This window comes from Pelmatolapia mariae, linkage group LG9 (genome assembly GCF_036321145.2).
Source record: "Pelmatolapia mariae isolate MD_Pm_ZW linkage group LG9, Pm_UMD_F_2, whole genome shotgun sequence".
In the NCBI taxonomy this organism is placed as follows: domain Eukaryota; kingdom Metazoa; phylum Chordata; class Actinopteri; order Cichliformes; family Cichlidae; genus Pelmatolapia; species Pelmatolapia mariae.
The window spans coordinates 13,446,929-13,568,824 of NC_086235.1; the positions used below are offsets into that span (position 1 = coordinate 13,446,929).

The window sequence follows — 121,896 nt, forward strand, 5'->3', positions numbered from 1 at the left end:
TTTAAATTCTTCATAATGGCATCGTGGCAGATTTATTGACCCTGAAAAACATTAATATTCGCTGAACTGATGCAGGCTGGTGAAGGCCGTTTTGGGACAGACGAATCCACTTTCACCTACATCCTGGCCGCCAAAAATTACCTGCAGCTCCAGGCCACCTTCAAGATATATGAGCAGGTTGGTATTTGTGCCCGCTGCTGCAGTGATATTGCATATCAGCTTGCATATATCACATCACTGTTTCCTGACACCTCCTAACAAATCACTACACAAGAAATATTTGTATGTGGAAAGTGAAAGGTTGCTCTGTAAGACATTTACAGTGCTTAACTCAGCTAGTTATACTCTCTCAACAGCTCTCTGGAACTGAAATCCTCGATGCCATTGAGAACGAGACTGGAGGGACACTGAAAAAATGCTACACTGCTCTCGGTTAGTATGAATTAGAAAGCTGTCAATATTAAAATCTATGATTCTTGATTTGATTTGATTTAGAAGATTCTAGCAGTGGTGGCATCAAAATCACATGGCAAACTGCTAGTTTTATACTAGATGACAGGAAAGTACTTTGGGTAAACTCCTCTTGTGCTATGTAAATAAAAGTTTGGTGTTTAATAAGCATATTGAAGAAAAAGAAATTGTTGCTGCAGGAACATATGGTTCATAATCTGCTGTGGAATTTAATGAAACCCTTTCCTCCTCCTCACAGTAAGAGTTGCCAAGAATCCCCAGCTTTACTTTGCGAGACGTCTCAACAAAGCGATGAAAGGAGCAGGCACTGATGAGGACACCCTGATTCGCATCATTGTGTGCCGCTCTGAGGTAATTCCACTAAAGATGCATGACCTTGTTTATAAGAAGGGGCCAAAGACTGTCAAGCTAAAATACACGATAAAAGATGATTAAAAACATTCACAACATGCTGCGATTACTAAACAGCTCACCGATTATTACATGTGTTTTTACAGTATGCATGTTCTTACACTTTAAAGTCACTTATAAGACAGTTCACTGCCATCTTCAGGCAAACTCTGGTAAATCCTGTCCCCTGGTTTATGTTAAAATACAAATGTACATTATACAAGACATTTTTAAATGCAAATCAAAAAGAATTCAAACAAGTGCAGAATGTGGATCAGAAGTCTACTCCAGAAAATGTAAATGATTAAGGCCCCAGTCACGTAGGTTAGAGACCAGTTGGCAACTGCCTGGCAACCTTTTGTCACTATGGAAAAATTTGTATTCTAGATAAATTATGAGTATTTGCTTTAGGTTTCTGACAGTCACTGTGAAACTGATGTATAAGCCCTACTCACAGAGATTTAAAGTCAGTAACCTCATGGTAACCACTGGTTGCTTGAGAAAAATGTGTATTCCCAAAGTGGTTGCAGAAGACTGGTGGCTCTAGCTTTGTAAAACCTGGTTGCAAAAACAGGTATATGTTGCTGCAACTAAAACTTCTATGTGATTGCTTTGGTCACCGCAGTTATCAGCAATTTGCATAGAAGCACCATTTCAGAATTAACTCCCAGATGTTATCTAGTGATACTGGGCAGTACTCCCAGTAACTCCAGGTTGTCGATGCCGCACCGTCTTTGTGACCACTTTCACCCAGTAACTTATAGTGACTGCTAATCAACCAGTTGGGGAATACACATTTTTCCCTAGTGACCGGAGGTTTCTAGGGAATCACTGACCCGTCTCTAGGCCTGTGTGAGTGAAACTTTAAACATGAGTTTGTCTTCTCCACATTTGCTAGAGGGTCAAGTTGAAACTGATTATTTCCATCATATTATATTTGGTAAATTCCCATGGGTTGACTTCTGGCAGACTCGACATAAAGGCTAATTTCATTTTGTGGTTCTCTTTTTTTTCAACAGTATGATTTGGAGACCATCAAAGACATGTACCTGGAGAAGTATGATGTGTCCCTGAAGGACGCCCTGAGGGACGAGTGCGGCGGTGACTTTAAGCGCCTCCTTCTCGCTATCTGCCACTGAAAGCCAGAGAGGCAGGCAGGAAGGACAAGGGTTGTCTGGTTAACAAACTAACTTCACTCGGTCTCTCTGCATGATATTGTGACCAGAGCAGGAGGGTGGTGAGGCGATTAAATAATTAACTTGGCTCGTGTCTTGTCCAAACTGACTTACTGTTAATGTGGTTGGCTCTCTATTTTACCTCCTTCACAGACGCTGACCTTGATTCTCTTAGAACTTATCAGTGAGTGAAGCTGTGTCTCACAATTACTGCCCATTTCTTAGTCAATTTTTAATCTTTAATTAACCAGCATTTATATAGTGGTAAGTATAAAGCACCAAGATTTCTACAACACAAACAGGAGCCAGCTGTAGTCACACTGAATCAATTAGCTCGAGCGTGGTGTGATCAGGTGGCTTAAGACTTGATAAGATAACGACGTTAAAAACATAAGACCCGTATTTGCTTCGCTACCTGATTCTCTTGCATTCACTAATCTATTGAGACCTTCATGTAAGTATTATGCTTCTTTAGATCAAATACTTCTTTGACCTTTTTCACCCTCCGTGCCCCAAACTGTGCCTGTTATAACTAATGCAATCAGTCAGCATGGCTTTGTGGTTTTAAATGAAGAAATGTGAAAGTTCGAGTTGAAGGAATATTAACTGGTATCATGAAGGCTATGCAATGCAATGGACTTGAATCTGAACTGTTCTCACAGCAGCGGTTATATATTTCATCAGTTGCTCATTGAAAGAAATTATATATTGATATATATTTAGTTGCAAAAAAATAATTGACAAATCCAAATACACCTCTCCTTGTTATACATGTATTTTCTTTTATATATATTTTATGACTAACAAAGAAGACTGTTTAATACGGAGCATTATTTAGCATACTGCTTAGAATAGGCCAGAGGGTATGTGAAAAGAAATCTGATCGTGATGTTCAGGTTGATTTTTAACATGTGGAGAATCTGATGTCTGCGTCATTTATGTGTCCGTTAATGGCAGCTGAGATTTATTCTTATGAGTGACCACTATTATAAACATTTTGCAACAAGATACTCAAATGACTTACAACACATGAGATAGTCACAGCATCAGTCTGCTTATTAGCTTCTGTATAGCCAAAGAATTTTAGTCTTACTGCTAATAAAGTTTACTTTAATGTCATCATGTCTGACTTTATTCATACGTCAGTAATCCAGATGGCCTGGAACATGAACACTGAACATGTTACAAGTGAATGGAAAAAATCTTACTATCATTTTATGTTCCGTGAAAGGAGACCCCGCCTTCAAGTTTGTCACCACCCCTTTTCTGCCTTCGAGGACAGTGGGAAATATGTAAACAGCATGTAAATGTAGTTTAATTTAGGAAATCAAAATGGGAAATGTTCACATGTAAAGGACACAGTTATTAACCTCAAAATATCTTTGAGATTGTAAGAATATTTGTTGTACCTTCAACAAACACATTAACTCAGTGGATAAAAAAATAAAAACCAAAGAAAGTAGGTTACTATTGTTGTGTGCACTGAGGAAGATGGAAGCCTCAGTAATGAAATTTACCAGAAACCCCAGACAGACAAGTACCTACTCTTTGACTCACACTGGAACATAAATTTGGGCTGATCAGAACCATACAACACCAGCCAGAGAAAATTCTCTCATTGGAAGATGGAAAAGAAAAGAAATACACACTTGAAACAAAAAACAACTCTTAAAACATGTGGTTATCCTAACTTGGCCTTCATAAAATCAGCAAAGACGCACAAGAAATAATGTCAGACATGAATAAATATTATTTCCTATTCTAGTTCTGCACTTAAAGTACCTACTCTGGTGATGGTGTGAAAGAGTTTTAAAACAATTTTCCATAGTATTATTAGAAAGTTTAAAGATTTAGAAACACATTTGCAGTCATTTCTGGGGGAAAGAAGATCATGGGTGATTGGCATTTGCAACAGACAACATTTGCAACAGTGAATGCAGCCATGATTGTTGTGTCATTGTTGTTGCACATCATGGAGATGAATAATGAGCCCAGACACACATCAAAGCTTTGCAAGAACTATGTGAAGACCTTTTGAAAGGGAGAAACTATCCAAAGATTATTTTTAATGATTTAAAGTTCGACTTTTTAGCTCTGGATATCGTATCACAATCAATATGGTTTTGGAGCTAGCCTCAAATGGCCACTGCTTTGAACATAATTAATCAAATTTTGATCACAAGTCAATCACATCTTAAAGTTTTACAAACTCAGAAACAATTTGTTGGTGTGATCTCCTGAACCCATCTTGGCTATTATCCTAGTTGCTATAATGTTTTTAAGGTTTTCAAATTAAGGTCATATGCTTTATCCCATAGCTCAGAACAATAACTGAGATAAAGCAAGATTCAAAAAAGAAAATCCTTTTTGAGATTTGATTTACCATATCTTATATTTTCAAGAGAGCTTATGATCTGCTAGTAAGAAATTTGATTCAGCCACCATTTCAATCTTTGTTCCAGTAATTATAACACCATTGTTATTTAATTATTAACAACGTCCAACAATGCATTTAATACATTGCCAGCCGGCTAGAAAACACACATTTGCTTGGCAAGTAAAAGATCTGGTTTGTTTCCAGCTGGTGACACAGGTCAGGAAGGGCATCCGGTGTAAAACTCATCAGCAAAAGGTACATATTGGATATATAGAACATATGGAACTCCAGCTGTTACATCCAGAAGTTGCTTTTTATAATCATGGAGCTCTACTAATGATTTCCTGTTACTTCAAGAACTTTGCAACCAGTTACATTGGCTATACCTCTGAAACGACAGCGCCACAGTTTTGAAATCAAAGTTACAGTTACGAGAAGCTTGACTTTCTGTGGAGCACCTGAAGGCAGCTCCATGGCTCCGCCCCTCTGCCAGACATGCACGTTACAGTACTCCCTCATTTTCTCACCCGTCTCTGTTTATATTTCCCTCCAAACCAAGTGATTTACTCCAGGTGAATTTTCAGCTGACAGCAGGACAAACAGGACGACATTATCACCTCCACTTTAATCCGCTGGACTCTCTTAAAGGTACGTTGTCCCGCGTGTTTCACCGGCTTTGTTGCTTGCTCCCCTTTTCCCCCTTTTTTGCTGGTAATTACAGTCATTAGCATCCATCTTGGTAGGAGCTAATTAAACCCACTGCAAGGAGACATGGTTAGCCCTGTCTTCTAAACGTTGCACCTTTGTGTGTTTTATAAGGTTTGTAACTTCTGTCATGCTAAATATCCTTATTTAAAACAGTTGCCGAACACATTTATGCTTCTGTAATTAACATAGAGGTTAAAAAAATAACATTGGTCTTGCTTCTGCATTGAGCCCCATGTTTTTCTCTTAATAGCTTCGGATCACCTCACGGATATTAATGTGTTTTTTGGACTCAGATTAATCACTGCAGCACTTACTCACTTAATTGTGTTTTGGTGCTTCAGCTTGTTAAAGAGTTAGTCGACATCTCCATGGAAACACCAAGTAAAGCAGTGGTGTCCACTTCCTCCAGTTTACACAAGCAGATAAACTACTGTCATTTTGATATACTGCATTAAGGAATGGAGCACCTTAACGCACCACTTATCTTGTGGCTGCAGCCATTACATCTTACACTAATACTGTGCAATACTGCAAATTATCGATCGATAACTGGTATAGATCAGATACCTAGTAAATACAAGGCCAGTATTCCGAATCATTGTGAGTTCATGCAGGAGTTAATGAAGATGTGTCATTAGTTTTTTATCACGATGTTGTGATTCTATGTGTTAATTTTGTGCTGATTTTACACATACATTCTTTATTTATCCTGGCAAAAGTCTCATTGAGATGAGATTGAATCTCTTTCCAGAGAGATCTGGCCAAGAGGTTAGAAGAAATTACCACAAGCATCACAAGACATTCAGCAGAGGGGAGTGAACACACAGGTCTAAACCATATGCAATAACAAGAGTAACATCAAAAGCAGTCACACTGACCAAAAGAAATATTTTCTCATGTCTTTCTCCTGCTATCGTGAGCAGTTCGGACTATTTCAGCTCCTTCTGTAGATCATTCCAGAAAACTGGGAATCAAGATTTACTCCTCAAAAAGAAACTTAATTTAAGCTTTAGCTTGGATGCAGGGTTTGAATGTGCATTTTAAATGACAAATTCTGATCTATAATGATGCCTAAATATTTCAGCTTGAGCGGTTTTGATCGTAGCAGGTTTAGACAATAACTCTTTGCCGCATAGAAACCACGTGAACTTGAATTTGTTTTCATTTAACACCCGTTAAATGATGTTGTATTAAATGGGCCCGAACGACACAACTTAACATAATTTAACATAAGTTTAAGTCGCTAAGACTTACTCAAAACTTTAGTATTTCCACAAAAGTTGCAAGAGAGAAATTATACAATGAGGACTTTGATTACAACTACAAAAAAAGCATCTCCAAAAGTTGATTCTGTTCATCTGGACGTAGCGTTTTCAGTGGGAGAAACGTTTCGTCACTCATCCAAGTGACTTCTTCAGTCTCAGATGAACAGAATCAACTTTTGGAGATTTACTTACCTGGTTGATTGAGGTATGCATCAAGACGTTTTAATATAAAAAATACAGTTTGGTTGCATTCTGGGAAATGGAGGTTTGACATAGCTGCTTCATTTTTTGGCCCAGCCTTCGACGATTAAAAGAATATATACGTATATTGCATTCATTAAAAGGGATTTTTCTTACATAAGTTAACCACTGACATTTGTCCAGTCTCTCACGATTGGCATCTGCTGGTGCAGGAATTTATGGAGACGTATGATGAACTTTTTTTGCTTAGCATTTAGTCAGTGTGTTGTGATTTCATTGAGGGTTTTTTTCTTTTTTTGGTTGACTTTTATACAGTGTTTAAAGAGAATTACTGTGCTACAACTGAAAATGAAAGGTGCTGCTCAGTTGCATTATGGGAAATGTTTTGGCCTCACTGGTTTAAGAGCTTAGATATGATGAGAAATTCTGCTTCAGTTTTGGCCCAACTTCCAGCAAATAAAGCTTCATATTTCTAACAGAAAATTGTATGTATCTACATTTTTTTCAGTTCAGTTAAATATTTAAGCTTTGACAATACTCCTCTTCTTCTTTTACTGTACTTTTTTAAGCCACTCCCATTTGGGGTTGCCACAGCTCCATCTGCCTCCATCGCACTCTATCCGTAGCATAGAGTGCATGTCCACCTGCATGTCCTCCTTCACTACATCCATGAATCTTCTCTGTAGTCTTCCTCTCATCCCTCTACTGAACAGTTTATTATTCAACATTGTTTGTCCAATATATCCACTATCTCTCCTCAGCACATATCCAAACCATCGCAGCCTTGCCTCTCAAACTTTGTCTCCAAAACATTCAACAGAGCCGTCCTTCTGCTGCGCTCATTTCTAGACGTGTCCATTCTGGTTACTCCCAGTAAAAATGTTAGCCTTGAAAATCTTCAGCTACGTCACCTTCAGCTCTTTTTTCAAGTGCCACTGTTTCCAAACCATACATCATAGCAAGTCTCACTAGCATCTTAAACCTTTCCTTTTAGTCTTTTAAGCTTTGAGAAGAGACATTAGATCATTTTGGTTTTCAGTGCATAATTGTACATGCTACACTTTGCTACTTTCAGACAAAAAGTTTGATTGATAGAAACCAATTTTGAGTTCATTTGGTAGCATAAAAGTCATTATGTAAAGAGAAAAGTGTGCCTAAACTCACAAGTCATGTTATTTACATTTCTTTTATAGCTTGTCACCCACTCTTCCTCCTACCTTGAAGAGTTTTTATCGTTTCAACACAGAGCCAAGCTCACCCTTCAAAGTCTTGTAAATTACAGGGTGTGCGTCTTCATGTGTTGCAGGCAGCCTCTGATATTTGATCCCACTGTAAGTGCCACAGTAGAAATGGTAAACAAAGCTTTCTTTACCTGCAGAAGCAGCTGTTTGTTTTAGGCATGTGAGGAGGCTGAGCCACATTTGAAAGTGCTACCAGAAGTCTGTGACAGTAAACAGTAGAATTTAGCTTAAAACATACATCACTTTAGATCGAGGGTCATTGCTTTACTCAGAAATATTTTCCACCTGGAGTTTCCTTTCCACATCTTTCCAGCAAAGGTGTGTCTGATTCAGAAACCTCTCCTGACTAACAAAGTACATTTCATGTTAATGAGTGACAAAAAATTAGAAAATTAGAAAAACAGCATAACGCTGTAGTGAAGCATAATCAATCAATGATTAACTCGTGCTTTGTTCATGATGTCCTATTGAGTGTAGCAATGTGTGATATGTTATGAACTCATGGTTCTTGATTAATAAATGATGAGGCCTTTGCACAAAGGTAAAAGCAATGCTCACTGCAGCAGTAAATCGGACAGATTATTTTTAGTTTAGTTTTTTATCTTTTTCAATCATTAATCATCAATCATTTGCCAATGGCCCACAAACCCACCGATGTCATGAAAAGCTAACACTCGGGTCACTTACTTATTTAACTGCACTCAATTTCTGATCAATCTGACGTCAGTTACAGAGGATAAAAATACCTTAGTGGTTCCGTTAATGCACTTTGTGCATTATTCTTATGTATAGATATTCAGAAGTTGCTATTCCTCGCTATTCCTCATGCATTATTACTGTGTTTCAGACGTGAATGCAGGCAGTTACTTTTGAAAACATCAGGTAGATTCTTTAAAGAATGAATCTGTCATCTAATACGTTGTTTTGTTTTGTTTTTTTACCATGAAGTGTCACACATAGTGACATTTAGAATATTTTTTGCAGTTTATACCTATTCAGTTCAATTTCATTGATATAGTACCATATCACAAAAACAGTTGCCTCAAGGCACTTTAAGGTAAACATTGTGAGATAAAGACGCCACAATATTAGGGTTAAATTAAACCACAACAGTCAAAGGCCCCCTATGGGCAAGCACTTAGTTACAGGGGGAAAGAAAAACTGCCTTTTAACAGGAAGAAACCTCTGGCAAGGCTCAGGGAGAGGCAGACATCTACTGCAACCAATGGGGGTTAACAGGAGGGACACAGGACAAAAGACGTACTGTGGATATTCATAATAACTACTGATTAAAACAATAACTAATGATACATGTACTTTTAACTAAGTGTTTTTGTTTCAATGTTTTAGCACAGAAGAGATTAATTAATAATTTGGATTGAAGATCTCATAGTGCTGTTTAGTGTTTCATTCAGGAGCAGAAAAAGTAGCAAGCACCCTTCACTGATCCATGAAAGCTGTCTGAACATCTATGACTGAAATGTGAAAATCTTCAGCCACCCAGTAAATAAAATTAGAAAACCTTCATCAAAAGTTCTTTAGAAGAGCAACACAAACATTTAATAGAAATTTGGTTTGATTTGATTGAATTTCAGTTAACCAAATAAAAAATGTATTTATTGTAAATGACTGTGGCCCCTGCAGTGGATTAACTGCCTGTCTAGGGTGAAGCCTGCCTCTCGCACTATTACAGCTGGGATAGGTTGCAGCCCTCCATGACACATACTGACATGACATGTACTGGATATGTAGAAGAAAATAGATATGTGGCCTACCTGCAGTACCCTCATATCCCACCAGAGGACTGTGGCCCACACTAGCATAGATGTTTTTGTGATGTTACACCAGGGGTGGGCAGTAATTTTCCCAAGGGGCCACATGAGAAACAAGGATTATTTGGGTTGAACCAAAAAGCTGAAATCAGTTCTACTCAAAATTAATTTTACCCTTTAGAAACTGTTGTTGGTTTCTGGTAGTGAATAATTCAATAGTGTAGAGGTTAAGATATTCGGCCAGCTCAAATATGGAGATCCATACTGGTTGTGGTGACTTCTTCTTCTTATACACTTTATTGTGTTGTTTCTTTTTTGCTTTTGTATGCAGTGTATGCAAACACGTTTGTTTTTCTTTTTCTGCTTGAAAAATACTGCATCTGCCACATCTCTATCTATCTTTGTTTAATAGTCTTTATCCAATAATTGTGGGCATATACGTTCAGGTTAGTATGTTAAACTATGTAGAGCTTAAACACCTGCTCTCACTATACAAAGTCCACGTGTGACCATTCCCATGTTTGGTAACAGCCAGCTCACAGAGGAAAACTTTGCACCTCTATGTTTTAGACTCACTGTCAATCTCCTGATCTGTTATGATGATGATGATGATGGGAAACAGAAACTGGCATATTTCACTGGTATATTTTTGTCTGTAATCAGCAATGCAACTTTTTTTTTCTTGAATTTGAAGAATTTGGTGATGGAGGCCTGTGGCTGTTTTCCTTGAGAGGCCACATGAGTCATTTTACATGAAAAAAACCCCTGCTAACTTCTTCAGGTATCCTGCATAATGTTATGTTAAAATAGAGGTAAATTAAATAATAATTAAACTTCTAATCAAGCATCTGATGACCTTTCCTTGTAATTATGAGGCAGTAAATCAAAATTATGAAATACAGAGGTCATAATTGCAAAATAAAATATCCTGTTCATCTTTTCTTTAATGAACATAATGCATAAACAGATTTCATTTTCTTTCATTATTTAATATACAAAAGTCATATCTGCTTATTAGTTTGTTTCAAGCTATTTTAAGCATTGCTAATAAATAAATAATAGTTGTTTCAGTCCTTCATCCAGATGACAAATTCAGTCATCAACACTTTTAAAAATGGGTGCATCCTTACATACAATTTGGAAAATGTCCTTTCTTTACAAGTGAATCTAGAACATAAAATCTATTTTCTTCTCAGAGTAAACCTGACTGCAGCTAAAACTATATGCCTCAGACCTACATATGGACTAAAGCCTGCTGTGCATGACCTACAGCGTGATAGTAATATCGCCTTTGTTATGTTAATTTTGAGCGACAGCTCTTGATGCAGCCAGCCATGCATTAAATGAGGCCGTAGAGGGTCGTCATACTGCGTGAGCATTGTTCAGGTACTAAAGCGCATTGAGTCATGTTTCAGTTTTACATCAAGCCTTCATTTGCTCAGTAGCACGTTGCACGAACTGGTGATGTTATCTCGTAATTATGACTTCTGTAGCTTGTAATTTTAACGTACCATCTCATAATTAGAAGATCTGCATCTTTTAAAAATATCTCATAATTGCAAGATCTTCATCTCTTAATTACAAGATACACATCGCTTAATTACAAGATCATATCAAGTTGCCATGGATACAGCTTTGGTGCAGGTTTACTTGCAGAGAGCTGTTGATGGTAAACATTGTAACAATGCAAGCCACCACATGAGAGTAATTCTTTGGTTTGAACCGGTAGCTTTGTGCAGGAACAGAGGGTGGTTGACTTTTTTCATAGTTATAAATCACATTTGCTTATTTTTTCTCAACAATAAAGAAATACTAAATGATCCATTCTTTTTTTTTTTTTAATGATCCATTCTTAAAACTGTGTTATGCATCAGGCAGTCCAAAAACCTCATGATGCTTCATTGTCTTAACTTTTTACTGAATGTACAGAATTTTTCTCACGTTGTATCATCTCTTGCTAACATCATGTAGAACCAGCAATGAAAAACTGAGTGTTGAGAGCTGTCTGGAACCTGAGGCTGAACCTTGGCTCCCACGCATTTCTTGCACATAGGCCAACCTCTTCATTTTAAACTGTGGTCACATTTAACATGAGTAACATAAGGAAGGGCATAAGTCCACATATCCATTAATAGTACTTAAACCAAAAAAATACAATTGCAGTCCTAAGAAAAATCACTGCCAGTGGCATCCTGTAAATCTCCATGAACAGAAATTTACAGATGATTTTGGAGAGTCAAACTCAAGATTGTTGGTAATTGAAGAATTCTGGTTTCTTTCTGTAGTAATGACTAGTTAACATTTGAGCATGGTCCCGTTGAACAGCACAGGAAGTACTACATTTGCTGAATAGTACTCTCAAAACCAGTAAATATAATTTAAAATGTGTCGACATTTTGTAAAGAATGACCAGTGCACGTGATGAGGCACCTTCTCTGTGGCTACATATGAGTCCCTGACATTACTGCCATTTTTTCCAGAAGTTGAAGCCCTTGTTACGGTGACATCAAAACGGCTTTGTAACTTGATTCTGGTTCCCTAGAAGCACTTCAGTCTTCTCCTGAGCAGTACTGTTGTAACTTTGAAAAAACTCCCCAGTTGTTTTGTTGTTTTAATCAATGTTTCTCCAGATATTGCATTACCCCTATGCTCCTGCATTAATGTAACACTGAAATTTCTGTGACACAGTAAAAGTTGTTTTAGGTTTAGTACTTAGTACTAAAGGCCTCAGCAGGCCTAGAGACTAGTGTTCCCCTATTGCTTGGTGGGTGGTTGCTGGAGGTTTCTGGCTGTTGCTACATGAAATTGGTCAAAAGAGGCTGCACCAAAAACCTCCTTTCTTTGGTCACTAGCAGATTACCCATAGTTTGCATGGAAAATGAAAATACTCAGCAACGACTCACCATGGGATAATGCAACCCTAAAACGTGCAACACAAACTTTACACTGCGAATGTTTGCCTTAAAAAACCAAATTAAAGTGCTACCTTACCTTTCCCTAATCACTGGTGGTTGCCAGGGGGTTGCTACCTGGTCTAAAGGACTGTGTGACTGAGGCTTAAGCACTTAATCTATCACGCTCACTGATAAATGCATCAGGAGTGATTTTTGAGATTCATTGTCTTCCCAGTGGGCACTTGTACAGGTGAGGTGTCATTTATACCGCCAATCTTCTGATTGGTGAAAAACCTGTTCTCTCTGGGGTGTCATCCATATAGGAAAGCTTACATCATTCTGTCCTTTAGCCTTTGACCTTTTTGGCTTATGATACCCCCTTCTTGTCCTTATCCAGGTTTGAAGAGATGTCATCTGTTTGGCATCAGGAGCCGTCATGTTATTCGCCCTGTGTAGAAATCGACTCCAGCTCCGTGAGGACCAAAGAGCGCCTCAGCTCTCCTGCCTGGCTAAAGCAGGAGCAAGACGACCTTCGTATCATTAAGTGGGAGAATTTTCAAACGGGAGCATCAGCAGATGCTGTTCAGGACAACACACCCAGCAGTGCCATGTCTGGTATGGGAAGCTCTGACAGTATTTGCTGCTTCATGTAGTTTACTTTTTATGGTTATGGTCCTTTAAGCTGAGCCAGCATCAGCCTCTGGCTTAGCAGTGATGTAAACAAGTTAAGAAAATAGATAATAATTTGTTTGATTTTATCTCCTCATCCTGAACAAATACTGAAACGACTGCCTGAAAAGCACACCATCCTTTCTACAGGCAAAAATTGATAGAAAAATGACAGAAGTTTAACTTGTGTGCTTGTAATCCTCTTTTGTGTGGCTGTCTTGTCTTTTCTAGCTGCTTCCCAAGTAGAGGGTCTTCCCCCGAGGGTGCTGCTGACCATCACCAAGCTGCAGTGCATGCTGGAGAGCAAACAAGAACGCATCGCTGCTCTCGAGAGGCAGGTGGAGGATTTGATGCAAGACCGCAAGTTCCTGAGAAGCCAGATTGAAAACCTCACAAGTAACCGCTCCATGCCAGCGTTTGCTGCCCCCAGTCCTGTGACTGAAAGTCAGTAACTGAAGTGAAGTATACTGTTTCTTTACTGTACTACAGGCCTTTTTTTATGAGAACTAGCCTAAAACTTTCACTTGCCTCTATATGGTCTATAGTTATTTTACTTGAAGAACTACATTTAAAAAACATAAAAGATGCAGATACTTTGCCTCTTAGCTGTTCCTCTGTGGTTCCATCATCAGCCATCATCACCTGCTGCTCGTATGAGGATCAGATGATTCTTGAGGTTTTCTCTATAATATTAAAGTATCTTTACTGTATAAAGCATCTTAAATAAACTGTTGTTTTTAATTAAATAAATGAATTTATTTAAGTTGATCCTGTATTGCTATATTATGCTGAATAATGTTATAATAATGGATTGCATTTATATAGCGCTTTTCGAGACCCTCAAAGCGCTTTACAATTCCACTATTCATTCACTCTCACATTCACACACTGGTGGAGGCAAGCTACAGTTGTAGCCACAGCTGCCCTGGGGCAGACTGACAGAAGCGAGGCTGCCATATCGCGCCATCGGCCCCTCTGGCCAACACCAGCAGGCAGTAGGTGAAGTGTCTTGCCCAAGTACACAACAACCAAGACAGATCGAACCAGTAACCTTCCAGTTACAAGATGAGCTTCCCAACCCCCTGAACCACCGGTCGCCCCAATGTTGCTTTGCGCCAATTGTTACTAGCTGTGAATGATGCTAGTAACAATTGGCATCAATTGGCTATCGATCTAACACCTAGCCGGCTAGGTGTTAGATCGATAGTATGTTTTGATAGGTAGAACTGCCCAGGTCAACTTTGATGTTACTATAACGCTACTTAAGTATACAGCATATAATGTATAATATTATCGTGCACAGAAAGTTATTTATCATACTGTCTCCTATACACTTTTTTTGTTTTTGTCTTTTTTCAGCTCCCAAGCTGAGCAGAGTGCAGCATTCAGAAAATAAATCTCGAAAGAGAGAAAGAGCTTCTTCTAGTTCCTCCACCAGCAGCGACAGCGGGTCTGAGGCATCCGACTCATCGGAAGTGTCTGCAGCATCTAGTGAGCACAGACGCAAGAAACACCATAAGGATAAGAAAAGATCAAAGAAAGGGAGGGACTACAGCAGGAAAAGAGGTAATAATTCAATCTTGTCTTGTGTGGAGTTTGACTAGAACTTAGCAATGCATCAGTATAATCAGTACTCATTGATCCTATGCTTCACTCATGTGCTATATGTATTCTTGTAACTGGGGATTTATGCTTCAGTGGGAAATCTACTTGTAGCTACGTCATAACCACAAACTGCTGTAAAACCATACGCCGTAACTCACAACTTAACCTGAATTGCACCGCCCTTGAAATGTAACAACACATCAGGTCGATGCAGTCGGTGACTACTGTGATTGGCCCGTCCTGTACCATCGATTGCTTTTATGCATTTCCAGCTCTTTTTTGTGCAGTTTTTGAATTTCTCAGTGGCAGAATAACAATCATTGTCTGAAACTAAGGATTAATAATCATAGCATCAATATAAGGACTCATAAATGTCAGCAGGTTCCTGGAGGGAGGCTGCTGAAGCTATCTGAATGTAAGTGAGGAAATGTACAAAGAAGTGGCAAAAACTTGAGGGATAGATGTATTTGCTCCCCCCCCCAAAAAACGGACCACGACAAAGAGCATTGGCACTTAAATAGGCAACATTGTAGACTCTAGAAAGATTCACTTAAGTCTGAATCAGGCCTAAGTCTTGTTCCAGCATCACCATTTTAAGGCAGCAGTAACTGGTTGGTTGAGCAGGCAAATGAAAAGCAGTCAGCAAGTTCTGCATAATAACCACACTTTCATAAAGACAACACTGCAGATAATTAGCTGCTGTTATAAAGCACAAGTTTGATGTGTTTTCCCACCTATCAGCTGCAGTCTTACTGTAGGTGTATGACTTATTAAAAAGGACATTAACAGAAAATTAATTCTTCACTCAAACTGATGCAGGTGACATTTTCAACATCATGTAATATTACAAAGTATAGTTAAGTACCCAAAGGTGGTATCAGTGCATCAGTAACAGAATTAAGATTTGTTTGTGGATATTAGCAGCTGAAGGCTTAGTGAATCCTAAAAGCAAAATTCATAGAAATAAATAAACAAATGTTACAGTGAATTAGATGATTTCCCTGTTTTCAAAATAAAATCTTTAAATTAAAATTGAAAGGCTGAAACTATATGCATGAATTATTTGTATGTATGTCCAGTGAGAGTTGAGATTGTTACTAAAACTAATAAAAAGCAACAGCAACTCATATATTTCATAACCTGTCATCTATTTCCACAAGCCACCGGAGTCCAGTACGTCATTCACCGCTACAAACAAGTCCTGTCCGCTTTCATCAAGAAGAAAAGCATGAGCGAAGCGTTCCGCCATCTCGGAATCGACCGGAACACCATCGCCAACACGGCATCAATTGCCGAGCTCCACCTGGCGGGTAAAGACATGGTCTCCTTGGTTGGCAATTTTCGCCAAGGGGAAGAGACTCTGGTGAGCTACGCCCAAAGGTGCACTTTGGTCATTGACAGCGACGCTGACCTGTCCAGGAAAATAGACCAGATGAAAGCCAACGGCGAGCTCCTGCCCATCTCGGGGAAAAGGTCAAGGTTGTTGCATTCTCACCTGCCGCAGCTAGGTGGTCCTGCAGAGAGCATTTTAATAGGTTGATGGTTGGTGTGATAATATATTGAGATGGTGCATAATGCCTTCACAAAATTCTGTTCTTTGTTTGTTTGTTTGTTTGTTTGTTTGTTTGTTTCAATCTGAACTGCTGGATTTGAATGACTTGCACAGCATTGTTTTTTTTTCCCTATTTCTTTATGCTTGATGCCTCAATGGCTCAGGAATGTTTTTAATATTCTCATTTATAATGAAAAATGTCGGCACCTGCTTTTTATTGATGCAAATATTTTTTCCTTATGCATGTAGTATTGGAAACGGCCACAAGATGGCAGTGCTCACATGCTAAATTATGTTTACAGCTCATGTCGCTTGTCATTTACTTCAAAATGGTGGCTGGTCAATTTCCATTTTCAAGCCTTTTAAAGATGTAAAAAATATGTTTCATTATGTAGAGTTTCACATACTGCAAGTGATATAAAAACTGCCTTTAAAGAAGGAATTAAAACACTACAGATTTCACTTAAGTTATGTTTCTGTTCATGTCTAAAGACGTTTGTACCAAGAAGCTATGACTCCTATAGTACATGATGTTTCATAGAGGTATTAAATCTGTATTTCTTCAGCCAGGGAGCAACAATTATTTAAACCCAGTTAAAATAATGAACCTGACATAATCTCGTCAACTGAAATGCAGCTGGACGTTTTGAAGGTGTTTTCTCGCTCTTGAGGAATGGGCCGAGCCAGTTTTGTACACAGATGGGTAAGACATCCTTGGTCAATCTTAAGTGTCAGTGCAAAGTGTTGCCATTGCCTTTCCTGCTGTTTGCTTTTCACATGGAGTGACAAATTACTTGTGCAAAGCCATTACAGGGGCTGCACCCAGGCTGTTTATCTTTGCATTGGACTCTGTCACTGTCACTCCCATTCTCACGCCCGCTATCTGCTTATCACATCCCTCCTCCCTCCCAGTGTCCTCCCTCTTCTGTTATGCACAGATTCAGTCATTTCCCATTATGTGTTGCTCCCTCCATCTCTTTTTATCTTTTTCTTTATGTCTTTTTATCCCGGTCCAAAGACGGCGTAGGAACATTTCATGGCAGTGGAGGCAATCGCGAGCGACCTGAAGTTTCTCTCAGGCTGTGTACAGCCAGAAGGGACAGGTGCATGCTGGTCTGCTCAGACGCATAAGGTGGAAAAGGGTGGGTGTATCTCCTGCCAGCACTCTTCTCTTCCCACCTCCTGAGGCATGCCAATGTCACTTCTGCTCTCTCTCATCACTGAGATGAGGTGTAAAGGCAGCTTTTCTGCAGAGAGCGAGTAAGGTGCAGGATGTTGTTGAGGTAGATGACTATATCTTTTTTGCCTCCACAGTTGATCAGCACGTTTCTAAAAAAAAAAAAAACAGGCCGCATCATGCAGCAGCTAATGCTGCAGAATGGCAACTGTGAATTTGGTGCTAATGACTCGGGGTGACAGAGCTCAGAGCAGAAGATGGAAATACGATGTGGGACTAATCGAGCCTGAAGCATTCTCCATTCCTCCCCCGGCTCTTTGACTCACACTCATGTGAGGCCAGCTGGGACTCCATTTTGTGCCTTTTTCTGGTTGCAGGTGCCACGTCACTGCGGAGGCTCCAAGTGCCTGATGGGTACAAATTTAAACCCCTGCCTCCTCCCCTGTCCACCTCCAATAATCCTGACCTTGACAAAAAGAGCATCTGGACGTTCTGACAGAGAGTAGCTTGTAATAACCACCAATCACAGTCTTAATGGTGCAAGTAAAATGTGTGAACTGGCGAGTTCAAATGGGCCGGGGTTATGTTTTGTTGTTATAATGGTGGGGTGTTTCAGACCTGCTGCATAATAAATGCCTCAGACATGTTATATAAAGGATTACGAGGCTTGTAATGGAGCTAAAGCACTCAGACTGGTGAAAATAGGGTTTGAAAACAGCGAGTTTAATATCAGTATCATAATTACTGAGATTATTGTGAGATGTTGAGTAACGTATTGTGCCGGGCCTATTGTTTGAAGGTCTCAACAGATTTTAAATGATGTGCTATGATAATCTGATGAAAATGAGTAACAGCTTGTGCATAACACCCAGTTCATGGGTCTTGCATGTAAAGACTATTTTTCTCTGTTTGCACCACTTTTAACTTTTGCCATTGAGACCCTGTTATGTTTTTATATTCCACTCTGTTGTAAGAACAAACAAAATATATCTTGTATTTATATTGAAAGAAAAACCCTAGCAGATAAACTTTCATTAAAACCATGATGTGCCATTCTTACAATTTGGTTCTTCGCTTGGATTGTTTGAGTACAGTGAACTCATTGCCATGTTCTAGAAAACCCTGAAATTATGCTTTAGTTGGTACTAAGGAGCCGAAATTCTGCCAATTACACCACCAACCCCATGACCCAACCGATAAGACGAGAAGGATCTGTGCTTTCATGTTGCTTATGCGGCAGAAATGGACAGGAGTGACACCTAGTGTGGTCTTCTGTAACTGTAGCCCATCTGCTTCAATGTTTCATGTGTTATGAAACCAGAAGAGAGGCTCTTCTGCATACCTCAGTTGTAATGTGTGGTTATTGTTGCCTTCTTCTCACCTCGAAGCACTTTCTTCCTCATTTTGTTGCTTGGTTTAAATGTCAGGAGACTGTCTCGACCATTTCTGCATGCCTATATGCACCAAGATGCTGCCATATGATTGGCTAGTTAGATATTTGCATTAATGAGGAGTTGAGCAGTTGAAAAGATTCAACATGACAGCAAATTTCCTAAAAGAGTAAAAAAGAAAAGAAAATCGTTATGCCTTTTTAGATCAGAACTATTTTTCTTGATAGAAAAAAACAGACTACAATCTGTTATTTAAGTTTAAGATTGTATTTATGATGTGTTTATTTACTCAGTTTGTCTCCAGGTGGTGTCTGGTGCTTTTGAGGAGGAGCGGTGACACGTTCTCCCTGAGGACATGTAACCATAACTGACAACTCGTTGCTTGTCATCAGAGTTACTCAGTTCTGCATTTAAACCTGGTTGAAATGTGGTTGCAATTCTTTTGCCATCCAGGCTGCACACAAAACAGTTCAGACGCTCAAACCAATTCCATTAAAAAAAGAACATGATAGTTCATTTGACTGCGGGTACGAGATTCTTCACCTTTCATTTGCCCTTGATGTTCCCGCTAATGAAATCCTAAAATAACCTGCCGGCTGCTGAAAAAGTGGGTCAGAGCAGCATTGTGACGCGGACTCAGTACAAAAGCATCAAGTAGTGCATTGTGGGTATTTACCCCTTCGGTAGAATTGAGGTAGAGACCAGAGACTGCACACTGGTGGATGCCTATTCTTGTGCTTTTCTCTGCAGTGACATGGCGTGCCGGTGGAGCAGTCAGCATCAGTTTATGTCAACATGCAATCATATTTTTATCTCCAGATTTTAACTGGGCATATTTCTGCTCTGCCCGCTTTTATGTCTAATCTTTTTTTACTGCAGGACATCTCGTGGATGGGTTGTCACTAGTGGTAAGAAGCACTAGAGGACAGTGTGTACTGGTGTCTGTGTGGCCAAACCTATCATGCAGACAGCCCTTCGGTGAACATCTTCTCATACTGGAGTTGATTAGATTACATTTGATAGGCTATTAGGACATGTGTGACATCACATTATTAAGCCAAATATGTGGAGGTGTGGACAAGACAACGTGGACCAATGCTTTAAAAAGGACACCATAAAAAATGCAATGCCAGTGTTTTCTTTTCCTTCAGGCTGTCCATGCTGACAAATAAATCCAACCAATGAACAATCATTAACGAGACCTCTCTTAGCAATTATAAAATGTAGGGGGGGGGGAATCCAAGATGCTAATCTCAAACCACAGAACCGCTCCACAATGACGGCCTTTCTGGCAGCACTGCTCGATCAACAAGTCTTGAGGTATTGCTGGTGCACTCTCCATCTGGCTGCCACTGATAAGAACTTACTGGGAGCTGTTGGATAATAGTCTCGCAAGCTTAAAAGCGCAGAGGGGGGCATAATGTATTCTGAGGGAATCCAGCAGGCTTGGCCTTATAAAGCAAAACCTCATCTTCCCCTTTCTGAATGCATTTTGGGCAAAGACAGCCCCTTCGATGTAGCCAGTGGTGCTGAAGGGATGGTACTGTGAGGACATCATGCTGACATAGTCATTATGTTGCCTCAAGCTCGTTTATTTCCTGAAGAAACAGGATGGCAGTATTCAGTCACAACATATGCGGAACATCCATGATATATGTCGGTGTTTGCAGGACAACATTTAAAATGGACTGTTTCTGTGTGGCAAGCCCCCATGGCTCTGCCTCTTTGTACTGAATGGAATATATAAAGCTTGTGTGACCTCTATTTTCAGGGTCAGAGCAACTCTATGTTTTTTTTTTAGTTTGTACCCCTTAGGTGTCCTCAGACAGACAGGGGGGTGAAAAAAATGATGAATGGTTATATGCTGTAGGTTCTTTTAATATCTGACCAACTGTGCACATTTTTGTGATAGCAGTTGCACAAACAGTGGACATTTTGTTAATCTGCATTCTCCCACAAAAGTAAAAAAAAAAAAAAAAAAAAGATAAACAGAAAAAACTATTTTTTACCCTCTTCTCCATAGAAACTGGTGTTAAGAGGTGATGCTTGTGACGTAGAAGAACACGCAAAATGACAGCTTGAAGGAACCCCAACCCCACCCTTAAATCCTGTTGGTTATTCGTCCAGTGACGCAGGGCAAAGCAGACATCTTTGGGCCAAAAAAGAGAAAAAAAAATCACTTGAAGGGGACTGGGTACATGCAGACAAATAACTTAGACAGTGAATGCATCACAATATGTTTCAGAGACGAGCTTGGATTTCATCCAAACGCCACACGAATCAGCATCATCTCAGCGGTGGCTGTTTGTCCCCAGATGTATTTCAGCATGAGTGATTCATTTGCAGGTCCTCTGGGTCTTTTGGGGTTTAATGATAAGGAAAAAATGCATAGATTATTTTAAAAGAAGACGAAGAAAGCGGAGGAGTGAAATGACTAAAATGCCACTGGCCATTAACCGCTGATCAGAGCTGTCGTATTATTTGGAAACACAGACAGATGTGAGGTTTAGCCTTGAGGGAAATGCGAGTGTCTTTCATGATGACAGTAGAAGCCAGTCAGAAAAGGCAATGAAAGAAAGACGTGATGATGTGTAACATACAGCATCTCTGGTATTTCTCTCATTGGATGAGTGTTTGCAGTTTTTCATGGAGGAGGGATTTTTATCATATTAGCAGCAGCAGATCTTTCCTTCAACTTGACCTTTGTTATGATAACACATGTTAATTTCACAGTGCTGGGTTTTCCAGTCTGTCTGTTTTCACACATTGCATGTTCCCTTATACATGCCTTTATAGATTCACAGGATATAGAACTGCAGATAATGAAAGGTTTTAAGGACAACTGGCATTCTTGCTATCTGTTGCTGTTATAGTTTTTTTTCATATGTATGAGATCATATCTTGAGAAGTATATGTACCCATATTTAATTGGGACTATCTAGTCTAGTAAAGATGGCAACATTTGCTGACCATGTCCATCCCTTTATGACCAAAGTGTAGCCATCTTCTGATGAGCAGGACAGCACTTCATGTGAAAAGTTCAGCTAATGTCAAAGTGGTTTCCTGAACATGTCAATGAATTCACTACACTAAAATGGCCTCCGGCACAGTCACCAGATCTCAGTACTCAGCTATTTCATAGCTTCTAATGAAGCTCCAGTATGCAGCTGGATGGAGAACCAGGCCATATAGATATATTTTTAAGCCTTTTAATGTTAGGCATTTGTAACAGGTAATATGGGAGTGTAGCTATAAGTTAAATCAGAACTTTTTTCTCTGGATGTCATCCTTTATGTAAGTCAAGTCAACTTTTACCAGGGCTTAAAGGGATGCTATAACAAAAACTCCCAAAATCACAGACAGAATTGTTGATAGATAGATATGAATACTGAAGCGCAAAGCGGGGCATTTGCATCACCAAGTTATACAACTCCTCTCTACCGGTGAACAGGACAAACTCTGTTTTGATGGTGAGTCATGGCTGGGACTGTTCAGCACAGGGTCATGAACCCCTGCTGGTTTTTCTAATGTGGGATGACAGTGGAGTGGGCAAACAGCGTGGTCAAAAGCTGTTTATTGTTCACAGTGTGTACTTTATTTAATGCACTTACTGAGATTCCTGGGCCACAGAATTTTTAACCATGCCTCTGGGGATGGCAGTGTTTTTCTTGCATTTAACTTATTGGTTTATTTGACTTGAAATTTTCTACAGATTTTCAGGTCCCTCACACATTAAGTCAAAATAGCTAGTGATTCCTTATTTTGTTATTTAGTGCTATCATGAAGTCAGCCTTTAACCCTTTAATATATTCTCCCCTTTTTGTTTCACCATGAAAACCATGGTGAAACAAAAATGGGAGAATTGAAGTAATTTACGACCACATTATATTCAATATAGGAATACTTTTTAATGGCTGTGTTTTCCATACATATACCCTTAGTTTTATTTATTAGAGATATTCTTAAATTTAGTCATTAGAAGTTGAAAATAATATATTTAACACTTGTATTGTCAAAAAAGCATAGATGTATTTCCATATATCATAAATGACTCAACTACAAACTTTAAAGGCCCACACACAAAGTTTATGCTTTTGTTTAGTGAAGTCAGTCACAAAGCACTGTACCAAAACTTTTTGGTTATTATGGTTGCTAACAGATTGCCATAATTGCCTGTAAGTTTGTTTGAAAGATCCAGACTAGCGTTTAAACACTAGCCAACACATCTTCGAAACAGTGACCAATCACCTTCAAGGTCAATGATGTGTCTTACTGCTGAAATCTACACATTTTAAAAGATGCAATGGCCTCTTTTTGTGTCACAGTTTCATTACTAATTAGTAAGTAGTTGGCCAGTGTTTGCACACAAGCTGACATCTTTCATGCAATCTAGGACTGACCAAAGAAGTCTGCTAGCAACCAAGGCAATCGCAAGTATGTTTTTGGTACAACACCGAGCCTCAACTGCCAGAAACTAACCATTAACTGGTTGGAGAATGACCATTTTCCCTAGCATAAGTAGGCACCAGTGGGTTTTAGAACAGTCTCTAAGCATGTGTGACAGAAGGCTAAGATAGTAAACAACATGACTTAGCATAAATTAGATAAATTACCATGTTAGCATGCTGAAGTTTAGCATTTGACTCAAAGCACCGAACCAAGTATTTGATATCTATCAAACACCTTCCAGTATACACAAAGTCCTATACATATTTACAGAAAATCTAATAATTCAACATAATTATTAGCTTTCTGTGAATAGCTCGAATTAGCATTTGTAGAGCTGCAAAGGGTGCTAATGTCTCAAAGAAATACTGTGTTACTGTGTCCAATTAAGGAGATCAAAATGAAAATTAAATGTTTGAATATCAAAGGCAGCTATAAATAGACTGTCATTCATCTAATTCACATCCTACAGCCCTCAATAAATCCATTCAGGAAGCTCATGAGATACTCCATACTTAGATTAGCTATGTATGTTGAGGTTGTGCTGCACTTCCCCAGTTTTCATGGTGTGCTTGCCTGCATGATAGCAAAATAAACAAATTTGCAAGTAGAGATTGTCTAATTTCATGTGACTCTTAGCAGTAAAAGTGTCCCAGACTATGCACATTAATGTTATAATGAGCAAGGTTGTCAGGTCAGCTGAACAAAGGTTGACCAAATTGAGCAGCATGCATGTATATTGTAGCAATGATTGCCTAATGATCTTTCTATCGACTGCACAATCCCAATACTCATTTCAGTGCTTCATGATATGTGTGCACCCCAGCTGGGTAAGTCACAGCCCAGTGGTTTGCCACAATGGCAGCCAGTCATTGACGCCAGCCATGAGCCTGTCATGCATTCACACCACGTACCCACGGTCACAATAGCCTCATCAGTAGCCTTATTCAATCAGTCTTCACAGACAGAGTCGACTCGGGTGCTGCAGACCCAGCCAGCCATCCACTGATCTGCATGACAGAGGCATCAACAATCAGAGCGTCACTCCTTAAATCTCCTTGAAGTGATCTCTGATTTCCTTTGATTGTGTCCTACCATTATTCCACTCAGCATTTTCAAGTATGTCCATGTGATTAGTACAGCGAATGAAGGGACAATGGGACACTGTGACACTGTTTCTACTAATTACTTTAGCAGCATTGCACAAAATAGGTGGACGGAGACATTGGGCCTATGTAGGTCAACGAATAGACAGGAAATTCAAGATATTTACATAAACATTTACATTTCTGTGGCTTCGGAATAGAAGCTTGAAGGATAAAGCAACAAAACACTAAAACACAATGGTGGTGCAACACTCATGGCTACCAATATCATGAGAGCGGTATCGATTCCTACATTCCACATACAAAGAGTCAGACGGGACAATATCAATATCTTTATCAATCAGTCAATCAGACCTAATGAATTCTTGCTTGTCCTTCAGGCCAGCATATCATGAACAGAGGTTTGAGGCCACACAAATGTTTATGGCTGCTTTTAAAGCAGCATGCTCTAGAAAAGGCATAAAAAGGAGAAATTGAGCCCAATCTTTATGAACAAGTTTTCTTTGTAATGTGACGTCAAAGTCACTAAAACTGTGTAATGTTAAAGAAAACTTGCTCTAACCAAACTTTTAAGTGTTTATTGTGATTATCCAATCACTACTTTGCTTTCATATACTGCACAATATTCATTATTTCTACATAACACCAAAATAAACGAATAAATCACAATGCAGTGATATCTGTAATATTCCAGAGTTTAATGAGTGGGCTAGAGCAGACAAAGCTGAATGACTTGCTTGCAAGTGGCACTTCATTTTCAACAACATAATTGTTCTCAACCCTTGCACTGCTCTGAATCCCAACAAATTTCACAAATGATCTGCCTGTAAAGGAGGACTGAAGACATGTCTGAAAGCAGCTTCTTTCATTTCAGGTAAGACTCTCTGTTTCTTAAACCGTGTTCCAGAGATTTTTTTCCTTTTTGTTGGAAAATTAAGGTAATATTTCTGCTTTTACAAAACGCGCAGGACCTAAGCAGATTGAAAAAAAATCAGGTGTCAGATCAAACTAGACGGATGCACAGTTCCATACTGTATGCAGAAAGGATTATTCAGCCATCACGCAGCCATCTTACGTGTGTCATGAGATGAGCTATCTCGTCAGCGCAGCATCAGTGCGAAAGGATGATGCTTCATGGTTTAGAGACTAGCGACTCAGAGTGCAGCAGAGCAGTATGTAGGTTACCTGTCAGGAAATTAAGCCTATTAACCGCTTATGTAACACGTAACACATTTCACTGTGGGCACGTGGGTTCTCGTCCAATATTTCATATGTGGTATTTGGCAAGGAGGGATTTTTGTTAAACCGGTGTACTTTGGAGTAAGTTGTTACACAACCTACCCACATTTGTGTGTGTGTTGGACATATAATTTTGTAAGAGTGATGTGAATGTTTTAATGTGGGAAAAAATTGTTTAAATCAAAGAACAATCTCATACTTGTAGTTTTCAGTTCGCTGTATGTTTGTTTTCTCAAATGTCAAGCCTCAGATTCAAGAGGATTAATTAATCAATAGGCTTCATTGGGGGGGGGGGGGGGGGGGGGGGGCATTAAGCCATAGAGACTACAGAGTTTTGTTCATTTGTAAGAGTGTGAATGGGTGAATGACAAACACATTGTGAAGCAACCTAAAGCTAAATAAGTCCAGACTGTTTGTCATTCCCTTGAAGAAGTCCTATAGCCTTGTATCCCAGGGAAAACTGTATGTGCTCATATGTGAGTACAAGGTAATGGTGTGGTACTTCATGCCGATAGGTTATTATGTAACCAAAGTGAGACCTGTGTCGGTTCATTATATTTTCAATGTGTGGTGGACTCTGTTTCTGACCCTGCATGCAGGATCTCAAGGTGCCGCCAGGATGTCAACTTTAGGAATCTCAAAATGGCACTTCGGTGTGTGCTTTTGGCACACAGTGACGAATCAGATGGTAATGGCAAGGTGTTTACATTTGAAAGTGAAGCAGCCAGGTTGAGAGTCAAATCTCCAACTCTAACGCCAGTATCCTTTTGGATTGCCAGAGGAGTTTATGTCTTGTTCACACATGAAGGTAGAGTGTGAGATAAACAGGTTTGTTAGACCAGTGTTAATAGCAATGTGCTCATTTTACTGGTGAAGAAGGCAGCTTTGCCTCCATGAAGCAGAAGACAAAGCTTTATAAATTCAAGTCAGTCCATCTTGACCCTCATCCAATTTGGATATTGGCAAAAAGAACAGGATTTTGGATACATGTAGCCATAATTACTTTCCTAACTGTGACTCACTCAGTGACATTGGAATGATCTGCTGCTCCTTTGTGTTTAAAATAGCAATTTGAGATGGTTTGGGGATCTAACTGAGGTTTAGAAGTAGACCAAATCTTACAGAAGATGGGGGGAGACGGTCCCACTACAACCTGTGCTTGAATATACAGAAGAAACCAAATAGATTGATAAGCATAGATGAAATCTGCATTATTTATTCATTGGATATTTTTCCAGTATCTGTCTTTAGTTTTTCTGAAGTATGTGCAGCATTTCATATAAGAATGATGCTGTACTAACATGACATTATTTACATCTTGCACCAGCTTGATAGCATAATAGAAAGTATAAAAGCCTGAACATAGCTTCCAAGTTCGAAAACTGAAGCAGAAGTGGCTTAAACCTCCCAGCAGAGCACCACTGCTCTGGTTGCAAAAGGACTTCTGGTTATATATTTAGGAAAATGACCTCAGGTCTCTTTTACTATGACAAACATTAACCTGGTGACTTTATGGGCTAAATTGCTACTTTCAAGTTATATGGATTAAAGATTTGAAGCCCTAAGCCCCCTTTTTTTTTTTTTTTAAATGGAGTGTTTAGTGAAACTTCTGATGAAATTTAAGAAATAGTACTGATAATACTAACATTAATTTGTATATATGAGGTTAAATTTGTCTTATATTTACTACTTTAGCAGTGAGTGACATCATGACGCTTATGTCCCTGTTTTTTACTGTCTGTGGTTAGCACACTAACATTTTATAATCAGAATCTCTCACTAATGCTGCTGTAATACCATGGGTCTGTAAGTTTGACTGGAAAAAATCTGTCCTCAAAATGATGTTTGATGATAAACTGAGTTAAAGTCAGACTATTTCTTTTGAGAGTTGCTGCAGTTTTAAGCAATACATTCAAAAATATCAACTTAATAGTCGCAGCATTGCCATTTTCTTTGATCCATTGCCCAGTAACCATGAGTGAAAATGTCATATCCACAAAACATCCTTCGCTATGCGTTTTGGCTGGGTAAGTGAATATTTTCGGCTTGCTGTAGGAACTAATCAAAGTCAGATGATTGTGACAGTAAATGTTGGTATTTTGTGACAGTTTGTGCTTTAGCTTCATGACAATACAGATAATAGTTGCTGAAATATTTTACCATGTACCTGGTGAACATGAAACAGTGCTGTCAATTAGCTAATATCAGAGGAAATGGGCAAAATTACCAAGTTGTATAAAAATCAGAAGGACTCTTCTCATCATGAAAGATTTCATTAAAAGCAGTAAATGAAAATCATCCCTGAGTTGTTTTCCTTTGTATGTTTCTGGTGCTAAACTGGTGAAATAGGGAGAGTCTGCACACTGTACTGGACCTTTGCCCGCTCTAATCACGAGGCTATTATTGCCATCAGTGCATCTCCATCCTTGGTTTTGGTTCAGCTTCCAGGAGCCATTTGTGAAGCAGCAGAGCAGGAAATGAGGTTGGTGCACTGCAGTTGCCTAAGCCCGGAGGTTGTGCTTGAGGGACCCACACTTTAAGTCAGCCCGTTGATTATTCAGCCCCTCAACCCCACCCCCACTTTCCCCCTCCTCCAAAGGCCGGACAGTGTGTGGGTCATCAGTGGGGGGTACTGGTGCTGAAGACAGAACTAGGATTCATAAAGTGCCGGTAATAGACAGAGACATCACTGCTCGCCAGATTTATTATTGGCCAAAAAGCAGGCGCCGCAAAGCCAAATGATTGATGAGGCTTTGTGACATGGTCAAAGCACTGGACCTACTGTAGTTCTTTTTTTTTTAAATGAGACTGGAGTCATTTGAAATGAGTTTTTGGAGGGTGTCTTATTTTTCTTTCTCCTTTGAAATTGCCATTTCCTTGTTATGTCTTTTCCAGTCCATCCTACCAAACTTTCTCCGGACTTTTCTATAATCAGAGTATAATTTCAGCCTTTGTGCGTGTATTAGTTATCAGGGAAATGCCTCCATTATTCATAATGCTGTTTATCTAGGAGTAATTGCTTGTAGTTCCCCAAGTCACAAATTTACTCCCTAAAAAAAGAGTCAATAAATGCAAACAATAAAGTAACTGCCTGTGCAAAGAGAAAAGACAAAAGTACAACATTAAGGAGCCTTTATGCATGTGTTCCTGTGAGATAATACCTGAGAAGCATCTTGCAGAGTGGGTTGTTTTCCTTTACTGTACGGAAATAACAGTGACCCTAATGGTCACAGCTCACCTGATGGTTTATGAATTACAGTATCTATGGAGAGCATAAAGCCTTACTCATTTCAGAAATGAAAAAATCGAAGCATATCTGGAGCTACACAGGGCATGTGTCATGTTAAACAGAAGAAAATCCAGACTTTTATTGTAAGAAACTATCATACTGAAAGGGTTTGTCTGTATACAAGTGATTGCTTATGCAAGTCTGTGTGATCTTTGACTGACTGTGTCAAATCAGCTGTACAGTACCCAGAATTTTCCATTTAAAGTAGTGAATTGGTTATGATCAATCAGCCAAACACATGTAATATCCTTCCTGACTCGACTGCACGACGCCTCTGCGTGTTCAGGAGAAAATAATCGCTGTGCCATCTGTTAATGTGTTTGATAAATTATCAGCTTCACTGCTACAACAATTACTTTCTGACAGTTTTGGCAGAATCAATAATTTACAAAGGAAACTATGCTGCATGAAGTCTCACTTCTCTCCTCTGGACTGTTAATTGTTTTTAAGTGTTTGGTGCACTGACAAATCAAATGTACTATTAATGTAAACAAACGAGATGACTGAAAGGCAAATGATAGCTCGCTTCACACATCATTAGCACTGATAGAGACAGGTTTTGTCAAAATTAAGAAGACAAACAGGTCGTTATAGATTTGTTTTTCACTGGCTTTTCCCTGTGTTGTGAAGCTTTTAATAAAGAGTGATGAGAGTTTGTTTTCTTTAGCCATCATGTCTGCAGCTTTACATCTTAAGAGGCTATTAGTGTGTAATGGATGCATCTTTCTAAGAAGACTGTCATATAGTTCTAAAAGTCATGGCCACTTTATTAGGTATTTTTGTTCAGCTGCTCGTTAATGGACTGGCAGTTCTTTGGGTTAAAATGGTTTGTTGATGCCAGACATCAGAGGAAAAGTGCCAAGAGTAACTCGAATAACCAACGTTTACCAAAGTGCATCTCTGAACAAACAGCACATGAAATCTTGAAGCAGCAGAACAGCCACTCCTGTCACCTGACAACAGAAAACTGAGGCTGCAATCACAGGGGCTTACCAGAATTAGACAACTGAAGACTGGAAAAATGTTCCCTGCTCTGATGGGTCTTGATTTCTGCTGCCACATACAGACTGTAGGGTTAAAATTTGGGTCAAAGTACATGAAAGCATGGCTCTGTACTGCCTTGTATCAATGATTCAGACTGGTCAGCTGAGTCAGTCTTTCCCTCATTCCGAGACCTCTGAAAATGCTCCCCTGATGGCTTTACAGACTCAGTCACTATTTCAATGTCATATTAAATAAACCATGATGTTCATTTGGTAAATTATGGTCATTATTAGAGTCAAGAAGGAAGATCATCCAGAATATCTTGATTGGCTAATGAGGTGTGGTGCCTTGGTTTCTCACACCTCGCTTTCAAAACACGAAGACGGCAACGCTGAAAACATTAAGGTCAGTTTTTCATAATAGGGCCAATCAATAGATGATGTCACGTTAGCCTTTTTTTTACAGTCTGTGCAAACAGGGCGCTCACTTGTAGTGGAAATAAATATAATCTCTTTCTCAGGTTTTGTTCATCTTTACAATATTTGACTCTCTGACTTTATTCTACGTGTCAAAAACGATAAAGAGTTGGATTTACTGATATAAAATGACTGCATTAAATAAACTTTATGTGAAGCAGGTTTCAGATAACATCACTCTAGCCCTTTGAACTGAACTCTCAGCCGAGCTCTGCTGGCACTGCTGGGACTCTTTCCCCAGCAGCGCCTGTGTAATGGGACACTGCTGAATGATGCTGAGAGGAGCACCAGAGCAGTCATGGCCTGTTTCACCTGACTCGCTCCTTGTTGTCGTCCGTATACTCGCCCGTTGTTAGCTTGTCTTCTGCAGGCTAATTTATGACACTATCAATTGATCGGCTGCTGGCTACTGGATGTCCTCATGCCTAAGATAATTACTAAAACCAATTACTTGGGGATAATAACTTTGCGAGTGTTCCTTATTCTTGATGTATAATACATAGCAGAGGTGGCTGGGGCACACAGGAACAACATCCTGCTCCTGTCTGTTGCTGCTGCTGCTGCCATCCACAACTGATACCAAAGCATGTTAATGCACTTAGGAAAGAGTAAGTATGATACTGACTTTTTATACTAGCTGATCCAGTTTCTTGACTTACCTAAACATGTTTGCAGCTTTTACTGCAAACATAAACACGTCCAGGCTGCTTCATTTGGATTTCTTATTTGCAAACTTTGGGAGTGGCTCAGCGGTAGCCCAGTGCAGGCTGTGTGGACACCGTGTGTGTGTGTACGCGTGCATATGTGAAAGTCTAATCTATGCTTTATCCTTACCATCCATGTGTCTCTGTTCGCTTTGTGCCTTTTCACTGCCAGCCATCAAAGGTCAGTAAAGTTGGTTCACTTGTAATAATTTGGCAACATTTAAGTCTGTAAAGATTGTAAAGTGTAACTTATGTTTACTATGTGGAGAAGTTAAGCTGCTACAGCTGTCGATGAACTGTTTGCAAGATTTGACATGCCTTATTGTTTGTACTCCCAAAAAACCCTTTTTATATTATTTCTAATAAATTCTGTGGCTATGCTTTCAAGTTTCGTCTATTCACATGGGCTTATTTGGCTTGATATTATGAGGATCTTTATCTGTGTCTTTCCAGTCGTAGCCACTTGCTTCACAGAATTCTTTTACCAAGCTCTTGCTGTCTGAGTGGGAGCGCTGTGTTTTTTGACTTTGATGAGCCCAGTGAGGCAGATTATCTCAGCTTGTAGACGGGCAAACTTCATGTGCCAAGGTTAAGCTGAAACGTTAACCCATTCATCAGGGTTACAGAGTAGCCTCAAGTGGCCAGACCTCTTGATGAGACGCCACTCAGATCAAGGAGTGTGCCTTCACTTGACATAAAAAAAACCCACACATTTATATTTAATTTTCACATAAACAAGACACAAAACAACAGCAACAAAACTGTATTATTTCTATCAAATAATAGCAAAGCAGTAAATACATGCTCAGTTACACATCTGCATTTCATTATTTGTGCACACAGACTATGGTTAATGCCACAACCTTTAACAGCTAATGAAAAGTGACAGGCAGCCAGTACTCTGGGGCACACAAGCTTAGATAACCACATGCATGCAGTCACAAACTCACGCACACTGTCTCCTCTAAAGGGTTACTTCCTTGCAGCTTGCGATCCTGTTGGAGGTGTCCACTGTGAGTCCTTAGGTTTCGCCCTCCCCTCTCATGTGTCGCAGCATGTTGACACACACAGGCAGTGATGTATTATTGAGGATGTCTGTGGATTACTTGGGCAATGTACATTACAAGTGCAATTACCTACACAAGGATACATGTATAGGAGTCTAATTGCTCTGCATGGGCAATGGCTGATGATATCTCTGCAAAATAATGTGTCTGTCTGCCAGTTTTATCTTGCTGTGTGCAGGAATCTGTACAATTTAAATTATCATAACTAGTTCAGATAAAATAACTGCAGGACCTGAGTATAAGATGGCACTCTGGGTGGCAGTCTTCTCTCACTGCAAAATAAAGTGAAAAATGATAATAAAAAGAAGAAAAAGGCATTTTGCATCACTGTGCACTTCCACTCGAGCTAGTTTTCTTTTGTGTGTGAATGGGCATCTATATGGGGAAAGGCTCATGCTGCAACACTGGCTAATTCCTGCTAATCCCGCTGTATCTCCAATCTCTCAGAGCTAGTTTCCAATGGCAGCCCTGCAGCAGGGGAATTGCTAGTGAGATTAGCTTTCGTTAGCTCCTCCTCTGTTTGTGGTACTCACTGCCGGGCCAGACTGGCCTGCCACTGCTAACCTTTTGCACAGAAATGGATTAATTGTTTTGTTTCGCCCCCAAAATGTGCTGCATTGAATTCGGAGAATAATGTAAGTTTGATTCAGAGAGTTGTGCTTTTGTCTTTGTCTTTGCTTTAGCTTTGTGGATGTGGTTCTTTGAGTTATGGGAACAAATCTGTGATGACAGACAGACACCTTTGAAGGATACAAAAAAGACGTGCTCTTTGGGTTTTGGCTGTAATTGCATTTCATGTAATTATCTGATTGATCTGCAGAACCTGAACTTTCTTCTGCATATTTCCATGCAAAGACAGCATATCGGTTTATTTACTAATAGCTGTTTGCTTTTTAAAATATATATACATATTATCACCTTGCCATTTTGGATGTATCTTGCTGAATATCTTGATTAATTTGGTGTCAAATGATATCAGCCTTAGAAATTGGGAATGTGTCTGATTGGCCCTAAAAGCAGGAAGCACACCCCTCTGAGTGTTTACAGAAAAGCTGTGACTTAAAGCTAAGACATCCCATTTATCTGTAACAGGACACTGAAGAGTCTTAATGAAGGCAAGCACAGTTGTTGCCTTTATTTTTATGCATTGTTATGTTTTAAAGCTTCAATCTGCTGAAAATCAAAGCTATTTCCTCTAGATTTAATATTTACTCCAGATATATATGGGCGTTAAATCCCCTAAAGACCCAATTTAACCCCCCATCTATATTGCATCCCCGGATTATCCTCAAGTTAAACACTTCCAGTTTAATTCGCAAACAAACCAGCGTGAACTTTGAACACTCATCTGATTAAGCTTCAGGTGTTGAATTTAGAATCTAAAGGAAGGTTGAAAACATCTACTGTACATTATGTACTTGCACAATAGCTTTAAATCCCCTTCAGCTGAGCTCTTTACTAATGTGTTTACCCATTTATCAGACATGGATTAATAACAGTATAGCCGCACTAACTGGTGTATAATATAGGTCACACACAGCACACAGCTCCTTCTCTATCACTGACCCACGTTTACATGTGTTTTTCCCATTCTGCAGGAGATATCTCCTAAAGATGTTTCCACGATCAGGGAAATCGATTGTCTTTGACAACTTTCCAGATCCGACTGACACCTGGGAAATCATCGAGACAATTGGTAAAGGGACCTATGGAAAAGTCTATAAGGTGCTTAATAAAATAGATGGAAGTAAAGCAGCTGTGAAGATACTGGATCCGATCCATGTAAGTTGAGTTTGTTACATAGTAAGTACATTGCAAAAGACCTTTAAGACTTCTTCAATATTTTTTATGACTGAAACAAAGAAAATAACGGATACAATTCTGTATTGTAATATGTTTTTGTAATTTGTTTCTGTAAGTACTGGATCATATCACTTAATCTTTGAATTCAGGTGTTTTCAGTCATTGCCACGGGGGGAAAACATCCAGCACTTAGAATAGGTCATTCTATAGAGTTCACTGAATTTCAGTATGGCACTGCAACGGATGTCGCCATTGCAACAGGTCCATTTGTGAAATTTTTCCCTACTAAATATTCCACGTGTTTCACATCTGATATCTGTAAGTCATATTATTACAAAGTGGAAGAATTTAGAAACCACAGTGATTCAGCCACAAAATGTCAGACCAAAAAGTTATAGAGAGCGAAATTGATCAGTGCCAAGTGCACAGTGTGTAAAAATTGCCAACACTCTGATGACTCACTAACCAGCTACAGATGAACCAGCAACAGTGTCATGGACAGTCAAAGCTCATTGATGTACACAGGGAGCAAAGGCTGACCCTTGGGTCTGATCCAACAGATGAGCAGATGAGAGTAGCTCAAATCGGAAAAAATGCAATGCTGGTTGTGATAGAAAGGTGTCAGAATACACAGTGCATTATAGTTTGTTGCTTATAGACCAGTCAATGTGCCTGTGCTGAGGCTTGTTTGCCACCAAAAGCGCCAACAAGATGCCAACAATCGACTAACACAATTTTAAGCATAATGTCATGTTAATGCCTGATTGGTATATATATCTATACATATTGTTTTACTGTTAGTGATGGCACAAGAAGTACACGTTAATGTCTTGTGACATGGCAAGTGTTTAATTTACATCATTGATTTCTGGGTGTTTTTACTTTCCTACATCCTTACTTTAGTTTTAGTTGATTGTTAGTATAGTTTTCCCTGTTGTATGACACCTTAAATGTGATTGAATTTTATCTTTTTAAACTGAAAATGTGTATTTTATATGTTTCATTATTTTTACCTTTTTTTTTAGAGATTTATATCTGGAACAGGGAGTGCACATGATCTTCCAAGGTTAAAAGTCATGATTTTTCATTACATTTCATCTGAAGCGTGCCCATAGACCATGCTATGTATACCAGCTGGTATTTAAAAAGAAATCTAAATAGGTGGGTAGAAAACTTACTGAGAAGTAAACAGTAAAGGCCCCACCATCTCACAAAGAAAGAAAAACCTTTATGATGTGAAAAACCTCTGGCTTTGCAAGCACAAAAAATCAAATCGTCAGTGTAGTCTGACTCATTAGCTCTGCCTTCGGTAAGATAAACATCACTCTGCTCTGCTTTGTTCTCAGCCTGTGAAGAGAATAAAGCCAAGCAGGTTGGAAACACCTCAAGGGAGATTCTTGTAACTATTCTTCCCATCTACAACCATCAGCAAATTATCTCAGCAAATTGCCTCTGATGATATCAGTTTAGCACTCTGATCATTTTGGACTTGCTTTGCTTGTGGGGTGCTTTAGCACAGAGCCAAAACACAAATTTGGCATTACAGCAGAAGTGTGTGAAGAAGGAGAAGTAAAAAAAAGAAACGGCCTAAAGAGAAGAAGACTTTGTCATGCTGCAGGGAAACATGATGTTAAACATGACACTGTGGGACTGATCTGTCCTATAGAGTCAACATTTTTTTATAATTACTAGATTTACCATTTACAGAAGATTACTTCAGATTTGTTACATTTCTGAGTATTACCATATATTAGTAGTCTGGTTGTTACCGTTCTTCATCTATTGTGTTGTCTATTTTGAGTCTACGTTAAAGTGTATGGTTTATTTAGAGGCATTTAATGAGCAGCAGGGTTCTTCTATTAAACACACTCTTCAAGTCTCATTAATTTGGGGGGGAATTTGTTTCTTATTATTAAGAAACGCAAAGTGCATCATTACCATAATCTTAATCACTGCACTCATTTCGTTCACATATAGAAAATGTAGTACACATTTTTTAAATACTGTATGTTATGTTTGGTTTCAAGCTTTATCTTTTTCTTTTTACTTTTTTTTTATGAAAAGCAATTTGTAGTCCAGTAATTTTCTGTACTTTTGCCTTCTACCTTAAGCTACATTAAATGTATAAATCAGGAAGGTCAAAGTCATTTTACATTGTGGGCCACATATAGCCACTTTGATCTTAAGTGGCCTGGATCTTTGAAATTCCCATTTCTGTCAGTGTAAAAAAAGTTTAACTGCACATTTAGTCCCTAAGATATCTTCATATATCAAAGGTGCAATTTCAACAAAGTTTCAAGTAACTTGTTGCCCTGTCTTTGTTGTAATTATAAAGCTATTTTTGTTTTGTTTTTTACAGACAAAACATGAAAAAAAACGTAATTACTTTGGTTTAGTATGTATGTAGGAAGTCTAAAAAATTATGCCCTCCTTCACATTTTCCAAAACCATCCATTGGGTCGGATTAGAGTCTTTGCCATGCCCATTTTGACCCCCAGACCTTATGTTTGAAATCAAAAATCTGGTTTTATGACTCTGTACCAGGGATGTCAGACTTCCGATGCCACCAACTACAATAGGATTCTGCTCAGTACTATTTATTGTAGTACTGCCACTGTTTATCACTTGTGGTATAGTACTATATACTGTATTAAATGACCACCAGCACGATTTGCATTATATGCTAAAAGTTCCCGTTCTTTAGGCTTAATAACCGTGCAACATACAGAAGAAGAGTATACGATGACTGCTGTATTTAACATGTCCTGGATATGTCCTTTTGCCCACATTAAATTGCAGAATAAATGATCAAGACTTTGCATAGTGTCCGAAGGTCGGTCGCTCTGTTTTTCTTTGATCAAATCAGGCAACCGATGACGTTCTTGATATTTAAAAAGGTTGCAAAGCAGTTAAATGGGGAGCTGCGGATAAACAGGACAAAGAAATGAATCATTCTAAAGTCTGGTTTATGGACATTACATTGGCTGTGTAACTGTGATATCACCACAACTCTGTAACTGTTTTCTTGAATGAAGATTGTTGAGAGTATCCTCCTCATCACTACTGGTGTAGGAATAGAAAAAGTTGACACAGAAAGCAAATAAATCACAGTTTTCTCCACAAGTCTAGAAGATAAATAAATGGAAAAAAATGTAAGCAATAATAACAAAGTATCCATTCAGCTGATCTTTATATTGTTATTTTCTTGGTTAGAGTTAAACTAAGAGGACCGAGAAGCAGGATCCAATGGATGGTTAGCTCTGCTTAGCATAAACACTGTAACAAGCGATAAATAGCTTTGTAAATGTAACAACTTATCAATTGGCCAATCCAATCCAACTTTATTTATAGATCACTTTAAAAACAACATGGCTTGTTGTTTTTGAAGTAAAAAACAGTTATAAAAGTTAAAAACTATACATTATGTAACACTTTCATACAAATACACTAGTTATTAATGAGCATTACTGTTACTGAGCCACTTACATGTCAGCTGGTATTTGATATATTTTATGTACTACATTTTGTAAATGTAAAATTCATTTAAATTCGGTTTTTGCTTTTTGAATTTTAGATATTTTACTCTCATATATTTCTTGTCATTTCTTAATATTTGTATTTAAACATAAAATTATTTTATATACAATTTTTGTTCTTTTTACAAATTACTTTTTACCTTTGTAAAGTAAGATTGTATTTTATATTATTAAGCTAAAATGATTCAAGCTATTAATTTGGTGTGTTTGGTCTTATTTTTAGCTCCTGTAACAAAAGAATTCCCCAACATTGGGATTATTAAAAAAGTAATAGCTTTTATCTTATGTGAAGTAACCCCCTCCAGTTCATAATTTCAAATTTTTCTACCAATATGAAAATGGTATTAATATTATTTAACTCATGCCTAGACAGTAGTCCAGGTAGTAATTAGTATCACCTCTATTACTCTGTTATTTGGAATTAAACATTCTAAGAGAAAATATGGCTGGTAAAAAAATAGCTAAAGATGAGATTGTAGGTGTTAAAATGTGTGTGTCGTACGCACTTAGCTGATGTTTGCTCTTGTGTTTCAGGATATCGATGAGGAAATCGAAGCTGAATACAACATCCTCAAAGCTCTTTCTGACCATGCCAATGTGGTCAAGTTTTATGGGATGTATTACAAGAAGGACATCAAATGTGGGGATCAGCTGTGGCTCGTGCTAGAGGTAAGAGCACAACATTGGCTGTGTTTTTGTCACAAGCAGATTTGACTTGGACCTTAGAGAGCATATACTGTAGGTGCAAAAGCCTTATTATACTACAAACAGGAAGTCTTGCCAGGTATGTACAGCGGTCAGGGATTATGTAACAGTTTTAGCCACAATGGGCAGTCTAGGAGTTTACTTATAGGGCACCTGGGGGATTTGGTCACAGGCCAGTTAGTACCAGGAGGGGGGGAGGTTAGATCGCGTGTTGTGAGCGCCCTGCTGAGAGCAGCACAGCAGGGATTTCTGTTAACAGGAGCTGTCTTCATGAATTAGTTTATACACCCTCTGTATAAAGTTGGAGCACAGGTTGAAATGTTCCTTGTTGTAGTTGATTTCTGTTGTAGAACTGAAGATACAACACACTGAAATTGCCTTTTTTGAATTAGACTTTGCTTGTTTGCACCTGCTGATGCACGAGAAAAGCCATATGCAGCCGTGATATTTTTCATGAAGGTTCAAGGAGACCTTGCTACTGCTGCTGCTTTCAGTACTCCTCAAAAATCCTTCCTGTCAGCTCCCCCCCGTTCTCCATCTTTCTCCTTTTTTCATTTTCTGCTGTAGCCCTTTAGAAATGTCAAGCTCCAGACAAACATGTAATGGAGGTCAACCTCAGAGGAGAGAAAGTGTTTGTGGGGTCGAACACTGTGTCAGATATTGGTTTTCTTTGCCTTTTGGCAGTCAGACCATGTAATTTGTGTTCCTGCTTTGATAGAGAGCAGTACAAACCTGGAGATGTCTGGAAAACACTGTCAGCAATCTCAAGGAGGTTTGATAAGAAATGAAACAGCTATCGTCCAAAAGGGTGGTTGATGTGTTTCTTTGTGTGTGTGCGTGTGTGTGTGTGCGTGTGTGTGTGTGTGTGTGTGTGTGTGTGCGTGTGTGTGTGTGGTGTTTCTGTCGAATGGACTATAATGTAATGTGTCTCAAGGGATGGAAATGTTGGTCTGCAGGTTAATTAATCACTTTTTTCTGAAATATCCCTTAAATACACATGCACGAGCCCCAGAGAGCATTTCTTGCTGCCATTGGTAAACCATTGTTTTCTGTATGACTTTGACAATTTGTGTTGTTATAGTAAGATAGATTGCTGTAAATTGTGGTTCATAGATGAAATATTATCATTGTAGAAGTCGCTCAACTATTGTAGCCGCCCAATAATTAGGTCAAAATGTCTATTTGTTCAACAGCTCATGACCAAATCAATGAAAAACCGAATGAAGTTCCCATTAGTTTAGTGTTTAGAAACAATATTGGGAAAGATATTGATCCCTTTTGAAGCAAATGTAGGTGCTCTAAACAAGTCTAAACATGTCTGTGATGTTGCATCTCCAATGAACCTAATCAAGATGCCTTTTTATTAGGTTCATTTCACACCGGGAGGTTTTCAGAAACAGTGTTTCAACAGCTTTATTGGTCTTTTATTTTGAAAATTGACAGGATTGTCTGCTATTCCTACAGTCAGGTCCATAAATATTGGGACATCGACACAATTCTAACATTTTTGGCTCTATACACAACCACAATGGATTCCAAATGAAACGAACAAGATGTGCTTTAACTGCAGACTGTCAGCTTTTATTTGAGGGTATTTACATCCAAATCAGGTGAACAGTATAGGAATTATGACAGTTTGTATATGTGCCTCCCACTTCTTGAGGGACCAAAAGTAATGGGACAATTGGCTTCTCAGCTGTTCCATGGCCAGGTGTGTGTTATTCCCTCATTACCCCAATTACAATGAACAAATAAAAGGTCCAGAGTTCATTTCAAGTGTGCTGTTTGCTTTTTGAACCTGTTGCTGTCAACTGCCAGGATGAGATCCAAAGAGCTGTCACTACCAGTGAAGCAAGCCATCATTAGGCTGAAAAAAACAAAACAAACCCATCAGAGAGATTGCAAAAACATCAGGCGTGGCCAAAACAACTGTTTAGAACATTCCCAAAAAGAAGGAACGCACTGGTGAGCTCAGCAACACCAAAAAACTAGGAAGACCACGGGACACAACTGTGGTGGATGACCAAAGAATCCTTTCCCTGGTGAAGAAAACACCCTTCACAACAGTTGGCCAGATCAAGAACACTCTCTAGGAGGCAGGTGTATGTGCGTCAGAGTCAACAATCAAGAGAAGACTCCACCAGTGTGAATACAGAGGGTTCACCACAAGATGTAAACCTTTGGTGAGCCCCAAAAACAGGCAGGCCAGATTAGAGTTTGCCAAACGACATCTGAAAAAGCCGTCGCAGTTCTGGAACAACATCCTATGGACAGATGAGACCAACATCAACTTGTACCAGAGTGATGGGAAGAGAAGAGTATGGAGAAGGAAAGGAACTGCTCATGATCCTAAGCATACCACCTCATCAGTGAAGCATTGTGGTGGAAGTGTCATGGCGTGGGCATGTATGGCTGCCAGTGGAACTGGTTCTCTTGTATTTATTGATGATGTGACTGCTGACAAAAGCAGCACAATGAATTCTGAAGTGTTTCGGGCAATATTATCTGCTCATATTCAGACAAATGCTTCAAAACTCATTGGACGGCGCTTCACAGTGCAGGTGGACAACGACCCAAAGCATACTGCAAAAGCAACCAAAGAGTTTTTGAAGGGAAAGAAGTGGACTGTTTTGCAATGGCCAAGTCAATCACCTGACCTGAATCCGATTGAGCATGCATTTCACTTGCTGAAGACAAAACTGAAGGGAAAATGCCCCAAGAACAAGCAGGAACTGAAGACTGTTGCAGTAGAGGCCTGGCAGAGCATCACCAGGGATGAAACCCGGCGTCTGGTGATGTCTATGTGTTCCAGACTTCAGGCTGTGATTGACTGTAAAGGATTTGCAACCAAGTATTAAAAAATGAATGTTTGATTTATGGTTCTTATTGTCTGTGAAGGTTCTCAGTCATCCAGGTCATCGTAGTCTAAGGAGCTTGGAAAGAAAAGCGTCTGGACTTCTTTAAGTTGCTTGAAGACGTTCAAGCAACTTAAAGAAGTTGCTTGAACACTACTCTCCTCAGTGACAACAACACCTACGAAGCTTTAAAGCGAGACCCCACAAGCAGCTACAAAAAGAAAGTTATAGCTTGCCTTCAAGACCTTGAAAAGGACAAAATCATTGACCGCATTACATATCACCGCCTTTATCCAGGGGATGCCATACCCTGCATTTATGGACTTCCAAAAATCCACAAGGAAGGGGTCCCACTCAGACCCATAGTCAGTAGCATAAACTCAGCCACTTATAACATTGCGAAACACCTTGCTACCATCCTTGCACCTCTCGTGGGGAACACCCCACACCACATCAAGAACTCCACTGACTTCACCGACAAGGTCCAGAAACTTACCCTGGATCCAGATGAAACCATCGTGTCCTTTGATGTAGTCTCTCTCTTCACTTGCATACCCACCACGGAGGCTGTGGAGACTGTCAGAAAACGACTACAAGAAGACAACTCCTTGGAAGACAGGACCAACTTCACACCCGATCAGATCTGCACACTGTTAGACCTCTGCCTTACTACAACATACTTCAAATACAACGAGGGTTTCTACAGACAAAAACATGGCTGTGCCATGGGCTCCCCCGTGTCACCTATTGTAGCCAACCTTTACATGGAGGAAGTGGAAAGGAAGGCTCTTGGCTCTTTTAAAGGGAGAGTACCCAGCCACTGGTACAGATATGTAGACGACACCTGGGTCAAAATCAAGACACAAGAAGTGGAATCCTTCACTGCGCACATTAATGCCGTGGATAAAAACATCAAGTTCACCAGGGAAGACACTAAGGATAACTGTTTGCCTTTCCTGGACTGCGCTGTGCACATTGAAGAGAATGGCAACCTCAACATCGAAGTTTACCGGAAGCCCACACACACGGACCAGTACCTCCTCTTTGACTCCCATCACCCTCTGGAACACAAACTTGGAGTAATCAGGACCCTACACCACCGGGCAGAACATGTTCCCTCTAAGCCTGAAGGGAAAAAGAAGGAACACACACACGTAAAGGAAGCACTCAAAACATGTGGTTATCCTAACTGGGCGTTTATAAAGTCAGCTAAGAGGCACAGAAAAGAAGATCAGACACCAGCGAGGGAGGATAAGAAAGACAGACGCAACAACGTTGTCATCCCCTATGTAGCCGGTGTATCAGAGAAACTCAGGAGAGTTTTCTCCAAGCACGACATCCCAGTGTACTTCAGACCCAGCAACACACTCAGACAGAAACTGGTTCACCCGAAAGACAAAACTCCAAAACACAGACTTAACAACGTGGTGTATGCTGTACAGTGCAGCGAGGAATGCCCAGACCTCTACATTGGAGAGACCAAACAGCCACTTCACAAGCGCATGGCACAACATAGAAGAGCCACCTCCACAGGACAAGACTCAGCAGTTCATCTGCATCTTAAGGATAAAGGACACTCTTTCGAGGATGCCAATGTTCACATTTTGGACAGAGAGGACAGATGGTTTGAAAGAGGAGTGAAAGAGGCCATCTATGTCCACTGTGAGCGACCATCTTTGAACAGAGGCGGTGGTTTACGACACCAACTGTCTGCCATCTATAATCCAGTTTTGAGTTCCCTCCCCAGACGCCTTAATGCCCACTCACATCCTGGGTCATCTGACCTCAGGAATTCACATGACAATGTGGGGCCAGGTTTCACAATGGGCACACCCGAAACCCTGGCTGATTAGGTCCCACACCCGCTTTCACACCTTGGCTCATGTGAATAGAGGATCACCAGGGGGTCCTTTGTCCCTCTTTGGGGGGGATACTCCCACTGGGTTTAAATCTGGGACTCTCGGCCATTTGACCTTAGAACTGAAGAAGCTTCTCGGATGAGAGGTGAAACGTCTTCAAGCAACTTAAAGAAGTCCAGACGCTTTTCTTTCCAAGCTCCTTAGACTATGGTTCTTATTCTGTCCCATTACTTTTGGTCCCTCAAGAAGTGGGAGGCACATTTGCAAACTGTTGTAATTCCTACACCGTTCACCTGATTTGGATGTAAATACCCTCAAATAAAAGCTGACACTCTGCAGTTAAAGCATGTCTTGTTCGTTTCATTTGGAATCCATTGTGGTGGTGTATGGAGCCAAAAATGTTAGAATTGTGTCGATGTCCCAATATTTATGGACCTGACTGTACATCTGACTTCCTCCCCTCTTTATCTGCTCTGTGCAGCTTGGTGGATTTTGCATGCAAATAGACCATTTTAAGTGAAGAGTCCCTTCTGGAACACTTCTGAAATGTGCTGTAGCTGTGGAGCTGGCAGCACTGGTTTGAATGGGTGTGATCATCTCCAAACAGAGACCTGCCCGGATTCAGGGGTCACTACTTCATGAAGCGAATGAATCAGGTTAAAGATATCAATGTAAGCAAGTGAACAAGAAGAAATTCCCAAGGGGAAAATGGTAGACAGCAAAGGAAAGCAGTTCAGAGAACCAATTAACTGAACAGACACAATATTAAAGTTAAATTATACTGACACACACACACACACACACACACACACACACACAGACACACTCAGACCACAATGCAGTGAAAAACAGGGCTCCAATTCTGTTGGACATTGTGATGCATCATACATGATTGTCTTGCAGCGCATCGAAAGTCTGACAATAACTGTCTCATAATACCATTGCAGGCAAAATGCAGTATCGTGATATTGCATACTGTGAGTAGGGGGCGTACCTATTTGACATTTGGATTGGATACTAGACTGGATATTGATGACGACAGGCCAATCGATTCACTTCAGTATTCAGTATTCACTACACCGTGTATTAGCAGCAACCCAGGATTTTATTTCAACAGCATGCTGTGATTAAGTTAGCTGAGATGACTGAATAGCTATATTGATGTCACTCTCAGACTTAACTATGACAAGAACATGTTGTCACCAACTCCATAAATATTATTTAAGTGTTTCTGTGTGAGGAGGAGTATAAGGAGTGCACTCAGACTGAGAGGAGGACAAAATAGGCCAGCTGGGCTCTAAATAACAGCAGTATGCAGTAGCCTGTGACATTCACACTTCACATGAGATGATATGAGACCAGTGCAAATAAATGTAGTAAATAACATAAATGCAATTTTAAAATCTTTATGTATTTTTGTGCTGTTGTTGCTTCTCATCTTACTAATAATTTCTAGTCCTAGTTAGTGATATTATTGGTGTATCTGTTTATTTTGTTACCTTTTACTTTTTACGAAGTTAGGAAAGCATTATTTAAATCGAGCCTGATGTTGCCTTGAATATAAAGAATGATTTTCAATCTCTTTTTCATGGTTTTTTGCTGATGTTGGATATCCGAGTGGCTCCATGCTGTGGTATTTTATACATTTGCCTAACAAACAAAAGGCCCCCTGGGTCATTTCTGTGAAAAGATCTTTTAAAAGGTTTAGATCTAAATGTGCTGAAATAGTTGATGTTGGTACTTAGCTTGAAACAAAACCGCGTACAAGCTTGTGGCATAGATAGATGAACCTCTTAGTACCACTGTTTACCCGACAAAAAATTATGCTAACCTTTAACCAAAAGCCCCATTTCCCCAGGCCATCTACAACCAATTTCCCTTCCTAAACATCCAAACTCAGTCTCAGTCTTAGGGCTAAAAAGAACAAATACAAAAGCTGTTAGGAGATTATTGTTGCACACTGAACATTTTTCCATTGTCAGGTACAGCAGTGCTAGAACAGAGTGTCCATATTTCTGTAATCCAAGCTCAGTGGGCTTCACATCAACAGCAGCACTGTTATGCTAGCCCAATAGATAGTTTTCACCTCTCCATCTTGAGTTTCCTTCCCCTTTCATCACTCTCCTTTCTCTTGACCTTTGCAGAGGACCCTGCATTTGCTTCTCTCAGATATCAAGATGCTGAACCATCAGACAGCACCATCCTTTTGAAGGAAAACAAAGAAAGTGCTATTGTTTTTTTAAGATAGTTTCACATGAGTGTTCAGTGAAATTATCTACCAGGGCTTAATTCCTATGAGTAAAACTATAAATCTGCTGTGATCTTTGTTTACTCCCCGTGGTTACATATCCACTCAAAATTTCCCTTGCAAATCTGCAACCAGCAGTCCAAATCTGGTGGCTAATCCTGAGGCTGAAATCACTGCCTGACAGTTTAATAAGTGGCTGTGTTGAAGCTGTGTGTGTGTGCGTGTGTGTGTCTGTGTTTTTGTGCTCTGAAGTAGATGCACATGGGGTTTTAGCAGTAAAAAAGACAGGAAAGCAGGGAGTGAGGTGGTCATTCACCATGGTTACTGGCCCTCCTTTCTAAACTGTAATTTTCCATCCTTTAGCTCTGCTGAGAGGAGCCTTTCTCTGCCCTGCACTGACAGCAGACCGCTCATTATGAGCAGAATTCATACAAATTGCATCCGCTACTTTGTTAGCCCTTCATTGGGGTCTACGAGCTTTTGGCTTTGCCTCTGTAGTCTTCTCCTTTATCACAGCAGATGTGGGCAGAGATGAGCATGCTTTCATGTATAAAGGCCTAATATTGCTACCAGAGAGCTTGAAAATACTTCAAAGAAAGTGACGCTAGAGCGACTTTTATTCTCCGCCTGGAAATAAGGAGCTAATTTAGATGTGCATGTCATTTGTGAGACTTTAAAAGGTCATTTTTTTTAAATGTTCACCATCTTCTATCGAGCTAAAATAAAAAATGTTGGAGTTTTAAATCAAAATTGCATCACTCTGGGGATGTGCTTTTTAAAAAAATTGGAATTGCTAAAAAATGTCATTCGTTATTCATCTATGTGTGCAAATTAATTAAATTAAACCCCGACCGTTAAAGTGAGCAGCTCAGAGAAGAAGCAGAAAAAGATAACTCAATCTATTGAAGCGCAAACCTTTTCACCATCATTTTCTATCACAGAGGAAATGAACAGCAAAAGCAAACAGCAGTGGTAGGAGAAATTGGCTTATGAAGATTCTTTGTCAGGACCAAAATTGCATAAAGAGTCTGCACATGAAGAAGAAAACAATAATTAGCATTGTTGTCTGGGGAAAGATAAATGATAAGTGGAAAAGCTAAATCTCTCGAGGCTTCTCATTAGTAAGCCTATACAGCTTTCCCTTTCAGCATGGCACAAAACACAAAAACTGGATCGCACGAGGACTTGACTTGAAGGTTCAGGGGAAACTTAATCAGGGCTCATCCTGGGCATGTCGCCAGTCTATCACAGAGCGACAGAAAATCACACACTCTGAACTCTACACCTATGGTTAGTTTATAATCACCAACTAATCTAACCTACACATTTTAGGACGTGTTGGATGTAAGCCTTAATCAGTTCACAAATTCCCTAGTCATTGAATCAGTGCCTGAAAACACATGAAAACGTTTTGGTTGTCCCTTTCTTGCTTTCCTAGCTTCATTCTACTTGGACACCCTGTCAAAGTCAACAATTTGTCCTGGATTTTTCAACCCATTTTCTCTCTCCAAGCTCATCCTCTTGACCTTTGCATTCGTTAATTGACAATGATGTTTTGAAATGGTTTCCCTCTATCAGACCTTTTGATAAACGGTGCCAGAAAGTGGACACCTCGGCTATTATGCCCCGTGTAAACGATAAGGCCACGGTAACAATGGGAGTGCTCTTCTCTGGAGATGGTCCAGCATGCCGCACACACGTTTGTTTTCAGATCTTAATGAGGACATTGAATAGATACAATGCCTCGATTTCACTAACCCGAACACTAACCCCCCAGAAATGAATGCTTAACCTTAAACTGAACTATAACCTAATTGTAACCCTAAACTCAAAACAACATTTTGAGCCTCAAAACATGCCTTCAAGTTCACGAGGACTGGCATTTGGGCCTCACATTTATTGGTGGTCCCCACAAGTATAATGACAATTCTTGGTCCTCACAAAGACGTTTAAACAAGTACAATCACACACATACACACACACACACACACACACACACACACACACACAGGGAACATGCTTCTTCGAGCCTTTTGCAACTCTGTATATCCATCAATAAATGAGGTAATTAAAAAAATACAATGTAAATTTAAACTTGTATGCAATCACACTGTTAATGAAAGATGGCTAAAGCGAGCACCTGTGTGTTTAGTTTGTTTCATCTTTACATTTCTTTTATCTACTTCTTTGCTCTTCTTTGATGCACTACTTGCATTTACATGACTAAACAAGCACCTGACCTCATTTGTAATGGAGACTAAACCGCTCAATATTCAGTGTGTTCCTTTGTTTATTCTTTGACATGATGAGCAAGACAAAGCGCAAATCTTAACAAATCTTTTCATGCGGTGAGTTCCTCTTCCAAATCTGTAAAATGTGTAACAAGGAAAGATCAAACTCCATTGAATCGTCTCTGACTGTAAAAATGACTCATGATTTCTATGGGTGTCAGAAAGAAAAAGAATTTTGAAGCCCATTGCTGGTACATTCTTCAGTAGTGAGCAACATGTCAACATGGTTTTTCTCAATAAGGCAAAGGAGCAGATGAGAAGCCATCCACAAAAACTGACCAAGTAACCCATTCCTGATCTCGGTGTGTTAAATACTATGGTTTTTTCGAAGCTGCTGGGGTTTTGCAAATGTAGAAAAGGTGTCCTTTGGCACTGGGAATACAGTACACTGGGTTACTAACTGGTCTCATAGCTAACCAGATTTAGCTGCTGAAGCGTGAGAGTTTTACTTCCTTCTTTTTACTTCCTGATTGACAAAAGGCTCTCTTTTAATCATCTTGTACTGAACTTTTAGGGAGGAGTGGAAATGCTAAAGGAAAGGGATGTACTTCATTTATAACACAAGAAAAAAGTGCTTGAAAAGTGAGTACAAAAAGAGTTCAACAAACAGTTTTTGTTGCATTAGCCGTACCAAGGATTTTGTGGTACTTTAAACCTTGCCAATTATTTGTGATGCCTAAACATAATGACTGAATAAGAGTAAAGATAAAAAGCAAGTGAAAACTAATAAGAGTGTGAAAACATAGCCTCTAATTGGGCATGAACACTGGGCTCATGGCTGAAAGCTTAAACAACGTCAAAGATTAACTGGAAGATGGCAAAAGCCATGGTTCAAAGCAGCCCAGTTCATACATGAAAGATTCAAGATAATGCTCAGCAAGTGCAAAAGTAAAGTAAAGCTGACCAGTTTGCATGACAACATGGGATTACAAAATGAAACAGGAATCAACAAGCACCAAAGAGGTCATAGATTAAAATTAAGATCCATGATTGACATTAAAGGCTAAGTTTTCCTGTCAGTGTTAAAATTTCTGCCTCTGAAAAGAAACTGTAATCTTGAGGTGTTTGAATATCTGTGCTAAAGCTCATAGAACGGTTAGTAAATGTGATTTAAGCAGTTAAACAATTAAATTAAATCATCTATGACATTCCCAATGCCGTTTCCTTTCTGCAGAGATTTAAGTCTTCACCACATCTCTAATAATTAATGTTCATGTCCAGGATCACTTGTTGATGTGGCCGCTGTGGCTAAGGTGAGAGCACTAACGTTTAGCTCACCTAAATCCGGGACATCGGACCTCTCATTAATATGGATTCCTTCGTCTGCCTCGTGTAATTTAATGATGACAGGTGATATAGCAGCAATGATGTGGACTGACGTCAGGCCCGGCTCATTGTCAGAGTGCTGTGCTGTCTGTGAAAACCTCTGCGGTATTCTCTGCTTAACTGCAGTTTGTCTGCACGTCTGATAGCCGAGAGGAGAAGTGATTAAGCTTCCTATGTGGCAGCTGAGATACATGCCATCCATCCTGCAACAGTCCTCTAGGCTCCTGATGAATAGGCAGATTGATAGGCAGATAGAAAACAGACAAGAGGCACATCATTGAAAACTTATGCCAGTGCATCGTCAAGGTCAAAGAATTGCTTCACCTTCAGTGTCGTAGAAGGATTACAGATTATAGTTACCATTTCAACCTCGGGCCAGCATTTCAATTTGAGGTTAACATATCAGGATACAAAGTCAAATGAACATGACACAAAACTACTAACGAGAAATAAAATGTATTTGCAGTGATATATAATTCCTGAAATGCACAAGGAAAGAAAGACAAAGTGTTTCAAAGAGATATGGAAATGCTAGATACACAAAGGAGAAGTAACTTTGTCTTTAGTGGCTCTTGTTCTGCCGGTACCACCAGGGGCCTTTTACCATTGTCTTGTTCAGGTATAATGCAAGATTACAGTACGAATTTTCAAAATAAGATAACAATAATTGCAGAAAGTTGCTTCTTTTTATCTGGATGCAGTGCTCTCTGTGGGAGACACATTTCATTACTCATATTTCAGTCTTAGATAAACTTTTCCCCTGCAGATGAACAAAATGAACTTTCTGGGATTTCCTTATCTGGATTACTGAGCATGCATCAGGACACGATAATAACTAGCTCAGTTTTAAAAAGCTGTTAATGCTAAAATGCCACCCATCAATCTATTATCTGCTGCTTATCTGGTCTGGGTAACAGGGGCAGCAGTCTAAGCAGGAATGTCCAGACCTCCCTCTCCTGAGTCACCATCTCCAGCCCAAAACACCTCACCAAGGAGTGTCCTAGTCAGATTCCAACTCGATCTTTTGGAGCAGAGGAGCAGCAGCTCTACAAATTACCTACTCCTCGTGATCTCACTCTTTTGGCCACCAACTACAGTTTGTAGCCATAAGTGAGAGTAGGAACGTTGGTCAGTCAGCAAATCAGTAGCTTTGTCTACATCTTCAGTTCTCTACCATGCTCTAGAAAATTACTGCTTTGGAAAATGGACCAATTTTTATTACTTCCAGCTTCCCAAATGCCGTGATTTGCTGCTTATATCAATTTTATGTGAATACCAATAGCGTATCATCTATATTTATTATGTTTTAGACTGTTGGATGGATTTTTAAAAAGCATTTTGAGGATGAGATCTTTGTCTTCCAGTTAGTTTATAGACTAAATAAATCAATAAAATCAGTAATTGCAATGCTATGTACTTGTAACCTGCAAATTAACTACATTTAGTTAGTATTCACTGAGATCTTTAAATAAAGGAATGATTTTGTAGCTTGCTGTTGTCAGCACAAACATTTTTAAAGCCCTGTAGGTTGAATTATAAAGAGATGACTCATTGTTAGGCAATTTGGGCCCTCAGATGTTTACTTTACTCTTTTTGTTGTGGTGCTATTGTTGAGCTATGCTGTACCCTTTTCTTAGGACTGCAGGTAATGACACTGTAAGTTAGCATCATTATTTTCCATCTAATGCCTATAAGGAGTTATTTCTTTACCCCAAATTACACAGCACAGTGGGTAAACATCCCTTTCCCTGAGAAAATAAATATTACACTGTAAGCCTCATTGTGTGCTTCCACTTGCAGTAACCTACCATTTGAAATGTGCGTTAAAAACTATTTTTGTTGCATTAATTGTGAATGGTAGTGTTAACATTTTGTCACACGTGTTACACATTTTAAACACCTGCCCCCAGGGAGCTGGTTATTCGCCAGTGACCCCAACCCTGCATGTTTATAGGCTGATTTGCTTTCAAATTACAAGTTAGGGAAATCAGTGTAGTTATAAAAGAGCAAGAGATCACTACAAAAAGCTATAATGGAAATTTCCCGTCTACCAGAAAATGTTAAGGATGTTTTTTTATGCATGCAGTTAAGAGTGAAGATGGAAAATTGCTCATAAAAAGTTGGATGATGCATGTGTAGATGATATCTTTTACCATACAGAATAACAGCGTCTGTGTTTACAAACAGGGTTCGCATGCAGAGAGACGCCATTTCAGTCCACTTCCAACCCCCAGCATCACTGATTGACATCTTAGAGCTTTTTATTTTTTATGCACTTCTGGCATCTCCCAAAGAAAGACCCAAATTAAGGGTTATTGTTGTTGCCAAGGCAACCTACTGGGTAATTTTCTGTAATTTTCCGGGAGGGATTGCTATTGACGGTGAAGTCCATATCAAGATGCTGTATGCTGCAAGGAAACACCTACAAACACAAAAAGTCTATTTTTCGGGGGAGGAGGTGTTCTGCCGCAGTGAGGAATGTCCCATAAACGGTGTATAATTTCTAATATAAATCTTGGCTTTGTCTGAATGCATATGATTATTTGCTTTATTTGAGCCCGCTTAGTCATCACCGCATAGATTAAACCCTGCATACAAAATGTATATTCTCTCCCGCTAAGCTGCCTGAGAAAGATAAGCTTCTAAAGATTGATAGAATTACTTCCAGCATCATCCCCCCGTTTTCTCACTGTGAAATCTTATGATCAAAACGCTTCACCCCGTGCTGTTTCCACATGAAAATTCGGCATATCTTTCCCAGAGTTTGACACATTGTATAAGCAGAGCGTGTGCTGACTCATGGTGAGTTTTTGCTCATTGTCCTCTTTCCTTTGTGGATTCCCCCCCCCCGCTGCAGCTCTGCAATGGTGGCTCTGTGACAGATCTGGCCAAGGGCATGCTGAAGAGAGGAGACAGAATGGATGAATCCATTATTGCCTACATCTTGCACGAGTCCCTCATGGTAAGCATTGGAGGGGGGGTGACTATGATGTACCCCAGAGTAAACGGGGTGATTTTACAGGCAGGTGCTCATCAGGATAAAAGAAGCTGTTAACCTCTTTGTTTTGCAGGGCCTCCAACACCTGCACATCAACAAGACCATCCACCGTGACGTCAAAGGCAACAACATCCTATTGACGACGCAGGGAGGGATCAAGCTCGTGGACTTTGGTATGTGCCTCTTTTTGCCTTTTTAAAATTTTTTGGCATCACTGTCCTCTAATCAGCAAAAAACATGTTATAGCTCTATTTAACAAAATCAATTACCTTCAGCCGTCTTACAAATAATCTGTGACAACAATTAGTTTCCCTGAGAGGCTGGAATAAATTTACACAATCCAACAACGTGGTGGATGGTTATACTTTTCCACTCTGCCACAAACAGCCGCAGACATTGCTGCTGCTCCCACTGCGATTTCTTAACCAAATGAGGCTCGCTGTTGTTCCTGGGCTCAAGGATCAGGATAGGCAAATTGATTCTGATGGTTTTCCGGAGATGACTCACCCCTCCCCAAAAAACCCCCAGCTGCCTGTTTTCATTACAAAAAAAATCGCCCTCTCCATTTGTGCGTAGGTTTGCATTTAGTCCTGCTAATTGTGGGCTTCTCTTAAAAGCCTTCTCCTAACAATGAAGCGCAAAGTGCACAGCTTTTACACAAGAAGAACAAGAGGGCGGGGAGGTATTAATGGAATCACTTGATACTTGAATGGGAAGTAGCTAATATTGAGCCAGAGCAGCTTCTTCCTCCTCGCGCTGCTGTCATGGAGATTCTCAGCACCTGTTTGTTTGTTTGATGTTTACTGATGAAGTAGATCGAGATGTCCAAACTCTGCACGCAGAAGCATCACATAAGTATTCATATAATTAAACAGAAATATGATTATGCTTCTGGTGATAAGAGATGAATCTTAGGATCTGGTATTCTTGGGTTCTTTTAACAGTTGTGTGTTGTGTGTTCTATTTGTGCATACAGAACGTATTTGCTTTAAAAACTAAAAACAGTTACAAATACAACATATTCTGAACGGAGTGGCAGAGAAACATCCCTCGTAATCGATCAAAACTTCTATAATACTGGTTCTGATTATTGCATTTGAAACACTGCTTTATTCAGCTAAAAAAAACCATTAAACACCTCTATCTACTTAATTTATTAATTGTGTTCAGTGTGATTCATTCAAAACTCTTTACGCTGAAAGAGGAACCAAACAATCCTCCATGAGTTTGTAATTTCTCAAATTATTCTGTATGATCTGGTGGTTTGGCCGAGACCACACATGTTGCTTTCTTAGTTTTTGCTGCTGTACGCTGAAAATCAGCTGTCACATCTTGAACACTGTGAAATGCTGGAGTATTCATAGCCAAGAAAAAGTAACCTGTTCATACTTTCAGTTTTAAAGTGAAACAAAATGTTTCAGTCTTGTGCAAAAGTCTTGAGTCACCCCTCATGTCTTTATATTTTCTTTATATTTTGCTTCCAAGGAGTAAGGCCTTCTTCTAATTCTGTACTTGAGCAATAATTCTCCCATCGCTCTGAAGGTCTTTCAAAGATTTTCTTTGACCATTTTCAGAGGATTTCTTTTGTTTTTGTTTTGTGTGTTAAGCCACTTAAGCCCGTACTATGAACCATTCAAGCATAAAAAAAAGCACCTAACTCAAGCGATGAACCAGTGTTGTGTCTACACATGAAAGACAACTTAGCAAAGAATCAGTTCTAAATGGTATCTGTTTATGCAACTTTTGCATCACTCTGATTTAAATTAAAATGCTATAAACACTCACAGACGATATCACACATATTGTCTGAAGCTATTAATCAGGTTATTGCAATCCTGGCATCTCCAACAGCATCCAGCCTTTATTTCTGCGATATATCATCTCTTGCTTATTTACAATAAGAACATCTTATCAAGTGTTTGATGTTTCTCTGGCTCAACCTGTAATGAATGTCCAAGATAGGAAGGATACCGTATCTCTAAAAAGAATTTATTACATACAAACATTGTTGGTTAGACCAGAGAGCAGGTTTCAATTCACCGTGTTTAGTGCTAAGCTCATGAAACTCTCACAGGAAGTAATTATGTTTAATGTTGGGACACTTTATCATCAATAAATTGTTACTGCATTCACTTTAAGGTATAAGAAAAATTGCTGTAAAGCAGTGGCACCGCTAATCAGCTTATCTTCAATGAATAAATATTTGCCGCTGTGAATGACTGTTATCTGTTCGCACCATATTTGTGGTTGCTGGTTAGAAATAATGCATGTGGATCAGTTTAGGGAAGATGTTAAAAGAAGCTGTATTATAACAGGAAATAAAGTTTATATTGAAGTGTGGGATTAAAGGAAGAACAGCCACAGATTTTCCTGACAGAAATCTCTCAACATTATCTACTGGATGGTTCCCACTGGTTGAGGTCTTATCGATTTTAATTCCCTGGCAGATCAAATCGGTCATTTGTCCTGTAACGTTCAATTCAATTCAGTTTTATTTTTGTGCCAGATCGCAACAGTCACCTCAAGCTGCTTCATATTCTAAGGTAAAGATCCTACAATAATACAGAGAAAACGGCAATAATCAGACGATCCTGTTTGAGCAAGCACTTGGTGACAGTGGCAAGGAAAAACTCCCTTTTAACATATGTATTCAAAACCACAAAACTAAAAAATGAAAAGCTTAGTTGGAAGTCACAGTCGCTGTAAATAGCAGTGTTTACCCAATAATTAAACTTTGCTCCCCTTGCACCATACATAATAATTAGTTTTTATAGTTTTTAAGTTTTTATATTCTTGCCAGATTAAAAAATCGTCTTCTTTCAAGTTTTCTCTTATTATTCTATAAAGTGTTCACATCATAGGCAGCACATTCAAGTAAAACAAGCTCTATGCATTACAGGAATTGTTAGGTTTCAGTGCTGCCAGCACCAAGATTCATAGGATTTGTATGGAAAAATAAATAAGACCACAAAAACAAATATTGTTAATTTTAGCCCACGAGATTAGTCTAAATTAAAAGGTCCATTTACTTTTAAAGTTGTCGCTAGGGACACCACTGTATTCCTAATTTTGTCTATTAATTTTAAAGACAGCTGTCAGTCTCCTGATCCTCTAATCTACATGCTGAAGTGTGTGTGTGGTAGTAAGGAAGGGCTTAAAGTCCCAGAATCAAGAGCCATATGAATGTGTGTGTGAACAGTGAATGTGGTTTGTGGTGAAAAGTCTTTGTTGACTGGCTCACACATCTGCTTTTACGGAAAAACCCTTATCTACCATAATATCATGACACCACCCAGGCCTACATACTATTCAATCAGCAGCATGTCCTCCACTACAAGCTCTCCTGTAAATCACACTTCTTGCTTTGTCGCTGCTTGATCTTCACTCTGGGTTAGGCTTTTCATTGCTAACCTTTGTTGACTTGACAGGTTCTTGGTAACACATTGCATGTGCTGTGGTTAGTTTCTTCTGGCCTAATCACAGTTTCGCACTTTATACATATATATACTCCATGCATACTCCAGTACAACCTGTAATCTACTGATTTGTGCTTCTGAACAGGACGTTTTCATTTTGTCTTCCTGAAAAAAGAATATTTTTCACTTTTAAAAAGGAAAGAAATGCGTATATTTCGAGAGTGGAGGGGTTGCTGGTGGAGTGACTCATTTTGCTGAACACACTAGAGGTTTAAGTTAACATCATAAACATCACACATTCTTTTGTATTATTTTTTTAATATGTTATTACTTTCATAGCGTTGAGCATTAAACACTATGTGGTCAAGATGAGAAAATCTTTGTGGCTTGGGTTAAAATACATAAAAAATACTTTGGTTTCTTGATTTCAATCGTACGTGCTGCAGACACAAAACGGACTTTCTGTGAAAATAGTCAGGAATTCATGCTGACTGTCATGAAAAAGTGCAAGAGTTTCTGTCCATGGCCATGAAGAAATAATTGCTTTTGCAATTATTTCCTGTTTTGCATGCTCATGCCATTTCAAGTAATGTAGAGTATAAGAGCATGGTGCACCGCCATCTTTGTCTCCCATTCTCTCCAACATGAACTGAGGTCAGGCAGTTTTTGCAAAAAGACCTTAAAAAAGCATTTTAATTTATTTCTTCTGTTCTTCGGATAATTAAAAACAGGATTATTTGATTAGTAGCTACAATGTGAACTACACGGTTTCCATTTCAATTACAACAAGCTGCAAGGTCACTGTGAAATTTTTTAGTGCAATGGCAACAGGCTGGCTGCCCCATCTTGAACATAAGCAAGTACAATTGCACAGAGCCTCTAGATTGGCTACAGTCTTGTTCTGCTGTCAATTTTTAGCTGTCAAAAAGCTACAAATGTAAAGCGAATGTTGCGTCATTCTACTGAAACAAAGGTGACAGCAAACAGAGCAGATAAAGCTTCTGTTTTATAATCTGTCACCAAAGAGCATTTAGCAGGATTCAAAGAGTATACAGGCACACGGGTTGAAATCTCTTTTATAAAAGTAGCTCCAACTTCTTTTGTGACGTCCCGTTTGCCAGCTTGTACGCTGCTGACAGCTGAGATTTGAATGAGGGCTGTGACGTCACGGAGGAGGAGAAACAAACTCGCAGAGTGACGAAAATGGCGGGGTTGGGGGGGGTCCAACTCGAGCTTCCACGGGTACTGCGTCACGCTGGGATTAATGGTTTTTCGTATGGAGGGGCGCATGCTACACTGAGCAGCTGAAGAGATAAAGCCCCCGCAGTGACTCATCACCGGCGGAGAAACAGAACGGCAAAAAAAGACGGACCCAAAAAAGAGCAGCAGAAGAATGAGGAGAGCTGTTCGTTCATCGGTCTCTCATGAATATTCTAATTGACGGCATTATCTCTGTGATGATTATTAAGTGTGTGGCCCACCAGGCTGCACTCCGGGCTAATGTAGTGGAAACAGAGGGGTTGAGAGAGCTTTAATAGGGGGCTCTTTGTGTACCTGTACTTTCACGCGCTGATATTCCTCACACACCTTATATATCATAACAGACACGTACAAGTTTGTGTATAAGGATGAATCCCTGTACAACTCTGAGTTTGTCCTCACTAATGTGGGGTGATGTTAGTGTGTTTGTGGTTTTATGACACGATGTGACTGTCGCTGTGTGTATGTTCACCTTATGCCTACATCTCCCCGCCCTGCACATGATTATAATCCCTTTTGATGTTTGCCACAGAACCATTTTCCTTTACACTGCTCATCCCGGCATTTCTCTCCACCCCTGGATTTAACCCCCAAGCGCCAACAGTGACAGCATTTAAATGGATGCGCAGAATCATCACCATGTCTAAATTTGCTGACATGGTTGGAAATACATTCATGTGGTGTAAATGGCTTTGTTCTGTTACTTAGAGATTATGCCTGTCTGCACACTTTTGATGTTTTAAGCAGATTTTTATGCAGTTCACCATCTGGATGTTTTGTTGGTACATTTCCTCAAATTGCCCTTTCATTTCCTAAAAGCTTTTATGTTGCACGTCTGGCTGCTAAAACACATTTTGCAGAATCTGTGCGCCTCATATTCTTCATATAAAAACATGAAGTAGAAGACAGAGACGTGGTTCTGCAGCAGCATGTCGTGCATCACTACATCACCTTTTGTTTGTGGGTTGCTGCTTTTGTCTCGAGGCTTTGCTTTTGTCCCGGTCGCTGGTCTTGAGCTGGCCGGCTGCTTCAGCAGAGCCCGCCCTGGGATACATCACAGTGTGGTGTAACACTGATTTGTCTGGACTGGACCGAAGTCACGATTGTGGGTCAGCATGTTCCTTGTCAGGCACATTAACACAGCACACACACACGTAATGACACACATGTCCTCTTTTTCTCTCTGCAGTCCCATTTCTGCTGAACGTATCTGCCTCTGACTTGACTGCTGTAATGTGACTCGGGCCTCTCTAGCATCAGACAATAAATCACTCAGATGCGTCTTATTCTGGGAGGAGGTGACACATCTCCGGCCACCAGAGCGTGCGCACAGTTGAATTGTATTCAAATGTTGTTCTTGAAATGCCAAAATCGCTTGCAGTCAAATAAGAATTTGTAATTCATGGCACTCTATCATTTGGATAAAGAAAAAAAGCACTGCAGATGTTTATGTGTATGTATTGTTTTTTTCCATCGTCACTATAGCGACAGCTCTATCAGCGCAGGCTTCAAGAGCCGTTGGGCTCTGTATCATTTGAGCCGCGTCCTGCTGTTTACTGTGCACCGTTTCCCTTTTCACAGATCATCACTTTTACCTGCCAGTGTGATCTTTGTAGAAATAAAAACATGTTATTGAGATATTTTGAACTGTCTCCACTGAGTCTTGTTTTCTACCCTGCAGGTGTTTCAGCCCAGCTGACAAATACCCGTCTGAGGAGGAACACCTCGGTGGGAACCCCCTTCTGGATGGCTCCCGAGGTACGGTAAAAGTGGCCTATAAATGCTCCCGCAGCCTCGTCTCTTTCTGCTACATTAGCCTGGAACAGATCCCAGTGGACCACAGTTAATAATCATCAAAGAGATAACACTGTCAAATACAATGTGCATGGAAAAAGTGGAATGGGCCACCTCCATCGTTCATCTCTTGTATAATCATGGCTGAGTGCACTGACAGTATGTATAGCTTGTGTAGAGAAGTGGCTGCATCAAAAATTGAGCGTTTTATACCAGTCGTATGTGTTTGAACCTTATTCTTTTTATAGCAGGTTAATGTGAGTTTGTGCTGTGAGCTGGGCTCTCAGCTCGGGGTTCTTAATGACTCTCTGACACCGACTGAAAGGCTGTTTCTATATGGTAGTGTTTTTCTTGCTTCAGTAATGCATTGGGGACTAAGCTGCAGTTTTTGTATGCTGTTATCTGTGGCCACTACTGTCAATGTTTATTGACAGCGTTGGAAGCTGTGCTTCCTTTATATTGCAAGTTAGTGTTATTGTAGTTCAGTGGTGGTAGGTGAGAGTTTGCACATCAAAGTCTGTTTACAGGTCTTGAGGATGTGCTACTGCGTATTTGAAAAAAAGTCCGGCAACACCTTCTGTGCCTCCAGAGGGATCAGTGTGAAGTCCATTAAACTGCCTCAAGTGTTGTCACTTGCATGGAATAAAAAAATAACATTTTCCAATAATGTAAAAAGTCCAAATTCAGAATAAGTAATCTACATTTTTCTTTTAAGTTGAGTGAGAAAATATTGTAGCATTTTTTTTTAGATAATTCATAACTTAATGAAAATTTTAAAAGCGAAGAAGAGGTGCTCATTACCATGTTATGAATGTTGATGCTGCACAGTTTATTCACCAGAGGCCACTTTGGAACGTCCCTGATGGCACCATGGTTGGAGCACCAGAAAAGCAGCAACCAGCTGATCTGAGTAATAAATAATAAATAACTAGAGATACTACTAACACGCAGTCAGAAAATCATGTGTCTAAAATAACAGTAGGAATCAGCTGACATACTGGAATATTATTGGTCCTGAAATTCCTATACTTGTTCAGGCTCTAAGCATCCCTTAATATCAAGGAGAACAGGTGAACACACATGTTCTAGCATATTTGGTCTTGTCTCCTGTATATTTTGACTTTCATACTCCCCCTCCTAATTGGCTCTCCAGATAAGGGAACACAGTGTGTCTCTGCATTATTAACAAGCAGCCAGGCTGTCCATAAGTCTTTTATAGATGCAAAACACCCCATCATACTTCTAAAGGCTTCAGTGAGAATGACATTCCTGTCGAGATTTCACCATATGGGGAATCAACTCCTGAAACAATCCACTGCAGGCATGAAATTCAAGCTTATTTCCTTTAATGGATCAGTACCAAAAGTAACACATTTCATAATGTGCCAAACTGTCTCCATTTTCAGTTTGTGCTGCAGTCTTTGCTGTTTCACTACTGCTCAGCAAATAGTTGGCAAGTGTTTGCAGACAAGTCAGAACTTAGCATGCAAACCACAGGCAACCATGACAATCTGCTAACGACCAAAGCAATCGCAAGGAGGTCTCAGTTTACCAAAAATACCAACCAGTTTTACTGAGCAACTGCCAGCAGCCCCCAGTAGGTTTTTAAGGAGTAAGACATTTAAATGGATCTTAGAATGAAACAGGGACAACAAACAAAACACACTGCAGAACAAAACAGATTGCATAACGTTGAAAAAAAAACTTCAGATGACGTTTGGACTGTGCAGTGAATTGATTCATCGCGAAAAAGGCTCGGCAACCCCTAGTGGAGCAACGGCATAGCAGAAAACAGAGATAACCTGAATGTTAGGAGATGCACTTTTAGCCTCTCAGTCAGACACCATTCATTTATTTTTCATGGAACCTGAAGCCGCAACACTTTTGGAAACCCTCAACAAGTAGAGGAATCTCTTAACCACCCATTTGCACGCTTAACCTCAACACTGATCAAGATTAGATGAGTCATTAGCGGAATTCGTGGGGATGAGATGGGTAAACTTATACTCTGCTGCACCTCACCTTCCCTTTGTAACCACTGCACCTAATGGTAGTTATAAAATCGCCTCAGCATACATGATCACCCCAGATCACCTTGCATGTTCACTTGTTAAATCAAAATAGCTTTTACATGAAGTTTGCATGCTGTGCAAATGCAGGGTGCTGCATGACGTGGTGTCGTTAAGGCTCAAGGATTTTAATCTTATTTGTTTAAGACATTTATTCACAAAGGTCTAAGAAAGGGCATTTACCTGAGTGGACTGAGTAGACAAGAAGCACTTGACAGAGCGGCGGTTTCTTCTTTCTAAATATACACTTTGGGGACAATATACAGCGTTGGCTTTATATAAAGTCTACTTCTAAAGAGGATTTGCTTATGCAGGTTTGACTTGGAGGTGAGCTGCATCTTTTCTGCACTGTGTTATACACAATGTTATATAGATGAGCTTCTTTTCCAGAATAATTGTGTTTGGTTGTCGCTGTCGAGTTGTGATTTTGGCCGTGTTATGTGTCTATATTTGTGTGTTGGTTGGAAATAATTTTGCTGTTTAAAAGTCAGTTTGTCATGTCTTTGCAAATTAGTCTCCTTGAGGACCGATTTAACATTGATTTCTTTTAGTTTTCATTAAGTGTGTTTGCTAGGAACATGACGGAATAATGAAAGTCTTGGGGTTTTGTGGAGTGTGTGTCTTATTGGTTATCTGGTAATGATTTGTCTGGTCTGCATGCATTAGACTCTGCCTGTTCAGATCTAGAAAAACAAATTACTGATTACTGTTAAATGTGTGTATTATATGTGAGTGTGTGGTAATAACAATATGAATCTTGAATGATTCATACTGCTGATTGAGTGCCATACTGCCCGCAGGACAGTGATGATGGACTGTGTGTGTGTGTGTGTGTGTGTGTGTGTGTGTGTGTGTGTGTGTGTGTGTGTGTGTGTGTGTGTGTGTGTGTGTGTGTGTGTGCGTTCACTGTTCTGCCCACAGCAAATGATAATGAGGAAGTTGTTTTGGCTGAGCTGCTGCAGTTTATTTAGTTCCTTTGTTGTTAGTGCACAACTTTTTAATGACATTTTATATTCTTTCACATTTGTTTGTGTAGAAGCACAAGAAGAAATTTAAAAAAACTTAAATACTGACTTTGAAAGAAGGAAGCAGACCCTGATTTAATTGCTTTACTCGTGATATCTGTAATCAGACATTAGACCACCTGTTATATATTCTTTATTTCAGGTAATAGCATGTGAGCAGCAGTTGGACTCCACCTACGACGCCCGTTGTGATGTCTGGTCCCTGGGCATCACAGCTATAGAGCTAGGAGATGGAGACCCACCCCTCTCTGACCTCCACCCAATGAGAGCCCTTTTTAAAATACCCAGGTAAACCTGCCATAATTGCATCATATTCTGTGCTGAATGAATTTAAATGATTTGGTTCTTATGCCAAATCTGAGCTGAAGGTTGCAAATAAACCAAAAACATGTTGTGCTCTCTTCAAAAATGAGTTTGATTCTCAATAAGACTTATTTAATGTTTTATCGAACTGGACTCTGCTTCAAGGCTAATGACAGCTTTCCTGCACATAATTAAGTTCTCATAGAAATAATTTACTTAATTTTATTTGTACTGTGTTCGCATTTTGTTTATGTAATGTGTTTTTACATTTTTGATATCTTGAAAGGTGCTATTACAGATTAAAGCTATTATTATGCTGTTTTGCCGTCCCTGGATTTGATACAGCTGATTAATGACTTTGTCAGAGTGATAAAATAATGACTACCCTTTTAATTTGACCCTGTTGTGCATCTTTTCTTTTTTTTCTTGTTTTGTCGTCTGAAACACTTTTCATGACTTTTTAATTACAGTTTATGGGCTGAGAAAACACAGCTCGTTTTGAAAATGCGAATACAGGCATGTACAGTATTAAGCTTTCAGTCTATATCAGTAAATACATAGATAGTACTCAATATGAGTTTATGGATATATTTTTTTTCTGTAGGTTTTAGAACCTAAAATAGTCATAAAAACTAAAGTAACTAAACGGAAACCGTCAAATACACTCTGAAAGAAAATAAAGATAAAATTTAATCGGAAACTACAAAATTATAACCACTCTGCTTCCATTTTTAAAGCTGGAACCATGCATGCAAATAGCCTTTGCCTTAAGATACAGCTCACCCCAGGCAGAAGTAAAATGAGATGATATTTTCTTCACTGCCCTGATACGGACCATCTCACAAGACTGGGCATGTTTTCATTATCTGACTCCTCGGCTTGTAAAGATAGCATAATGTATAGCGCTTGCACTGCAATAAAGAAAAGTCCTCTCCTACTTCCAACATAGTGATTTGTGCCTCTATACAGACTGTCACCACACTAAGTACAGTCTTTTTAGTTCAAATGGCTTTTTTCTGCTTGCAGGGCTTTATCCATTACATACTCCCTCCCTGGCACTCATCCCAATGATCCTGCTGGGGGGAGGCTGCGGGCACAGCCCCTCTTTCTCTTTGTTTCTACTGTGAGCTGAAGCTGATTTTCTAATTGTTTATCTTCACCTGATTTCAGTGTGAGAGCACTTAACCATCACAGCACAGCTCTTTGTCCATCACTTCCCTGAAACACGCACACACCTACACACACAGACTGCTGCTGTGTCACGGCTGTCCTGTGTGTTTGCTCTGGGGGTTGTGCTCCGCCGGAGCCATCACACAGCTTTCTCACAATCTATGTGACTGCTGCAGCCAGAGCTTCGGGCTCCCTCTTCACACTCCTCACTTCCCCCCGCTCACTACTCTGGCTTCATTTGTCAAGCAGTCTTGGAAAAAGCCACGCTGAGGGCATTAGTTCATCCACTCTCTCTTATTTAGTACACATTTGCCCTCCCCCCCAAACAGCAGACCACCGAAGCCATTCCTCATTTTTATTGTGATTGTTATAATCCTGATTTTTCTATCAATAACTAGTATGGTTATTTTTATCAGTACAGTTTTACCTACTAATTGCAGCACACAAGAGCTTGACACAATGCATGCAAACATATAATACTATAATGTATTTTATATACAGTAATGCCATACAAGCCAATACAGTTTCTCTATTGAGGTTTCTTGAGAACTGTCTGCCATATTGGATGTGATGCAACCAACAGTTGTGAGGGAAAAATGCATAAAACCTGCTGGTTGGCAAGTTTCAGCTGTTGCTGAATGAAATGGATTGCAAAGCTGGCACTGCATCAGAAACCTCCTTGTGTTTACTACGGTTGCTGCAGCTCCCTGTAGTTTGTATGGAAGACACTAACTTATATTTCAAGGTTCAAGGTTCTTTATTCGTCACCTTGAACCTTGAACCTTGAATTTAAATAGGAAGAGAAAATGAGGACTGCAGAGAAGGACCAAGACAACAGTATATGTATGGAAGTCAAATCTGTGCTCAAAGCTTCGGTCTCTGGAGTGGATAAAAGATTTAAAGTGCTATTATAATTGTGCTCAGGTGTTAATAGCTAAGCTTTCATTTTCACTATGTGTAACAGAGAGGATTTAAACTTGCCTCCGATACTTTACTAAGTGAACTTTTGGCAGGCGAAACTGAACAAATTGCTTTAGTGAACTGGGGTACAAACAAGAAAACAGTCCAAGTCCTTGTAGCCTTTATAGTGCTTTAAAAAGTAGCTTTATTATTCAGGTAGCCCAATGCAACTACCCCAAGTTATCTCTGCAGAGCTCGCTTTGTCTTCCGGATAAGAAAAACACTTTAATGATCACAGTATTAGCTGAACAGCCTGAAAATAAAGGCCTGATGCATTTCCTGTCTATATTGGTTGTGTTGTGTGATAAAAAGGAGACGAATGTCCTCTCATTAGACCAATTATTTGCTGTCAGAGCCAACGTGCGAAAGGCCTCCATGCATTAACAGACAGCAGTGACTTCGCTGCCGAGTACCTGGAACCCTCTTGTAAAGAGGTACTTAAAGCAGAACATGGAATCCAATTAGCCGAGTTGTTTTTCTGCTGTGAGGCCTTGTTAAGTTTAACCCCACAACAATGTGTGTACATTTTCAGGGTAAAGTATTTAAGAAGTTCTGGTTTGAGTCTATACACAAGTTTCCTAAAATCAGCTGTAACGATACCATCCAGCTGCACTGCTCTGATGGCTGAAAGCTGCCACTTTTCGCCACCAGAGAAACACCTCTGGATGCCCTCAGTGACGAATCGTCCCAGCCTTTTGTTCTCCGCCCTGCCCGCTTAAATCCTATCTCATCTTATCTTTCCATTTATCTTTTCCATTTCTTCCCGTAACAGAAACCCGCCGCCTACTCTCCACCAGCCGGAGCTCTGGTCAGATGAGTTTAATGACTTCATCTGCAAGTGAGTGTGGCTTCTAGTGTGTTTATCCTTCCTGTGTGAATAATAAATATTTACACAGATAACCCGCTGCTTTGAATATGAATGTGAGAAATGCATTGCACTCCTCTTTCTGCCTCATGCTTGTTCTCCCACCTCACAGATGTCTGATTAAGGACTTTGAGCTGAGACCGAATGTGCAAGACCTGCTCCAGCATGTGTTCATCAAACAGACTGTCGGCAGAGAGAAAATCCTGCAAAAACAACTGATTGAGCTCATTGATCTCAACCAGCAAATTGGAGTGATTGAAAAAACAAGGTATTGTGTCCTTATGGCTTTTGTCTCTATGTTTTTGTCCCGATATCTCGTTGTATGAGCCAAATACTCCCGCACCGTAAAGTGTTTGATCGATTTTGATACAAAGCCCATGAAAAACTTAAAACATAACGCCCTTCCTGTCGGCGGTTGTTATATGCTAGGCTGTTGCTTAGCTTTTGCCGACAGTATAATCCAAATTACCCTCCTTGCTGGATGTTTTACAAGCCCTGTCACCCTCACACAAAAAACAGGTCAATCCTGCACCGGCTGCACTTGATCTGTAGGCTCCTTAGCATGAGTTAAAATGTTGCCCTTTAAAGTGAGTTTCTCCCTGTACAGTGATAACATGTCGATCCCGTTTCTGTCATTTAAGCCATCATGGAAAGACAGACAGAAGCTCAGACAGTAATGACAGGTAACTATAGAGGATGCTTTTGTGACGCAGTAGGAGCTTTTATAATTCAGTCAAAGCTCTTGTTGTAGTTGTGATTGCACACGTATTTGCCATCAACTGCCACCCTGCCCTTCTTACATTGTTGTCTGTTTTAATGTTCAAATCATGTTATTGTCACTGTTTGTTCTGTTTTATGAGTTTTAATTTATAATACTGTAATGTCATTTGATGCTGTCAGTGGTTATGATATTTACTGTAAATCAACTACAGGAGCTTAAAAGCTCACTTGTGTTCAGCGTTACCTATCAGATAAATGATGCTTCAGTAGAGATACAGTGAAATAGGGTTCCTGGAACTTGACCCTGGAACGTTTTCAGGGATTGAGCCTCTGACCTTCCGATTTATAGATGACCCGCTCTACCACCTGAGCAGCAGCTTAACCTGTAGAAAGGCCAATATTCAAAATTGTATAACACAGAATCCCATATATGAGGCGTACTTTATACCATGAAACTTCTCAAATCAGACTGGTCTTAAAAATGTTAGAGCTTGAAAATAGAGGAAAAATAATTCATGCAAATGAAGTAACAACCAACTTTTTTTAAAAGAGTTGGTGTCTGACAGTAACATCATGATAGTGTTCTGCCTGACTTTCCCCAAAATAATTATTTTAATATTGATATTTTTGTTTACAGGCAGCATCCACAGCCTTCAGCTACACTCTTAAAACTGTATGTTGTTGAAATCATAATATAGTAACTAATATTTGACATGGAAATTTGAGCGACCTAGTTTAAGCAGTTCTATAGCTCTTTGAAAATGGCACAGAAAGCTAAAATGTGACAGTTTTCCTATTAAAAGTAGATCACCCTGGAATTATTTAAGGATATCTGGGATGGTCAGGCTGGAAGCATGTGGTCAGCTGACATGGAATGACCGTTATGCATACAAAACCCCAAATTACAAAATTACTTGAACCCCATCAACAACATGTAAGTATCAGGAAACATAAGAGTCACGTTGTCTTTTTAAAAGTGTAATAACAATAAAGCTGAAAGCTTGTTCAGTAAATTATGTTCAGCACTAAATTTGCTGGTTTCCTGATATCACTTGACAACTGACTTGTAAGCTGATGTTGCAATTCCTACAATGGGTAATTGGAATCTTGTGGGATTATTTTATTCCCTTGTGCAGACTTAATCTTTCTAAAGACACATTTACTTAAACTAGAAAATATATGTTTACTAAACTTAATTCACCCACTTCTGAAGTTTATCCTCCCTGTGGGACTATTTTTGTTTTATTTTATCCCTCTCTGTGTCTACTCTTTCCTTGATGAAAATAGAAGATGCTTGAATAGAGACGAGTCCCTGAGATTAGAGTCATAGTCAGACCAGTGCGTCCCAGTAAAGGCTCCACTGTGAATGACCTTTCCTGACCTCTGCAAAGTAGTGGGGCTTGCAGCACAATTTCTAGAAGAATCTGCAAAATTTAACATTCATTTTTTCAGAGCATGCTCACTAAGAGATGTCATTGTTGTGTTCCAGGCATGAACGTATTCATACCAAAAAAGGAAGCCACATGAAGACACAGGACGCAGACGAGGTGGATGACCTCGCCACCCTTGAGGTTCTAGATGAGGTAAAAAAATAAATCCAAATGCATCTTTACCCCAAAGATGGAATTGAACCTGATATATCTACCTAATAAGTGAAAAAACGAATTTGTTGTGACAATTGTTTAAAAAAAAATAGATCATTGGTATGTGTTTTTTCTTGCATTTTTATTTAGGCTTTCACAGTTTCTTTTTTCCCCCTTCCTGGCTGCACAACATTAGATAACAAGTTAGAGTTAGGATGAAGTCATTGAATGCAGCAAACATTTTCTGGTGAAAAAGAAAAAAACCCAGAGAATTGATGGGAGTTAGAGCTGAAAATCTCTGCCTGTTTTATTTTTCTCCTTGAAAGCATAGGTAGTTTCTATTGAGATACATTTATGAATTTACAGCAGAGTGCTCTGCTCACTCTCTCTCTCTCTCTCTCTGCTGATAGAGTTAATGTAGCTCACCCAACAGCCTCTTTCTCTCAGTCTTTCACTTTCATCTATTATTTAATTACACTTTGGTGTTTAAGTGAATGGATAACTTGTTCTGGTCTTCACAACCCAGACCAAAAATAATGATAGATCAAGTACTGTTTTCTTAACGTATGTATGCACAGATAAGTGGTATTAATAAAATATTAACTTTGTAATTACCTGCTCAGCCCAAACTGCTCTGTCCCAATCAAAATTGGAATCTTGGCACCGCACTTGGCTGGAATAAAATGGAAAAAATTATTTATTTTATTTTTGCCCTTCTAGACGGTAACAGATACAACAGCTAAAATTTTCATGTACGATATGATGGAGAAAAAAATATTTGGTTTATTTGACAGATAGTGATTAATGCGTTTAAGTTGCAAAATGAGTTACAAAAGTATTTTACTTATAACAAGTCAGGTAAATTTAAAATATACACTGTAAAAAGCTGCCAACATGTTGTTCTAACTTTAACCAAGAAAAGTCAACACATATTATTTGTAATTTCAAATCAAAAGTCAATTCTGTTCAGTTTAGTTTTATTTATCTAGCACCAAACCACAACAGCAGTCACCTAAAGGCACTATATTTAGGGTAAAGACCCTACAGTAATAGAGAAAACCCCAACAATTAGATGGGCCCCTGCGAGCAAGCAACAGTGGGAAGGACAAACTCCCTTTTAACAGGAAGAAACCTCTGGCAGAGCCAGGCTCAGGGAGGAGCAACTATCTGCCACACCAAAAACAAACAAAAACTCCAAAACGAACATGGTTTTGTTTCCTTTTGCAGAGGAACATTTTTTATGATATGGTGAATTCTATGTTTATTATATTCAATACTAATACTTTTATATTAAGATTAAAAGTAGTGAGTGTTGTTTTTCCTGTTCGAAGTCCTCTTGTTGGATTGGACAAAATATATTGTCATGCAATATAAAAAGTCGCTTGAGTGATTAAACGACTAGTTTAGAAGTCATAATCAAAAATTAACATTGATTGAACGTTTACTGCATCTACTGTGATATATTTGTATTTAAGCGCTGTTCAAGGTACATTATGTCACATTCTGACTTTTAGCATCATTTTTCCTGATTAAACATTCTGGTCTTTCAAGAACCAAAACAAAACAAACCAAAAATACACAGCAGCATCTCTGACAGAAAGAACATTTGGAACTATTTATCAAATCTGAGGGATGAACTGACATATTGAATGAGTTGCCAGCAGATATTTCCACCCATCCTTCAAGCTGAAATGGGCTGCTGGTTTGAGGGAAACGTTGGCATAAACGAAACTTCTGTGGGGTTTTTTTTAAAATAAATATAGTTCTGACTGTCATTTAGCAAGCATCTCATACTGATATTTATTGTCTTTGTTTTTTTTTTTTTTCCAGAACACTGTCGCAGATCAACTTCAGAATCGCTATGGAAGAGATCAAATTTACACATATGTGGGAGACACCCTCATTGCAGTCAATCCTTTCCATAAGATGGAGATATACATGCCTGAGGTCAGTGGAGATAAATAGACCTTTGTTTTATTTGGATCTGTGTTCCTTCCATGTACATGCATCTCTACATTTGGTCAATAATGCAGTGAATGTAGCCTGGCATAGCTCATTAGAGCCTCTGCAGTTCTTCAGTCTGCTGCATCCCATTTGGTTTCAAACAGCGCACACACATTTTCACAGATACTACTGCTGTTTTTCTGCCTCGTCCATAACTCAGTGGCTCTATTTTCCTCTCAATTATTTTGTTTTTGCCTCAAGTTTGTTGCTAATTTTTCATTTATGTCCTGAGAGAATATTGCAAATCCGCTTTGTAAAATAATTCATTTAGTTTTCTAAAAATATGTATCTATTTTGTTGTATTCATTACACTCTTGAGCACGTCTTTAACAAGCTTTTATCTTTTTTCTCCCTCTCTTCATAGCACACTAAGATGTACATAGGAGCTAAGCGTACAGCTAACCCACCACACATCTTCGCTGTGGCTGATACTGCCTACCAATCTATGGTGTCATACAATGCTGATCAGGTAATAAGCTCTTCAGTTATTACAAACTGGTTGAGTTTACTTGTTTAAGTGCTGTTGCACACGATGCCAGAGCAGCAGTTTGACAACACAGACACTAAAAAATACAGAAACCACATACTAGAAGGTACCAAAAGCAGGTTCTGTTTTTGTTTTTAATTTTTTAATTTATTTATTTTTTGCAGGGTTGGGGGGATTTTGTCTGATGCTAATAATGCTAAATCTAGTTTGCTAGGATGGTTAGCATGGTGTGCCTATTATTCGTATTGGAGAATTGGCAAGTGAATTAAGGCCTTTTGATTGGATCGTCTTTGGGGAAATTCAAGTACATCCTTTCTAAGAAAGAAAGTTTGCACAAGACTCTGAACAGTACTGTGAAAAATTAAGCACACCCCATGATTCAATAGCTTGCAGAGCCTGTCGCTGTGGACGAACTTTAGCCCACTCTTCTTTACAGTATTGTTTCAGTTCATTGAGGTTTGTGGGCATTCATTTATATACAGCTCGCTTAATATCCTGCTACAGCTTTGCAGTCTGGTTCAGGTCTGGGTTTTGACTGGGAAATTTCAAAAACTGATTATTTTCTTTTTCAGGCATTCTGTAGATTTGCTACTGTGCTTGGGATCATTGTCTTGCAATATGATTTTATTGTTAATAAAGCTAATAATATAATATGCCTTTCCCATATGGACTCTGTATTTGAATTTTCTTTGTAAAAGAAAGCCAGTATGTTGATTCTCTCTCCACCGTCTGCATTCAGTGACATATTTTAGTGACAATGGTAGTTAAGCTGTTAATAACGTTATTAATATTATTCGTGTTTAAGCCTCAAAGCCTTTTTTGTTGACACCACAGGAGTCAGAGTGCATATATAATTAAATGTGACTCAAGTGACTTCTTGTGTGCAGTGTATTGTGATCAGTGGGGAAAGTGGAGCAGGGAAAACAGAGAGTGCTCATCTGCTGGTGCAGCAGCTGACGGTTCTCGGGAAGGTGAGTCATGAAATCCAACCAGCACAACGCTTGATCTCTTGGTAGATATTCTGTTAACGCAGTTTGAAGATCTTGTAATGAGTTCGTTGGTGCTGCAGTTAGTGCCAGTCATGATTTGAAGGCTAACTAAAAAGGAAATGTCATTTCTCTTGACTTTTTTTGTATTCATGTGAGCAGATAATAGAAAGTAGTAGTGCAACTTGTCACAGTGTAACACCTTTTTTTTTTTTAAATTAGTCCCCCAAACTAAAGTGGAAGGATGTTTTGTTTAGGCCAATAATAGGACACTCCAGGAGAAGATCCTGCTGGTCAACAGCTTGGTGGAGGCATTTGGAAATGCCTGCACTGTCATCAATGACAACTCCAGCCGCTTCGGCAAGTACCTGGAAATGAAGTTCAACGGTGGTGGAACAGTGGTCGGAGCACAGATATCCGAGTATCTGCTGGAAAAATCCAGAGTTGTCCACCAGGCGATGTAAATATCACTTCCTGTTTCTTGTGTTGGTCCCGGTTTTGACTGTTATCACCTTCATTTGAGAGTGACATTCATAGAAAAATACAAATAATCTCTCTGTTCATTTTCTGAAAGAACATTGCCGTGAAGGTTATTGTTCTGCCCGCTTTCCACGGATCAGCGGATAATAGATTGTCTCTTTTTCTTGCTCTCTTTCACATCTGCTTTTTCACTTGAAACTGGTGGCATTTGCTTTCACCTGCATTTCACTCGGTCCATCATTTCTTCTTATCGTGTGTCTGGGGAGCAGACCGGGTCAAGTGGAAGGGCTAGCTTATTTCCTGTTGGATCAAAGATTGTGGTCTTGCGTGTGTCTTTAGTGGAACTTCAAAGACACACTCAAGTACTGCATTGGAAAACAGACACACATCAGAGAGGGCTCGATTAGGCCGTACACTGTATGAATATTTAGTCTGTTGATGGGTGTCGTATTTGGGTTGATAGAAAACAGGGTGAACTCTTATGTTTTCATGAATTAATCTTTATTCACATGTTGCATGTTTTGCAAGATAATTTTCAATTGCTTCATTATGGGTATAATTTAATTACACACACACACCTGAAATGATTGTTGATGCTTTCCGATGGGATTTGGTGACAGTATCCTGAAACAAATTTAGTTTGATTATCCTTTTAAAACAAAAATGGTTATTTACTGATGGATTTAGCAAAAGATTAGACAGGTTTTCCTTCACCATATTTATGATTAATATAAATTTAAGCTTAATTTTATTCATAATAAACAACCAAAGACATTCAGTGTTCATCATCATTCATCTATGCTTGTAGTTTATTTCATAAAGTCTTACAATTTGTGTTACTGGTGGAAATACAACTTGGTTTAGAATTTAAAGAAGGATCATCAGCCTTCTTTATTCAAACGAATATGGGAAGGCGTAGGATTGTTTGCAGATTATATTAGTTTGTCTGTTTTCCCTCCAAATTCCAAAACTATAACATCACAACAATGGGATTGGTCAGTAGCAATGTTGATCCTGGACACTATTAACATGATGCAGGAGTAACACCAACGTGGAGATATCAGATACACCAGGTTTTTAAAAAGCTGGAAACATGTTAACTAACTATTCCTGTGCATATTTTAGCATTAATCATGTTTATTTTGTTATAAATTTTCTTAAAAAAACTAAACTGGAGTCATGTTAATCATGTGGCGAAAACATTTACCTAGCATGTCTCCTTTTCAAGAATTTGATTTCCACTATATATGCGTGTTTCCACAGGGGGGAGAGGAACTTCCACATCTTTTACTACATTTATGCTGGCCTGGCTGACAGAAAGAAGCTAGCTCACTACAAGCTCTCTGACAGCAAAACACCTAAGTAGGTTTGACATTCCTTAGCAATTTTCCCAAAACACTGTTATCTGCGTCCCATGCTGCAAACTCCCAATTTCCAGAGACCCCAGTGGTTCCTTTTTGTTTTGCAGGTATTTGTACCACGAGAACATTAAACTTGGGCCTGACATAGTGAACAACGCTTCCTACAAGGAGCAGTTTGATGCAGTGGAGCAGTGTTTCAAAGTCATTGGATTCACCCTGGAGGTATAAACTGATGTATTCATTACTGGGCCACAGGTTTAGCAGTATAACCTTGATCCCAGTATTCACACTGACTTGTTCTCACTCGCCCCCATTAAAGTCACTCTATGTGAAAATAACTTGTAAACAGTCTTACTAGCTATAGCACCAGTATTGCTGGCATTTCAGAATCAGTGCGAACATGCCGGCCCTCTCGTCTTGTATATGGCTTGTGATGGAACATAAAGCTGCAGGCACATGTAGGCAGTCAGTTCTTGACATTGTGAAAACCTAATGAGGCTCAAAGTACTGATTGCTCTTGGGATCTCCACATCAATAGTACTTATGTTATAATCACTTGGCAGTGCTATTTTACTGTGTCGTTTTGTCGTCCATGAAATGCACTTCAAGCTGATCCCTTAATATATGTGCTGCAGGTGAATTAGTGTTTTTTGTTTTTTCAAATCTGTATTGTTTGTAGAGTTAAGATTTTAACAAACTGTGCCCCTTTTTGGTCTATTTGAACTGCTTTCATAGTTCATAAAAATAATTGAGCCACCTATTTTCGGATTGGCTACTCTTCGCAAACAGAAGGTTTAAACAGCAGGTGGGCGGGGCTTCTGTGCTCAAAGCTAGAGCTATGAGTCTGAGGTGACCATATTAGGGATAGTTGCACACACTGATACATGTTTCCATACAAACTGTATTTGTTCTAATTTTTGCAGGAGCTCGGAAATGTTTACAGCACACTGGCTGCCATCCTCAACTCTGGGGACATTGAGTTTTCTCCAGTTGCCTCAGAGCACCAAACAGACAAGAGCAACATCTCCAACATGTCTGTCTTGGAGAACGGTAAGAAAAGAGAGAGAGAGAATCACAGTGCATGATGACAGAAAACCAAATATGACTCTGAATTTCCTCTGCTACACCCCCTTCATCCGCCTCCCTCTTTTGCTAACCGTCATTAACTCTGCAGGAGTCCTCCATGTTTAGATAAATACAGGAAATGATTTGGTTAAATCAATTACCCAAGACTGCGTTAGTACATAAAAATCATGAAGAAGCATACATTTGTAATGGTTAGATATTATAGTGCATGCTTTGCATTATATTTTCTGAATTCAAACACCTGTTCTGAATGGTAATTTAGAAAACAACATAGATGCGGCCTATTAATTGAATGAATATTCTCCTGCTCAGTCAGAATGAGGCTACATATTGCATAAGATGTGCTGCTTTCAGTAAACTCCACACTATAAATGCTAACTTTTACCCCCTTCCTTATCTCATGTCACCTCAGTGGCATCTCTGCTTCGTATCCGCTCAGACGAGCTGCAGGAAGCCCTGACCTCCCACTGTGTTGTGGCTCGCGGAGAGACGATCGTCAGACCCAACACAGTGGAAAAAGCGGTGGAGGTGAGGGACGCCATGGGTAAAGCTCTCTACAGCCGCCTCTTCAGCTGGATTGTCAACCGAATCAACGCGCTACTGCGGCCTGACAGCCAAGGGTAAGATGGGGGGGGCAGAGAGTGTGACGGTGTGTTTGGTTGTCACGAATGAGGTCATCTGACAAAGTTCCTGCTTTTGGATTAAAATAGATACACAACTAGATTCACTGCCAAGTCTTTAAAACTGCAGAATATACTTTAAAATCTACTTGCGTACATATTGCATCGAGTATAGTGAGCGATGTTAAAACCAACAGTTTAACAGTTTTAAACATAAAAAGACTATAAATTCTTTCTAACGTTTAAATGATGTCTGTCTACTAACGTCCTCTCAGCTGAAGTGCTAAAAATTGCACTTTCGCTAATGGCCACTAAAGGCTCATTCTAGAAGTGAGTTATACACTCCATGCCCAGTTTTCAAGCAGAAATAAACATTTCTGCAGCCTGCTACAAAATTCTCTTTTGCTATTTCTAGCTAATTTACACCTTTATGACAGATGCATGTTGGTACATTGAAAAAAAAAACTCAATAAAATATTTTAAGGCTTTAAGTTTTACTTTTTACATTATTTTCTCCATTTTGAATTATTTTCTCAAAGGTCTGAATGAGTAAATTAAAAATTTGATAAAAAATAATCTGAAATTTTGACTTGCTGTATGGATGGGAAAAAAATCAGTGGCAGATAAGCTTCCAACTAAATATCCAAGACTTTTTGCTTTTTACACAAGTAAGAATCATAACTTAAAAATAAGAAAAGTCTGTGAGTGCTCAGCTAGAGTAGAGAAGTGCAAAATAAGAACCAGTCCACTTACCATTTAAGTGGCAGGCTACCAGAACAACATAGCCATCCCTAGCACCATACGGTTAGCTATTCTATAAATGCATTTAAAGATTTAACGTTTTATCCTCGTCTTCTCCAGAGAGGACGACAAGGGCCTTAACATCGGCATCTTGGACATATTTGGTTTTGAAAACTTCAAGAAGAACTCTTTCGAGCAGCTCTGCATCAACATTGCCAACGAGCAGATCCAGTTTTACTTCAACCAGCACATCTTTGCGTGGGAACAGGTAAAGTTCAGCCCACGAACCTCACACCAGCATGCCCCCCAGCCTGTCACTGAATTCAAATAACACTTTCTCAGAACGTGAATCCCTCCTGAACAGCTCTCTGTGTGCAGTTTTCACCTTGGTTCTAACTCATTTCCATCTAAATTGAGATAACATGTCATCGTTTGTCAGTCTGCACTTTAAAAGAGATGGCAAGGGTAAAATATGCTGCCGTCTTTATTCACGGCAGAATGAGGTTCTCTGTTCTCCCCTCGTGCAGTCTCGTGAGAGGGTTTTGCCTTCGGGGGGGTCAGAGAATGGTTTGCCAATGTTAAATGATTTGGAGTCACCCATTGGGAGGTGTTATAAATCATTCCAAACGAGGGTCAATTAGGAGTTGAAGACACTTAGTGCTGGACTTAAATTCACTCTTGGGTATTGTTGGAACCAGGCCCAGAAATATATTGTCCTATGCAGCCATCATATGTATATCCAGAGCATAAGGGAAATGTACGGTGCTGTGAGATTAATAGTTCTACATAAATAAGGCAGAATTAAAGGATTGCTGTATGGTAAGTTTTTTTTCAGCAGTGCATTTACTCCGCTGCCCTCATGTTTTCATGTTTGTTTACGCATGTGGTTGCATATTGTCCCAATCTATCTGCATCCACGCTGATTTTTTTTCTGCTGTACTTCATTTGCTTCACAGTGGCACTTCATGCTCGAATAAGCAGATTGATTTGATATTGTTTGTTCCCATTTTGACCTGTTCTCCGTGGAGTAGAAGTCCCTGGTGATGTTGCTGAGTCATAGTAGCAGCTCTGAGTCAGCCTGATGTGATCAGGTTTGCTCACTTTGCCCTGCAGATCAGATTTATCAGAGCCGAGTTAAGAGGAGATAAAAGACAACAAATCAGCATCGTTGATTTAATATCATCCTGTCCATAAACAGCTGCTTTGGGACGATTTATGTAGGTAAATTCCTAGACACTTTTATTTTAAAAGGTCAAGCCTTTATGAACGCTAAAGCGTGACACTAAAGAAATAAAACCGAGGGTATAAAACTGTACTGCTGTTTAATGGATCTTAAAGTGCATTTGGTATTGTAAGACAAGATTTCACTCATGCAGAAATACCGCTTTATTATTAAGGCAGCAGCATTAATAGCATCTTAGTATCAAGGAGATCAAGGAGTAATGACTATTGACCATGTATAGTAACCCAGTCCTAAAGGCTGTCCTGTAACAGTGAATATGTGTCATTAACCAGAGACCAGATAGACAAGCTACAGTGTCTTGCTAGGATTAGGAGATTAACCTTGGAATTAGTTTGATATTTAGAGCCAACTGGAGAGATCAGCATTCAATGAAAGGTTATTCACTTGTTCATAATTCATTCTAACATGTTATCATATATTAGGGTTAGCTAAAGGAATCCCAAACACACAAAGAAGCTGATTTGACATCTTATTTGGACCTTTTTATTTGGTAACATGGAAATCGATTGAAAACTTAAGAAATTCAGGCTTTCATCGAGCTGTTGGAAGGTGTTTTGACCCATGAAAGGAGGCCATTAAAGACATTACATCACGAGAGCTTATTTCCACTCCTGTGCAGGATGAGTACCTGAATGAAGAAGTTGATGCTCGGATGATCGAGTACGAGGACAACCGGCCACTCCTGGACCTGTTCTTGCAGAAGCCCATGGGGATGCTGTCACTTCTGGATGAAGAGAGCCGCTTCCCGCAGGCCACTGACCAGACACTCGTAGGTGAGCTGCTCAGATTTCAATAGAGAAATGTTTGTTTTATTTGCTTTATTATTTATGTTATCATGTTTTGAGTTTGGTAACCTTGGTAACCACAACTTCCTGTTAGTGCAGGGGCTGATTACATATGAGGTGTTAATTTAACTTTTCTCCAACTATACACTCTGATATTTTGCTTTGTCCCAGAGCAAGATAACAAGTGTTTAAAGTTGGCTGCTGTGACGGTTTCACAATCAAATATAGCTTGGAACAACAGCTTGACCCTCTCACAAGCCTGACTTCTGCTGTGACCTACATATACTATACTATAGATTTATTGTATTGTATCTTTATTTCAGACATATACAGAAAAAAACGATATATACAAGTACACATACTTGCATTTACATGTACAAATATGAATATATATGTAAATACACACGTATGTGCTCAGACAAAACAAAAAAAAGAAAATAAATAAAATAAAATAGAGTCTAAATGACATGAAATTACAATTATTAAGTCTGAAATGGAGTAGGAAGAAGTATAACGTACTTATTAATCCCTACCCCATGCTTTATAATAGATATTGTAACTTGAATCTAGGGTGTGTAGGGACCTTCGGCCTTGGGTGTTTGGATAATTAACTCATGCAGTCTGATATTTTAGAGAAATTTGAAGGTAATCTCAAGACAAAAAGCTTCTGGAGGCCAATGAGGGTTGACCTGGGCTTTGGGATTCACCACTATGCTGGAAAGGTAATATAACATTTAATTCTAATCATAAACTGAAGCTGTTTGGCATTTGCTATTCATATCTTTCTTTATACCTCTCTACCAAACCTTAAGGTGATTTACAATGCCACGGGCTTCTTGGCCAAGAACAGAGAAACCCTTCCAGCTGACATTATCCTGCTGCTGCGGTCGTCGGAGAATGAGCTCATTCGCAAACTTGTCACTCACCCCCTCACCAGAACAGGTGAAGTAGACACAACAGCTCTTTGTGAATGAAGTTAAAATCAAGTTAAGAAAGAAAGGTAGAAGGTGAAAAGCTCTAACTTTTGCTTCAATTATTTGAAAACAGTGCAGAAGTACTTAAAATAAAATGACAGGCCATTCTTAGCCTGTTTAGCTTCGTCCTCTTGTCTGGCAGACGTGTTTTGTAATAAGCAGTATTCTTTACCAGCATGTATTCTTTGTCAGCAATGTCAAAATCTAATCACAAAACTAATAATCTGCTTATTGCTTTTTAAAAGCATTTTTAAAGGGGCTGTTTTTAGCAGTGGTGCTTCATAACCTGATGTCACGTTCACTGACCTGATCAGCAGTAACTCTCAGCATGACAGGAGCCGACTGTTTAGACTAAAAGTAACCTCAGCAATTATCCCACCTGATTAAAATAATGTGCACTGCTCTGTTTCTTCAGATGGTTTCTGGATGTGTGACTAAGTCTCTTTTCTCTGTTGAGGGCAGTTTGTTCACTGACTCACTCTCTAATCCACTATTCATTTCACAGGCAACCTTGCCCACACCAAGGGTAAAGGCATAAACACAATACGGAGCCCACGGACCCCGACACGCACCGTCACCCTCGCCAAGGTACTTACAGCACTGTCTGCATTATCACTGTATTATCTCCCACATAAAGAACTTCCTCTGAAAAGTTGTTCAATTTATTTTCTCCTTATTACTCTCACTACTCCAGTCGAGACCTGCTGCTGAATTACAGTTCAGATACTTGTGTGTCTACTGTGTTTTTCATTTATTCTCTCTCTGTTTTTACCCAACTGTAATTACTGCTTATTTTATTTATTTTTTCACCTTTCTTTCGTTTTTCTTTTTCCCTTTCGCTGCATTTCTGTTTCAAAAGATGGGAGTGCTAGGTTTATACAGTTCTTTTTCTTTTAGCGAGGTAATAAAGATTTTTGTATAACTATAGGCTACCCTTTCCTCACTCTAGATATCCTTATAATAACCAATTGGATCCCGATATAATGGCCTGTAGCTTGGTTTGAGATAGTTACAGTTAAAGTTACTTAGTTCAACAAAGTGAAAAGCGACCTATTATGCATTTCCTTATTCTCTATTTTATATACCTGTCAAAAAAAGAAACACAAGTAACATATCTATCATATATATATATATATATATATATATATACACACACACACACAAGACTTTTAACCTGCAGAATGGCCTTCTCTGGACGTGCAAACACCTCTAATCCAAGTGTCTGGATCTGTTGTTGAGGAATTAGCTGTGCAGTGGTCCCTGGTTGTGGCTGCTACTGATGAACATGTTGACCTAGTGTGTTGCTGGCATGTTCAACAGGGACATATCTTGATTAAATGCTGGCCAAAGAAGTATCTGGATATGTGTCTGATCCAGAAAGGACTGCTACTCTGGAATTGTGCTGCTGAAACAGCTGGAGGGTGGGGTGCTGCCACAAACATTTCACAAGCACAGGTTGAAGCACTTCATCTTGGTACCTCTGTCCAGTCAGATTTCCATCAGATCAGAGATGGCTCTCTCCTTGGAGTTATCAGTGGAACCATTTTTGAGATTTACAAGTGATTTCATTTGTGTTTTGTTAACAAAATAGTAATTTCATTAACTAAAACCAGAACTGAAAGCTAATCAACGTGTTTGGAGTTTTTAAAAGATGAAAAATGCACAGTAGTCAGTTTTAAAACAAAGATCTGATGATATTATATATGTCACCATATACAACTTTCCATAGCTCCTCATGTTTAACGTGACAAAAGTTCTAAAATATTAGCTCAGCATGAGCCCCTAATGAGCCAAAAGCTTGCTATGGTGCCAAGGAGAGCAAGTATCCCTAATGTGGTTATCTCAGGCACAGAGCAGAGGCCCCGCCTACCTGCTGTTGAAATAATGTGTTTGTGAGAGGCAGCCAATCAGATGATAGTTGGCTTAAAGGAAGAGGGAAAAGAGCTGAAGCAGAGAGTGATTTGACGGGAATCACTCAAAGCTATTTTAATGGCCTCCAAGCGTAAAAATATAGAGCTGGAAATGAGCATAAAAGGTCTACTTAAAGGTATTTTTCCTGCATTAAGTCTCTGTGCAGGTCATTATGTGTATTTGCAGCCTTGCTTTGCAAAATGCTAAATGCACCTAAAAACATCCCTTGCTTCCTTCTGATGTATCTCTTATGCCGTGCTAATACTAGACTTGTTCATATCCATCACTGTGGTGGATTTGTGTTTATAGCACCATGCCTAATTCTGCTAAGCAATTTCAGAAAAATGGCTTACATAGTCAATCCATTTAAAAAAAAAAACACTTTTAAAAAAGTGTTAAAACTTTAAATTTTGCACTCCAAGCATTCCGTAATCAGCCTGACTCTTTCAGGTGCCAGTATCCAAATAAAACTCCTCCTGGCAACTCAATTGCGTGGCTTTACGTGCCGGTGTGAATTAGTTTAGATTGCAGCAGTAAACCATTGCTAAATGTAAGCCTCAAAGCCATTTGCTCACCTAAAACCAATCGACAGCAGCTACATTTACAAGAACTGTTTGATTAGTTCTTGAATTTATTTCCATTCATCTGCATATTTTAGGAAAAAAGCTCATCAAAGGTTTTGCTCTTGAGAAGACATGATGAGCGATTTAAATGCTAAAAAACAGCATTAGGCTGATGGCGTGCTATAAAGGTGGTCTTCTCCCTGTTGTGTTTGTGCTGAGAATTAGATGTAGAGCTTATTAAAATGTTACCAAATATGTGATAAAGGACAATTAAGTGGTTAATTTTTTTATTTTTATGTAGCTGTCTGTTTTTTGGGGGGGTTGTTTGTTTTGTTTTTTCTAAGCAGTTTTTAAGCATAGAGTCATTGACATGTGACTGATTTGAGTGTAACACTGTTGTATATAAGTAGACCATATTCTTGATTTGGCACTACTTGTTTATCCACTTTATGCATCTCTTTTGCAGCGTTCTCTGGAATTAAAGCCTGCAAAAAAATTCTTGCTTGATGTAAGCAAATGCAAACGGTGATTGGTGGTTTTTCAAAAGCACAATCAAATGTTTGGAGTAAAATTTGCACAGGAGAAAAAAGATAAACCGCATACATATCTTATAATTTAGTCGGATATCCATACTGTACAAGCAGAAATTATAGAGAGTAGTATTATATCATATAGCTGGTATTATTGGCCTTTTTGATATGTTTTATGTTTTTTTGTTTTTTATAGCCAGGTGAATCTGGAGACACGCCTTACCACCCTAGAGAAACCACCAACATGAGAACACAGACAGTGGCCTCCTACTTCAGAGTAAGATTTGAACATGTTTTTTACTTATTTTATTTTATTTGCTTGGATCAGTTATTTGGGAGGTTTTTAGAGAGAGCCACAAATTAACAAACAAATACAGTTGTACTGAGTAGTCACATACACTCATCATGAGCATGATGTCATAGTAATTTTGAGCTTTTAATAATTTCTTTTAAGTGTTTTGTTTCCAGGGTGGAATGATTGTACAGCATAGATCTTTAAGGACTTTTAAAAAGTCCTTAAAGATCTATGCATTTATTTTGGATTTTCTACACAGGGTCAGAATTATAAATACAAACATAGAAATTATACATACAAACTCAGATATTTAGATACTCTTTTAGGGCCAGGGGCTGGATAACCACCATCTACCATTATAGAACTGTACCATAAATTTCTAGCTGGTGTTCCTTGAGTACCTTGTCTCTCCCCAGAGACATTATAACTACCATATCTTTACCACAACTACCCCTAATCTTCTTCTTCTGCTCCTTCTAGTACTCTTTGATGGACCTTCTGTCCAAGATGGTGGCAGGTCAGCCTCACTTTGTGCGCTGCATCAAGCCCAACAACGATCGCCATGCCAACAAGTTTGACCGTGAAAAGGTTCTGGTCCAGCTTCGATACACTGGTGTTCTGGAGACTGCCAAGATCAGACGCCAGGGTTACTCTCACCGCATCCTGTTTGCTAACTTCATTAAGAGGTCAGTGGTAAAAAGCAGAGCTTATGAAGTGATTACAAAATCAGCATGTAGACCCTTGATATTAGTGTCCAGATAATTACATTGATTGCTGCAGGTACTACTTATTGGCTTACCATGCTAACGAGGAGCCCGCTGCGACTCCAGAAACATGTGCTGCAATACTGGAAAAGGCCAAGCTGGAAAACTGGGCTATGGGAAAGACAAAGGTAAGGAGAGATTTAATTTGGTGTTTACTGTTGTTTCTCACTGTTTGGTTAAGTTGAGGCAAGAAATTAAAAGAAATTTGCCACCTTTTTATTGTTGCATCCCTTCATGATCCAGCAGGAATCTCAAACATGTGGAACAAACATCTAAATGTAGCACATTGAGTTCAGAGTTGTGCTGATTTTTTGAGTCTCCTTTGCCACAGGCCAATTTAAAACTTCAGTACTAGATAAAGCTTTTTTTCACACGTTACGGCCATGAATAGATTCAAATTAAGTTAATAAAGGACTCCAGATGAAGGCTTGTACACCCAAAGCGTTTAGGTTAAACAAGGCATGAAAATAAAAGAATGCGCTTCGGATTTTTTTTTTGTTATAAATCTATAACCAAAGAGCATTTCAAAGATCATCATCATCATCAAATTTCATAGATTTGAGTGAACAACAGTGATTATCCCACAACTGTAAAAGGCTGATGGGGTGTGGTCGTCACCCTGCCAAGCGGTCAGGTGGTTGGGTGGCATGGACCCTCAAGTTTCTGTATGAAATAGCTCGAGAACAAAGCAACATAAGATTTTGAAATTTATACCATAGATGTATCCACTAAAAACGTTGGACAATTTTGAATCTCAGTGACCTCTTTCTCAAGGTTATGGTCAAAGGTCAGGTTTTCATCCAGTATGTACAGCTCCTGAAAATCTTGGAGTTTGAATCCTGATGACGTGATCTCAAGGTCAGAGGTCAGATTTTCAAATTTATACCTTAGGTGCATTAACTAGGAGGCTAAGGGGTAGCACTGACAGCTGCCAGTATTTTTACATATTCTGATTACCTAGGGTTAGGGTAAATATTACTGCAAACTGAAGCCAGTTTAGTGAAGACTGCTTTCTTTCCAATGCTTTATTTTCTGCTGCTTTATGGATTAGCATTTATTTAGTACTTTTCTAATCTTGATAACAACTTAAAACACTTTACACTATGAGACTCATATGCATTCATATAGCACTGACGGGCACATGCACACGCCACATAAAAAGGTACCTTAAATTGTTGAACCCAGAAATCTCCTGCTGTGAAACAACAATAACTTCTGCACTGTCGTGCCTGAAAAGGGAATCCAACAGTGCTTGCGTGATTCTGCATTTGAGGCTGAACTCACAGTGTTAAGTTTATATTTGAATGACTAACAGATGTTTTTATCTCTCTGGGCTTAGGTGTTTCTCAAGTATTACCACGTTGAACATCTGAATCTGATGGTACAGCAGACAACACAGCGAATCATCCTGGTCCAGGCTTGTGTTCGAGGCTGGCTTGGAGCCAAGCGGTACCGGCGGATATTAAAAGAGCGAGAACAAAGTGCCCTGGTGCTGCAGTCAGGTTAGTAAACTGTGCACGCTGGTTGTGTACCAGAATGTCAACAAGTTATTGAGGAGTCACAGAATTTTTTTTTTTTTGTGCTGCAGCATACAGAGGCCATCAAGCTCGGAAGAGGGTAGCTGATGAGAAAAGCAAAGCAAAGTTTGAGGCCTTCATCATCCAGTTTCAGGCTGGTAGGAGTCAGATATTAAATTAGTTACATTATCTATATGTGGTGCGTATTATATTGGTTTACCCTTGTTCCATTTTCTTCTTCAGTTTGCCGAGGCTATCTCGCAAAAAAGAGGTACAAAGAGATGGTAGATGAGAAGAATAAAGCGGCAACCAAGATTCAGGCTCGCTACAGAGGGCATAAAGAAAGGAAGAGCTTTAAAAGAAAGCTGTAAGAGAGATGGAAGCTATGCACGAAGCAGCAGTGAAATGTCTTTTTTTTCTTTTCTTTTTTTTAACATAAATGTGTCTATTTTGCTTCCAGGGAAGCCAGAGAGAAAGAGAAAGCAGAGACTGCTTCGAAAGAAAATGAGGAACAGATAGCAAAACCAGAAAATGATGCAAAGAACGAGGAGGAGGAAACTAAAGCTGCAGTGGTTCTTCAAAGCAACTATAGGGGCTACAAAGAGAGAAAAAAGTTTAAGGAGAGAAAAAAGACGATGGCTGGAGCAGAGCTGGAATTGCCAAATGCAACAGCGGAAGAGGGACAGGAAAAAGATGTCCAAGAGTTGGCTATCAAAGAAGGAGAAGGTGAAAAGTCAGCTGATAAACAAGAGGAGAATGAGGAAGATGAAGAAAGTACTTATGAAGCAGAGGAGAATGATGACAGTGATAATACTCAGGTGCCAGAAGATGAGCACACAGAAGTGGCAGAGGAAGCAGTGATTCAGGATGCTGAGCCTAAAAAAGAAGAGCAGGAGGATGGTGGACAGAAAAAAACTGCAGGTGAGGAAGCTGCTGATTTAGAAGAGGAAACCAAGGCGGCCACTGTTCTCCAGAGTAACTTCAGGGGCTACAAAGAGCGGAAGAAATTAGAGGAAGAAGGCAAAATCCCAGCTAAGAAACAGAAAGCAAAAAGTCCTGCAGGGGACGAAGTGCTGGAAAAGGAACCAGGTAGTGACGAGGCAGAAAAAGAAGACTCGACAACAGCTGAAAATGCAGATGAGACCAAAGCGGCTGTAGTGCTTCAGAGCAATTTCAGAGGCCACATGGAGCGCAAACGACTTGAAGAGGAGGGAAAGCTCCCCAAGAAAAGGCAGAAGGAGAAAGATGTTCCACCAGAGCCTCCAAAGGAGGAAGAGACAGAGGAATCCCAGGAGAACACTTCTAGTGAGAACCGAGAAGGGCTAGATGAAGAGAAAGCAGCTACTGTCATCCAGAGTAACTTCAGAGGCCACCGGGACCGAAAGAAAATGAAAGCTGAGAGGGAAGCGCAATTGAAAGCTAAGGAGGAATCTGCGACTCCCACTGATGCAGAACAGGAGGAGGCTGTGGACATCACTGATGTGGTAATTGAACGTAAAGATGAGACAGATGTTGAAAAACAAAGACTGGAGGAAGAACACGCCGCAGTGAAGATCCAGAGTAACTTCAGAGGGTACAAGGACAGGAAGAACCTGAAGGCCAACAAGGAAGCTGCACAGAAAGAGACAAGAAGGCTGGAGAGCTTCTCCAGACAGGTTATAGCCTCAAACAGATTTTATTGAAAACTCACTATCTTGTCATTTTCTTTCCAGTCTTATATTCTTTTTCCTTCTAATCTCTCCAACAGATTGCAAAGACATCTGAGGACTTTCTGACTCTGCAACAGAAGCTGAATGAGATCATCCAGGCCCATCAATCAAACCCCGAGAACAATGGCATGTTGTTTGTGAGAGGAAACGCAATCAATGGTGGCTTCACTCCCCAGCGTCGCCACTCAAGTAAGATAAGTGAGGTTGGCTTGGTGAAAAACAGATTATAAAGCAATAAAAACAATTCATAATGCTGTCATGGATTGACCCAAAGTTAATTTGAAGTTCTGGTTCAGCTTTTGATGCACTGGACCTTCAGATAATTAAGAAAGACAGTCTGTCCATTCTCACTGTCTTCTCAGCTTTTGGTAGTCTTTTTCAGTTTGCTGAACTGAAGATAATGGATATGGTGCCCAACTGCGCTCAGAACCATTGACCAAAAGATGTCAAATGCGACTAAGCTATTAGTTCTATTCAAACTGACTGAAAACAACAATTTGGGCCAGGAGTGGGTGCTCATTTTCAAGGATAATAAATTCCAGCTATTTTCTCCCTGTTCTTTAATTTTGATCGATAAAAAACAAAACAAAAAAACAAGGAGATTGCGATTTTATTGCTGACTTCTGGTAGATGACCATGTTACTGATGGACAGTATCTTCTTTCTGTGTCCTGCAGCTCTATTAGATTAGGAAACCTGAGAAGGTCAAGTGCCAAAACAGGAAGCATTTCTCTTCTTCATGTGTCATCAAAGATAACATTTGATTTGCATGGGTGATATCTGTAATTGCTTTTGGGGTGGTCAATGAAGAGAGGCAGCAATTTGAAAAGTTCACTTTGCAAAAATAAAGATGACAGCTGTCATTGTACATTCAGGTGTCTCAAGTAAACAATCTAATATTTATGTAATGAAGGATCATATTTGGTCACCATCCCAATTATTTTGCTTTTTATCAAGCTTTAGAGTCTTTTTGAGTTTTATTACAAGGGCATTGCATTTGCAGTACCTTTTTAATCTTGTGTGATAGCCTTGTAATGCTCTGTTTGTAAATTCAGTTTTAACTTTTTTAGTAGTCAACATTTTGGATAATTACTTTTGTTTTGGAAGTTGTAACAGTACACCAGGGTACCTTCAGTAAGACTGTAGCATTTAACTTTCACCTGTCACCAGAAAAGCCCACATTTTAATTAATTTTGTATTATGAATACATATTCATTGTTTGACTAGTACCCTAAAGAGTAATATGAAAGTAGTAATCTAAAGGGAGAAGACAAAACCAAAAGCCAGCCACAAAAGGATACTGCCCACAGACAAATGAATAACGTAAAGCCTTTGAGTTTCAGACTGTATGCTTTGAATGTACTGAATGAACTTGCATTTCTTTGATTTGTAATAGTTTTTTAATTTTGCAGAAGAGTGTTTTATTTTTTTCCTTCAGTTTGTCACTAACTAAATCCCTTTAACCAAGTGTTTACATTATTTTATGGTGTTTCTGTCCTGAACATAATACATTTTGATCCTTAACCATGCTATATTTAATATAAAAAGATATAGTAAAAAATAATAATCCATAATGGAACATAAAGCTTAGCTAGTCTTAAAGCCCTACCACAAAGAGAAAACTAGCTAACTCAGTTGATAACCTGGTACTACTCAATAGCACTGGTTTATATCCTCATTGGTCTTTCCAAGTATTTTTTCTTCTTTGTGACATAAATTCATCAAGGTGCAGAATACATTTCTCAGATATTTTGGTCCACATTGGCATTACACAGTTGCTGATTTGTTGGCTACACATCCCACTTCTGCTATTTACATAAGTAAGCAGCTCAAAAGAAGTACCTAATACAATGGCCAGTGAGAGTGTGTTAACTAGAGAGCATTTAATGAGTCTTACTCAGTTTATTTTCTTTCAGAAAGAGCCTGAATAGATGTTTTTGTTTCCAGTCTTTATGCTAGGCTAAGCTAACTTGCGGCAGTGTACAGATCTGCAGACAAAAGAGTGGTATCACAGAGTGAGCTACACAGATAACAGTCTTCCTTTAATCCAGGCATGTTTGCCCTTTACAGACTCTTCTCCAGCACAGTGCATTGCCTGAGGTAAAGCAGAATGAATTATCAGTGTTATTTCCAGGGGCTAGTGCAACTCCTATGAAATTATCCTTTTTAGCTTCACAAAGTCATTTCTCCATTGACGGCGCTAATCTGTCCTCATGAATTTCACTGACATAATAAATCAAAATCATTTGCAATACACACACACACACACACACACAGAGAGAGAGAGAGCAGAGGAATCCCAGTCACATTGTTCTTCAGGAAAGGTCATCAGATGTTAATCATGTTTTGTGAGTTAGCATTTCCAACAATTATGGCAAGAAGTAATAAGTAGGTGCGTAAAATTGGCTTTAGTTGTTTGCAATTCAGAATGACCTTTGGATGGAGTTGTTCAATAATGTTACAAACTTTTTACCTTCTTCACCTGAGAGCTTCTGTACGTGATGGATTGTTTTTTTCCCGTATGTGAACAGCGATTAATAATGAGCATCAAACAAAGGTCACTGTAATATATTTATAATTGCAATAACATAGATGAGGGTTGTTGATACAGTACATCATGTATGACAAACATGATAGATTGCAGTACAGCCGCTGCAAGGTGGGAGATGTCAGGCATGAAAGCTGCCCACCCAATCACTACATGTTCAAATACCGTACTCGGAATTAAACATGGATCATTACGAAGTTATCAAACACTGCACTTCCACAAGTGCCTTAGAAAATATACACTAAAAAATATTCTTGAGCCTCATAAAAATGACAAAATAATCTTGAGTAAGATATAACTGAAATATATAACATCAAATGTTTATACCTGCATCATTAATCTGGACAGCACTGGTGGTTCTTGCTTTGAGTCTAGTCATCTTTCATTTCACGACTTCTCTCTAAAGTCATCTGTCAAAAGTTAAAAAAAATATATAAAATAATGCAAATACACATCATTATGTGCATGTTATATGTTCAGTTTGTACTGTAATTTATTTGGCATCTTGGAAGGAGAAAAATATTATGAGTTGCTGAGGCTAACCTCCAGATGTAGAAATCCATCACAGAGTAGAAATACTTCCCTCCTCTCCAATTGACCATAATCCTAACATAAATCCTTATATATTTCCAGAAATCTGCATTTTACAGCAGCACTCTTTGTTATTAAAGGCTGCAGAAACGTATTCTGTGAAAAGTAGGAAGTAAAAAGATGGAAATACAAACTGATTTGAAGGCAGCAATTTCTGGGCAGTCGTCTCTGTCTCACCATCCCCCATCTCATCTGCCATGTTTGCTCTTTAAGAAGGGAAGGAAATGCCCCAAAATACTTCAGCTAAGAGTACTTTTGTGAAATAAGAGGCTGCAGCAGTGGTGGGCATGCCATGAAAACAAACTGACACTTAAAAAAATGCAAACTGATCATGTGTTGAAGATATTTTGAGAGTTTATCAGGAAGTAAAGTTGTGCATTTTTGTCAGCCTCATTTGCCCTATTATCGTCAGCAAAACCAGTGCCGGGTGCATTAAACTGTCTGTGTTACTTTTCAGCTGACAAAAGATTGTCGAGAACCCCCCGCAGGAACCAGCAGCCAAAGACCCTGAATACACCAGAGGACTCCACCTATTACAACCTGATTCATGTAAGTCTAAGAAAAGGCGACGAACGATTTCAGATATTTTCTACAAAAAAGCTTTGCCGTCAGCTGCACCTGTAACCGCCTTCCCAGCATCTAGCTTTAATAATGCACTATTGATTGTAAAATTTTACCCTGTAGTAGAGCTCTTTACCACACACCGTATGTTGCCAAGGTGAGAAATATCAGACTATTATGAAGCTGTCTGGAAAAGTATTTTTGTCAATGGAGTGATTTTCTTCAGAAGTTTCCCTTTTGTACTAAAAGTAGTCCCTTTTTATTCAGTGTTTATTGTTAGAAATCTTTCATCATTTTGGTGCACAATAGCACCTGATTGTTGTTTACTGTTCTGTTTGTTCTGCAGTGTAGTAAATACTGCAGATACAGTCCATCTAATTGATAATTAGACTGACGATCTAGACATTTAGGCATTCAACACTCAAAGCAGCAGACTTTTACTAAATCGATGACTGTGCTTTCACATTTGCTCAAGTAGTTTTAAAACAGAAGAATTCTGTTAAACTTTAGTGGAATTAATATTTAAATAATGTTTCATTTTGCATTGTTGAAAATATGAGAGAACAGCCGCTAAAATGGTGGTGCATCCCATTAAAAAGAGACATGTGACAGAAAACCTATGACTAAGGGGAAAAAAAAATCCACTCACTGGACCCTTTATTAGCTACTATGAGGTTGGACCCTCTTTTACCTTCAGAATAACCTAAATTCTTCATAGCAAAGCTAACTATTGAGTTTAAATGAGGCTTAGTTGGTACTACAAGGCCCAAAGTGTGCAAAGAAAATGTACAGTGACACCATTATACCATGGATGGAGCCATGCTTTCATGTTGTTTACACCCAGATCTGACCCTACCATCTGAATAATGCATCAGAAATCATTAGACCAGAAAATGTTTGTTTTTTCTGCTGCTGTAGCCCATGTTCTTCAAGTTTCAACATGTTGTGCTTTAAGAGATGCTCTTCTGCATACCTTGATTGCAGCAAATGGTTATTTGAGTTACTGTTGACTGCTTATAAACTTGAAGCACTCTGGGCTTTTTCCCCTGACCTTTGACATCAACAAAGCACTGACTCATAGAATTGCCTCAAACTCGATAGTTTCTCTCTTTTTTGACCATTCTCTGGAAAACCTGGAGATAGTTGTGTGGGAAAATCCCAGCAGATCAGCAGTTTCTGAAATACTCAGACCAGTATGTCTGGCTCCAATAACATACGGTTACATCGTAACCTTGGTTCTCTGAGTGAGGGACTATCTAGTGGAGAGATAGTCTCGATATGATAGAGAACCATGCCACATTCAAAGTCACTTAAATTACTTTCTTCCCCATTCCGATGATCAGTATGGACTTCAGCAGGTTGTGTCTATATGGTGCAATAAAATTGGCTGATTAGATACTCGCATTAATGTGCAGTTTGGCTAACAAAGTGGCTAATGAGGGTATTTTTTCTGACATTTCTCACTGAGTGACTGAAATGCCTCTCATAGACATCAGTGACCATCATGCTTCAGTTTAACGCATTATTGCCAAATCGTTGTGTTTTTCTCTAGATTAGTTGATTGTGATTAGTGGTAATGCTCTCCTATAAGATGATATGTCACCATCTTATACAACAAGATATGTCATCTAGAAACCATGAATATAGAGTGTTTGTGGGTAAATCTATCCAGATATTACTATTGGCTGTTTGACATTTAATAATCAGTTCTCCATCTCTCTTCACTCAGCGGTCTGTCCAAGATGATAAACGGAAACCCAGGAAAGAGGGGTAAGTGTCCCACTCTTATTTTAATAACCTATTAGCTACTGTTTTATGAGGTTGGCATGCTGCCTCCTTGCTTGCTACTCCTGGACCAACTACAGCCTGGTGCCGACATAGGGACAGTGCCTGGGTCCAAACTTAATGATCCACAGCGATACACACATCCACAGTTAATTTAACTGCCTCATCTTTTACCTCTTTACATTGGCTGAATATCATATTCTTGGAGAAATTTAACATAAGGAATCCCAAATTGGTGGTTTGGTATCATTTATAGGAGTTGTTCTGTGAGTTTCTGAATTATGTGACATGTTTCGAATATACTGGTATATGTTTTCAGCATTTTTGTTAAAGAAAAGAAAATGAAACCAGAAAGTATCTGTGGATGTGTGCAGTCATGCATATGTATGTGCCGTACAGGCCACAAGGTGAGCATCCCGCACAGAGTGAGGGGTTGAAGATAGACCGATAGGGCTGGCTGAACAAGCAGGGGCCTGGGTACTTTATCACAGCAGTCTGAGGAGACACAGACATGCACACACACACTGAGCCACCTTGATGTGGACACACACAATACAACACAGTGCTAAACATCAAGGGTAATAATTTGTTAGCAAATAAATAAAGCCAGCGATGGACAGGAGCAGTTTACATGCATCATTAAGGATGAGAAGGTCAGCAGGAACAATAGCGTCTCTGGCTGAAGCTGACAGCAATTGGGCTTGGGAAATGGGAAAACGTGGGTGGTAGGGATAGAAAGCTGGAGAGTATACTGATGTGATGATAGTAAATGAGAGTGAAGACACACATGAGAAATGGGGAGGGAAAGTGTGATTGCATAGCACAGATATCTATATTTTAGTACCACTATCAGCACTCTGAAATCTACAAGTTGGTTGGTTATTCAGCCTATTTCAAGCTTATGAATCCTTATAGGCTTCTCACCACACTGCATTTCAAAAATATGTTTGTAATCGTTGTGCATTCAGTGCATAATTAATTCTGTCATATTATTTGGGACATTTCAAAAAAGTCTGCAGCTATAGGTTAATGTATGCTTGTGGCTAATGATATATTGGTACTTTAAGCTAAATACTAAAATGTTGATGTCTGGCAATATTTGCTTAGAGCAGGGGTCCCCAATCCCAGTCCACGAGGGCCGGTGTCCCTGCAGATTTTAGATCTCACCCTGGGTCAACACACCTGAATCACACGATTAATTCATTAGCAGGCCTCTGGAGCACTTCAAGACATATTGAGGAGGTCATTTATCCATTTAAATCAGCTGTGATGGATCAAGGACACATCTAAACCCTGCAGGGACACCGGCCCTCGTGGACTGGGATTGGGGACCCCTGGCTTAGAGCATTAAAAAGGCCTGTAACCCTATTTTTTTTTTTAAAAGTTGTTATCTAAGTTATTAGAATTCAGGACATTTAGATTTGCCTGCTTCTTGTTGGTATGAAATAGTCTTCCATCTGCTTTTTTCCCCAAGGGGTGATAACATTTTACATTTTATACCACATCTTCCTGAAGCAAACTTCCCATTTTTCCAGGACTACACTAACATATGACACACTGCGGTTGGATCTCCTGCCAGAAATAGACCAGGGATCTTTTGTGTAAATGGCAAATGTGTTAACCACTACACCACAGACCCACTAACCTGCGGTCTTGGCTACTTGGTGATGACAACTCATAATAAGCTAACTGTGAGCTAACCTTTTGTGTTCTAAAATGAGGCCAGATTTAGACATTGGCTATTTTTTACCTCAGTAGCTTTACTTCTCAGTGTAAGAGAATGTTTACAAAAAAAGCCACCATGTTGATTTTGGTCTGAAATTAGATGCCCCACAAGTTGCATACATCTTGCTCATCAAGCATACAATGCTGGGAAGTCATCCAAAAATGCTTCTGTGTACATATCAAGGTACTTCAATTCAATCAAATTAATAATTAATTCTCCAGAAACAATAAATGTCTAAAACAATTTCACTTTCAGTCTGGAGTGATATATGGCTGTTGCTGTCCCTAAAGCCATGCATGGCTACATAAATCAGTAATGACAACAGTAATTAGAAGTAATCTCTGAAAGGAAGTGGTAATGCATTTATGTACTTCATGTCTATGTAAATTATATGAGTAAAATCGAGTGTAGAAAGGCAGAAATATAAAGTCAACCTTCCCAAAAATTAAAGAAAAAAGAATTTTTAGTCTACCCAGAAGAATTCAAAAGATCCCAGACAAGCCCCCCGTTTATGTTCTGACCCAGCTTATAAGCCACTTCTTTATTTTGGATTGAGTGCCTTGTAAAATGGCAGAATAGCCACCTAGCTTTAAAAAAAGAAAAGAAAGTTTGCTCAGTCACTCCTCAAAGCTTCTCTCACCTTATCAAAGAAACTCTAATGTTTAGTCAACCCAGAAGAATCTAGATCCCGGACGAGCCCCCTTTTTTTTCTGACCTGGCTCATTAGCCAGTACAAAAAATGAAGAGTGATTTCAGAGCTTTAGATTACTGAACAATCAAAGTTGAAAATTGAGATGATGCAGTATAAAACAACAGTGAAGACTATATGCTGTACTTTACCAATAGTGGCAGGCCTAAGCCAAGCCCCAACCCAGGTATACCTTTATCTGGTATGCCTGAATAAGACTCATGCACTGCCACTCCAAGGTCAATAAGGGGTTCAGAAGGGCGTGTTAAATGTGCCATATCTGGTTAGTTCAATGTGGCAAGTGCCTTGAGATATTCAATCAATTTATGTTGTGGTGTTAGTAATGTTTGAGTTGTATATTGCATAAAAAAAGAAAAATCAGTGGGATGTTGTAGGAAATGGCAGTGCTTCAGCTAATTAAAACACGACCAGGTATAACCTGAAGTCTTTGTCACAGAGCCATCTTAACAAACAAACTGAACATCTGCATTCCTCTGTGAATTATTTGTATCTAGTGCTACAAAAACTTACAAAAAAAATTAATAGCTCTTATATAATAGATCAAAATCTTGTGCTAGCCATTGTCATTGTGGTTTTTCTTTGTCCCTGCTGTGTCAATCACATAATTGAGCCAATAGTTTAGAGGACAGGGGAGGTAATTATAATCAAGGAGATAAAAATGTATTTCAGCTTTAGAATAGCACATTTATTGTAATTCATCAGTGGGATAATTGTGTGCCAACCCCGCCTCCAAAAGTACAGTGATAAGTTCAGGTCAGGCTTCAAACACATCACAATGTAAGAATGAGATCAGTGTACTGGGCAGTACTGACTATATATTCTGATAGTGGTTATTACCTTATGTTAATAATGTGTGAGACATATTGATCTGCACATTGAAACTGTCCTTTTCACACTTCTGTTCAAATGGAGGTCAAAGTGACGGCTGAGAGAAGGGCTGCACAGTGCAGATGGACAGTTTACACAGTCTGGTGAGCAGATACCTGGATGATGAGGATTTGATAATTATCCTCTTCTCAATAAGATTTGTCTTCTTTCTGCTGCTCAGTTAATTTTAAAGTCACTGCTATCACAGAGACAAATTTTAAAGGTGTTAAATCAGCTGGTGAATTAACTTGAGGAAAATATTTTTCTCCTTTTCTACAATAAAGAAATAGTTATATCGATGCCAGCATTTAGTGGCTTCTAAAAGAAAAAAAAATCACAAAAAGCAGAAGATCATGAGTATCTCAAACACCTGCTTATAGACAAGAAAGTTAGAAAAAAGAATAGCTCTGCACGTGAGCAGAATAGCTCCACCCTCTTTAAACCCTCTGTTTATGAGGGGCAACCAGTCAAAGGAAAGTTAGCCTAAAGGGGAGTGGCCTTAAAGGAGATGTTTTGACTTGTTTTAGACAGGAAGCAAAGGGCTTCACAACAGTCAAGTAAAAAAAAAACAAGTATTATTTTGAAGTCTGATTCATGCAGAGCAACTTCAGTCGAGTCAAAAGTAAAAATTTGAGTATGAAATGAGCACATATGGTCGCCTTTAAAGAGTTGCTGAGGTAGCTGTATTGAAGCCCATATAGCCAACCTGTGCCTGCTCTTAATTTTGAAATAAAAACTTGAAAAGAGTTTTATCTGACCTTAAACAAATGGCTTTATAATCAGATTTGAACGTAAAGTAAGAAAAACATAACGAGAGGGAAAGCACTTAACTTCGATCAAAATCTACTATTGAGGTTGTTGTGTTTGTGAGAAATGTGTTGCATTGATTTTTACAGCATTTGCATCTGGTTTCAGTCACACCTGTGCTCTATTTGCATCCGGAGAACCTGTTTAAAGACTGTTTGATGACACTCTAATGTCTGTCTGACCCCGACCTCTTATTTTTGCTGTAGCTCAGGGAAACTGTTGGATGTGGACGACCACTACTACCCTGCCCTCTCTACCAGCCGTTCTGAACCCTCCATGTCCAAAGGGAACACATCATCCATGCCTGAGAGGAAGCAATCTATAGGGAGGAGGCAGTCAATGGAACGGAGGCGGTCCGTAGAGAGGAAGCAGTCCATGGACAGGAGACGATCTATGGATAGAAGGCAGTTTGGGGACAGGAGGCAGTCTGTAGAGCAGAGACTGCCTGCTCCCAGTCGACAGATCCGAGAGAGGGCCGCCACTGAACCGGAGCATCCCAAATCTGCCAAAGAAAACAGGTGTGTCATTTATGTCCTCTTCATAGTGTCTCTGGCAATAAGTACATGCCCTATAAAGTGCCCCTGTATTTTTGTGAAACTGTGCATGACTCCATTAATTACTTGTTTCTGCTTTTTTAATAATAACAACTGTAGACCTCCAGCTAGGTTTCAGCTGCAACATGAACCAACCCCATTCAAAGCACCTGACAGATGACTTTCAGCTATGTTGTAATCAGCACCATCAATAAGCTTCAACAAGGTGGAACCACTTTTAAGCTGGAAATCAGTTTCCACTTTTTATGATGCCATTTTAATCTTTGTCAATACCAACCACGAGGTCCCATTATGACATTTTTGGGATTGTTTTTCCAACCATCTCGTCATCATTTCCATTGACTCGCATTATGTGAAACAGATGAAAGATAGGTAATGGCCTTCAGGATTTTTGTCCAGCTGACCACTTTGTTACCGTCTGCACATACAATTTATTACAGTTCAGCTTTACTGATTCACAAATATAGTCACAAGTTACATTATTAATGTTTGCTAACTGAATTTGTTACATTTCTACTTCAGCATAATAATGCTACCACTGTTGCTACTGTTTAAAAGTAAATGTAATCTCAGTGAATTCGGATGATTTGTAAAGTCAGACCTTAGTTTACAGAAAGAGGGAAAAGCATTATCTACATAACCATAATAAGACAAAGCTATACAGGCTGTATATGAAAGATGGAAGTTCTCACCATGATATCACCCACTGAAGCCACTTCTGAAGCATTTTGGCTCCATCTTGGATTTAAGAGATAGATCTGATCGTATTTTAATGAGGCTGAAGTGCTAAGCTAGCAGCTAATGTTGGCTAGCTGGTAAGGCTATAGTTACAGTAAGGACAATAGTGGTTATAGACCATGGCATGCTACAATTTTATTGCAACTGTGTACAGTAAACTTTGTAGTTTTGAAAGTCTTCACAGCAAGTCTATGAAAACTCAGTCAATTGTTTTCTTCAAAGTGACTTTGCTGCTTTAAAGTTGGTGATAAAATGGCAATAAGATGAAGTCAGTCTGCTGAATAAGGTCAAGTAGATAATTACATGCAGTGTGTTTATGATAATAAGGAAAATTGCTGTAATTCGTTGCTAATCTGTTGCAATCTACACATTCAACAGAAGTTCGCATAAATTACTTATATTCATCGTCCAGTCAGAACCTCACAGATATAAGACAGAAATTCTGAAATTCCTTCACAAATAGTGATGTAGTTGTCTCTTGTCTTTAATTCTAACGCTGTGCTTGATTGTATAGGCACAGTGCACAGATATCAACTAATTAGTGCTTTGTAACATGCAAATAAAATACCAGACTTTAACTCATCACAAGCGTAGACTTGGAGAGTTTGTATCACTTAGCTGGTCAAATAATTTCATCATAAAGGCTACAAAAGGCAGAAACACCACAAACACAGTCAAGGCTTCCAGTTCAGTGACTTTAATTAGCTGAGGTGAAGCCTAGCAGACAGATTAGCAGCCTAGCCTGCATCCACCTGTCACTCAAACCAGTCTCACACATAATAATGCATAATTTTAAGCCTTGACTAAATTTAAATTGCTGATTCACAATAAAGTTTTTATGAAGAGGTAAATTATCTGCAGAGCCAACAACTGGGCTGTAAACATGTTTATTTTTACAGAAAGTTGTTCAGTTTAACATAAACTTACTGCAGTCTGCCTCAAGTGGCTGTTTGAGGAACTGCAGCTTTTGGCACTTCAACTTTCCTTTATTTTTCAGCGCTATTCAGCTGCCTGTCACTAAAAGATATTTATTTAAAGATTCTTCAGATCAGGACTACAAATCAGCTACTTGATTTGTAGTTTTAGTCTGGCCACATCCTTACTCCATAATAGGACTTGTGAGGTACCAGCACCTCTGTTTATGAGTCTGGTTTTTGAATTTTAGTTTCTACTTGCTCGAAGGATAAATTCATGTATGAATTTAATCTATTTTCCCTTCAGCTTGGCCGCTCCCTTGGACAGCTCATGATAAATGGCCCAAATATGATAACCAGTATGAAAACCTTGAACCCTGAACATGAATCTTTTCATCTCCTTTCCATTTAATTTTGTTTGTTTGTTTGTTTACATCCCCACGTTCTACCTTGTGTTCAACATTTCTGTTTTTATCTCTTTTTTGCTGAAATTTGTCTCCTTTGTTTAATCGACAGACGCTCTGTTCCCAGAATGGCCTCCACAGAGAGCCGGACTGAAGAGAATCCATACGACTTCAGACATCTACTGAGGAAGACCTCACAGAGACAAAGGCTGATCAAACATTACTGAATACAGGAAGTGACTTTTGGCTATTCGGGACTTGATCGGTCGGGATCGCTGATCGCACCATGTGGCAGTGTGTTCTGGTGTCCTGCTAACAACAGCACATGTTTCATTTATTTTATTGATCTTCAGACACATTGTACAACAGTTTGGGTAGGAAATGAAACTCCTCTGGACTTAACTGGACAGACTGTATTGATTTCCATGCATACAGTGAACACAGAGTACAGTCAATGTAAATAACAAGATGTCATACTTTTAATCTTGCTGTAAAATAAGGTTTTATTTATGAGACCAACAGTCTAGTTACTGGTATTCTGTATTTCCAATGTTTTTTTCTTCGATATCTTTATTTTCTTTCAAAAAATGTGCAGGTTGTGCTCTTAAAACTTTGCATTTCAGGTCATTCCAAAGTCTAATCAGCTTCATATTGTGAAGAATGTACATTATTTTATCTGCTCAAATGTTCAGTTTGTTCACTTAAACAAAAAAATATATTAAATTCCTTGTCCCATTTCATTATTTTCAGTTCGCTGCTCTCAAATTAGCCGAAATCGCAAGCTTGTCATAACCGTGCAAAATGAATAACGTAGAAGGAAAAATGCAAAGACATTCAGTGTTTCATTGCCTGTGTATATATAGTACATCAATTCCTCACATTATGTCCCATCCCGCGTTATTGTTGCTTTGTGCGCAATATTCACTACATTTGAAATAGCATTCACTCAAATGACAGCCTTTGATTCTTGTGAATACTTGGTGGAAAAGTAAGAAGGACAGAATGTTTTTTATTTATGTATTTATTTGAATATTGATGCCAGATTCAACCTCTGACCTTTATGTGACATTTTTGAAAGAGAAGCCCCCCTTGGGGGCTGTTAGTGAATCCCCATCTACATGCTGACTACACACAGTGCACAGTGGCACAAAAACACGTAGGGCTGAAGAAATCCTGACAAAATGCAGACTATGGGAGAAAAACTGTTACAGCTTCCTCCACACACAGGATTCACAGACAAATGATTTAAAATAAAGAAATATTACAAAATGTTACACCAAGTTTGAACAAAGAAAAAAATTCTGAAATGACACAATAGAGTGATCTCATAATACACTGAGTGTGGGCTTATATATATATATATATACATACACCTATTTTAAAGGGTTCAGTTTATGTTAATGAGTCTTTTTGGGTATTAGATAACTGTTGACCAGTGCATTCATAAATCACAGCAGATGAGGCTCAGTGTAGCTTTGATGCCTGCAGGGTTCATTTACACTAATTCGTGGAGACACAGAAGGTGACAGTGTTGGACTTCCACGTGGTGATTTGTAACTAGATATTGTAAGTAAAATAAAATGTTATTTCTGTAGCACCTTTCCAGACAAACACACACTGCTTCACAACACAGTTAATATTGTTTTGAACTATTCCCATTTGTTTTCCTCCTTATATCCGGATATTTTGACGCAGTTAAAAAGCAGAATTACGGGCTTAATTTTATTTATTTATTTATTTATTTTTTTTTTTGGGGGGGGGGGGGGTCTCAAAATCAGACGAAAAAAAAACCACTTTGTGAGTAAAGAAAGTAAACCAAGCCCCTCTCTCAGTAATAAATATTTTCGGAGTAACGCGCCCCTGGAGTGATCGGAGAGAGGAGGGACCCACGCGCACTCTTTATATTTGAACCGAGTCCCCTCTCCGCCCCGCTGTCTCCTCCACCGGAGGCGGGCAATTAGAGGTCTGAAGAAATAGGTCTGCGATTGCTGGGCAGATGAATTAGTTGGCGTTCAGTGTCTGTATGGAGGGTAAGTTCTGTGCGCAGGGGGCCAAAAATGTCGGGGATGTATGGAGTCACGACGCACGACGCAGCGCGGCTCGTCATGACCTGAAGTGAATCACGACGGGATTGCTTTAGTGACGTGAAATTTAGGTTGGCTGCAATTAGGCATGGCTTGTGCGCCGCATATTTACCAGCAGCTGTAGCCTCATAGCTGCTTTTCCCCCCTCCACCATTTTCACCACCTCCTGCTTTTCTTTCTTTTTCTTTTTGCTTATTGTTTTTCTCTGAGTCATTTTTATATAATGTAGCAGCTTTGCATCAAAAGACATTTCACTACATCCGGAACTTGCGCAAACTATCTTGCGCTGTATTGCATTTTTCCCCCCTATTAAGTAAAGAGCGTGGCTGCTCTGCGCCGGTCAAGTGTTTGCGGATTTCTTTCTGGACACGGCGCTTCATGCTTCGTGCACCTGTGGACGCCTGCAAATGAGGAAGCGAGGACGCCTTTTGTGATTTCTTTTATTTTTATTTACCCACCCCACGCTCACACACACACGCACATACGAGGGTCGGTTTATTTGTAGGGTCTTTCCAGCGAATTAAAGCGTCTGTCGGATGCACGGCTGGATTTCAAGCAGTCTGAAAGGTCTGGTCAGATTCAGCACCACATCGGCTCTGAACAGCTCCCGGTCGTCGCGTGTGGATGGGCTCTGTCGGTCTCCGCGCCTCCTGCAGCTCCTAACTACCGGCAACAATGGCATCACACGGGTTCTGGTCTCTTGGCGGAGATAATGCGGGGGCCAATACCGGGAGTCAGAGTCCGAGTACGCGTGAGTGGCTTTTTGTCTTCAAACCACCTCCTGATGGACCGGGCGCAGTAATTCCTGAGCGTTGTCTCAAGCCAGTGCCCTGCATTCACCGAACCACCAGACAGGCCTTATAATAGGCATCAATCCTGCTTTCTTTTTTTTTCTTTTCTTTTTTGCTTCTTTCTTTCTTCTTTTTCTCCACATGAGACATTTTTCGTGTATCTAAAGAGCTGTTTTATTCCAAGTTGCATGGCGCCTTTTGTGTTTCCCTAAACTTGGACTGAAGCTGAAGCCAGCACATCCCTTATTTGATTTATCCCCCTTCTCTCTTCCAGCCAGGGCTTGGTGCCAAGCAGCGGCCCAGAAATTATCCGGAGGAATTGGATCGAAATTATGTGGTATGTTGGGGAAGGAGCGGGGGTGGGGGTGGAGACTGAGGGGAAGCTATTTTTAGGCAAACGTGCCAGCTATTTCCATCATAACTGTCTGGCCCTAGAGTAATAAAAATATATATTTCGATGCTCTTTTTTGTGGGTTTCCAAAGCGCTGCTAAATGTCGGGGAGGTGGAGAAACCCACCGAGCCGGGCGCCAAGCAGCCGCCGCAGACGGCTGCAGGAACCTGCGGCTGCAACAAATCCTGCAACTGCACCAAAGCTGCTGTGGTCTTCTCCGACCTCTATTCAACAGGTACGAAAGTGCACTGTGAAGCTGGATTAATTTTAAGATTTATTTTCTTCCCCGAGTCCAAACTTGGCCTTGCATTGAGCAGTTTTAACTGTGCGAAGTAGGCTAGAAAATAGACATTGTTTTTATGCAATATTTGTATATAATCATCATAAATATAAAAGGAAACAATCTCAAAATGTGTGTCAAATATTTGCATCTGATCGCACAAACTCCTGAGAAATGATTGGCTGAAGTTATCCGCTTTAATCTCAATTTAAAAAATAACATATTATGTATTGGATGAATAGTTTTGTCCATCGTTTTCATTTTTAGCACATTCTGAGAGAGGAGTTATGTTGGTCTGTTCTCCTCAAAGAGGGGCTATTTCCGAGAGGTCACCTTCACCAGAATCGTGTGTTTTGAGGTGTTGAGCTCAAAACACGAGATTTTCATATAAAGCAGAATCAGTGTTCGGACGTGGAAACAATATAAAAATATTTATTTGTCTGTATGGAGGAAAATTTCAAAGACAAAAAAATAAATAAAACTTTGACTCGTGTAAATGTGAATCTTAATATTGCGTGGAAGCATTTTTTGCACACATTCCTCCGTCCTCAAATAAAAATCACAAAATGTCTCCACTGTAATCCACCCCCCCCCCCCCCTCTCGCAGACCTGTTACCGGCCACGGACGGTGACACCAAAACGATGACCTTCCTGCAGGAAGTTGTGGATATTTTACTGGCTTACATAGTGGAGTCTTTCGACCGGGAAACGAAAGTTATTGATTTTCATTATCCGAACGAGCTGCTTCAGATGAACAACTGGGAGCTGCAGGACGAACCTGCGACTCTGGACGACATCTTGATCAGCTGTCGCGCTACATTGAAATACGCTATCAAAACAGGTAGGCCTGGGTCTGATTTTATTGCATGCATGCAAATCAATAAATTCACTTTTTAATATACATATATGTTTATTTAGAAAAAATATATAGATGCTTCGGAGTGTTGGAAAAAATCTCCCCCCAGGCTGTATCGTCACACGCAGGCCTGAATCCCGGCCTTTCGCTCATCTTTGTGTGAAATCTGCCAAAATTCCAATATTCACGCATATAAATGGCAAATCAAAAACACGTTTTAACAATAAAATAAAAAGAAAAGCTATATAAATTAGAGAGAGCCACTGTGAAAATTATGTTACGCCCTACAAATTATTTAAAACTCGAGTTACTGCAAAACGAAACTGGAAACAATAAGCTTAAGTAAGCTTAAATAAGTAAGCTTTAAAAACCGACCCGGAAAGAGAGAGGCAAACAAAGAAAACGTCTTAAACGTGTTCCGGGTTTAATAAATAAATAAATAAATAAATAAAATGATAAATGATGCCTATAAAGCATCAACACAGTTGTCCTCCTTTTCCTCCTCCTGACCACCAGACCGATAAATGCAGTGACGCAGTAAATCTGGTTCACCAAGTAGGAGATAATAGGCTAATAACCAGGCTTCATAGGCCAAGTCCATTATTCTCCCCTGAGTGACACACGCAGGGGGGGACTTTACAGCAACGCCACGGGACAGATTTCAGCCTCCAAAAAGAAAAAGAAAAACAGAAAAAATAGTTTATGGTGGTGATGAATATTTAACAACCTTAAAAACAATTAAAATCACGCTGTAATGCGGGTATAAGCAAAGATGTGAGGATTTCAATCATTTATTGTAATCATTTATCAGCAATTCTCCTCTGCTACGAGAAAAAATGTTTATTATTATTATTATTATTTAGGAATTATATGGTGCTCACAGAAGGACTTGCACCAGATTTATAAGTACAGTTATATCTTCCTTCCGTCCTTTATTTCTTTTTTCTTTTTCTTTTGCTTGATCACCCCCATAAATTACTCTTTATTTTAACTCCCGTGTTTATGACGCAGACTGAGATCTGATCACGTGTCAGTGCTGTAACATGTTTTGTGTGTTTACCTTTTACATTACACCAAATGTTTTCATCATTTGCTGTTTTCATTCAGGTGGTTTTTTTTAAGTTGACTCTGCAGCTACAATTCTAACCCGCAATTAAAGCGCTCCGAAGATGACAGCTTCTGCTCGCTAAGGAAAACCTTAAAATTGCAGCCATCTCACACTCCTCCTCTTTGCCTTCTCCATCCTCTGCTCCTTTCCCTTCAGCCCACCCCAGGTACTTCAATCAGCTCTCCACGGGATTAGACATGGTCGGACTGGCAGCCGATTGGCTAACATCCACCGCCAACACCAATATGTAAGTATGTGGCCTGCTTCATCGCGATTTTAAGCGGTGATAATGATAATGACAATGGATTCCATTTCCGGACCATCCGCGTGCAGTCTGCTCCGCGTCTGCATGGCCTGATAGCGCCCCCCCTCCACACACACACACACACACACACACACACACACACACACACACACACACACACACACACACTCAGTCATGGCAAATGAAAAGGGGTGAAATGAAAGGCAGGCCCCCACCCCTCAGCCCCTTCCTTGCACCCACAAGGCTCCCCCTCTCCCCCCTCTCCCCCCTCAGCCTTTTATCCCTCCCCTTCACCTCTGATCCTCCTGGGGATTCGAGAGGAGAAAATTAGCTCTGAAATTAAATTCAGACTAATCTGGAGCTAATTTCAGATGTGTGTTTTGGGGGAGATAAACTCTTTTGGCAACTGTGAGGAAATGAAAAGTAAACCTGCTGTTTACAGTGGAGGGAGGTTCAAATGAATACAGCCAGTATCTTAATACAAAAATATATTTATAAATATATAAATAAATATAAATATATAGAGAAATATTAGGGAGCACACAACGGAGATGCAAGTTTTAAATAGGAGCAGGATGATGAAAATGTGGGAGCTCAAAATATTAAGTGCATTTTGTCAGTAAAATTTTGGGTGTTTGGCTTGAAAAAAATATTTTCATGTGCATTTAAGTGTTTCTATATAAATGGAAAAAAAACTTCAGAATGCATCAGAGCTGTTAAAATGTGTACACACGATTGACAGTAATTCTGCACTTCTTCAAAAGTGAAGCCAGAAACCTCCAGAAAACCTGAGAATCTGAGCATTTTTTAAATGAACCTCTGCACAGGCCAACGACAACGCTCCTTTCCTGAAACGTCCAAACTTCAGATTTAAAAAAAAATAATGTCAGTTTAATGGCAGCTTTTTATTTGTTGATGAGTCACGATGGCACCATCCTCCTGTAACGAGCGCTATGTGATGCGTCTTGTGTAACGTGCAGGTTCACCTATGAGGTTGCTCCTGTCTTTGTGCTGCTGGAGTACGTCACTCTGAAGAAGATGAGGGAGATCATTGGCTGGCCGGATGGGCGAGGAGATGGCATTTTTTCTCCTGGTATGTTTGCATGGAAGGTGGCGCAGAGCGCTCTGACACCCCTCTGTTTGACTGGAGATGGAACTGGCTGTATGTGTGTGTGTGTGTGTGTGTGTGTGTGTGTGTATTGTAACGTGTCAATTTGCATTTTGATGATATAAATGGAACGTGTTTCAAAGCCAATTAGCATAAAATAATTTTCAGTTTAAGCCCCCTCCCCCTCACCCACCCCAATCTTTAATTTCTCCCATGCACTTCATAATGAGAGGCAATCATCGGAGAATTTACTGACAAAGCCTGTGATTGGCTGTGACATTGTGGACAGCGAGATGCAATTTTGGATGCTTTGTCATTTCTTGATATGCTCTTGATAAACAAAAGTTTGTTTTACATGAACGTGGACATCTTGAAACAATGTAGCAGCCTACTTTTTTTATCAGTAGTTTATTGGCTTACACATTTACCTAACAAGCAAAAGATTTGTGGTTCAATCCAAGGAGAAGACACAAATTCCTTTGGGGTTGTGTCAGGAAACATGCAGAGCTATCTACTGTGGCAGCTCCTTGTGAATAAGGGAGCAATCGTTTAGAAACCCTGCATCACTCCCTGGAGACACTTCCCTAACTCAATCCTGTCTGTCCTCCAGGTGGTGCTATTTCTAACATGTACGCCATGCTGCTGGCCCGCTTCAAAATGTTCCCTGAGGTGAAAGAGAAGGGAATGTCATCCGTTCCCAGACTGGTGGCCTTCACATCCGAACATGTAGGCATCCGTGTTTAAAATCCGCTTGCTAATTTCCTCACGGCATCATCAGTGTGTGTCTGCTTGGCTCATACGGTGAACACTGAACACTATTTGGACATCTCTTTAAGTCAAATGTCAAAAAATGTATCTTTCAGCTGCTAGAATAACACAAAAAAGATCTCATGGTAACTGTGGCTGTGCTTGATGTGTGACTACGTGTCACTTTAACTCCACCGCTGCTGATAAAAAGCTGACATTATGCACGTCGCATGCAGAAGGACACGAGGTGACTGGTGTGTCTGTCACCTTCATCTTTAAAGGACAGCTGAAAGATACTGTGAGGAAAAAAGCGATGAAATTACAAACAAATCTGTTATAAGAAGTACATATTTACAGATTCGATCACTCATTATCTTCCCTTTTTCCCCTCGTCTTCAACTCTTAGAGCCATTTTTCAATCAAAAAAGGTGCAGCAGCTCTCGGCATTGGGACTGAAAGCGTGATCTGCATCAAAGCAGATCAAAGGTAAAGCTGGCTTCAGTCGTGCATCATACTTCAGTTAAACCATGAGGCATATTCATTGTTTTCGATGTTAAAAACACTCGATATAGAAACAGTTATTATTGTATTATTGTGGAGAAACACTACAGCCTTCTAATCTTCACAAACTGGTTTTATCCAAACCAATAAGGCCTAAAGACCTGATAATGATTACAAGTAACAGTAAAAATGTGTCTCTCCTGTTCAGCTTAGGATTCAAGTTTATATTTCATCTTGTGACCCTTTAAAAGAAGTCCAAACCCTAGACTGGAAACCACTCAATGATGTGTAACTACAATACTTAACAATGACTCATGACTATTTGTAACCTTATAATATGATATGAAATCCTTTATATATTACTGCTTATAGTTGTACTTAAAGGGACAGTTCCTCCCAAAATTACATTTATATTGTTTTCTCCCTCTCATCTGTGTTTCACTTTATCCATCTGATCTGTTTTGTGCTCAGTTTTAGAGAAATGTCCACCTCTTGAATCTAATGGAACTCTCCTCGAGGCGTTAAGAGCATCAAACAGAGTATCAGCATTGTCTCTTTCAAGTAATCGTGAATAGGTCAACCGAATAACCTGCAGAACTGTTTCCATTGCTCACATTCCCCAACCAACGGAAGTACAGTGGAACACCGACTTACGAAATGAATTTGTTCCCGAGGGTCTTTCGTAAGTCGAAGCACCCATCGCGCCTATGAGTGAACGATAGGCTATAGGCTAATTGCTAACTGCAACAACAATACGTCGTTCAAGTGGAACAGCGAAGCGCAAGTACGAAAGCCAAAGGGGTTGTCACATGATTCGGAAGGCATTGTGGGCATTGTAGGCATTCTGGGCTCAGCCAATCAGAGCCAGCGGATTTCGTTACACGGGCATTTTGCCATAACACGGGCAGAAATATTGCCATTAAGTGCCTTCGTAACTTGAATTTTTCGTTAAATGGGGTATTCGTAAGTCGGGGTTCCATTGTAGTAGCTAACATTAAACATTAAAGTCAAAAGAGGTGACATTAATATTTACAGCATGCCTGGAAGAAAAGGGATGAGCAGGTGGATTTTGGTTTGTATAGTCGCAGTGTGAGCATTATGGACGGGCCCTGGGGGTCCAAGCCCATCCAATAAGGTCACTGTGCCCCCTAAGCTGAATTCTACTGGCATTTAGAACTAAAAGTAAAATTAAGCAATACAATTTGGCAATAAAAAAGTTTAATACCTCAAATGTTGTAGTAACAATCACGCCAGTGTTAATTATTAGGTTAACAGTAGCTTAGCTGATTTTGGAGCACATGGGCCCATGAAAGCCAGACTTTGGGAAGTTGGCTACTCCTCATGAATATTTGTCTCTTTGAAACTATAAAAAGTCACACTTGAAACTTGCTGAACAATTTTCATTTGAGCATGCTGTACAGTTATGGTTATTATGCATGCCGGCTCATGATGTGTTAATCCCTCCTTGTTTTGTTTTGTTTTCTTTGTCTGTTTGTTTGTTTTTGTGAAATACCAAAGTAAGTCAAGTCTTATGCCTCCCTGTCAAAGTTAGTTGCCCGTCCACTCCATGTGCTCTGGTGCCGACCCTGTCCTGTCCCTTTAAGTACAATTTCAAATGCAATACTTGCACTTATATTTTCTGTATTTCTGTTCCTGTGCTGCCTTTTGTTTTTAAGGTAGAAGGCCTTCTTTGCCCACTGACAGTATGACAAACAACCTTAAAGCCAACTAAAGCTTGTTTTCCCTTTGCAGCGGTAAATTGATCCCAGCTGACCTTGAGAGGCGAATACTGGAGGCAAAACAGAAGGTAAGATGATGCACATTTATTACCCTGCTATAAATAGACAGATATGACTTCATACAGTTTTGATTTTATGGGGTGCACTCGACTGAAACTGCAGAGATGATGAGGGAAATTTGGGAACATATTGTAACAACATAACGGCCTCATATGCAGTATTTTGGTTGCTCTTGTGCAGGGTTTTGTACCTTTCTTCGTAAGTGCGACTGCTGGGACAACAGTGTATGGAGCTTTTGACCCCCTCATCGCCATTTCTGACATTTGCAAAAAGTACAACATCTGGATGCACGTGGATGTGAGTAAAGCAAGTTTCTTCCTGATTCATTTAAAATGTCATATTGACCTTTCACACGCGTGATTTTTGGAGTGTTTGTGCACAAGAGGGATTTTAATGGAGGCATACACAGAAGCAAAGAGCTCACCTCTGAGTTTGACAAATCTATTATGTCTGTCTCGCCTCTAACTGCTTGCGGTTGACCCAGATAGAGAGCACGCCATTTCCTATCTAACACTGGAGATTAGAAAAACTGGAACAGAGGCTGTAAATCATCTCCTCCCCTGACTTTACCATCATGGGCCCTCTCACTGAAGGAACTCTATCTCTTAATGAAAGTGATTTAGTCCTGACAGGGGGACACCTCTATTAAGAGCAATAAATGGCCTTGTCTGTCATCCCTCAACTAGCTGAGATGGGTAAAAACACACACACACACACACACACACACACACACACACACACACACACACACACACACACACACACACACACACACACACAGTGATTGTTAATCATTTTCATTGGTTTATCTGCTAAATTTTCTAGCTACAGCTCCCAGAAAGACATATACTCACTTATTAATGCACTTTACGTGGTACACCTTTGGCCCCCTTTTTGCCCTCAGGTTTGCCTTAATTCTTCCAAACATAGATTTAGCGAGGGGCTGGACACGCTCCTCAAGGGGTGTTGGTCCCTTTTGACATCACACCATTGGAGCCCGTTCTCACTCCCGAGGCGTAACATCCCGACGTTTTGTCACGTCCTGCGGCGTTCCTGAGGAACGCGAAAGGTGACCTTCCACGTTGTTATGGTACGCGGCGGTTTCCAGCCCTGTACTGCAGCCCTAAACTTAACCTTATCACTAAGCCTAACCATAACCTTATGCCTAACCATAACCTTATTCCTAACCTTAACCATAACCGTATCCCTACGCCTAAACCTAACCTTATCCCTAAACCTAACCATAACCTTATGCCTAAACCTAACCATAACCGTATACCTAAGCCTAAACCTAACCTTATCGCTAAACCTAACCATAACCTTATTCCTAACCTTAACCAGCACTTTAATGAGGTGAAATAGTGTTTTCTAAAGCGATTTTAAGGGAAAAAGCGAAGATGTGTAGATTGAGTCCAAACGGTTCTCATGTGTCCGCAGTTTTCCGATGTCGTGACGTAGGAACGCCTTGGGTGCCCGAAAACGTAATATGTTGACGATTTGTCACCTAGCGTAAAATGTTACGATTTGGGAGTGAGAACGGGTTGACCATTGCACAGTTGCTGCAGATTTGTTGGCTTGACATCCATGCTGCTAATTTCCCATTTCACTCCATCCCAGAGGTCCCTATTAGATTAAGTTGTGCATTCAGAGATGCTCTGCTTCATACTTTGGTTATAATGAATAATTATTAGAGTTACTCTTGTCTTCGTATCTGCAGTGTGGCCATTCCATTAAGACCTCTGACATCAGTACGACATTTTCACCCTGACAACAGCCACACACCAGATATTTTTGCTTTTTCAGGCCATTCTCTTTAAACCTTAGAAATGGTTGTGTAAGAAAATCCTGATAAAACAGCAGTTTCTGAATTACTCAGTCTGACTCCAACAACCATCCCACGTCAATTAAATCACCTTTCTTCCCCATTTTAATGCTCAGTTTGAGCTTCAGCTGGTTGTCTTGACCCTGTCAGTGTCCATGATCACATCACTCAGATGTTGCCATGTGATTGGCTGATTAGATGTTTGCATTAGGAAGCACTTGAACAGATGCAGTGTATATATTCATAGACAAAACAGTGATATTAAAGTGTACTAATACTACTACTGTGTGTGCCTGTCACAAAAATGGTCCCTGTTGTGTTTTTAAATTTTAAATATTAAATGAGGTTGGGCTAGAGTTGGCAGAACTTCTACAGAAATCAAAGGCTTTAGTGCTGGAGTGTTAAACATGTGGCCAGGGGGCCAGAATTGGCCCACCCAGGTGTCTAATCAGGCCTTGTAGATGGCTTTGCAAAATAGGAAAAATGCAGAGGAGCTTGGCATACATGTTGGAGTATTTATTGTGTGAGTGGATAAAGTCAGTAGTACACAAACCATTAAATGACAGGAAATCGGATTTTTATTTACTACAGCAGTAATTCTTTGTATTGTGGAAAGACTGAGACAGTTCATTTTTCTTAGGACATCTCAGGATTTCACCATCAGTTTTATACATGGATGGTTTATTAAATGTGGATGCTAATGTCTTTCATCTCTTCGTGTTTCAGGGAGCATGGGGAGGAAGTCTGCTCATGTCCAGGAGACACAGGTGGAAGCTGGACGGAGTTGAGAGGCAAGTAACTGTTTTATGCGGTTTGGCCCCAAATGGGCAAATATTATAAGCTAATGAGCATTTGATATAACGTTGAATGATGGTTGGTTCTTTTTGTTTTGTTTTTTTAAACTGCAGGGCCAATTCAGTCACATGGAATCCACACAAAATGATGTCCGTCCCTCTGCAGTGTTCTGCCCTGCTGGTCAGAGAGGAGGTAGGCCTCAATTTCTCAGCCCCATGCTGCGTGTTCCTGCTTTTGTTTATTGAGGTGATTCTGTAAATGCCCTGGCTCTCACTTCACAGGGTCTTATGCAGAACTGCAACCAGATGCACGCCTGCTACCTATTCCAGCAGGACAAACACTACGATCTTTCTTACGACACCGGAGACAAGGCGCTGCAGTGTGGACGTCATGTGGACATCTTCAAGCTGTGGCTCATGTGGAGAGCTAAGGTAATATAAATATAAAGTTTGATGATTGTAAGCAGCTATTAATAGGGTATAAATAATAATATGCTAGAACACTATAATCAATGAAGATTGTTGTACCGTCTGCAAAAATGTATATATTTGGCAGCATGGGTCTGTTCTGGGACCTCCTTGGCCTTCTGCATCGTTACATGGAAAGCTAGAGGCAGGGAGAGCAGCAGCAAGACCTCACCTCTGATTGATAAAGTGATGGCTTGCTGCTACAGAGCAGAAATCAGTAACAGCAGCCGTACTATTAAGTCAGACACAGCTAGAAAAGGAAGAGCTGTGGATCCAGGTGTGTTGCAAAGCACCTTGCAGATTTAAGAAAGTTAAACTGGCTTAAAAAAGTGCATCTTGTGCAAGATTTGTCAGTGTAATGGTTAGAAGAGTATCAGATGAACCATCAGCTGATGCTGGCTGTCATTAAGCTAATCCAGCTGTTGTCAGACTGTTGCAAATGCTTTCTCTTTTTTCAGTTAATTAAGCTGCTTCCACTTGTTCCACTTTTCATTTTCGTTTTGGCTCTGCTATATTATATTAATGCATTTTTAAAAAATTGCTTATGCATAGATTATATATGAAAGCTTCTTTCTGCCACTAAAAATATGCACACAATTTCAGGTTATAACCTCAAAATCTTGAGTTAGGTATCTCAAAATTTCAGTCATTCACCCTTCTAAGAAAATGTGTCAAAACTCAGAGAAAAACTTTGTGAGTTATTAAGTCAAAATTAAAAATAAAAGCCTGAAATTTTGAATTATGGATGTCAAAAAAATTAAATGACGGAAACTGAGTTTAACCCCGGAGAAGAGGACAAACTCTGAGATCCTACAGCAACTTCTAAATGTCTTTTATTTATTTGTTGTCATTTTAAAATTGCTTTTATACTTTAATCTATATACTAATATATATTAATTCAGTATTTATTTATTGTTTTGAAAGTGTCTTGTGTAGTGGATATGTGACATCAGGTGGGGGAAAAACACCACTTTTGAGTTTATGGACCAAATAAGATGCCACCCAGGTTTTCTGCTGGACACGCCCCATTTCCAGGGACCAGATGACCAGATTTAAATCACATGGTCAAATATTCAGCCTATCCTTGTTGGTCCCTCATTGGCTAAAATGCATTTGGCTGCATATGTAACATGTTTTAGATTGACCTGATGAAGCCCGAAGCCAAATGTTCTCTATACTATATAATAAATTTATATACTGCTGTGGAGTTTGAACAATTACAGATAAACATCTTTTCTTTGACAGGGCACCATTGGGTTTGAGGCTCAGATTGACAAGTGTCTGGAGCTGTCCGAGTACCTCTACAACAAGATTAAAGACAGGGAAGGATACGAGATGGTCTTTGATGGCAAAGTATGTTCACATTCATCTTTCTCTCTCTCTAAAGGATAATTCATCTGCAGTCACACAATCATGGAAAAGTAGCTGACATTAGCCCATGTTGCTCCTGTTTCCTCAGTGTCATTATTGCTGACTTGATTTCCATGCAGAGTGTTCTGGCTTTGAGTTGGATGAATGCCATTTTTACCTCCAGACGCCAGTGTAATGTGCTGCTATTATGTTTAATGAATAGCATAACGGCCCATAATTGCTCATATGCATATGAATAGCGTGGTGTCTGAAATATCCTGCACTAAACTGAAGTACAACACAAACATATGTGGGTATGAAGAAAACTCTCTTATGAAAGGGGTGCTTGGACACATGGGGTAATTTATTATGAAAGCTCTTTAATGTTTCAAGCCTTATTGTTTTCCTGCTGAGCCCCAAAAAGGCTATGAGCATCATAACCCAGAGGGGGATGAGAAAAAGCCAAGTCCTCTGGGCAATGGCCCAGGTGCTCACTTGTCTGTGCCTTCCATTGAGCTATTACATCAATCTGATGTTGAATATACTACAGCCAAACCAGCCCAGCTGTATAAATGAGGCTGGTGTGCATGGTTAGTCAGCTGTTGGTAATGAATGCCCTTCCGCTCTTATGCAGACAGGCAGGCAGGGAGTTCTTGCAGGGATTCAGGTGCCAGAAAATAGTACTGTGAGGAGCTTTCAGACATCTAGTGACAGAAGGCACGCTACCTGTCCGATGCTGTGAACTCATATTGGATTGTTGCTCTGGGATGCAAATCAGCATTTTCATTCAAAATCAGTTTGGCTTAGGATACAAGCATTTTAATGTCATAAGATTTCTGCAGGATTTTAGACATGAATAGCTTTGAATTATACAAAACGGCTGTATACCATGTTTAAACTGCGTGTATAAAGGTGTAGGTATATGCAATACGCACACAGACTGTATATAACAGATGGACATAGCCGCCTCATCCATGTTGAATCCTTAATTTTCAGAATTGGTTAGTGCTAAATTATATCACCTCTGCTGTCTGACCCTGCCTACTATATTTTTTAACTTTGCCATATATAATTAAATTCATAATTCGCCATTACATAAAAAAGTAGAACATATTCTGCACCAGGGTCATTTTGAAGTTTTAAAGATGTGCACACCAAGACCTGCTCTAAAATTTAATGGGCTTATGAGTAATCATTACTCTCGTGAATGCCAAGATAAATCAGCATTTATTTAATTATTTTTTATACAACTACACTCAATCGCTGTTTGTTCCCCTGATATCTTGTTGTCTGTGTGTCCCCTCAGCCTCAGCACACCAACGTCTGCTTCTGGTACCTGCCGCCTGGCATCCGCTACATGGAGGACAAAGAGGAGAGAAAGAAACACCTGCACAAGGTGGGTACTCTCAGATAAGAAGTCTCACTGTAGTATCTCCCCAACACAACTTTCACGAGCCCCGTCATTCATATCCAGCTCGACTATCACACATCTTTCTAATTAGGGGCAGCTTATACTCAGGATTAAAATAATACTTTGCCCTGCACATGAGGAGAAAAAAATTGCGGCGGTCTTAAACAGGACACAGAGTACAGGTTAAAAAGAAGTGAGGCTTTTCAGCTGGCTAATGTGGTGGCCGTTCAGAGGATACCACAGCAGCAGGGGCCTCATAATTGACAATCAGGACAAACAGATGGCGTTTATGTCTGCCATACAAAGACCACTTCTCTCTCTTCTCTCTCTTCCCGTCGACTAGAAATCGTTACCAGCTTCATCATTGCTCTGCAAATGCAGATGTTTCCCTTTGTTTTCTTTGAACGATTAGTTGAAAAAACACCATGGTCATGCTTCACAGAGTAGACAGACTGACTGGACAGCTTTTCCACACTCTGACTCTGAGCCTGAGGGGTGATGTAATGCTGCCCGATTAGCACTTTGAGGAAGAACTAAGAACTGAAGGAGCCCTCATCAGTTTCCACGTGTCTTAATGACATCCTCTAATGGATGAGGAGAATGGGAGGAACTGTTAACAGATTGATTTGAGGGAAATCAGCACACAGTAAATTATTTTGCAGCAAGCACGCCAACTGCAGTGAGACACCTGCAAGACATTAGGAAAAAATGACTGATTATGTGATGAGAGCTGTAGGGCAACAACTAACTACTCTAGCAGGCAGTAATCTGAAACTGAAGCCAACTTCCTCGAGAAGTTAGCTGTGTGTAGCTAGTGTTAAAGCCTGTTTTGGTATTTCAGCGTAATACCCACAGATTTATTAAAATTCTTGCACGATTATTCTGGGTCATATGAGCCACGGTTAACTTAAGCCCTTAAGCTAAAGCTGCACTGAAACTGTCACTTGAACTTGCTGGATCTCATCTGCATATCCTGAAGTTGGTCATGATGAAGCCTTTTTATACAAATCCTCTAACCAACCAAGCCCTAAAAATGATATTCCAGAGACACAGACGCTGAGTTTTCTTGTCAGTGAGCCGTCTAACAGGCCGAGTGCTGGTCAAAACGAGCAGTGATGAGAGTTTGAGACATGAAACTGAATCTCCCATCACTGCAAAGAATCTACACCTGTTATTGGGCGACCATGGCTCAGGGGGTTGGGAAGCGCATCTGTAACCGGAAGGTCGCCGGTTCGATCCCCGGGCTCTTTGTCCTAGTCGTTGGGTCCTTGGGCAAGACACTTCACCTACCGCCTACTGGTGTTGGCCAGAGGGGCCGATGGCGCGATATAGCAGCCTCGCTTCTGTCAGTCTGCCCCAGGGCAGCTGTGGCTACAAGTGTAGCTTGAGTGAATGAATAGTGGCATTGTAAAGCGCTTTGGGTGCCTTGAAAAGCGCTATATAAATCCAATCCATTATTATTATTACACCAGCATCGTGACTCTGCTGAGTACAAAATAAATGAGCATCACCCCTCGCTTTGCTCTTAGAGATAACCTCTCAGCATGGTATGAGCAGCAGTCATGGGGCTGTGCACCCAGCTGCTGTTACATTTAGCTGTCAGACCGATGGGGGGTAAATGACCTACATGGTCTGTAGGTCTGATGAACCTGGGAAGAACTTTGACTTGTATAAACAAACAAGCACCCATTTAGATCAGATTACACAGAAAGAGAAGTAGTCAGGCAATACTCTCCCAAACTGTTCCTGCAATTTGAGTTAGACGACAGTTAACAACCATGTAAAATGTAAAAACACAAACTAAATGTAATAAAAATGGGATATTATCTGTGAAAAAAGTAGTTCTGCAATCAAATCATTTAAAGTACTGAGAATAAAGTATTATTTTCCTACATTTTTATTTTAAAAATTTAAAAATGCAAGTAAACAGTGTTTACTTTTATTATATGCAGACACAACATTTATGAGAAAATGCTAAGATCCTACAGTCGTCCCAGGGTTTGTTAAATTCTTGTTCTTTAATAGTTTTGCGTTTCTTTTTTTTTTTTTAGTTTTGTTTAGGTTTTGATTTGCTCTTGAACGTTTTTGGCCTTTAGGTCTTATTATATTTGAGTTCTGTTTACTGTATGCATTATTGCAGCTTTATTTGCCCCATTGGTATTACCCCTCATCTCCTCATCTCGTCCCATCTCTTCTGTTAAGTTCACTCAACTTCTATTTGTCCTTATTTGAGTACATTTCCTGTTTTAGTTTTGTGGTTGTTTGTCTCCTGTGTTTTGCATTTAGTTTTATTTCCCCTTCAGCCTCGTTGTCATTGATTGTGTTCACCCTGCGTCTCATTACAGACATTTTTCCTGTTCCTGATTACCTCATGTGTATAAATAGTCCTGCCCTGCCATCAGTCTTTGTTGCAGACTGTTGGGCTTCTCTGTATCTTTCTCTCTCTGGTCTTCTGTATTTTATTTTGCCTGAATAAATGACTCAAATTTTGTTTGTTAAGTCTGTAGTCTGTGATAACATTTGGATCCTTATGCTGCAAAAAATGAAAAACATGTGTGTCACAGTTTGACAGAGACATGTTGAAATTTTTAAACTGTCTTTCTTCACATGCAAATGATTATACAAATGTCCTCACATTAAAAAACTAATAATAAATGGCAAATAAAAAGATTTACATTTAGTCTCAATATTATTAAATAACACCAGAGCCAAATTACTGATCCTAATATATGTTGTGAGCTGTTTCTGAAAAAGTGCAGTTTAATTTTATTTAAAGCAAAATATGTAATAACATATATGTTTAAACATAACCTGTAACATCTGATTTTTATTTCCTGTGAAATTGGATGTTCTGGTATTTATAATTGTAATAGGACTAGTAAATTAAAATTTATTAATTGAAATTTGATTTATGATTAAAACACAAGTCACATACTGTAAATACACAATAATTTACTATGAGCAGCACTGCATTTTAAATGTGCGAGGATAATCATTAATCATTGTTTTTGGTAATTCAGCATTATATTTAGGTACAGTTTTTAAAAATGCAGTGCAGCAGAGCCATTGCCAGTAAATTACTGTGAATTTGCAGTAAGAAGTTTTACATCTTAGGTTTTAAAGATAATTTAATAGTGTCATTCCTTCTTTCATATAAGATGAAAACATGCCAAACTACTGATTTACATTTGTAGTCCCCTGGGTATGTAAAACTATTTTTGTTTTAAACTATCTAAAAAAACAAAAACAAAAACAAAACGTTAAAAGTAAGTATATTTTATTTATGGAGCATTTTTTAATAAATTCACACAGTGTTGTACAATAAAATTAGTCAAAACTAAGACTAATTACAATAAAATAAAATAAAAAATGAAGACTTACTAGTTAATAGAGTTAATAGCAATACAAACCGTGTTTAAAAAATGGGATAAAAATGGATAAAAGTAGTACAAGTGGCATGTGCACGAAAATAATAATGGTTCTCTAACCATGATTATATTCAAGGAAATGCACACAACAACAGCAAATAAGTGAAGCCTTTCATGTGGTCGGGTCTAAATGTAATGCTCAGTCGTAACGATACTTTAGTGGCTGAATGAGTAATACACTGGATCAAACATCAGGTGAAAATGAATCTTAAAAATGGCCCCAACTAAGATGCAAACTGCAGTCTCTTCATCAAAATGTATGTGTTTGTTTATAACATTAATAAACTGCTGTATTAATCTGCACAAAATGAGTATGAGTTGACATAAATAGAAGGACACAAAATGACCATAAACAAACTCAAAGCAAAACAAACACAAGGTCAGGATGTAGTCTGAGGATATCCTTTCTCACATTTAACACACTGTAGAAGACAGTCCGCTTCAGGCCCGCTCTGTTTATTGAAAATACTGTGTGCTGGTCTGGGTGTTTCTTGCTTAGAGCACGCAGGAGGTAAGACACGTAGCGCTGTGAATTCACAGGATGCTTACCTGCTTACCTATTCTTTGTTAACATGGTTAACCTTGCAAAGCATCTAGCTGTATAGCTCACCGTGTTTGTGAGGTACGGTTGAGAGACTTTTTCATTTGCGCCCAATGGCCCATTTTGTCTCTGCCCTGACCTTCTGTGTATCTTTCACATATTTTATTTTCTCTTCCTGAAGGAACAGCAATTCATGCTGTATGTGTTGCATGTTGTCAGGTGGCTCCCGTCATAAAAGCCAGAATGATGGAGTACGGGACAACTATGGTGAGCTACCAGCCACAAGGGGACAAGGTCAACTTCTTTCGCATGGTGATCTCAAATCCTGCTGCTACCTTTGAGGACATCGACTTTCTTATTGAGGAGATTGAACGACTTGGCCAGGATCTATAAGACTCATCTCTCCAAATCCTCTTGTACTTTTCCCCTTGACGGATGAATTGTTTGTCGTGAATGTACTGGTAAACTTATTTTCTTTTCTCTCAATCTTTCCTCCAAAGTCTCATATTTAAGAGTATATTTGAGAAAAAAGATCTGCAGATATATCCATATATTACGTATTGTAGCTTTGCCGTGGGCTGACTTGGTCCAAAGCTATGTAAAAGTGCTTCTGTCTGCTTCTCCTGTAGTGTAGTAGATCCCAGAGTAGTGTAAGTGACGTAACTTTATATGTAATTTTTGTGATATGAAATGCTTGTGCAATAAGTTGATGAGAAAGAGTTTATTTTTCAATCATTTCTCATTTGCCGAGTCCGTTGTTAAGTGCCAAACGTGGTTGTGTTCTATTGTAACTTTAAAGCATTTTAAACTTCTCGTTTAAAACAAAAATAGCACTTCACCTTACCTCAGCTTAATCAACTGCCTTTACATCTGCACATTATACTCAAAGCAGGAGAGAACTCCTTCTCTTACCTGGTGTTGTTACGCAGTGCCAGCACATGTTAAAGACATAACCCAGCCAGAGCAGACTGCATGATGGAAACGTGAAAACAGAGCAGTTCAAAGCATTTACAATCAAGCCAGTTCACCACCCATCACCTCTGCCTTTGACAGTTCAACCTGCAGCTCATGATGCTGCTCTGCTTATTGATTATTAAGACTTTTTTACTATCTTTCTAATGTGTTTAGGTGATAAAGGCTTGTAAAACCCATGTTGCTGGACATTGTTGACTTGCTACATGAATACATCGAAATGGGATCCATTTCCATCCTTGCTGTATAATTAGCTTTGCTCCATATGTTAGAATGAAGATCGGCACTTGAGCTATAATCCTTAAGTTTCCAGTGTATTGAACTGCACTGAATAGATTTCAGATTTTCTGCAGTAGTCATCAACTGTATTTGTGTCCTGTTACTGTTGCTATGTGTGGTAGTAGTACCAGTTGTTTTCCAAAGCATTTCACCTAACAACCTTATTTTTTTCATTGCATATTCGACAGACTAACTGCTGAAAGCCAATCTGCTGCCTCCAGGGGCCATTACATACATGTATTCATTTCCTTGCACTGAGTAGGACACCAAGGTAGTAGTTGAGTAGAATTTTTTTCTTTTCTTGGAAAGGATACCAACTGAGTACATCACCAGACATGTCTAAGGGTCTACAGTTTGCTTTATGTAGTCTGTGTTGGGAACATTAGTTTAGTCCAAACAACATAATGAGTCTAATGTAAATTACTTCAAATTCTCTTAGAATTCTTCTTCACTCGTTTACCTTGACCGCTTGACATTTTCATTTTAAAGGAGGACAAATTAGGTAATTGTTTGACTATTTGATCACAACCCTGATGTTCCAATACAGCTCCCAAATTAAATTCATTGCTCAGTAGAGGTATACCCCAAATACGTAGGATTGCCCACTCCATCTGAATGAACAACTTCCTGCCGTCCTGCATCATTAATTCACCTCTTTGAGACTTGAAAAGGCGAAGACATACAAGGAAGCATGTTGAAATTAAGTCCTTGCCTTGTTTCTTTTGCACAACAGTATATGGGAAGTATGACCAATTGATCATTTAGGCAAAGTGCTGCCAAGGTGCCCCAAAGGGCATCATAGCCCTGGCTTCACTGCATGCCCACTGCCATTTATATACAGGGAACTTGCAGTGCTAAAGATTCACTATGAATGGATCTGTTATCTAACTTTGTGGATATGCCTTGTACAGAGAGTCTATGTCAACGTTTGGCAAAAATATATTTTGTTTTACTTAAAATGTTACAAATGAATTGCTTTTTAGTGCTGGTTGCAGTGAACCTGTTGGAACTTGGATGTTACAGGGTACACGGTGCATTGCCCAGGTGGCAGTTTAAGTCATATCCCCTTTTCTCGCCCCATCAGGTTAATTAATTCCAGTACCATCTCTGGGCACTGCTCCCAAAGCTGTGTGGCACCGAATTGCCGCTAGCCTGCCAAACAAACCAGGACAGAAATCTTAAGGATTATAACTTTAAATATGAAAGAAAAGATTTTCTTTTTGTAGTCACGCTTTTGAATGAGCACTTACTGAAAGGTTGTGGATCTTAAGAAACCAAGAATTGGGCAATAATGGGGTATTGTTGGGATATAGGATCTTAACCAGATTTGCAGCTACTGTATACCTGACATTACTTGCACTAAATCACTGTTGGGAGGAGCAGCATCCCTTAGCATTGCAACTGAGATTTCGTCTTTCTGCATTCACAAGCAATATTTGAGTATGGGTCCAATATATATATCTATATATATACATACGCATATATGTATCCTGCATAATATCAAAAGGATCAATAGTAAATGATAATCAAGTTTCCAGACCAAACCCATGGTAGTTTGCAAAAAACAAGAACAAAAAAAGAAACCTGGAGTAAAAGCAGGCTTATCGTAGGCGGGTTAGTTGGAATGTGAACCCTGATTTATCAGGCAGAGGTTCTGTAGCATTTTCATTAGAACAAGTTAGAAAAGCACAATTATAGCTCAACATGGTCGGTCAGTGAACAATCACTTTTGATCATAGACTGTAAATAGTATTTCAAGATGTCCTAAGTACATATCTTTGTGTATACATACGTGTATATAAGACATTTAACCAGAGACTATTTGTGAGGTAAAGTTATTCATATTTTCTCTATCTCCAATATAGATTACCTGTATTTTCATCCGGTTTGTCCAAAAGGCTTTTTTCCTTGTGTGTATGTATGTATGTATGTTCGATACTTGATTTGTGACTCCTAGCTATTTCAAAGATGTGTTTCAGGGACTGGCTTTAAAGAAACTGATAGATTTCACTTTGAAATACTCCCAAGTCTTACTCAGAGACTCGGGTGTTTGGATTTTCAATGAATATGCAAAGCCATTTTGACTCTGAAGCCCCATGTTTTTTCGTGCACAAGTGATACTTGACGGTATGTGCCAACTGTGTACCTTAGTGTGTTTGTAAGTGTGTTGCCTTAGTATGAATTTTTCAGTATTGTCTAGTTTTCCTCCAAATGGGAGGTTGTGCACTTTAGAATATACACATGATCAAATAACGTGCAATGTCCGATGGTTGTCCATAAGTTGATGTTTAAAAAAAATTCTACTACTCAAAATATGTAATTTAAGCTCTTTGGTCTGAATGTGCACTGAATCGAGGGTCTGCCAGAAATGAAAGGATTTAATTTTTTCTCAGTTTGTAGATATTGTAAAGCTTCTCCTTTAAATGTTTTACATCTCAACTGAGAATTGCCTAAAGTTTCAAATTTTTACCTTCTGTTTCGCCCCAAACCAAAATTGGCTTCCACACTGTGACACAGACAGCATCTGATTTATTACAGCGACAATAAAATCTCACTGTGGTAGTCTCGGAAAGCCAGACACTTTGTTTCTCTTGCTGCTGCTGCTAGACTTGCTTCCTTTGCACGACATGCATGCGATGCCTTGCCTATCCAGCTTGTTTGATATACAGTCTCCTATATATCTATTTATATCTATCTCTCTCTATATATATACATATATACAGTATGTGTAGCTCCTGTAATTAGCTTTAGTGTCCGATGTATAGCTTAGCTTGTAGATTAGTGCTGTCGCTCTAGCCTTTACATGTGATCTCTGTGTCTTGAGCTTCCTGTAAAGTTTCTTTGTGCCGCCAGCATGCTAACCTCGCCTAGCATTGTACTCCTCTCCGCGCTAAATCTGACTTTCTCTATCCTCTGTCTTTCTGCTTGAAGACTGTCGCAGCTCTGAACGTAGCGTATTATATCTATATGTGTAGTCCCTCAGCATGTCTTTCTGAAAGCTCCTCTCTGCTCTGCGCCTGTACGACCTTTTTCTCTCTTTCTCTTCCGCTTCGACCTCTGGTAGCAGTGACAACGTATCCTCGCGCTTTCCTCTGATGTTTCTCGGCTGCCCGCTGTTGTTCTGTTCGCGTGTCTGAGACGGTGTGTTGGCTTGTGTCATGGTGCCCACAGTGTCACCGTTTCTGATGTTTGTTTCACAAAGGCCCTTGACTCTGTGGGATGTATGCGAAATAAATTTAACTTAGACTTTAACAAATATATAAGGAAAAAATAGACCCTAGTTTCTTGCTTATGAGAAATATTGTTTGTTTATAAGAACAGTTAAAACTCCCAGTATTCAGAGTGCAGATCATTTCACTGAATATGGTGCAATTTTGAATCATACATTCTGCAAACTGCTGTGCTGGCTTTATCAAACGTTCATTTGTCCTGAACTATATGTTGCTCTTGGGAAAATAGAAATAAATATTGCCAAAACAAACAAAAAAGTGTGAGTCTCTGTTATTTTTACTCAAACCTACAGTTTTATGAGTATTCTCACTGCCATTGTAGCCTGCAGCACTAATGGGTCCTCAAACACTAGTGAATGGAGCCAAATGGCTAAAATATCTAAACCTGCTTTCAGACAAAAAGCTGTAAAATTTTACAATATACAC

The 121,896-nt window shown here is 39.4% G+C and overlaps 4 protein-coding genes across 7 annotated transcripts in view; all 4 read left to right on the plus strand.

Annotated features, from left to right (window-relative positions):
* The window catches only part of anxa13 (annexin A13), a 9,115-nt gene extending 5,960 nt beyond the window's left edge, over positions 1-3,155 (plus strand). The window contains exons 8-11 of the mRNA XM_063484046.1: positions 76-177; positions 357-432; positions 710-822; positions 1,881-3,155. Of these exons, the coding sequence (XP_063340116.1) occupies positions 76-177; positions 357-432; positions 710-822; positions 1,881-2,000 (411 nt within the window). The 3' untranslated portion in view covers positions 2,001-3,155. The remainder of the gene's footprint in view (positions 1-75; positions 178-356; positions 433-709; positions 823-1,880) is intronic.
* Positions 3,156-4,914: 1,759 nt separating this feature from the next.
* Positions 4,915-16,744, plus strand: LOC134634681 (coiled-coil domain-containing protein 106-like). The gene is made up of 5 exons (XM_063484011.1): positions 4,915-5,061; positions 12,892-13,109; positions 13,395-13,607; positions 14,523-14,729; positions 15,929-16,744. The coding sequence occupies exons 2-5, from the start codon at positions 12,902-12,904 to the stop codon at positions 16,306-16,308; spliced, it is 1,008 nt and encodes a 335-aa protein (XP_063340081.1). The 5' UTR covers positions 4,915-5,061; positions 12,892-12,901; the 3' UTR covers positions 16,309-16,744.
* A 15,931-nt stretch (positions 16,745-32,675) lies between these two features.
* Positions 32,676-97,967, plus strand: myo3a (myosin IIIA). Of its 3 annotated transcripts, XM_063483296.1 has the most exons (38): positions 32,676-32,834; positions 33,798-33,981; positions 38,073-38,207; positions 51,680-51,784; positions 51,894-51,993; positions 58,178-58,254; positions 61,527-61,672; positions 64,590-64,655; positions 64,795-64,950; positions 65,324-65,365; positions 66,892-66,985; positions 68,816-68,932; positions 69,354-69,458; positions 70,364-70,447; positions 70,720-70,922; positions 72,206-72,304; positions 72,411-72,525; positions 73,227-73,353; positions 73,802-74,009; positions 74,871-75,018; positions 76,613-76,766; positions 77,412-77,500; positions 77,591-77,720; positions 78,258-78,340; positions 78,612-78,653; positions 80,693-80,734; positions 80,953-81,033; positions 81,532-81,737; positions 81,832-81,943; positions 83,155-83,317; positions 83,404-83,490; positions 83,576-83,699; positions 83,793-84,987; positions 85,080-85,230; positions 88,637-88,728; positions 90,470-90,510; positions 94,841-95,152; positions 97,357-97,967. In XM_063483296.1, coding segments are annotated over exons 1-38 (5,532 nt in total). In that variant the 5' UTR covers positions 32,676-32,832; the 3' UTR covers positions 97,472-97,967. The 3 variants fall into 3 exon arrangements, with proteins under 3 accessions (XP_063339366.1, XP_063339367.1, XP_063339368.1); XM_063483297.1 differs by lacking the exon at positions 80,693-80,734 and having other exon boundaries at positions 97,357-97,966; XM_063483298.1 differs by lacking the exons at positions 78,612-78,653; positions 80,693-80,734.
* A 1,180-nt stretch (positions 97,968-99,147) lies between these two features.
* On the plus strand, positions 99,148-119,918 carry gad2 (glutamate decarboxylase 2). Of its 2 annotated transcripts, none has more exons than XM_063483301.1 (16): positions 99,148-99,274; positions 100,394-100,456; positions 100,603-100,746; positions 101,399-101,632; positions 102,912-103,002; positions 104,001-104,113; positions 104,739-104,854; positions 105,282-105,361; positions 107,129-107,183; positions 107,356-107,472; positions 109,724-109,788; positions 109,906-109,984; positions 110,074-110,223; positions 111,505-111,612; positions 112,916-113,005; positions 117,209-119,918. In XM_063483301.1, exons 1-16 carry the CDS (start codon positions 99,268-99,270, stop codon positions 117,380-117,382), a joined length of 1,686 nt encoding a protein of 561 aa, XP_063339371.1. In that variant the 5' UTR covers positions 99,148-99,267; the 3' UTR covers positions 117,383-119,918. The 2 variants fall into 2 exon arrangements, with proteins under 2 accessions (XP_063339371.1, XP_063339370.1); XM_063483300.1 differs by having other exon boundaries at positions 99,155-100,079.
* The last annotated feature ends 1,978 nt before the right edge of the window (positions 119,919-121,896 follow it).

Coding starts and splice junctions, on each gene's coding strand:
- LOC134634681 (XM_063484011.1), top strand. CDS start 12,902: ATGTCATCTGTTTGGCATCAGGAGCCGTCATGTTATTCGCCCTGTGTA. Junction 13,608..14,522: donor CCCCAGTCCTGTGACTGAAA/GTCAGTAACTGA, acceptor GTCTTTTTTCAG/CTCCCAAGCTGAGCAGAGTG. Junction 14,730..15,928: donor GGACTACAGCAGGAAAAGAG/GTAATAATTCAA, acceptor TATTTCCACAAG/CCACCGGAGTCCAGTACGTC.
- myo3a (XM_063483296.1), top strand. Junction 83,318..83,403: donor TGCCCTGGTGCTGCAGTCAG/GTTAGTAAACTG, acceptor TTTGTGCTGCAG/CATACAGAGGCCATCAAGCT. Junction 83,491..83,575: donor CATCATCCAGTTTCAGGCTG/GTAGGAGTCAGA, acceptor TTTCTTCTTCAG/TTTGCCGAGGCTATCTCGCA.
- gad2 (XM_063483300.1), top strand. CDS start 100,004: ATGGCATCACACGGGTTCTGGTCTCTTGGCGGAGATAATGCGGGGGCC. Junction 100,080..100,393: donor GAGTCAGAGTCCGAGTACGC/GTGAGTGGCTTT, acceptor TCTCTCTTCCAG/CCAGGGCTTGGTGCCAAGCA. Junction 104,855..105,281: donor TGGCCTTCACATCCGAACAT/GTAGGCATCCGT, acceptor TTCAACTCTTAG/AGCCATTTTTCAATCAAAAA.